Source organism: Phyllobates terribilis, unplaced genomic scaffold (genome assembly GCF_046119375.1).
Source record: "Phyllobates terribilis strain yellow unplaced genomic scaffold, ASM4611937v1 Scaffold_13__5_contigs__length_258822181, whole genome shotgun sequence".
NCBI classification, from domain to species: Eukaryota; Metazoa; Chordata; class Amphibia; order Anura; family Dendrobatidae; genus Phyllobates; species Phyllobates terribilis.
In genome coordinates, this window is record NW_027362773.1 from 118,967,496 (window position 1) to 119,111,674 (window position 144,179).

A 144,179-nucleotide genomic window follows, 5' to 3' on the forward strand; every position below is an offset into this window, starting at 1 on the left:
ACCTCATAGGACATATGATTGCCCGATCGACCTGGTACCTGGCGCCACTCCACCCCATGGGCGTATTTACCCGTTGTCGGTGGCCGAAACACGGGCCATGTCTGAGTACATTGAGGAGAATCTGGCTAAGGGATTCATCCGGAAATCTACCTTCCCGGCTGGAGCCGGATACTTCTTTGTCAAGAAGAAGGATGGCTCGCTACACCCCTGTATTGATTATAGAGGACTCAATCAGATCACAGTAAAAAACAAATATCCCCTACCGCTCATCTCCGAGTTGTTTGATTGTCTTAAGGGCGCCAGGATCTTTTCCAAGCTGAACCTACGTGGAGCGTATAACCTGGTCCGAATCCGTCAAGGAGATGAGTGGAAGACGGCATTCAATACCCGGGTCAGTCACTATGAATACCGTGTGATGCCTTTCGGTCTCTGCAATGCTCCCGCTGTCTTCCAAGAATTGGTCAACGACATCTTCCGTGATCCTCTTTACTCCTGCGTGGTGGTATACCTGGACGATATCTTGGTCTTCTCTCCGGATCTTCCCACACACCGGAGGGATGTTCGTGAGGTCCTGCTTAGACTCAGGCAGAACCACCTCTATGCTAAATACGAGAAGTGCCTCTTTGAGCAGACCTCTCTTCCATTCCTGGGCTACGTTATCTCCCAGACAGGCTTACGAATGGATCCCGAGAAACTCTCTGCTGTCCTTAATTGGCCCCGACCGGAGGGGTTAAAGGCGATTCAGCGGTTCCTGGGCTTCGCCAACTACTATTGTCTCTTCATTCCGCACTTCTCTTCCCGGACTGCTCCCATATCTGCGCTCACCCGTAAAGAAGCAAATCCTAATGTATGGTCGCCCGAAGCTGAGGAGGCCTTCCTCTCCTTAAAGCAAGCCTTCTCCTCTACCCCGGTACTGCATCGTCCGGACTGCAACAAACAATTCTACCTGGAGGTTGATGCTTCCTCCTCCGGAGCCGGAGCGGTGCTCACCCAAAAGTCTTCATCCGGGAGAATGGTAACCTGCGGCTTCTTCTCCAAACTCTTCCCTCATCTGAGCGCAACTAGTACTACTGGAGACCGAGAATTGTTAGCCGTTAAATTGGCGCTGGAGGAGTGGCGCTACCTGCTTGGAGGGGCTCTATACCCGGTGATCATCTATACGGATCACAAAAATCTGGCATATCTCCAAAATGCCCAAAGACTCAATCCGCATCAGGCCCGGTGGTCTTTGTTCTTCGCCCGCTTCGACTTCATCCTACATTTCCGCCCGGTGGACAAGAATGTCAAAGCCGACGCCTTGTCCCGATCCTTCCTGTCCTCCGATCAAGAGGAGGAGCCTATGCACATCATCGACCCATCCAAAGTGATGAATGTGCCCCCCTTGGATCTGACTCGTCTTCCACCCAGTAAAACGTTTGTAGCAGTACCAGATCGTGAGAAGGTTCTTCGCTGGGGTCATTCATCTAAACTAGCCGGCCATGCTGGCCAAAAGAAGCCCTTCCTGCTCATCACCCGGCATTACTGGTGGCCTACCCTGCGCAGGGATGTGGTAGACTTCGTCTCAGCCTGTTCGTCCTGTGCCCACAACAAAGTTCCCAGACATCTACCAGCCGGTCATCTCCTGCCCCTTCCCGTACCTGATGCCCCGTGGCAACACATTGCTATGGACTTTATTACAGATCTCCCTGTCTCTGCCGGTTGTACAGTCATTTGGGTGGTTGCCGACTGCTTCTCTAAAATGGCCCACTTCATCCCTCTGCCTGGTCTCCTGTCTGCATCAGAGCTAGCTAAGGACTTCTTCCTTCACATTTTCCGTCTCCATGGCCTACCCCGCCACATCGTGTCAGATCGAGGGGTTCAGTTCACCTCACGTTTCTGGAGAGCTACGTGTAAGCTGCTGGATGTCACCCTGGATTTCTCCTCCGCCTGCCATCCACAGTCCAATGGTCAAGTGGAGCGGATCAATCAGATCCTTACCAGCTACCTCCGGCACTTTGTTAACGCTCACCATACTGATTGGGTAGATCTCCTGCCATGGGCCGAATTCTCCTACAACAATCATGAGAGTGATTCGTCTTCCAAGTCTCCGTTCTTTATAGTCTATGGTCAACATCCCCGGATTCCGTTTCCCGTCTCCGTTTCTGTGGACACCCCTGCCGCGGAGTCTCTGGTCAGCGAATTTTCCACCATTTGGGAGAATACTAGGTCCGCTCTTCTTCAGTCCTCCGAGTGGATGAAGAGACATGCTGACAAGAGACGTCTGGACCCGCCTCAATTCCGTCCGGGAGACAAGGTTTGGCTCTCTTCCAAACATGTTCGGCTCAAGATACCCTCCTACAAGTTGGGTCCTCAGTTCATCGGTCCATTTGAAGTCCTTAAATCAATCCAGTGGCCTACAAGTTAAAACTCCCGGTCACCTTACGGATTCCCAACTCCTTCCACGTATCTCTCCTCAAACCAGTTGTCTTTAACTCTTTTTCCAATAATCCAGGTTCTTCCCCTGCTCCGGTTTCCGCTGAGGACATTTTTGAGGTAGAGAATATTCTGGCCACCAAAAGGGTAAGAGGAAAAAACTTTTTTCTGGTGGATTGGAAGGGGTTTCGTCCAGAGGAGAGAACTTGGGAACCCAGGGAGAACATCCATGCCCCGCTTCTCCTTGAAAAATTTCTTTCTGGCCTAAAAAAGAGGGGGCGTAAAGGGGGGGGGGTACTGTAGCATCGGCGTCTCTGCCCCCTGCCAGGCAGAGACGCCATCCCTCTCACCTCCCCGCTCCCCGCGCGGCGTCCTCCAGAGCTCCTTTTCCGGCTGCTGCCGGCGCGCGCAGCTTCCCGGGCACTGTGCTTAGGGAGCGCGCGCTCCCCCTCTCTTAAAGGGGCCACGCGCGCCGTCCTAAGGAGTCCCCGGCCAATAGCCGGAGGACCTCCCATATATAAGGCACCTCCTCCAAAATGGAGGTGCCCGAGCAAAGTTGTAGCACAGCATACTTACCTCTGCTTCAGCCCTCAGGTCCAGTTGCTAGCCTGACTACTGTTCCAGTCCGCCAGCCTGACTACTCTCCAGCCCGACAGTCTGCCCTCCGTTCACCCCGCCAGTCTGTCTATGGGCAAGTCCGCCTGCTTACCAGAAATCACCTGCCAGTTACCTGCCTGCTACCTGCCGTGCCTGCTAGCCGGCTCACCTGGAAGCACTTGCCAGTTACCTGCCTGTTACCTGCCTGTTACCTGCTAGCCTACCTGGAGGCTCTGCCGTCACTTGCCGTGACCACCCGTCTGCTAACCTAGAGACTTCAGCCTGCTCTGCCGTCACGTGTCGTGACCACCCGTCTGCTAACCTAGAGACTTCAGCCTGCTCTGCCGTCACGTGCCGTGACCACCCGCCTGTTAACCTAGAGACTTCTGCCTGCTAGGCCGTCACTTGCCGTGACCACCTGATAGCCTACCTGGAGGCTCCTGCTGTCACTTGCCGTGACTACCTATCTGCTAACCTAGAGACTTCTGCCTGCTGGTTGTGTCCATCCGCTATACCGGTCAGTCCCAGTCTGCTGACCCGTGGGAGCCACCTGCTCTCTTACAAGGTCATCCCCAGAGTAGCACCTGGTCCCTCTGCTCGGTCCCTCCCTGGTCACGGAGTCGTTAGCCGCCGTACGACCAGGGTCGGTCTGAGTTGATACTTAGTTACGCCCCTCTGGGTCCCTCATTGAACCGCGGCACAGAGGTTCCACCACCTGGATCCGTAACAGTGGACATCCAGGGCGTACCACCCCCGCACCCCATGGTGGCTGGTGTAAGTGACTACGTCACCCGGGAAGAGGTTCCGGCCAGGGTGTCCCTTCTTCAGCCGCGGCTCCACGTCCCGCCTGCTGACGAAGACGTCGTCCTGATACTGTGGACTCCTTATGAACCCCCACCCCGCCTCATGGTGGAAGCGGACAACTTGCCCTCCCACACGGGGGCTTGGACGGGTCGCCTCCTCCTGTCGGGCCCGGGACTTTGCAGCCTTGACGCGCACCTCGAGGTGCTCCCGGCTGAGTTGGAGAATCTGCTCATGGCACCGCTCGCTCCTCCTCTGCGCTTCAGCCCGGGTCTCCTGGGGGAAGCCAATCAGGTCCCCCCCCTGGTTGTCCCAGGCCCACTCCTCAGCCGCCGGCCAGGTGACTGTCGGTGCGGGTAGCGGTGTCATAAGAGGTTGCTGCGGGTCCTCTGCAAGTGCGGACCAGTCCGGGTTGGGGTCGGTGGATACCCCAGCAGCCTCAGGCGCTTCCGATTCGGGAGTTGGGCGGCAATGCAGGTCTCCGCCTATAGCTGAAGCTTGCAGCTCCGGGGCGATGATCTGCTCCCAGGTGACCGCGCCGGGCAGGAGATATTCGGCCATGAGGTCCAGTACGGGCACGGTAGGCTCAGCAGCCGGGGCAGGGGCAGCATACTCACCCACCTCTGGGCCGCTCGTGACCTCTGTCACCGCTTCTCCCTGAGCTTCAGCTCCTTGGCGGCGGGTCCGGATGCGCAGCAGCATTTCTTCCCGCCACCCAGCAGACGTCGCCTTCTGGGCCTCATCCAGTCTCCGTGCAAGACCCGGGGCTTCCTGGTGGAGAAATGCAATATCTCCCGCTGTAAGTCTGGTGCCGCTTCGCTCCCTGCCGGGGGAAGGACCTGGGCCGGGTTCAGAAGGCTCCGTTTGTTGCACTCCAGCTGCATCCATGTCCGCTCCTGAAGGTCGCCAAACTCCAACTGCAATGGCCGCACCTTGTTGTTTTTCTTTTTCCTCCTCTTTCGGGGCGGCTCCAGGGCGGTATGCTGACAGGCACGCCTTCGTTCAGCCCATCCAGTTTGACGGGCATTACCCCGCAGACAGTCTCTGATGGAAGGGGCGGTCCACACTTTTGGCGCCATGTGGGAGCCTGGCCCACGATAGGAGGTGTTAGAAGACTATCTTTTCAAAGCACTATGACGCCTGTTCTTCCTGGGCGGGAGCCATTTTAAGCCATTTTAAGTGAAAAACGACAGTCCAAGGTGTAAGGCACACAGTACCCGGTAGCAATGGGTAATTCCTTCCTGGGCACGCGATCCTGTCGACTACGCCAAGTTGTGTGACCCAGCGCAGCACGCACGCTGTAAGCCCTACCCTGGGAAGATGGGGCACTCGGAGCGGGGTCCTATGTTGTCGATGGGGGTGCAGCCGTGGCCCGGACCCGCTCCGTGCCCAGGGCCGTCACACTAAAAAAAGGATGGTACGGGCTTATCCGGGTTGAGTGGCTGGTCTCGACTACACCACCTGTGGCACCTGGTGAAGGCCACCAGCGCTGCTGCAGTCCGCTGAGGCATGGTGTTATCGCAGCCATCGTTACTACTCCCCACAGGTGGAGCAGGGCCTCAGGGCAGAGGGCCAGGATGGAGAGGGTTGTAGTGTAGGAGGTCTGGTGCTGCGTAGTGCGGTGTTGTGCAGAATAAAGAGTCCGGAGGCCATAGGGATTAACTTCCAGGGTATTTACTCACGTTGAAGAGTACAGCTGCAATGCTTCTCCTTGCTCCTTGCGGAGTTCTGCGGTCACCAGTAACGAGGGTCCGACAACCTCCGAGTAATACAAGTGTTTAATCAGGACCCCGCACCAGAGTGTTCCTAGACTTCAGACCGGGTCCTTTCCTGTCCGTGTGTGTGTGTAGATAGGCCGGGTCTCCCTCTGAACTTCTCTCAGAAACAGGGTACGGGTGGCAGCTCTGCTCTTTCCGTTACCCGGTGGGATCCTCAGGGCCTACTGGGCTTCTCTGACCAGGACGTAGAGTAGCAAGGTCAGGTGTCGGGGGCCGGTACCCCTCTAGCAGCCGGAATCCCTCTGAATAGATCAGGTTGGCGAGGACAGGTGGCGTATACCGCTCCGTCTGCATCCTCCCTTGGATCCTTTTGCGGTGGAGCTACACTCTTAAGCTCCGGGCCTTCTTGGTCATGGTCCTTGACCGGGTTGAGACATACATTATCTGCATCCTGCCCCTCGACCCAAGGCCAGGGTACGAGGGCTGTGTCTCCATCCACTGCAGGTCCACACAGGATCCACGTTCAGGGTGGGAGATCACAATCAAAAGACAGTCAAAGAACGATGAGCCCAAGATGGCTGTGTATTAAATATGAAATATTAAGTGTCACTAAAATGTGAATCCTCCACCCTCACCCACTAAATGGTTCCCCTATCTCTTGGTTCCCCTCTCTCCCAACTCCAATAAGGGCAGCAGCTGGTGCATAATAGCCCCCTCTGGTGGGAGAAGTGTGGTGTTGGATGTGGAGGTTGGGTCCTGACCATCACACTGTTCTTACCTCAGAGGAGGAACACTACACTCCATTAAAGAAGTGCAGCATCCCTGTGGCGGTCGAACCCTCAGGGGCGCCACAGGTAAGGGTTCCACTGTCTTTATAGAATTTTGGTTAACGGTGAATAGCTTGGCTAGGGTGGCATACCGGGACAAATGGACTTCTTTTTCCCCAATGTTCAGGATGCGGACTGGCACTCTCCCATGGCGGACATCAACCACCCCCCTGGCTGTCAAAATGGTGGGCCTACTGTCAGAGTAGACGGGCTCTACCAGGGCCTGGTAATCTCTACCCCTTAGACCGATGGCTGCCCGGCACCATATCAGCATCTCACTTCTTGGTGGCATGGCAATAGGGAATGGGTCACTCATCCTAACACTGCCAATCTCACCACCAGACAGTTCTACCTGTTGTCTTTTCATCAGGGCTCTGATCTCCCTTTGTAGAACCCGCTGCTGGCTGGAACTGGCGGTCTCCGCAACCTGCTGTAACAAGACAATTATTTCTGCAAGACAATTTTCAATGACATTAGTGCCTAAAGTTATCATGGGATGACTTTCTCGGCGATCAATGTCAACAATTATCAGTCCTTTTGCTGGCAGCTTGACGTTGCCAACCTTTATAGTCACTTCCTTGTACCCAACCTGAGGTACGGGTTGACCGTTGCTAGCATAAATACTCAAATGTTCATCTGGATGGCGGGTAATGTCCGAATCAGTCCAGTACTGTTTGAAAAGAATGTAGGGGATGGTGGTCACCTGGGATCCAGTGTCCAGCAACGCGCTCTTTGGAAAGACGTCCAGCACGACAGGTAGGACTGGTCGTCCTCCCACATATTTGTCTCGCCAGCTTGATGGGCCTGGTGGTCTTACACCTGGGGGCTGGCCCTCTGCCCCAGGTTTTACTCATTTAAATAACAGTACCTTGCATAATGTCCTGGCTGGTTGCAGCGGCGGCAGATGGGTTGTCCGTCCTGGTCGTAGCGGTCGCTGTTACTCCCTCTGGATGGTGGAATCCTCTTCTGTCGGCCCCACGGGACGTTCTCCGGACTGGAAGCCAGCTGGATCTTTCCTTTGGGATGTACCTGCAAGGACTGCACAGTTTTGGTTAGCGCAGCTACACTTTTAGTCAGCTCTTGGACCTCATGTAGCGCCACCTGGTGTTGGTTCTCGTAGCACCCGGATGGCCCTGTCCTTAAATTGAGCAAAGTCCAAGCCAGGGTTTTGCAGAGCCATTATGCGCAGCTGGGTTCGGTGGGCGCTGGACAGTAAACCCTCAATAAATTGCTCAGTTAATAGTCTGTTTTCTTCACGCACACTGTCAGGGTCTACCTGTTTGATGGCCCTCAGCGCCTCCTGCAGGTTTAAAGCATAGTCCAGTACACTGTCCTGTGCTCGTTGTTTGCACCCATAAAACTTCATCTTTATCTCTGCCCCAGTACGGGTGTCAAAAGTGTCCTTTAGGCGGGCCAGTATCTCTTTTACAGTCCCTTTTTCCCTGGCTGACCAGGATTTTACTTCTCGCTGGGATGCACCAATCAACTGGCCTATGAGAATGCTCACTTTCTGCTCCTCGGACAGGGGGTACACTTTAAATAAACTGCTTAGTTTCTCCTTGAAGTCACTCAGGGTGTGCGACTCTCCTGAGTACTGGGGCAACCACGCTGCCCCCGGTATGTAAGGCATGGTGAATGGCATTACTGAGGCAGCGGCCGCGCCGGTGGTTGAAGTTCCCTCCATATCGTGCGTCTCTCCCCCCCCCTAGTGAATCATGGCCTACCTTCCATCTCTTTTCTTCCATAGGCCGCAGTTCCGCAGGTGATGATCTCTGTCGAGGACCTGGCGTCGCACGCGTCTGACGTCAGCGCTCGCTGGGCTCCTTCCAGGACCTGGCGTTGCGTCAGCGCGCGGGGCTTTGGACTTCGCGCGTTTTCAGTGATCACGCCCCTCTTCTTCCCGCGCGGCGACCCGAAAATGGCGGACAATGGCAGGAAAACAGCAGCAATGGCGGGAAAACAGCAGCAATGGCGGGAAATCATCACCACGGTATGTGATACAGTCTGTGAAGGCGCGCAGTACCCGGTGGTAGCGGGCACGTAATCCTGTAGACTATGCCAAAGTTGACACGCCCCCAGGGCCATGGGGTACCCGGAGCCGGGCCTGTAGATGCTGGGGGTTGTAGTCACCGTGGCGGTGACCCGGTCCGTGACCCAGGGCGGTCAAACCAGAGGGGTAGTCTATGTGCACAAATATTAATGTCCGACTATGCCACCTGTGGATTGCGGTTATTGGTAACCGCCGCTGCGGAGCAATCCGCTGAAGCTGGTGGTATGTGCAGCAAGGTGATGTGACTCCCCACAGGAGGAGTGTAGCTTCAGGGCAGCGTGTAAGGATGATGATGGTAGTAGTGCAGGGTATCAGTAATGACGACACAGAGTCTTTGCAGTGCAGTCCCCGGGTCTTTACTGTTGGCAATGGTATAGGCCCCAACGGGAGTACCAGCTAGTGATGAAGGCCTGGTCAGTCTGGGAGCAATCCTAGAGTCCTCCTGGCCAGGTGGAGTGGTAGGCCTTCCGTTCTGCCTGTACTCTTTGGCTACCCCGCTTATAGTCATGTTGCAGCCTACGTCCCTGAGTGTAACGTGCTGTGCTCACCCGTACGGCTGGCGACTCGGGCCCTGTGCATTCCTCGCTCCTCTGTGGCGGTATTGGTCCTTTCATGTGGCTGAGCCTCCGGGCTTCTGATGGGGCCAGGAGACCTGCAATCTCCTGCCTTGCGGTATCTGCTGCTGGGTATACAATCCCCACAGCCTCAGACTCCGGTGTCCGGTCCTCTGTATGCTGTCCAGGACGAGCTATTCCCAGCTCCAGTCCCTGGCTTCTTATTCCTGTGTCCTCAACTCGACTACAAGCCCTGTCTGAACTAACCCCACCTCCAGATCCAGTTATAAAGGGCAGGATCCTCCCCTTTCTGGTCTGGGGCAGGAGGTGTTGCATGTAGTGTGTTTCCTGACCAGGAAACCCCCGTTTTGCTCCCAGACATGGTATTACTACCACTGTGGCAACCAGACCCTCTGGGGTGCCACAAATCCCTCTCCCTTAAGACCGCTTTAATAGCTTTAACCTCGGCCAGGAGCATTAGTGACATCCAGGCCCTGTCTATGGCCTCGCCGTTTACTCAAATTCTGGATGATAGGCAGGATCTGGTCCAAAAATCACTCTCTCTCCCTAAGGTAGCCACTCGTTTCCACAGACTTCAGGAAGTCCTCCTACCCTCCTTTTGTCCACATCCTAGTAACCAGAAAGAGGTGGAGTTACATACGTTAGAAGTGAGGAGATATGTAGTTAGGTACCTTTCAGTTACCAAAAGCTTTAGGAAAGATAACTCATTGTTTATATCCTACCAAGGGGCTAGGAACGGTCTAAGGTCACGAAGTCCACCATGGCTAGATGGAATTTGGAGGCCATTTCTGTATCATATACTGTACATCTAGCGGCGAGAAAGTGCCAGAAGGGCTGAAGGCTCATTCCACCCGGGCTGTGGCGACCTCCTGGGCTGAGAAGACAGGTGTCTCGATAGAAGACATATGTAAGGCTGCTACCTGGTCCTGTCCCTCTACATTCCATAGACACTATAGGTTAGATGTGGGTGTATCGGCAGACCTCACCTTTAGGAGAAGAGTGTTCCAGGCTGTGGTCCTTCAATAGATTACTTCATTTCTGTAATTCTCTCGTGGTGCTGTCATGGTCGACCTAAAAAAATCTTAAATTACATACCGGTAATGGGATTTTTCGGAGACCATGACAGCACCCTTATATTCCCTCCCTTCACATTTGTGGGAGCACTCCCCTTTTATTTATTATAACCTCACACTCAATAGGTGTCGTCTGGTATGGCGATTTTGTGATTGCTTGCTGTGTTTATTAACCTGGCGGTCCTCTCAATGCTCTGTAATCCAAACTGAGGCGGGAGAGAAGTGGCGCCCTTTTAAGCCTGTAGGTTTCCTCTCCTTGGTGTGCGGATCCCCTCTCTCGTGGTGCTGTCATGGTCTCTGAAAAATTCCGATACCGGTAAGTAACTTACGACTATTCATTTGATGGAGCAATCAAAGAGTTGTACCCCAAAATGGTATTAAAAACGGTCTTAGAAAATTGAAACACAAGCCAAACAATTTGTTTGCAAAGTTTAGAATTTTTTAAAAGCAGTAAAATGTTTTTGTTTTCTTCTGCACCATTTCACTTTATTTGGAATTCATTGCCCTTTTTTTTCTATATGTTGCACAGTAAAGTGAATGGTGTCTTTCAAAAATGCTGTAATTTTGTCCCACAAAATACACCTCAACCCTGCTGTATTGAATAGTGCCTGTGTTATTCACTATGTAATATGTTGTTTTTTATTGTATACTAATGTATAGTGACTAGTGATGATCAAGCGTGCTCTATGAACCCATTCAGCGAGCACGCTGTCTAACAGCCGTGACACTTGCAGGCACGGCGACCTTAAAAGAAATGCCGAGCATGCCAAAATACTCGGCGAGCACCCGAGCGTGCTCGCCGAAGGGGTTGATAGAACACGCTCGATCATCACTAATAGTGACCAGATGCCTCTAAGGAATCTTTTTTGTCCTCTGTTTTACTGGTGCTTGAAGTGCAAATTTTTGTAGCTCTAATGATTAAGCAATATGCAACTATGTGAACAGCAATTGCCATTTAACAATTTAAGGTAATCCATCAGATATACCCCTCCCTCCAATTCCCATTCATGACCATGCAGGATTTGGAAAGCTAAATCCATAGACACCTCTATATCTTTTATCTGTTGCTGCATTTCTGAGTGCTCTGGGTGTAACGGAGCACTAACCGAGCCTCAGCCTTCCAAGGTTGCTTCCCTGCCCAGCACCAGCCTCTTTATCTTGATTGATAGCTCACTGTCAGTTTTTTTGGGACGTCAGGCACCAAGCAAGGAAAATCAGTGAGCTAGACACTAGCACTGGGAACTTTCCCTCCGTACACGCAAAACATAAACAAAAAAAAGCAATTTGGTACGTTACTTAATTTATGTAGATTTATAGAATGAAATGTTGGATCTCGTACGAGCTCAATCCTTGTTTTTCACAGAACTCATATCTATTATAGTCTAGGTCTGTTCACATATTTCTGTGGACCGCGTATTTTTCACCGAAACACGTTGACCTGTCAGATTTTGATCCAAATCAAAGTTTAGAACTTTTCGGATGCAAAACAAAGCTGATGAAAATCGGTCATTTTTTTTTTACCTACAAGAGAAATCACTGTGGTCTGAATGAGGCTGCTGTACACATGAAGAGGGTTTACACACCTAAAATACATATATATAACACAGAAACAAGCTACCATTGACAGACTAGTATGGAGGGGGACACTGCCACCACGAGCTAACAGTGTGGATTCTGGTGTCTCGCTCCTTCCCTCAGGGTGTATTCCAAAAGCCTCATCCAATAAGCAAGTTCTGGACAAGCTGCAGGTGGTGAGGGAGCGTGGGATTATGGTGAAGGCCCAGACTGTGTGGCTCCCTACTGCGCATGATGCCACAGAACCCAGAAGGGTGCATGGCTGGATTTCTCCACAAGAGGCCCTCACTACATACAAACGCCTCCACCTTCCACCTCACACCACTAGAGGGAGCCCGTTAGGGATATATAAAGGGAAGGTGGAGCCAGGCAGCTCAGTTAGTCAGAGTCAGAGTGAGTCTTCAGTCAAGTCAGTGCTCAGAGCAGAGCAGGCAAGCTGCTGTGTGAGGCAAGCTAGGCCTCCAGCAGGCCCTGAAGCCTAGAGAGCCTGAGAGAGTGCCGACGCTCAGAGAGCGGTGAAGACGCAGCACATCAGCTGCCTTGTAGTGAGGGTCCTGAGTGTGGCCAACGGTGAGGAGAAAAAAAGAGAGTAAAACCAAGGGGGGGCAGAGAAATGTGGCGCCCCTGCTGAGTATCGGTGCCACAGATCCCAGAGGGGTGCATGGACGGATTCCTCCACAAGAGGCCCTAATAAGCATTCACACACCTCCACCTTCCACCTCAGACCACCAGAGGGAGCCCGTTAGGGATATAGATAGGGAAGGTGGAGCTAGGCAGTCAGTCTGGAGTCTGGGAACAGTCTGAAGAACAGTCACTTCAGGGGACAGAGCCAGTTCCAGCTCCTGCAGTTGCTAGCCTGCAGTGGAGCACAGTCCAGACTCACCAAGCTCAGGTTAGTGAGCCTAAGGTGTGCCGACGCCATAAGAGCGGCGAAGCGCAGTGAGGCCTACTGTCCATGTGAAGCCTAGTCAGGGCCCCGAGCGTGGCTAAAGGCGAGTGGAGAGAGAGTAACATAGGGGGCAGAGGAGCCTTACCAGCTCACCCAAAAACCATATACCGGACACCGGCTCCTCGTCTGCAAGGATTTCCAATATAATTAGAAAAATAGCCCAAGTATTAGAAGTTGAGTGTGGGCAAGGGAACAAAGTCCCCCCCAGCACCCTCAAATACCGACTCAAATGCAACATTTTTTTAACAAGAGAAAAACAGAGTCATCATGGTTTAAAAAGAGACACATATTTTATTGACAATTAATTAAGACAAGTGTTATAATCAAAAAAAGAAAAATTAATAAAGAGCAAGTGAAAAGCAAGGTAGACAATGAAATATCCGAATGAGCCAAAACAGACCTGCCTCAATATTAGATGCTCAAACATAGACACAACTCTATAACTGAAAAAAAGTTTTCCCATCAAAGTAGAAAAACGCTGCACCTAAAATTCTCGACCAGTAGAGTGAAAATTGTATAAATAATAAACCTATAATTTATTTAAATAGAATACAAATTGATGTCGAGATTGATAAACTATTGTTAAGCTAAACACATGGTGGCGCACTCTGTAGTGCACTGCAAAAAGAGAAAAGCAGCAAAGACGAGCTTATCAATTAAAGTGCAGCATGCATATTTATATTGATATAGGGTTAGACAAATAGAAGAGCACCACCACACATTCCCTCCCTTCCCCCCATCTCCTACTCCTACCAAATGAAAGGAGAGGAAAGTGACCTCTTAAACATATTTAAACAGAGTGCCAGAGGAGATATATCACTTAAGATGGACGTGGGGGAGATATTAATCTTACCAGGGGTGGTGGTGGGCGGTCAGTGGGCATTCAGAAAGATCACGTGCGTCCCCGACGCGCGTTTCGCGGCAGCTAAGGCCGCTTTCTCAAGGGGCGGTAACGATAATAGGAAGAAGACACCCTTTTTGAGCCATTGGCGCCGGTCACGTGAGCGCTCACGTGACCGGTCGCACGTGTGATGGGGGCGTGCACTGGTGCCCTAGCGACGTGAAGCTTGCGCATGCGCCCGCCGCGGCCCGCGGCAGACCACGCCCCCAAGCCGTCAAGAAACCACCGCGCATGTGCGGGCACGCCGCTCAAAGGGCGGAGGTGCCCGACCATGCGCGGACGTCATACAGACAGCCGGGGGCGCGCCTAACAGCAGGGAGGCCGGCGCATGCACACCACGCCCCAGGGCAGCAGTACTCGCCTGAAAATTACATATACAAAGAACTGAGAAAGACAGAACAGGAATTAAACAGGGAATTTCATATCATGACACTATATCCATAACAGTTTGTCCATCAGGCCCTTTTCTTTGTCTTTTTCCATCATTCTGTCATCCCATCCCTTATTTCCTATGGAACATCTGCATCACACAGTCATTTTGAATAAATAAAGATTGATCCAATAAGGTGCAAAGAGAGAGGTTATACATTATCTGAAAGAAAGCTGAAAAAATATATACAAATTAAAAGCAAAGAATGAATTAAAAACGAAGACAAAAAACAAAATAACCCCAAGCTAAACATATATATCCCTCGGGCACAGTGAGGGTAACAGGGAGGGGATCATTGTATGAAGTAGGATCAACTATAAATAACTTAATATCATAAAAAGGAGGAGAAAGAAAGGGACTCATTTAGTCCACGGGGCGACAATATCCCAAGTGTCACTATCCACTTAGCTTCAACCTGCGCCAAGACCCTTTTGACATTGCCACCTCGTGCACCCAAATGTATCACGTCTATCCCCCGCACTTTGAAACAGCGAGGGTCACAATTATGGGCAGCCCTAAAGTGCCTGGGAATGCTTTTAAGTTCGTTGACATCAGTCGCTGTCTTGGCCGCACCAATGTCGCGCACATGCTCACGCACACGTATTCTCAGTTCCCTAGATGTAAGTCCAATATAGATTAGAGGGCAATCACACATGGCATAATAGATGACATTGCTAGTGCCACATGAAATATAGTGTCTTATTTTAAAATGTCTGTTGCCATCTGAGGACGTAAACGTGTTGCAGCGCGTGACATTGGTGCAGGCAAGACAACGACCGCAGGGAAAAATTCCAAGGGTCGGTCCACGAGAGCCAAAAGGATTTGGTTGTGTCGGAACATAGTGGCTCGAGACTAGGAAGTCTTTAAGATTTTTGGCCCGTCTCGGGGTCATAAGGGGAAGATCCCCAAGGATTGGTCCCAGGGAGGGGTCGGTTGCCAAGATGTCCCAGTGCTTGGTCATGATCTTCCTCATATTTTCCCACTCGTGGTTGTAATTAGAGATATACCGAATTTTCACTTGTCCGGTCTCCGACCCTTTAATGGCGTTTGAGTATAATAAATTGTTACGTGGGGTCCGCCTGGCCCTATCATATCCATGCTTAATACATCTGTTGCTGTATCCTCGTTGTCTAAATCTGAGCCTCAAGTCCGCGGCCTGACGCTCAAATTTAAAGTCAGAGGAGCAAATCCGCCTCGCCCTCAGGAACTGCCCGACGGGGACGGCCCTTATAGTGGTGGGATGGTGTGCCGTGTCGGCATGTATTAGGGCATTAACTGACGTAGACTTCCTAAAAATGTCGGTCTGGAGGCACCTCCCATCATCAACCTCCAGCTCGACATCCAGGAAGTCAATTTTGTTGGTATGAGACCTGTATGTCAGCTTAATGCCCCATGCATTCTGGTTCAATTGGATCATGAATTCATCAAGCTGTTGCACTGTCCCTCGCCAAAAAAACAAAATATCGTCAATATAGCGGAGCCAGCATAAAATTTGGTCCGTGGCCCCCGCGCCCTCATCGCCAAAAATATGCCTTTCCCATGCCCCTAGGAAAAGGTTAGCGTACGAGGGCGCGCAGGCCGCCCCCATAGCTGTGCCCCGCCTTTGCAGATATACTGCATCTTTAAACAAAAAATAATTATGGGTCAGGACAAATTGCAAGAGCTCGATGATCAACCCACACAAAGGGCCGCCCAGGTCGGACGCCCCGAGGAAAAGGCGGACCGACTCCAGACCAGTGGTATGCTCAATACAGGTGTACAGGCTTTCTACATCTGCTGTAACAAGCAGTACCCCACTATCCAAAAGGACGCCATCGACCCGCGTGAGGACGTCCGCCGTGTCCCTAATATACGAGGGCAAAGTCTCAACAATTGGCTTCAAATAGAAGTCGATAAATCTGCATATGGGTTCACATAGGCCACCCAGACCTGACACGATCGGACGTCCCGGCGGGTCGACGGGGTCCTTATGGATCTTGGGTAAAAGGTAGAAGGTCGGTGTTTTTGGAAATCGGACAATATCCAGCAGAAACAACCGGAACCCCTGGCGAACAACATGTCCCAGGAATACCAAACGTTGACTGTTATACTAGGGTCAGGAGCCACTGAAACCCCAGAAACCAGGGAGTGCGTACTCCAACAGAAGGCCCTACCACAGGATCAGCAGGTGCAAGACAGAAACCAAGTTAGGCCTAGCTCCAGGCAGGTCAGAAACTTATTAAGGAAAGGCAAAGAACAGGAGGCCCCACACCCGCTCACTGGGGAGAGTCCTGAAATGCACCCTTCACCCTAAAGTGCCCTGGTTCGTGCCTGAAACACAACCAGTAAAGGTACTGAAGTGAACCGTTGTGTGTGCCTATCCTTTCCCTGACCCGGCTGGGTCCCCTCTGTCCTGCATCCCTCCATCTACGCTGCCCTGAGTCCCTGCTCCACCTGTGTGGAGCTAAACCAACTAAGCTGACTGAACACCGGCCTCAGAGGACTGCCGTAGCGCTGTTGAACCTCACCAGAATCTACAGGTGGCGTCACGAACATTTTTCCCTATGCCATATAAACTTTCCTCCTTTTTGTTTTTGTCTTTTTACTGACCACCCTGGGTCACGGACTGGGCCAGCCACCGTGATATCCCCCAAAAGCAGCCACAAGGCCCGGCTGCCGAGTGCCCCACGGCCCAGGGGGCGCGTCAGAAGCATAATAGGCTCACCCCGTTATATTTACCGGACACCGGGTCCGCGCCTACAGGAATCCATTATACCCAGTAGGAACAACCGGAATCCCAGGAGAACTACAAGTCCCTGGCAAACCTGAAGCTAGACTCACAGGACCAGGAACCACGAAGGCCCCGACGTCCAAGGAGAGTGGTTACCAACCGGAGGTCCTACTTCAGAGCAACAGGTTAAGTAAAAGCAGGACACATAAGCTAGGCCCAGTTGCAGGCTGGTCAGGAGCATACACAGAGACAGACACAGATCAGGAGGCCTTATACACGCTGGGGAGAAGTCCAAAAGTGCGCCCTTCACCTGGAGTACCCTGGACTGTATCAACAGCTGTACCAGTAAAGGTAACGAAGCAAACTCCCCTGTCTCTGTCCTTTACTCCTGCGGCGCCATCGTTCTCTCCCTGCACCACAATGCCCAGCTCAACCTGCATCGTTCTATACTGCCCTGAGGCCTGCTCCGCCTGTGGGGAGCCGTACCATCCTTAGCTGCCCTGACACCGGCCTCAGAGGACTGTTGCAGCGCTGGTGACCTTCACCAGACACCATAGGTGGCGTCACGAATTCTCAGAATTTTTACTGATAAGTGATACCCCTTTTTGTGCACTGACCGCCCTGGGCCAGCCACCGTGATAAACCCCGGCGATCAGCCACAGGCCCCTGGGGGCGAGTCAACTGCGTCTCCGTTTTACACTTACGAGGGAAAGAAGCATCTCCTGAACCTGATCAACACACCGGTGAGTGCGACGTTTCTTCTTGATTTGTTTCTCTGTGGTCTTGTTGCGGATGTTCAACAGGTCACGGCGGTCGCATGACCTGTCACATGACTAAATGACGTAATGGAAGGTCCTTTCACACCACCTCGAGCCGTACAAGAGACCAGACGCAGTGGAGAAAAGACCAGGGGCCATCAGAAGGTAAGTATAATGTTTTTGTCTCCAATTCCTTCCACGACAGCACACCTGGAGGTAGCCTCCCCATCCTAAATAGGGACAGGAAAACAAGAGGTTAAATAGCCCCTCCCCGCTACAATCCCCAGTGTTTTCCTGTCCCTATGGGATGAAGAGGTTACCTGGGGTGCCTGCGGCCGGCAAGCAGGGCCCTATTAAATTTACCTGCCGGGCTGTAGGGAGCGATCGCCTCTGACCTTCCTTCCTTTGCAGCTCCCGTGTTTCCTTGAGAGCGGGACCCCCCCTACTCGCCTGCGGGTAAAGCCGAATAGGGTTCTGGGGGCTGGGGGCCTCCTGTAGCTCCCCGGCCGGAGTCTCCTCTGTCCTCCATGGCGGCGTGCCGGAAGTCAGGCTTTTGGCCTGCGGGACGTCACTTCTGGTGCGTTCCACCGTGGAACGCATGGGGCCGCTGCGGGAAATTCAAATGGAGAAGCCGCTGTTTGCCCTGAAAATGAGGATCCTTCACCGGATAGGTGAAAATTTGGCGCTGGATCTCGGTCTTGTTAGAACCCTCCCGTTAGTTTTTGCTATCTTGTGTTTTGCGGTCACGTGACCAGCTGCCTATATATTCCAGCTCCGCCCTTCTGGCTTTGCTGGACTTCAGTGTTTTTTGCCAGTCTCTCTAGCCAGGTGCTTCGGTACCTATCTCTGTCTAGCTTGCTTGGTCCTCTGGGACCTCTAGTACATTTTGTCAGTTTGTCTATTTGCTCTGCAACAACTTCTGTTAGGAGGTGTCCCATTTTAGCCCCAGTCCTTAGTTCTTTTAGGGACCCCTACCTTGATCCTATAGATCTCCGTTCAGACTAGCCGAGGACGAAGGAGGGTCTGTTCACAAGGAACAAGCTGCCCGCTACATCGTAGGGATTCAGCTTAGTCTTACTGTAGGGACAGCTTTTCCCATTCTTTGCTTAGTTTATGTTGCAGATCATAACAGTAAGTCCAGCCCAAAAAAAAAAAACTAAAAGGAAAGAAATTCGGGGATCAATATGGTTTCCGTCCAGGAGTTGGCTCAACGCCTGCAGGGATTGTCTCTGGAGGTGGCCGAACTTCAGCAACACGTGAGTAGCTGTCCTGGAGCGCATTTTGTGGAACCGAAGGTAGGACTGCCTGATATTCTTTGTGGTAAACAGCAAGATTTTTTTTCCTTTAAAAATGCTTGTTTGTTATATTTTCGTTTGAGACCAAGGTCCTCTGGGAATGAATCACAGCGCGTTGGCTTTATTATGTCACTTTTGCGCAAAGAACCACAGGGGTGGGCCTTTTCTCTTCAACCTAATGATCCGTGTTTAAGTTCTGTTGAGGAATTTTTTTCTGCTATGGGGCTATTATATGACGATCCTGATCGAATCTCATCTGCTGAATCAGAACTTAGACGTTTGAATCAGGGGTCAGATGATGTTGAAATTTATTGCACACACTTCAGGAGATGGGCTTCAGAAGTTAAGTGGAATGATTCGGCGCTGAAAAGTTTATTTCTTGCTGGTCTGAGTGAAAGGGTTAAGGATCTGCTAATTGCATTCCCTACACCTGAGACTCTGCAAGAAGCTATGCAGTTAGCTGTTCGTGTGGACAGGAGAATAAGGTCCAGGGTCAATGATGTAAAAACTCCTGTAACTTCAGGTCCTAGTTTCCAGAAAATCTGCTCTGACAGCGGAGAACTAATGGAGGTTGGGGCGATGTCACTCCGCTCTCAAGAAAGAGATCGGAGATTCGCCGAAGGTCTGTGTCTTTATTATGGTAAAGCTGATCATTTGATTAAGTATTGTGAGCGTCGTTTAAGTAAAGAAAAAAAAAAGGTCAGTTACGCCCGTACAGCTTGTTTACGCTCTGCAGGAGTGTTCCTTTCTGGGTGTACTACTCTGCAGGGAGATTTGATTGAATTTCAGGTATTTATGGATTGTGGTTCAACACTTAATGTGATTGATAAAGGGTTTTTGGAAAAACTTAAATTGAAATCCAAACCTTTGTCATCTCCTATTTCTATGGTTGCAATTAATAACACTCCTTTGAAATGTATTACTCACAAAACTGCTGCATTTCCTCTCACTATCAATGGTGTTCACCAAGAAATTTTGGATTTGGTTGTTTTGGATAATTTGCCCTCTCCAGTTGTTCTAGGATTGCCTTGGTTAAAACTGCACAATCCTTTGTTGGACTGGTCTACTAATGTGATTAAGTCTTGGAGTCCGAAGTGCTATGATAAATGTTGTAATGGTCGCATTGCGGCTGTGGAAAAAGGGGAATTACCAGTACCTATTCAAGATTTTTGGAGGGTTTTTTCAGAGGAGGAGTTGCAAGTTTTACCTCCTCATAGGGATTATGATTGCGCCATTGAGTTTGTTCCAGGTGCTACTCTTCCCAAAAGTCGCTTGTTTAATCTTACTATCCCTGAAAGAAAGGCCTTGGAGGAGTACATAGAGACTAGCCTGGCTGTTGGTCACATTAGACCTTCTAAGTCGCCTGTGACAATCGGATTCTTCTTTGTTAAAAAAAAGGACGGCGGTTTACGTCCATGTCTGGATTTTCGTGAAATTAATAAGATTACCGTACGCAATTCCTACCCATTGCCGTTGACGTCACTGCTTTCTGGGTCTTCTATCCTTGGATTACGATAAAGGAGAGAATGAGACACAGGACAGGATGTATGTGTCAAACAAGCTCTAACTTTATTACAAAGCATAGGGTTTATATACACCCTGAAGGCAGGAAACGGATTTACCATATATGGTCCGATTATACAATTTAGCACACAAAGACTGGTTTCTGTTCTCGTGATGTCTATGCTTGTGTTGAAACATTTAATCGGACACATTTAATTAGACACATTTAATCAGATACATTCTGATGACTAGCAAGGACACGTTAGTCTCTATTGATACAAGGAAGGAACATTTAGCTGTTGTTTTGACCTAAAGTAACTGTCAGACTTATATAGCATAGATGGGGCCTTTAAACTTAAGGGACCTCATCTTCTGCTATAACATTCCGTCCTTTTGTTCCTTCATTTATTAATCTGAATTTCTATATTTTCTTTTAGTACAATGCTGAATACACATTAGAAAAAACGTAAAAAACAAATAAACCGCAAGACACATTAGCAAAACCAGAAAAATAGCTTGCACTATACCAGCCAACCACCCACCGATACCTTTAAACCAACTAACGGGATTTAGAAAGGAAAAGGTGTTTGCCCACCAGGAATCCTGATTCTTGAGGTTGGCCTCATCATAAAGTCTCCTTAATTTTACCACATCTTCTAACTTATGTTTCAGCGTCTATACACTAGAATTGTCTATATAATGGCAGCATGCGGGCCCTATTATCTGGCACATTCCTCCTTCTGCCGCTGTTAAATAATCTAGTACAAGGATATGTTGGTTCGTGACAATAATCAATTGATTCTGTACTGCAAGAGATCCGTTAACTATTTCTAAAATATCCCAAATCTGGTCATCAAGATAGTCCGTAGCTTCTAATTTATCCCACATTTGTGTCAACATAGGGTATATAAACAATGCACTGAAAAATTTGTTTACCCCTCCCATTTGAACTATATGGGGTCTCCCACTTGGTCTTTCTTTATTGTCTGCTGATCTCTTATGCAGTGTATGTTTTGGGACAGACAAAGGATCTAGCTGGTCTGGAGTAACAATATAAGTTGCGGGTGTCAATCTGGCTAAAGTACAAGTTCCTGTTACTCCTACTGGGAGCCACTTGAAAGCCTTGTCTCCACATACCCAATACATGGATGAGGGGAGATTCCATAATGCTGAATGTTGCAGTATTAAACGGTGAACTAAATCAACAAACTTAGAAACATTTGACATCATACACCACCCAGGCACTTGACCTATAGGGGAACAATAGCCAGCATCAGGATTGCCACACGTAGGTTCACCTTTCTGATAACTTGAGCTTTCGTTACACTGTAGATTGCCAGGTATGTTGGCACAGGTATCATTTGTTCCGTTTTTAAAATAGACATTATTCACCCAATTAGAAGTGTGTAGATATCTTTCCAACAGGGAAGGTTTAAAGGCATCACTGCTTCCTGAAGTGGCATTAAAACTTATTTTTAATCCTTGTTCGGGTATTTTCCCTAGATCAGTAATTTTTGTTTTGTTACGAGGTACCCACTCCCCTCCTTTAAATGCTATATACAACCTGGGAATTATTTGACCCGTCAGGTTCCTTTGCCACCAGTGAAATTTTGTCCACCCTACTATGGGAATCCCAACAGTGGTATTCCACAATCTCTGTGTGGCATTATTGGCCCAAGTATCTGAAAAGTTCACCCAAAAGTTTATCTCTTCCCATGAGACTGGAACAGCGAGAAAGGGTATGCTAGTTGATGTCACAGGGGCATGTGTACATATCCAACAATTAGCAATAGTCTGGTTTTGCTTCTTTAGTCCATCGATTAGAGCAAGATGGTGTTTAATGAATCTATTGTCGCCTCCATCTGTAGTGCCCAACGTAGTCCATGCACCTGTGGTCGCAAGGATGCAGGTAAGTATAAACAATGTCTTCATTCTTTGTCCGCTGGTTCTCCTAGTATCTTTTTGCAATGGGACGCGTGGATCCAGGCCTCTTTTCCCTCTAGCTTAACGGCTGTGCTTGTGGTCAGCAGAACTTGAAAGGGTCCGTCAAACCGTGGATGTAGGCTTTTCCTCACGTGTCTTTTTATAACCACCCAGTCTCCAGGTTGCAGCTTATGGCTGCTGGAGTCTTGATCTGGATCTGGAAGAGAACTGAAGACATTATCATGTATTTGCTTAATCTTTTTGTGTAAAGCCCTCACGTAGGAACTTAGCACATGGTTGTTCACTTCTAATGCTTGCGGATAGAAACACCCTAGGCTGGGTACGTTGCCAAACAATATCTCATATGGAGAGAGTCCAGTCTTTTTATTGGGCGTATATCTTACTGAAAACAGAGCAAGCGGTAAACAATCCGGCCATGGTTTTCCTGTTTCAGCCATGGCTTTCTGAATTTTTAATTTCAATATCCCATTCAGTCTTTCCACTTTACCATTACTTTGCGGGTGATATGGGGTGTGAAATGCTTCTTGAATTCCTAGAGCTGACATGACTTCATTCATTATTTCACCTGTGAAGTGTGTACCTCTGTCACTCTCAATTACCTCTGGTACCCCATACCTGCAGACCACCTCTGCAAGCAGTTTCTTTGCGGTTGCCGCAGCCGTGGCTTTGGTAATCGGGAAAGCCTCTGGCCATCCTGAGAACAAATCAATACAGACCAACACATATTCCCATGATCCTGACTTTGGCAGCTGAATATAATCAATTTGCAGTCTCTGGAATGGATAGAGGGGCCGGGGGGTGTGTTTGGGTGGTGTTTTAACTACTCTACCCTGATTATGTGTAGCACATATCATGCACCCTTTTATTAGTTGTTCAATACAGGTGGAGAATCCTGGTGCCACCCAATGTTTCTGCATCACACTCATCACAGCCATTTTAGATTGGTGTGTTGGTCCATGTAGCATCTGGGTAGCCGCTGGGTACAGTGCCCTTGGAAGGCATCGTCGTGTCCCTTTCCCCCATACCCCATTTGCTTCATTCAGGCATGCACCTTCCTTTAACCACTTATCAACCTCCTCCTTTTGAGCCTGTGCCTGCATTTGGGATAATATGTCCTCCGACACAAAGGGGTTTTTAGGGGCACTTAACTGACGTACTGTTGGCCCTTGTTGCGGCTTACAGGCTGCTGTTTTTGCTGCTGCATCTGCCATCGCGTTTCCTCTACTCACCTGTTCGGTGCGTCTGGTATGTGCTCTTACCTTTATGACAGCTACTTTTTTGGGTAGTTGTAGTGCATCAATTAAGTGCTGGACCGCATCAGCATTCTTTATGGGGTGTCCTGCTGCCGTCAGGAAACCTCTTGACTTCCATATGGGACCAAAATCATGCGCTATACCGAATGCGTACCTAGAATCCGTGTAAATTTTAACAATATTACCTTCTGCTAGTCTACAGGCCTCGGTTAGGGCCCTAAGTTCGGCCTCTTGAGCCGATTGGTGTGGGAGCATTGGTTGTGCCTTGATTACTGCATTGAGGGAGACAACTGCATATCCAGTATGGAAAGTACCCGAATCGTCCTGATGACGGGATCCATCTACAAAAAATTCAAACTCTGCATTTTCTAATTCATGTTCAAATACAGTAGGTAAACCTGCAGTTTCTTGTGCCATCATTTGTACACAGTCATGAGGAACTTCCTCTCTTGGATCTTCCTTAAAAAGCACAGTACCTGACCCCTCCTTTAGATCCGAGAGAGGTAACAAAGTTGCTGGGTTCAAAGTAGTACACCTCTGTAAAGAAACATTGGGAGGCATTAACAGTGCACATTGTAACCTGAGATGACGTGCTGCTGAGAGGTGAGCGGGTTGCACTTGGTTCAATATAGTGTAGACATCATGAGGTGTTAGAACGGTGAGCGGGTGGTCAAGAACAATGTCTGCGGATTTATGGAGCAATAGTCCAACAGCATGCAGAGCACGTACGCAGGATGGTGCACCTCTGGCTACCGCATCTAATCTGCCACTAAAGTAGGCAACAGGTCTCTGATTATCACCGTGTGTTTGAGTTAAAACGCCTGCTGCATCTCCAGCTTGTTCATGAAGGTACAGAGTAAATGGGAGCTCATAATTAGGGGTACCCAAAGCTGGAGCGGCCAAAATACGTTTTTTGAGAGAATAAAAACAGTCTATTGCCTCTGATGTTAGTACAAAAGGTGTTGGGGTAAGACAGTCATAAAGGGGCTGCATCAAAACAGAGACGGCATGAATCCACTGTCTGCAATAGGAAACAAGTCCAAGAAAATTTCTGAGGGCTGCAACATTGTTAGGGACGGTGAATGCCTCTACTGCTTGTTTGCGTGAATTTGTTAAATGACGGGCTCCTGGTGTAATGCAATGTCCCAAAAAGGTGACTGAAGATTTACAAAACTGAAGCTTATCTTTCGATGCCTTGCAGCCAGCGTGATAGAGAAACAACATAAGCGATATGGTTGCACTATGACATTGTTTCCTAGATGGGGCACAAATGAGCAGGTCATCGACATATTGCAAAACAACGATATGTGGTTCAGACCATCCTTCCAGTATTTCCTGCAGACTTGCAGTGTACATGGTGGGGGAGTTCTGGGCACCCTGTGGCAACACTGTCCATGTATATTGACTGCCCTGGAACGTGAAAGCAAACAGGTACTGGCAGTCAGGATGTAATGGTACACTGAAAAATGCATTTGCCAAATCGACCACTGAAAAGCAAAGAGAGTTAGAAGGTATCTGTGACAGAAGAGTATGCGGGTTGGGCACAACTGGTGTTAGAAGTTCTGTGGCTTTGTTAACCAACCGGAGGTCATGGACCATTCTATATGCGGCTGGTTGTCCTGGCACGCTCTTTTTCTTTACTGGGAACAGGGGAGTGTTGCAAGGGGACTGGGTTTTGACTAGGACTCCTCTGTGTAGTAATTTTTGGACTTACTGGGCTATGGCATTCTCCTGAGCCGAGCTAAGGGGATACTGCCTCTGTTGAGGTAAGATTGCTCCTGGTTTTAATTTCACCATTACTGGATGAACTCTTAACCTACCGACATCTGTTTTGTCTGAGGCCCAAAAGTCATGTGGCACAGCATGCTCCAATATCGGGGGAAACTCATTTTTCTCTTCTATTCCTGCAATATCTAGCGACATAATTTTGCAAAGGGTACTTGGTTTTAAACCTGGGGTCATGGTGACAGTGCCATCGGGATGATATTCAATATGTGCTTGTAATTGGGACAACACATCATTTCCCAAAAGATTACATTGGCCTCGGGGCGATACCATGAGCTGGCTATGTACAGTAGCTCCTTGAATTTGCAGGGGAATTCTCTTGGTGACAGGGAGCAGGACAGATGGGGAATTGAAGGGGGTGGCAATGACATGATGTGAAAAATCAGTGTCAGTGTATGGCCAATCACCTTGCGTAATTACTGAATTGTCGGCCCCCGTATCTACTTGGAAATCGATTTCATGTCCTCCTGGTAGGTTCACCTGCACTATACAACTGGGAGTTGGGGGTAAGGAGATGAGGGGGTTCATGTGCAAGCTACCCTTATCCTATGGGGGTGTTGTTTGGTCGGCTGGAGGACCCGTACTCTGAGCATTTGGATACGGGTTGGTCCTACAGACCTTTCTAAAATGTCCTGGCTTTTTACATCCGTAACATAGTCTCTGTCCCCCTCCTGCAATCCGTCCTTTGTCTCTGTTGTTTCTAGGGGTAGTCTCTACTATGTGTACTCTGGTAGCTCTCTTTGCCTGCGCTATGTCATGCTGTGCTCCCTGGGCTATTCTAGCCAAATCCTCTGCTTTCACTGATCTCCAGTCTGGTCTACTTGCTTTTACCTTCGCTGAAATCTCCTTCTTTAGTCCATTCATGAAAGCACTTGCTAATACCCTCTCACTAGTCTTATTTTCGGGAATAAATCCCATTTCTGACCAAGTTCTCCTTAATGCCCAAAAGTAATCTTTGGGGTCTTCTTCCTTACCTTGAAACTGGTCTTCTAGTGTAACCTGCCTCTCTGCCTGTCTGTCTTTACATGCCTTTACCAACGCTGCTGCGAATAGGACTCCGGTTGCTGCATCATTAGATTCTGCATCTACGGGTCCGGTCCTATTGGCATACTGTTTTTTTGTCTCATCTATTAACTTATCATAGCGGGCTTCATCTGCCAATTTTCCCTTAATTACCACTTGTAAATCCAACCTAGTTGCATTGTACGTATCCTGTATGGTTCTTATCATTCTGGCAAAACCCATCAGGGACTGGGACGGATCTGGCAACTGGGAAATCAACGCCAATTGTTCTGAGGGACTCCATGGTCTATACATTAACATTGTACGGGTTTCTTGACCTGGAACAACTGCGTCCCCTACTGCTGCTGCTGCTGCTGCTCCTGGCACAACTACCGTTCTCATTGGGAATAGACTAGCTGGGTGGGGTCTCGGTACTCCACATGCCACACAGATGTCTACTGTCAAGGGGTTCTGCTGTCCACATCTGGGGCAAACCCAGCAATTGGGTTCCTGGGAATTCTGGTACTGGGGTGGGGGTGACGTCGGGGGCAGATAGGGAGAAAAATCTGTCATTCCGGTTTTTGTCAGTCTGTAACATCCGTCTCCTAGTTCTTCAATCTTTCCTTCAAAATGAGCGCATGCATTCATCCATACATCCACTGTTTTCAACAGACCCTTATCTTTCAGCCATCCATGATAGGAGTTAAAGAAGGATTTCCATTTCTCTCCGTTCATCTCTCCATTTTTATTCATTCCCGCCTTACACAATATTTTGGCAATTCCAATCAGTGCCTGTTTCCCTTCTCTGCGTACTACTAAGTTTTTGGCAGTAATGCCTTCTTTGGCATTTTGGTTCCCCATTCTTTCGGTTCTCCTCACTTAGAGTAGACTCCTCACTCACTTAGACAATGGGCCACAAAGGTTTCTGAACCACACCACTACTAGCCTTCCAGGACTTATACGCCAGCCAGAAAAACAGTCCAAAAACACTGATCCCGAGACACACCCACAACACAATCATCAGATCCATACTGTCATTCTTAAGTTTTTCCAAAGGATAGAAGGCAGGACTGACAATTTATCTGAAGGGATTCTACTGGTTCAAAAGGACCTGAGCCAGACGACAATCTGTGAATTACCTGGGAGCCGACCGCTCGGGGGTGAGGGAGTCTCTTCTATGTAGTGATATAATTTAGGTAGAATATAACAGTTATTCTTACCTCAGCGCTGTATATATCACCAACAGAGAGCTTCGCTCGTCCCACGTCTCGGACCGGTCGAGCACCCCTGGGTAGATTAACTCAGGTCCCTGTTCGGGCGCCAGCTGACGTCACTGCTTTCTGGGTCTTCTATCCTTGGATTACGATATTGGAGAGAATGAGACACAGGACAGGATGTATGTGTCAAACAAGCTCTAACTTTATTACAAAGCATAGGGTTTATATACACCCTGAAGGCTGGAAACGGATTTACCATATATGGTCCGATTATACAATTTAGCACACAAAGACTGGTTTCTGTTCTCGTGATGTCTATGCTTGTGTTGAAACATTTAATCGGACACATTTAATTAGACACATTTAATCAGATACATTCTGATGACTAGCAAGGACACGTTAGTCTCTATTGATACAAGGAAGGAACATTTAGCTGTTGTTTTGACCTAAAGTAACTGTCAGACTTATATAGCATAGATGGGGCCTTTAAACTTAAGGGACCTCATCTTCTGCTATAACACCGTTAATTCCTGACTTGTTTAACCAATTAGTGGGGGCCAAGTGGTTCTCAAAAATTGATCTCCGAGGGGCATACAATTTGTTACGTGTGAAGGAGGGTGATGAATGGAAAACTGCTTTTAACACTCCGGTAGGTCATTTTGAGAATCTGGTGATGCCCTTCGGTCTTACCAATGCACCTGCATTTTTTCAGAACCTCATAAATGACAGAGTCCCATTGGCAGAGTTTACGTGAAGTTTTGCAGTTATTGAGTGATAATTCACTCTTTGCTAAGCTGGAGAAATGTGAGTTCGCTGTGCAGAAAATTAGTTTTTTGGGCTACATTGTCTCCAGCGAGGGCTTTGAGATGGACCCTGTGAAGGTTCAGACTATGCAGGAATGGCCTACGCCTATTGGTTTGAAATCTATACAGAGGTTTTGGGGTTTTGCCAATTATTACAGGAAATTCATTAAGAATTTTTCTGTAATTGTTAAACCTCTAACCGATCTCACCAGGAAAAGTGCGAATACGGCCCAGTGGACTACTGAGGCCATTGAAGCGTTTGAGTATCTCAAAGAGAGGTTCAGTTCTGCCCCTATCCTTATACAGCCTGATGAGACCAAACCTTTTTTGGTCGAGGTCGATGCTTCATCGGTGGGGGTCGGAGCACTTTTGTCTCAGGAGAACAAGGATGGAGTACATCCTTGTGCCTTCTTTTCGAAAAAATTTTCGGAAACCGAACTGAATTATGATGTTGGAAATCGGGACAGTTTTGCTATTGGACAGTTTTGATAAATGAAAGCCCAAATATTAGACATTTCCTGCTCATTTACATAATGCGGTTTAAAATTATAATATTTTCTTTTAGCTATATTTTGCTAACTCCTTCTTGACCGGGTAACCTTTTGTTGTCTTTTCCTTCCTCCTTCGAAAACCCATAAAAATGTATTTTTTAATTTGTCTCCCAATGTAGCTGTATGCGGACTTGATTTTTTAGTGGACCGAGCTCTAGTTTTGAACATCATTTATTTTACTATTCAATGTTCTGGAAAATGGGGAAAAAGATTCAAAGTGTGGTAAAATTGTGGAAAAAAAGTGATTCCGCCATTGTTTTTTTTTACTGTGTTCATTGAGTGGTAAAAATGACCTCACAAAATGATTCTCCATGTCATTTACAACTATGATAATGCTGAACATGCATAGGGGTTTATTTCTTTTTACTTTAATGGTGAAAGAAAATTAGGAATTTTATAAAAAATAAATTGGTTTGTGTCCCTATATTCTGAGACATTATATCTTTTGGATATTGGTAGCTGGATGGAGCTGTGTGAGGACTTGATTTGCTTTTTTTTGGCGTGACAAGTTGTAGCTTTTATAGATGCCTTTCTCGGGTAGACAAGACATTGCGATATCTTTTATTGCAATTTATTCGATGTATACTGCGCCCTCACAAAAACACTATTCTGGTGTTTAAATGTTTTTTCTCATTTCAGTTTACTATTTACTATTATTATTATTATTATTAATGGGGAAGTATTTTTTTTACATTTTATTATTTTTTTTACTTTTTTTTGTTACTTCTTTTCTTTAGTCTCCTTTGGTGGCTTGAACCTGCGATTTTCTGATCGCTTCTACTAGATACTGTGATAGAACTGTATATAGCTAAATTAATGTTCTCATATGAAGGCCAGACTGGTCTTAACAGAAAGAGGAAAAGACAGGGGCTTTCTGCAGGCTCAGGTAGTCATTTCCAATAATGTGTTCACTAAGGGGTTCAAATTTTTTATATCATCTCAGCAGATGGAATCGATAAGACGCCCTACGACACAACGGACATACCAGCACAAGGCCTTGATGATGCCAGTTTACAGATTTCTGACCCAAGAGAACTGGTCTACACAGACCAACCTATAGACTTTTCCAATCTCGATTTCTGGAAAGATCTTGAAAAAGGAAACTATGGAAAAGTAAGTGTCAATTTATATTTGTCCGTGTTCCCCAATGTATCCTGCACCAGATACACAGGAGGGATGTACATATTCATTACAGGATGCTCATATGTAATGATAATTGGGATAAACTAGTGAACTACTACACAGTAATAGATGAGAGTTTGGTCTGATCTGTTGTGATTTTTCTCCAGGTCGTCTTGGCATCAGATCCAGTCAGTGAAGGAATGCTGGCCATCAAAATCATGGACAAAAGTTCTTGTGAGGACTTAATCTCTACAGAGCTAGAAGTCCTGAGAATGGCTGCTGGATGCCCCTACCTAATGACTGTGCGGGCGTTTAGGGAAACACCTATGGAGTATGAAATAGCCATGGACTATATGGCCGGAGGAGACCTGTTTGGCCACATGAAAGATTCAATGATATTTAACACAAAGACAATAAGGTAAATGTCTTGTACTGAATGTTAATAATCGGGCACATTGTAGTCCTAGAGCAACGGACAACGACACCAAGAGAAAGTAATGACGTGAAAAGGACACGTGTGTGATCTCCTCATGTTCTCTGTATGATTGTGCATGTAACCACTGATCCATCCTTTCTACTCCACAGACTCTTTGCGGCAGAGATGGTGTGCGGACTCCAGTTCCTGCATGAACGCGGCGTCATACATAGGTAAGCATTTCACCTTCATAAATCTGTCACCTGTGACTTTCTGTTGTCTCCTTACATATCTATTATAGAAAGTTCTTTCTATGAATTGTCCTCACAATCAGTATTTGCTCCTTCTCCCTGCAGTGACCTGAAGCCAGAGAACATCCTCCTCCAAGACACCGGACACATCAAAATCTCAGACTTTGGCGTAGCAGCCACGAATGTGTTTGAGGGTGACATAGTGGAATATACTACTGGCACTAAGGGTTACATAGCGCCCGAGGTAAGGAACATCTCTGTGTGATTGATGCCGATAGTAGGATTGAGGGATAATCTGATCCCAATGTATTCTGCTCATATCTAATCACAGACCGGTCCTCATAGTCTCTGTGTATAAATCCCCTTCCCGGTATATTCAGATTCTCTCCAATCTCATGTTCCCATAGGTAATGGACGGTGAAGGATACAACCATCTGGCAGACTCCTTTTCCTTTGGCGTCATCTTATATATGATGACTGTAGGTGACTGGCCATTCTATACCAGAGGCACAATGGATGAATACCACCAGTCTCTGTATGACGACATCCCTTATTTTCCACCTGGGATCTGCTGTCATACCACTGATATCATAAAATGGGTGAGTAAGATCAGATGGACAATGATAATGGGGGATTACAAGAAGATATAGAATATAAGATGTGGACAGTCCATAGACATTGTGTAATAACATATCAGTAATAATACATAATATAGTGACTAATGTTTTCATTTTCTAGCTTCTCTGCAAAACTCCATCTGCTCGACTTCCCATTACATCGTCCATCAGATCGCATCCATTCTTCTATTCTATAGACTGGAGCGATGTGGAGTCCGGCAGAGCTGACCCACCATTCCCATATTACTATGTAAGTACAACACATACAGACATCCATAGTGTTATCACTACCCAGTAACACACTTACCCACTATACACCTTATCGTTATATCCTCCAGTACACTGTATATACTGTATGTGAGGAGCTGATTCTCAGACGTGTATATTTCTCTTCTTACAGCAGGAGTATTAGGGTGATAAAAATCAGCCCCATTCCAGTAACATCCAGGAATGAAGATTTTAATCGGATGAGACACTTACAATGGACTTTCTTATTTACCGGACTGTGACAAATCCTACCGAGCTTCCACCACATAACATCGAAGTAGATTTGAGCACCAAACATCCAGGGATTTATTCCGATCGCCATATTTGAGGTCAGGAAGGAATTTTTTTCCCTTGATATGAGGATGATCCAACAACGAGTCCTCAGGGTTATTTTTCGCCTTCCTCTGGATCAACATAGCAAGTAATTAAAGGCAGAAATTGAAGGACTTCTTTCAGCCATACTTGCTATGTTACCATCTGGACGACTCATCTACAATGTGGTGGTAAGGAGACGACTACAAGATATGGACATAAAGAAGGAAGCAGCTGCTCCTTCTCCTACCGGATATGGACATACAGAAGGTGGAGGCTGCTCCTTCTCCTACTTGGCCATGTATAGACAGGAGGAAGCAGCTGCTCCTTCTCCTACTTGGCCATGTACAGACAAAGGAAGCGGCTGCTCCTTCTCCTACTTGGCCATGTACAGACAAAGGAAGCGGCTGCTCCTTCTCCTACTTGGCCATGTACAGACAAAGGAAGCGGCTGCTCCTTCTCCTACTTGGTCTTGAACAGAAAGAAGGAAGCGGCTGCTGCTTCATCTACCCGGCCATGGTCAGAAAGAAGGAAGCGGCTGCTCCTTTATCTACCCGGCCATGGTCAGAAAGAAGGAAGCGGCTGCTCCTTCACCTTCCTGACCATGGTCAGACAAAAGGCCATTTGGCTGATCGCGATGCTGTAGGAATCCAGGAAAACACCAGCTACACAGATCACAAGTCAAACATTCCTGCTCTTCTCCTCTCTCATGTGTGATCCAGACCTGGATGCGAAAAACGGCCAAAGTGTAAGCCGAGGCCTGAGGAGCAGAATCATCATCATCTGCTCCTTTCTACAGAAAGTGACCGTATCTACACACTTTCTTTTTTCATATTTGTATGTTATTAACAACTCTCATGCACAAATAAATATATAAAACATCTATGTGGCTTTTGGTTAGATTCTTCTCATATACAGACTTGCTTTTCAGTATTTTTATTAATATCATGATCAGGACCGGGACAAGGTATTTTGGTGCCTTAGGCAGATGAAGCCAATTGTGCCCCCCACCTCCCCAATCAAAGGAAAGGTTCAGAAACTAAGGTAACAGGACCCCTAACAGAGCACCTCCCCCCTCCGATTGGTTAGGTAACAAGCTCTGATGGCCACTTCCACTAAAATTGTTACCTTTTTCACCAAAAATACCAGCAAAAGAGAAAAAATGTGGTGTACTTTAGGCGTCAGATTTAATAGAGAGCGCATTTTCAAAGTTATATATAGAATCAGTCGTTGTTTATGGACCATTTACTCAATATAAGGGATAAATAGCGGTATTCTTCCCTGACATCCTATATGTTAAATGTCAGACGAAGGATAGCGATGGAAACTAATATAGCTGTTAGTATAAAGGGAGCCGTTAGATTTCTATTAAGGTCATGTGACAGATGCTGCTTGAAAAAAAACTGATGGTTGTTCTACTGCTGTATTCCTGTGTGGCGTCATCCTCTAGGAGTTACCGGCAGAGCAGCGAGCTGATTACAGCTCCTCTGCTCTTGTCCTGGCCTGCGCTCACATTGTCTTAAGGACGTGAATATAATTGAGTGCTGGAAGGTAGCGACAGACGGGGGGCAAGCAATGAGCGGTGTTGGTGACTCACTGACACTGCTCACCTTTGTACCTGTGCACCGGCAGTCAGTATGCTGAATGCCTGCGGCAGGAGGAAGGTGTCGGGTGGCCGCAGGCATTCAGCAATATCAGGTTTTGTTTTTTTCTAAATTGCGCCCTCTTCATTTTATAATGGAGTCCGACCCAATACATCACATCCAACCCAACCTTCACCTTTACTACCCCCTTTACTCTCACTTATTTTGCATTTGGGCCAAATTTCATGGCTTTATTTCATCTGCTCCTCCTGCTGCCTGTAGGTTAGCAAAAAAGAGGAAGAATGGAGAATCATAGTACACACATTGTAGCCCATAACCATAGATCTCAATAAGACCGGTATACACAAAATGGTACTATAGTTAATCAAGACTACTAGCAAAGTTGTTTCAACTTTTAATGCACTTTTGGTTAAAAGATTTATATTAAGCAGGTCTGGAAAATAGATCATACCTGACCAGCCGTGTCCAGGATTTCAAAATGGACAAATTCTCCATCTATTGCAGCTGTGTGTCTATAAATCATTTCTGTGAAGAGAGGAAATATTCTTTACATGAGAACAATAAAATCACATCCATTAGCAGGGTTCCCCAACTCCAGTCCTCAAGGCCGACCAACAGGTCATGTTTTCAGGATTTCCTTAGTATTGCACAGGTGATGGAATTATTGCTTGTGCAGGTGATGCAATTATCACCTGTGTAATACTAAGGAAATCCTGAAAACATGACCTGCTGGTGGGCCTTGAGGACTGGAGTTGGGGAACCCTGCATTAAAGTGTCTTCATACTGTATGTATTAGCATAATGGTCTTCAAAATGAACGCTATGGACTAGTCGATTGCAACCTGTCACTCTCAAGTTGCTGCAAAACTACAACAAGCCTGATCCTTTCCTTTTCTATTTCATTTTCTTTTCTTTCCTTTCACCCCTTCCTTCTCTCCACTCCTTTTTTATCCTCTTCAGTCCTTTTCCCTTCCTATACCTTTTACTCTTTTCCTACATTCCCTCTTCCCTACCCAACTTTCCTTGCCTCCATCTTTCCCTCCTTTGTCATCTAGGTTTTGGAGTAAACATGGTATATTGTATTATTGATGTTTTATTTTACTCTACTGTAAATATTTTCAGTTCTTATATTGCATTTCATAATTGCAGATTTTTTGTTGTATTCCCTACCCTTACCTTCCCTTGTTTATGTAAAAATTCCCCTTTTACAAATCATTTAAACAAAAAACTATCAATGCACACCTCATCTATACAAATAAAAATTGCCTGTGTTTAGAACTGCCTCTCTCTATCAGAAAGCACAAAGAAAAGTAGAGAAAACCTGCAGCACTGTGAAGTAGCTGTCACGGGTGTGTCAGATGTGACAGTCGCCCTGCAGTTGCTTGCAGGAGATCTCTTCATTTGGCATTACAGATATCTTCTTAGATGTCTCACTCTAGGACTCAGCTGCTACCTTCCTCTTGCTAAATAACACCCTGGCCTGGGTGTTTAAATACCTTCACTTTGCAATAGGGAGGCGCCGGTGATATTCACATGACCCCTTGTGAAGGCTTGAAGAAAGTGCAGTTTTTACTTTCTCTCTGGTGCTAAGAGGACGTTGTCTTTCCTAGACTGTCCGTGACATTATCACTGACCATGTACATTTAGAGAAAAAAAAGAAAACTGACAATTGGGTTTAATTGTGTGTTTTTTTTTTCGAAAGTGTTTTTTTTTTCCTTTGGTATGGGTTCAATTGCAGAGCTCGCAGAGCGGCTGCTCAGTCTGTCTCTGGAGGTGAATGACCTCCGCTGTGAGGTTCAGCAACAGCATCAGCTGCTACAGGTTGCTAATGTGGGGGTCTCTGCAGGTAGGCCTGTCCAGTCTGAACCCAAGGTTGCCCTCCCAGACAGGTTTTCAGGAGGTGGGGACAAGTTTTTTGTATTCAAGGAGGCCTGCAAACTGTACTTTAAACTTCGTCCTTACTTCTCCGGAAATGAGGATCAACGGGTTGGAATTGTGATCTCTCTACTGCAGGGAGATCCTCAATCGTGGGCGTTTTCTTTACCACAGGATTCGGTTTCCTTCCAGTCTGTAGAGGGGTTTTTCGGGGCTCTGGCCCTCATCTATGATGACCCTGACTGAGTCGCCTTGGCTAAGTCTAGGCTACGTTGCCTTTAGCAGGGGATTCGGTCAGTGGAGATGTATAGTTCTGAGTTCCGTAGATGGGCAACAGATTCTAAATGGAATGACTCAGCCCTTAGAAGTCAATTTTGTGAGGGTGTTACTGAAAGGTTGAAAGATGCCTTGGCAGTATATGAAACTCCTCAATCGTTGGAGGCTGCCATGTCGTTGACCACACGTCTTCATAGATGCCTTCGGAATAGATGGGTGAGACCACCTTCTCTGGGGCCTTCTTGTAGGGGTTATGTACCTCTCCCGGGAGTAGCGGTCTGGCGGTGAACCAATACTGGGGGAGGTGGAGGAACCAATGCAGTTAGGGCGTGCCTTTATGACTCGCCCCCTGGGCCATGGGGTACCCGGCTCCGGGCCGGTAGATGCTGGGGGATGTCACAGTGGCGGTGACCCGGTCTGTGACCCAGGGCGGTCAATAAAAAAAAGGGGTTATTGATAGGGGATTTATAGTGATTGTTTAAAGTTCATGACGCCACCTGTGGTATGCGGCTAAGGGAGCCGCCGCTGCGGAGCAGGTCCTCTGGAGCTGATGTTACTGCAGCAGGGATGGTGTGGCTCTCCACAGGTAGAGCTTAGCTCCAGGGCAGTGTAGATGTTATGGGTTATGCTGGGCGTTATAGTGCAGGGGTTGATGGCGCAGCAGTAATCAGTCCATAACTTAATGGCGGTTTCCTCTTATCTTTACTGGTGGTGATTAGACAAGCCGGGACTAGGGTACTGGCTAGAAGTGGAAGTCCAGGCAGCCTGGAAGCAAGTAAAGAATCCTCCTTGCCAGGTGAAGTTGGAGGTCTTCCCTTTCCACTAAACTCTTTGGCCCTGCTGCTTGTAGCTGTGCGGTGGCCCTCGTCCCTGAGTGCAATTTTTCTGTGCTCACCCGTATGGCAGGCAGCTCGGGCATTGCTGGTGCGTCGCTCCCACGTGGCGGTGCTGTACCCTGCGGTGCTGCTGAGCCTCCGGGCGTCTGATGGGGCCAGGAGACCTGCAGTCTCCTGCCCTCCGGTTTCTACTGCTGGACCTTCGGTGCCCCACAGTCTCGGACTCCCGTGTCCGGTTCTTCTGTGCTGGTCCTTCTGGGGTGATCTGCCGCGCAGCTCCAGTCCCCAGCTTCTCTCTCTTTGACGTCCTGACTTCAACTCCTCACACTACGACTAACTAACCCCAGGTCCCAGTTGCCAAGGGGAGGAACTCCCCTTGCTGGTCTGGAGCCAGGAAAGTGTTGCATGCTTAGTAAAACCTGATTAGGGGACCCCTGCTTGCTTCCAGGCATGGCATCACCTCTTGTGAGGGAGGCAATGCCACTGTGGCAACCGGAACCCTGGGGTGCCACATTTGCATCATACATTTCCCCGGATATTTGCAAGAAAAAAAGCTTATCTTTTTTTGTGGGAAAAAGGGACATTTTATTGGGACCTGTAATTCAATTCCTAAACAAAATGAGACTCGATTAACTCTTGGTAGTCTGGAGTTGTATAATCTAGGGGTGCATTTGTTGCCAACCTGCAGTTCCTGGTTTGTCCTGACAGCAGAGGTAGTGCTAGAGAGCAAAACCGAGAAAATTTCTGTGTTTGCTGACAGTGGAGACGGAGTCAGCGTGGTTGATGCTGAGTTTGCGAAAACTCATGGTCTTGCTTGCTGTACTTTAGCCATAGGCGGATTATAATGAGTGCAATCTGGCCATGGACCCCCCGGAACCCCAGGCCCCGGGTGGTAGCCCAGATTGCCCTCATTATAATCCGCCTATTGCTAAAGTACAGCTAGCAAGACCATGAGTTTTTGCAAACTCAGCATCAACCATGCTGACTCCGGCTCGATTATAACTTATTATAATATGTTTGGCGCCAATGCGGCATACACCGGCAGGCAGAGGTGGAAGGGTTCCCAGACCGCTCCAGCAGCAGCTGCGCAGGGCCGCTGCTTCTTCTTCGGCCGGGCCAGCACTGCACCTTTTAACTTCCCTGCGTGCTGGCCTGGCCACGTCACAGCTAGGAGACATGGCCCTGTGTGTGGCCGTGTCTGCTAGCATGATGTCACGCAGTGTGCGCCCTGCACTGCTGCACCAGTGAAGAGCTGGACAACTGGAGCCGAGCCGGGGGATGCTGAGTGTGTGCGTGAGTGTGTGATTGAGTGAGTGAGTGTGTGTGTGTGTGTGTGTGTGCAGGCAGATATCATTGTGTGATGTCTGTTTATATGTATTTTTTTGTTTCAAATGTGTATATCCGTGTATGTATATGTTTGTGTGTGTGCGTGACTGTGTGCGGCCCGCTGTGTATAGATGGCGCCGTGCGGAACCCCGCTGTGTATAGATGGCGCCATGCGGCCTCCCGCTGTGTATAGATGGATACGTGCGGTCTCCCGCTGTGTATAGATGGCTACGTGCGGCCTCCCGCTGTGTATAGATGGTTACGTGCAGCCTCCCACTGTGTATAGATGGCTACTTGCAGCCTCTTGCTGTGTATAGATGGTGCCGTGCGGCATCCTGCTGTATATAGATGGCTACGTGCGGCCTCCCACTCTGTATAGATGGCTATGTGCGGCCTCCCGCTGTGTATAGATGGCACCGTGCGGCCTACTGCTCTGTATGGATGGCTACGTGCAGCCTCCTGCTGTGTATAGATGGCTACGTGCGGCCTCCCGCTGTGTACAGATGACTACGTGCGGCCTCCCTCTGTGTATAGATGGCACCGTGCGGCCTCCCCTTGTGTATAGATGACTACGTGCGGCCTCCTGCTGTCTATAGGAGGATTGTCGCAGCTCATATTGTGTGTAATGTCTCATACTGTATATAGGGGATGTCAGCATACTTAATTGTGCTCAATATTAAGTCATACAATTAATGTAAAAAAATAAGGGGGGGGGCTCCTTCTAAACTGCCTGGGGCCTTGCTACTTTTAATCTACCCCTGACTTTAGCTAAACCTATTTCCATCTTCGCCATTGACTCGGCGCCACTTGCACAGTAAGCATTTACTCAGATTGTACATAATGTAAAACTAGGATGGTTCATTGTGAAATAATTCCTTGCTATGTCCTGGACAGTCTTCACACCCCAATTGCTTTTGGTCTTCTACGTGGGTAATAGGGAACTTTTGGCGATCAAATTGGCTTTCAAAGAATGGCGACATTGGTTGGAGGGGGCTGTCCATTCTATCACTGTTATTACTGACCATAAGAACCTGTCATATCTCCAATCAGTTAAACATCTCAACCCTAGGCAAGCCAGATGGTCCCTGTTTTTTACTAGGTTCAATTTTGTTGTCACTTTTCGTCCAGGGGTCAAAAATGTCAGGGCTGATGCTTTGTCCCGGAGCTTCCCTGGTGGCGGTGACCATGAGAACCCGGCCCCGATACTACAGAAGGGGGTAGTCATTTCAGCATTATATCCTCAACTGGAGGGTGAGGTGTTGGAGGCTCAGGGGGACTCCCCTGACTCCTGTTCTTCAGGAAGGTAATTTGTACCATCTAATCTGCGTCGTAAAGTAATTAAGGAACATCATAACTCGGTGCTTGCTGGGCATCCAGGTGGCAAGGCAACCACAGACCTCCTCTCTCGTTGTTTTTGGTGACCGGGGTTGCATCGAGATGCGATTGAACACGTATCTGCTTGTAGTATTTGCGTGCATACCCATTCGTCTGGTACTCTTCTTCCGCTACCTATCCCTAGTAGGCTATGGACACATTTGTCCATGGATTTTTTTACTGACCTACCGATTTCGGCAGGCAAAACGGTAGTTTTGGTGGTTGTAGATAGGTTCAGTAAAATGGTTGACTTCGTCGCATTACCTGCACTCCCAAATGCCAAGTCCCTTGCTCAGGTGTTCATAAATGAGATCGTGAAGCTTCACTGGGTTACCTCCGATGTGGTGTCAGATCGGGGGACCCAGTTTGTTTCCAAGTACTGGAAGGCATTCTGTTCTCGACTGGGGGTGCAGCTGTCCTTTTCCTCTGCCTTCCACACTCAGTCGAATGGACAGACTGAGCATGTCAATCAGAATTTGGAGACCTACTTCAGGTGTTTCATCTCCGAAAACCAGGAGGATTCGGCATCCTACTTACCGCTGGAAGAATTTGCCATTAATAATCATCGTCAAGAATCCACTGACAGGTCACCATTCTTTGGTGCATACGGTTACCACCCACAATTTGGTGCCTTTACTAGGGGAGGAGCTTTGAGAGTTCCTGAGGAGGAACGTTTTGCTTTGACGCTCTCCTCGGTGTGGCGGAGGGTCCTGAGTAATTTAAAGATCATGGGAGACAGGTATAAATGTATGGCTGACAGAAAACGCTTTCCAGGTTTGGACCTGAATGTGAATGACTTTGTGTGGTTGTCTACCAGGAATATTAAATTGAAAGTCCCTTCATGGAAGCTGGGACCTAGGTTTATTAGTGCCTATAAAATAACCGCCGTCATTAACGCAGCAGCGTTTCGTCTTGAGCTTCCTCAGGCCCTTAAGGTCCACAATATTTTCCACAGGTCCTTACTCAAGAGATATGTGGAACCTCTTGAGCCCTCACCTCTACCTCCACCCCCAGTAATGGTTGATGGTAATCTACAATTCAGATTTTGTGGATTGTCTTCTCCAACGTCACTCTCTACAATACTTGGTGCGCTGGAAGGGTTATAGTACAGAGGAGAGGATGTGGGTTTCAGCATCAGAGGTGAATGCTCACAAGTTGTTTCGTGCATTTCACACCTCTTATCCTGAGAAACCTGGCCCTGAGTGTCCAGAGGCCACTCATAGAGGAGGGGGTACTGTCAGGGGTGTGTCAGATATGACAGTCACCCTGCAGTTAGTTTCAGGAGATCTCTTCACTTGGCATTACAGACATCTTCTTAGATCTGTCTCACTCTAGGACCCAGCGGCTACCTTCGTCTTGCTAATTAACACCCCGGCCTGGGTGTTTAAATACCTTCACTTTGCAATAGGGAGGCGCCGGTGATATTCACATCACCGCTTGTGAAGGCTTGGAGCAAGTGCAGTTCTTACTTCCTCTCTGGTACTAAGAGGACCTGTGTACCATCTCTCTGAAGTTGACTCAAGCTAAGCTACTTCCCCCTGTCTGTCTCTCCTTCCTGTCTTTAGTTGTCAGTGGAGATCGACTAGTGCTCATCCCCCCTTCCCTATCTAGGGCCAAGCGCTAAGGAAATACAGGGATAGGTTCCTGTGTGGCGATTGGATGAGGAACCAATATAGGGATGGTAGGGATAGACAGGGTGATTGCAGATCAGCCTAGGAGGTCTCCACTTCCCCCTTTCCCTAGTGTTTGGGCTCCCTTCCCTTCATCCCTTTGTGTCGCACTTTGTCTTTCCTACACTGTGCGTGACAGTAGCAGGATGCTATTAGTTTTATAATATAAAAATAGGACTACCCATTCAGGTCTATCTGTGAAGCTGGATATACAGAGGGGCAGAAGGTGATGAAAAAAACACAAAGGTACAAGGAAGAAATTTTATATTGGGCTTGTACTGTATATTTCCAATAGTATTGCAGATACTGTACTATGTAAAAAATATATTGCCCTTGTGGAAATAACTGTTTAACTAACTATATATGAATGTATCTACAGAGCACAGACACATATTGGGGCCCCTCCTGCAAGCTCCATAGTCAGAGGAGGCAAAACCAAACCATCGCAGCAACATCCCATGACACATGCCGTGAGAGTGGACCTCTCAATTTATTTCAGAGTAGCCAACATCCTTAAGGAGAGACTGAGTGTTGTATGTTCACACAGTGTCTGCCTACACAGAAAATAATGACGCTGGCCAATGCTTCTCAGGAGTAGTGTTGAGCCACTCCCGTAGTGTTCGAGTTCGGTTGGTCGAACAGCCGTGTGTTCGCCGAACTGTTCATCGAACACCGTTAAAACCAATGGCAGGCAAACAAAAACACATAGAAACACATAGAAAACACCTTCAAAGGTGTCCAAAACCTGACAAACTGCTCAGAAGACACAACTAACACATGGAAAAGTGACAAGTACATATAGTCATGCGAAAAGAAAAGAGGTGGGGGAGTAAAAGGAGGGGGAGACACAGATATAGGCATGTCATGCCCTTCTAAAACCAAAAAAGTGCGAAGCCGACACGGCCAATCCGTTCCTGCCCGTGCGACCTCCGTGTTGCCGGGTTTGTGCCAGAGCTGCGGTGGACCCTGACGGCCAGCCCCCCTCTCCCAATACTGGTGCCCAATTTAATTTAAATTGTCTCTCTAATTTGAATGAGTACACTTTAAATCCTTTTACAAGGATCTATTGGAGGGCAAGTCTCATGCCAGCAGCCGCGTAATTCCAGCTCCAGTAGCGTCCACTAAAGCTGCTGCAGTTAAAAAGCTTTTATAAGGATCGAGCTTGGTGGTCCACCGCAAGGCGTCCTACCGCCAGTCCCAGCCCCTGTGCCTTGGGGTGCCTCCCCGATGCTCTTCACTGAGTGTCCCGGGGGCCCGAAGCATTTCTTTTGAAAAAATTAAGTGTCCAAACTACAGGTGGTGTAACTTGCTTAACAGCTGGGAAAATCTGCTGACTAACAGACACTGCTACTAGGCACAAAGTATTTCCTGGGCTAGATGCAGTTAAAAATTTGTAATTAGATACTCTCGTTGGATGCTGAGAAAGCATTCCATAGAGTCTCCTGGCACGCCATATAATATTCTCTTAAAAAGCTTGGGGTAGGGGTCTAGGGGACCCTTTTATAGCCAAAATCACGGCCCTGTATCGCAATACGTCACCTAGGCTGAAGATAAATGGAACATTTTCATCACCTTTCATAATCACCAATGGGACAAGGCAGGGATGTCCTCTGTCCCCTCTCTTATACATCCTAGTGATGAAGCACCTGCTCTCATCAATTCGCCATAACCCGAATATTAGGTGGATTGAGGTGGGAGGCACCGAGTACAAGTGCTCTGCATTTGCTGATGATGTCCTAGTATATATCACTCAATCACATATATCCATCCCTGCTGTTATGGCTGAAATAGATCACTTTGTTACATGATCAAATTTTAAAATCAATGCAGTGAAGTCTGAGGCCCTCGATGTCTCCCTCCCCAAATCCATACAGGATTCCATCCAGTCCAACTTTCCCATTGCCTGGCCCTCACAGGGTATCAAATACTTAGGAATTCGCATTCATAGAGACCTCTCCAGTCTATGTTATCTTAATTTTGGGCCCTTTATTGAACAACTCCATACAGACCACGGTTGGCAAGTTAGAACTGTAAGATTCACTACGTGAACCACTGGTGTTTTGTGGAAAAGCACATGTACACTGTGTTCCAAATTATTATGCAAAAAAGTGTTTAGGAGTGATAAGGTAAGAATTTTTTTGTTTGTCAGTTAAACTCATTGATGGTGATGTGTGTCAGGGCTCTTTATATCACTGTAAGCAATTGCAGACACCTGTGCTAATTAGTTTGGCAGGTGTGTCCAATGAAAGGCAAGACTATTTAAGAAGGCTGTCCCACATTATTAAGCAGCCTACATTTTCTGCCAAAATGGGAAAGAAAAAGGATGTGTCGACAGCTGAGAAGCAACAAACTGTGGAGTGTTTAGGTCAAGGCATAACTACAATCAACATTGCCAAGACACTTCATCCTGATCATCGCACAATCAAGAAGTATGTAGCTGATTCACAGTACACACGTGTGCGTGCTGATAAGGGAAAATTAAGGACTCTTTCCTACAGGCAATTACGTCAGGTTAAAAGAATACCGGCAAAAAAGCCTTGTCATAGCAGCAGACAAGTTTTTGAAGCTGCTGGTGCCTCCAAAGTCCCCCGAACAACAAGATGCAGGGTCCTTCAGAGGTTTGCAGCTGTGCATAAGCCATCCTGTCGACCTCCTCTATCCACTGTACACAAGCAGAAACGGCTCCAGTGGGCCAAACAATACATGAAGACTGACTTCAAAACTGTTTTGTTCACCGATGAGTGCCGTGCAACGCTCGATGGTCCAGATGGATGGAGTGGAGGATGGCTGGTTGATGGACACCCCATGCAAACACAGCTACGGCGCCAACAAGGAGGAGGTGGAGTAATGTTTTGGGCTGGAATCATGGGGAGAGAGATTGTCGGCCCCTTTAGGATCCCTGAAGGGGTAAAGATGAACTCCATAATGTATGTGGAGTTTCTCAAATAGCACTTCCTGCCATGGTTCAAGAAGAAGAACTGTGTATTCCGCAGCAAGATCATTTTCATGCATGATAATGCAAAGTCTCATGCTGCATATAACACATCTGCATCTCTGGCTGATATGGGCATAAAAGGGGACAAACTTATGGTGTGACTCCCATGCTCCCCTGACCTCAACCCCATTGAGAACCTCTGGAGCATCATCAAAAGGAGTGTCTATGATGGCGGGAGGCAGTTCACATCTAAAAAACAGCTCTGGGAGGGTATTCTGTCCTCATGCAAAACAATTGAAGCAGAAACCATCCAAAACCTGACAAATTCAATGGACGAGAGTGTTCAGAAGCTCCTTTCGAACAAGGGGTGCTATGTGCAAATGTAACATCACCTAGAATAAAGTTTTGAGTTGAAAACTGTTTGATTTCAGTTTCTAATAACCTGCTAATGCTTATAATTTCAAAAATGACCATTTTTTTGCTCTTTATTAAAATGAAAAGGTTGATCGAAGAGTGTGGGGGATCTAAGAGTGTGGCAACCCAGTAGTCAGGATTATTTTGAATTCTGACAATCTGAGGGTCATGTTGCAGGTAGTGCAGCAAGAAGGTACTCATGTGTCTTGCGCATCTAGGAGCCTCAAAATTATTTTCCGGGCTAGATGCAGCTAAAAATTATTATTAATTTGAAATCTGGTGGAGTTTAGTATAGATGGCCTAATAGAATCAGTACTGCAAACTGCTACAAGGCCCAAATTATTTTCCAGCCAAGATACAGATAAACATGATTAGTAATTTTAAATATGGTGGAGTTTAGTATAGATGGCCTAATAGAATCAGTACTGCACACTGCTACAAGGCCCAAATTATTTTCCAGCCAAGATACAGATAAACATGATTAGTAATTTGAAAGCTTAAAACGGTTGGTGAGGTGATTTTAACAAATCATCAAGCTTTTACTCTCCCCAGGATGACACAGGGGTAGAAAAGTTGTTTCGGATCCATGATTTGTTCATCTTTATGAACGTGAGTCTGTCTACATTATCAGTGGAGAGCCGCGTGCGCTTATCTGTCAGCACACCACCAGCAGCGCTGAACACACGTTCAGACAGAACGCTGGCTGCGGGGCATGACAAGATCTCCAAGGCGTAAGTGGTGAGCTCCGGCCATTTATCCATATTGAAAGCCCAAAAAGAGCAAAGGTCCAGTGACACAGTCATGGCTTCAATGTTTACTTGGAGATACTCCTGTACCATCGTCTCTAGGCGTTGACTATGTGTCAGACTTCTTGTCTCCTGTGGCCTTGCAAAGGATGGGCTAAAAAAGTGAAATGATTCCGCAAAATTGATGTTACCAGCAGATACTGTGTTTCTGTTACGTTTTGAGTGCTGAACACTCGACGGTCCCACGGTTGGCAAGTTGGAACTGTGAGATTCACTACGTGCACCACTAGTGTTTTGTGGAAAAGCACATGTAAGATTCTGCAACAGTCTCTGCTGATACTCCTGCATGCGTGCATCTCTTTCTATGGCAGGAATAATTTCTGCAAATTTACTTTTGTACCGGGGATCTAACAGTGTGGCAACCCAGTAGTCAGGATTATTTCTAATTCTCACAATTCGAGCGTCATGTTGCAGGTAGTGAAGCAAGAAGGCACTCATGTGTCTTGCGCATCCAGGAGCACCAAGTCCCTGTTGTGTTGGTGGTGAGGTAACAATAATGCTTCCTTCCTCTGCCCTCTCCCCCCAACCTCGCACAACAGAAATGTGATCAAGGTCTCCCTCATCTGATGAGTCTTCCATCAGTTCGTCCTCCACTTCTTCCTGGGCTCCTGCACCTTCCTCACTAGTTTGGCTGCTACCATGCGCCCTGGTAAATACATCTCCCCCACCCTCACATGCCTGCCGCCTTGGTGCTGCCGACCGTCTGGACCTTGCAGATGTTAGCCCTTCCGCATACAACTCCTCCTGCTCTACTTCCTCCACCTCCTCTTGTGCCACCACCTGACTCCGAATTCTGTTTAACATGTGCTCCAGCATGTAAATCACTGGAATAGTCATGCTGATAATGGCATCATCAGCACTAAACATCTTTGTCGCCATTTCAAAACTGTGCAGAAGGGTGCATAGGTCCCTGATCTGAGACCACTCTTCCAGCGTGATTTGCCCCACCTCTGGTTCTCGTTGGCCCAGGCTATACGTCAGAACGTATTGCACCAGGGCTTGTCGGTGCTGCCACAGTCGCTGCAACATGTGCATAGTTGAATTCCACCGGGTAGGCACATCGCATTTCAGCCGGTGAAGTGGCAGGCCCAACGACTTTTGTAGAGATGTAAGTCGCTGAGCTGCGGGTTGCGAACGGCGGAAGTGAGCACACAGCGACCGTGTCCTCTGCAGAAGGCCATCTAGTCCGGGATAGTGGGCTAAAAATTGCTGGACAACCAGGTTCAACACGTGAGCCATACAAGGCACGTGTGTGACATTGCCCCGGCGAAGGGCCGCACCCAGGTTTGCAGCATTGTCGCACACGGCCTTCCCTGGTTTCAGGTCCAGTGGAGACAACCATTCATGAAACTGGTTTTCCAGAGCTGACCACAACTCCTCAGCTGTGTGACTCACATTTCCCAGACATTTCAAAGTAAAAACCGCCTGATGACGTTGAGCCCTGCTGCCAGCATAGTAAGGAGGTGTGCAGGATCCCTTCTGCGCAGTTAGAAAGCTTGTGGCATGACCAGACTGGCTTTGGGTGCAGGTGGAGGACCGAGAGGAGGTTGAGGAGGCAGAAGCAGTGGAGGAACTTCGAGATAAAGAGGATTGACGCACAACTCGTGGGGACGGCAAGACTTGGACAGCAGCCCCTTGTCCTGCTGTCACCATAGTTACCCAGTGCCCAGTCAGCGACATGTAACGCCCCTGTCCATGCCTACTCGTCCAAGTGTCTGTGGTGAAATGCACCCTGTCACACACAGAGTTTCTCAAAGAAGCGGTGATGTTATGTGCGACATGCTGGTGGAGCGCAGGCACAACTTTCTTTGAGAAGTAGTGCTGACTGGGCATCTGGTACTGGGGCACTGCGACGGACATAAGGTCTCGAAAATCCTCTCTGTCCACCAGGCGGAAAGGCAGCATTTCTGTAGCCAAGAGCTTGCAGATGGTGAAATTCAACCTCTTAGCTTTCTCATGGCTAGGAGGAAATGGTCTTTTACTGGTCCACATCTGAGGGACCGAGGGCTGGCTGTTGTGCTTAGACGGGGTTGAGAAGGGTGTCCCCGGCAAACTGCCAGTCTGTGAGGAAGATGCAGGCGGACATGTTAGGTTGCCTTGATCCAAAGGTGGTGCTATCGATGTCGGACAGCGCTGAACACCAGCTGGTGTTTCCACCTCCAAAGAAAATGATGACCTGCCAATCACGCTTGCTGTTGCGGGTAAATAGGTGGCAGGTCTGCGTCCCAAAACAGGTGTGACTGCTGTCCCCCCAGTCACAGAGGATGAAGAGGCCGCGGATGCACAAGATGTGGCAGACGGTGGTTGGCCCGGCAAGGCTGCATTGTAGCACAGTGAGCTTCCCACTGCAACTTATGCTTCATATCCATGTGCCGGTTCATGCATGAAGTACTCAAACTATGTATTTTTTGGCCTCTACTTAGCTTTTGCTGACAAATGTTACAGATAACACGAGTTGGGTCATCCTTATCGATCTGAAAAAATGCCCAGGCTATGCAAGGCTTAGCACCCATGCGACCTGAAGAGCCACCACGACTTGTGGTCAGAGGCAGCGTTGTGTTTGAGGATGCAGTTGTTGACGTGCTTCCAGTACTACGTCTCTGTCCAGGAAGGCGCAACCTGACCTCGTCGTCACTAGCATCCTCCTCCACCTCCTCTGCTGACCTCATCGACTGGCTGACTGTGGGTTGACAGTAAGTGGGATCTCCAACCTTGTCATCATCACCCTGTGTGCTATCACACCCATCGTCCTCAGAGCGAACCTCTTCCTGCCCTGACAAAAAACTCAAGTTGTCGCTCCAATCAGGTATTTGAGTCTCATCATCGTCTTCCTCATTGTCTCCACCAACAGGAGTTACAGTTTGGGAACAAGGGTCTACATTATGGTCAGAACCTTCTGCGTCTGGTCCTGGATCCGACTTATAAAGGTTCTGGGCATCAGTGCAGATCATTTCCTCGTCTGGATTCACAGATGCTCTGGAGCCGACCTCTGATTCCCAGGCTATAGTATGAGTAAACAGCTCTGCAGATTCAACCATCTGTTCTAACCCATACTCAGTCGGGCAGCTGGAGACTTGGGAGCTGTGAGGAAGTAAGTGTGATTGGGGTGACACCTCTGAGGACTGGAGTATTTGTGATGTTGAAGTTGAGGTGGAGGAGAGCCCACTTAAAGGAGCACTTGATATCCGTTGAAGCACCTGCTGTTTTTGTGCCTCATCTGGAATTTGTAGCGATTCCCTTCCCAACACGCCTATTCACCTTTCCACCAGCAGCAGGCCTTTTTCCACTCATTTTGGTGGTTAACTAATTGACAACTCTGGAGTTGTTTGCACAAAAAACAATGGATGGGAACCGAGCAGAGCTGAGTGGCCAAACTGTGGTATTAGCCCAAAAGTATTGGCTGGGTTAGATGCAGATAAAAATTATATTGAATTTGCAACCTGGTGGAGGTTAGTATAGATGGACTAATAGAACAAGTCCCACACACTGCTACAAGCCGAAATATTTTTCAGAGCTAGATGCAGAAAAAAATTATATTGAATTTGCAACCTGGTGGTGGTTAGTATAGATGGACTAATAGAACAAGTCCCACACACTGCTACAAGCCGAAATATTTTTTCAGAGCTAGATGCAGGTAAAAATTATATTGAATTTGCAACCTGGTGGAGGTTAGTATAGATGGACTAATAGAACAAGTCCCACACACTGCTACAAGCCGAAATATTTTTTCAGAGCTAGATGCAGATAAAAATTATATTGAATTTGCAACCTGGTGTAGGTTAGTATAGATGGACTAATAGAACAAGTTCCACACACTGCTACAAGCCGAAATATTTTTTTCAGAGCTTGATGCAGAAAAAAATTATATTGAATTTGCAACCTGGTGGAGGTTAGTATAGATGGACTAATAGAACAAGCCCCACACACTGCTACATGCCGAAATATTTTTTCAGAGCTAGATGCAGAAAAAAATTATATTGAATTTGCAACCTGGTGGAGGTTAGTATAGATGGACTAATAGAACAAGTCCCACACACTGCTACAAGCCGAAATATTTTTTCTGAGCTAGATGCAGAAAAAAATTATATTGAATTTGCAACCTGGTGGAGGTTAGTATAGATGGACTAATAGAACAAGTCCCACACACTGCTACAAGCCGAAATATTTTTTCAGAGCTAGATGCAGAAAAAAATTATATTGAATTTGCAACCTGGTGGAGGTTAGTATAGATGGACTAATAGAATGATGCTATGCCCAAAAGGTTTTACTTCACTAGGTGCAGTAAAAAAAATTGTATTCTATACACAGGTGGTGTAGCTTGCAACACAGATAGGCTACTCCACTGACTAACACACACTGCAAGAGGCCAAAAAGGATTTGCTTTGCTAGATTTAGCCAAATGCTGTGAAAAAAACTTGCACAGCACTGGCACAGACCTGCCTGGCAAAAAGTGATAGGAACTGATGTAACCTAGTCCTCAAAAGGACTGCAATTACAATTAGTCTTTACTCCCAACCTATCTATTTAAGAGCACAGACCTGCCTGATAAAAGTGATAGGAACTGATGTAATCTAGCCCTCAAAAGGACTGCAATTACAATTAGTCTTTACTCCCAACCTATCTATTTAAGAGCACAGACCAGCCTGATAAAAGTCGTAGGAAATGATGTAACCTAGTCCTCAAAAGGACTGCAATCACAACTATTCCCTACTCCCAAGCTATCTGTAGATTTGTGCGAAAATTGGCTTGATATTAACAAAGTATAGCGCACACAGCAACAGCGGTGCCGTCTAACACGCAGCTGCAGCAGTGAGAAAATGGTGGCAAAGGGGAAAATGGCTGGGTCTTATAGGGCAAGATCATGTGACATACACAGCCAATGACACATGCCCTTGCTTGTGTGAAAAAAAGCAGTTCGCTCCGTGTGTGCGCTGCTGATAGGCTGACAGATTGCACCTCCCCACTGTAAATGCGGGAAAGAGAAAAAAAAATGGAGATCTTCATTATTTCTGCAGAGATCCATCCCCTGCCCCTCCCCCCGCCCCGCTGAACACTCAAACTGCGTATTAACATTAATTTTCAGCATTACTGAGAAAAACTCCAGTTATGATTTTGGAGCACGAACAGTTATCGAATATAATCTCGAACAGCCGAATTTTTTTCAAATTGTTCGTGTTCGCCAAACGGCTCGAACACCGCCCAAAACAGCTCGAATTTGAGATTGGCGAACAGTTCGAGTCGAACACCGCTCATCTCTACTCAGAAGCAGGACAATTGCGCTGTATATCAAGACCAGAGACATTACGTGCTGCCACGCCCTGAGAGACTGCGACCTGAGGCAAGGTACTCATCTCACCTCATGGTAGATGCAGCTTTTTGCATTGTCACATATAGTTGTTTTGCCAGTGGGGTCCTTCTTCTAATTATACTCATTCTAGTGTATGGGCTTTTTGCCTTTTTAATCACTGGCTGTCTCTTGGTGAGCTTGTGGGGTCAAGGTTCTGAGCAGTGGAGTACATTGACAGCAAAGGGTCCATGTACAGGATATGTGTGGACCCTCTGTAACATACCTGGCGGCATCCTTGCATGGTGGTCCATCTCCCACTGTGCAAGAGGGCGCACTTGATCTCCTGTCCAGAATGTCTCTCTGGCTTCCCTCCATGCTGTCTGTTTGTGTCTGTTTCTGCTGCTTAAGGGCGGCGCCCGATCACTTCCTGCCTTTTGTACCTGCTGTGGGTCACACCCCTTGTGCGTCCTCAGCCTATTGCTGTCTGTCACTTGGTATATAGCTCAGCAGCTCCCTTCTATCCCTGCCTGAGCATAGTGTTTCCTTCAGTGTGTGCTTGCACTCTGAAGGTGCCAGGTCCCGTCTCTTCCCTCCTGCCTTCTAGGGGCCGATTACCTAGACCCGTTCCTGTATCTTGTCTGACCTGTCTGAACTCGCTCCTTGCCTGTTCCTCTTGCCTTCTAGTGGCCGATTTCCTAGACCCGCTCCTGTGTCTGGTCTGTCCTGTCTGAACACGCTCCTTGCCTGTTCGTTCCGCCTTCTAGTGGCCGATTTCCTAGACCCGCTCCTGCGTCTGGTCTGTCCTGTCTGAACACGCTCCTTGCCTGTTCGTTCCGCCTCTCTGGGGGCCGTATTCCCAGACCCGCTCCTGTATCCCTCTGCAGTGTCGGTCTCCTCCGTACACTCAGTTCCAGTCTGAACTCTCTCCTGTCCTTTACCTGTTTTGCCTCTATGTCCGTTCCCTTCCTTTTTCTGCAGAGTCTGAACTCGTACCTAACTCCTGCTTGTTGTCTCTGCAAGTACTGTGTGAGTATCTGGCTCTGTCTTTCCCTTCCTGTCTGTTCCGTGTGAACAGAGCCCTGTCCTCCCTGCTCAGCCTTGTCTGCACTCTAGCTGTGCTTGCCTGTAACCCTCTGCCTGTATTGTTCCTGAGTCCCGGTGTGTACTGGGTCCTATCCCGCCTGTGTTCCTACCTGCTAGTGCCTCCCTGTCTGCACTCTAGCTGTGCTTGCCTTTACCCCCCTGCCTGCATACCTGCCTGCATACCAGTCGTGCCTGCCTATACCCACCAGTCTGTGTGCCAGCCTACCAGCCTGTTCCTGTATTCCCCTGTGTGGGTCAACAGCCGTGTCCGGGGTCTGTCCTGGAGTAGCACCTGGTCCCTCTGCTCGGTTCCTCCTTGGTGCACTGGCGTCGTATGCCGTCGTGCGACCCTGGTCGGATCGGGTGAATACTTAGTCACGCCCCTCCAGGCATTCACTCTCCGGCACGGTCCAGTGGAATCACTACCAATCACACGCACACGCCGCTTAGCCCGGGCGTGTGCATAACAGCATGCTCAGGCCATGGTTCCCGTTGAGCCCCACGGCCTTCGCTCTTTGAGAAGTTTTTCCAGCGAATACATGCATTAAAATAAAATAAATAAATTTTTTTTTCCCCCTTTAGCTGAGTTCCAGGCGAGTTACGCACCCGTCCAGATGGATCTATCAGCCCTCGTTCCTGCGGATCCGCCACGTTACTATGGGGATCCAAGACAGTGTCGTGCATTTGTGGAGCAATGCATGCTACACTTTAAGGCCTACCCTCTCTATTTTCCTTCCGATTGGGCTAAAGTGGCCTTTATGATTGACTACCTAGCGGGTGATGCCTTGAAATGGGTCACCCCCCTATGGGAAGCATGGGATCCTGTCATCCTTGACCTGCAGGCCTTCCTGGTGGCCTTTCGTATGGTCATCGAGGACCCTAACTCTGAAGCCCCTGCTGAAGCTTCACTTCCCAATATCCCGGAGCAGTCCCGACGGGTAATGTGTGTGGGTAGCGCAATAGTCCTCCAGCCCAATGAGACTACTGCCCACCCAGAATCCTCACAGGGTGACTACGCTTTCCGGAATACTTCTCTCAACCTCAAGAGGCAGTCCAGACGTGCTAGACTTAGAGGCAAGCCGTCACGCCAGGGTCTGTCCTCCCTGAGACCTCCTGACCCCAACCTTGAAGTCCCTACTGAAGCTTCATCTCCCTGTATCCCGGAGAAACCCCAATGGGTAATGTGCGTGGGTAGTGCACCAGTTCTCCTGGCCGAAGAGACTTCTGCCCATCCAGACTCCACACAGGAGAACTTCCTGCACCCGGCATCAGATGCTTCTTTCTCTTTAACCGGTGTGCATGTCCAAGGATGCTCCAAAGTGGTAGTTACCTCCGAGTCTCTACACCCCTCCGACCAGGCGGAGGATCCCCTGTTGCCTCCTGAACCCTCCGGGATACCACTCGATGACAAATGGAGAGAGACTTCTCTACACCCGGTACTCAATACTTTGTCCGCTTCGTCCTGTGAGCCTGACAATGGGTACCCCAAAGTGGTAGTTACCTCCGAGTCTCTACACCCCTCCGACCAGGCGGAGGACCTCCAGTTGTCTCCTGAACCCTTCGGGGTGCTACCTGGTAGCGAAAGGACAGAGACTCTCCTATACTCTGTACCTGATACCTCGCTCGCTTCGTCCAGTGAGTCCAACTTAGTATACTCCGAAGCAGAGGTTACTCCTGAGTCTCTACACCCCTCCGACCAGGCGGAGGACCTCCAGTTGTGTTCAGAATCCTTCGGGGTGCCACCTGGTGGTGAATGGACAGAGACTTTCCTATATCCTGGATCTGATACCTCGCTTGCTTCGTCCAGTGAGTCCAACCTAGTGTACTCTGAAGCAGAGGTTACCCGTGAGTCTCTACACCACTCTGACCAGGCGGAGGACCGCCAGCTGTCTCCAGAACCCTTCGGGGTGCCACCTGGTGGTGAATGGACAGAGACTTTCCTATACTCGGTACCCGATACCTCGCCTGCTTCCTCCAGTGAGTCCGACCTAGTGTACTCTGAAGCAGAGGTTACCCGTGAGTCTCTACACCCCTCTGACCAGGCGGAGGTCCGCCAGCTGTCTCCAGAACCCTTCGGGGTGCCACCTGGTGGTGAATGGACAGAGACTTTCCTATACTCGGTACCCGATACCTCGCCTGCTTCCTCCAGTGAGTCCGACCTAGTGTACTCTGAAGCAGTTGTTTTCTCTGAGCCTCTGCACTCTTCTGACCCGGCGGAGGACCTCCAGTTGTTTCCTGAATCCTCCGGGATATCACCAGATAACAAAGAGACAGTGACTTTTCCTCATTATGTACCTGATAACCCGTCTATTTCTTCCTGTGAGCTTGACAAGATGTACCTCGAAGCAGAGATTACCCTTAAGTCTCTGTCCCCCTCCAACCCAGTGAACGACTGGCCCTCGAATTCCCTGCGGAAGATTCTGGCAGGCCTGAAGAAGAGGGGGCGTAAGGGGGGAGGTACTGTAACATACCTGGCGGCGTCCTTGCATGGTGGTCCATCTCCCACTGTGCAAGAGGGCGCACTTGATCTCCTGTCCAGAATGTCTCTCTGGCTTCCCTCCATGCTGTCTGTTTGTGTCTGTTTCTGCTGCTTAAGGGCGGCGCCCGATCACTTCCTGCCTTTTGTACCTGCTATGGGTCACACCCCTTGTGCGTCCTCAGCCTATTGCTGTCTGTCACTTGGTATATAGCTCAGCAGCTCCCTTCTATCCCTGCCTGAGCATAGTGTTTCCTTCAGTGTGTGCTTGCACTCTGAAGGTGCCAGGTCCCGTCTCTTCCCTCCTGCCTTCTAGGGGCCGATTACCTAGACCCGTTCCTGTATCTTGTCTGACCTGTCTGAACTCGCTCCTTGCCTGTTCCTCTTGCCTTCTAGTGGCCGATTTCCTAGACCCGCTCCTGTGTCTGGTCTGTCCTGTCTGAACACGCTCCTTGCCTGTTCGTTCCGCCTTCTAGTGGCCGATTTCCTAGACCCGCTCCTGCGTCTGGTCTGTCCTGTCTGAACACGCTCCTTGCCTGTTCGTTCCGCCTCTCTGGGGGCCGTATTCCCAGACCCGCTCCTGTATCCCTCTGCAGTGTCGGTCTCCTCCGTACACTCAGTTCCAGTCTGAACTCTCTCCTGTCCTTTACCTGTTTTGCCTCTATGTCCGTTCCCTTCCTTTTTCTGCAGAGTCTGAACTCGTACCTAACTCCTGCTTGTTGTCTCTGCAAGTACTGTGTGAGTATCTGGCTCTGTCTTTCCCTTCCTGTCTGTTCCGTGTGAACAGAGCCCTGTCCTCCCTGCTCAGCCTTGTCTGCACTCTAGCTGTGCTTGCCTGTAACCCTCTGCCTGTATTGTTCCTGAGTCCCGGTGTGTACTGGGTCCTATCCCGCCTGTGTTCCTACCTGCTAGTGCCTCCCTGTCTGCACTCTAGCTGTGCTTGCCTTTACCCCCCTGCCTGCATACCTGCCTGCATACCAGTCGTGCCTGCCTATACCCACCAGTCTGTGTGCCAGCCTACCAGCCTGTTCCTGTATTCCCCTGTGTGGGTCAACAGCCGTGTCCGGGGTCTGTCCTGGAGTAGCACCTGGTCCCTCTGCTCGGTTCCTCCTTGGTGCACTGGCGTCGTATGCCGTCGTGCGACCCTGGTCGGATCGGGTGAATACTTAGTCACGCCCCTCCAGGCATTCACTCTCCGGCACGGTCCAGTGGAATCACTACCAATCACACGCACACGCCGCTTAGCCCGGGCGTGTGCATAACACCCTCAATCCATTGTGCCCTGTCTATATACAGTATAGACCAAAAGTTTGGACACACCTTCTCATTTAAAGATTTTTCTGTATTTTCATGACTATGAAAATTGTACATTCACACTGAAGGCATCAAAACTATGAATTAACACACGTGGAATTATATACTTAACAAAAAAGTATGAAACAACTGAAAATATGTCTTATATTCTAGGTTCTTCAAAGTAGCCACCTTTTGCTTGGATGACTGCTTTGCACACTCTTGGCATTCTCTTGATGAGCTTCAAGAGGTAGTCACCGGAAATGGTTTTCACTTCTTAGGTGTGCCCTGTCAGGTTTAATAAGGGGAATTTCTTGCCTTATAAATGGGGTTGGGACCATCAGTTGTGTTGTGCAGAAGTCTGGTGGATACACAGCTGATAGTCCTTCTGAATAGACTGTTAGAATTTATATTATGGCAAGAAAAAAGCAGCTAAGTAAAGAAAAAACAGTGGCCATCATTACTTTAAGAAATGAAGGTCAGTTAGTCCGAAAAATTGGGAAAACTTTGAAAGTGTCCCCAAGTGCAGTTGCAAAAACCATCAAGCGCTACAAAGAAACTGGCTCACATGAGGACCGCCCCAGGAAAGGAAGACCAAGATTCACCTCTGCTTCTGAGGATAAGTTTATCCGAGTCACCAGCCTCAGAAATCGCAGGTGAACAGCAGCTCAGATTAGAGACCAGGTCAATGCCACACAGAGTTCTAGCAGCAGACACATCTCTACAACAACTGTTAAGAGGAGACGTTGTGCAGCAGGCCTTCATGATAAAATAGCTGCTAGGAAACCACTGCTAAGGACAGGCAACAAGCAGAAGAGACTTGTTTGGGCTAAATAACACAAGGAATGGACATTAGACCAGTGGAAATCTGTGCTTGGTCTCATGAGTCCCAATTTGAGATCTTTGGTTCCAACCACCGTGCCTTTGTGCGACGCAGAAAAGGTGAACGGATGGACTCTACATGCCTGGTTCCCACCGTGAAGCATGGAGGAGAAGGTGTGATGGTGTGGGGGTGCTTTGCTGGTGACACTGTTGGGGATTTATTCAAAATTGAAGGCATACTGAACCAGCATGGATACCACAGAATCTTGCAGCGGCATGCTATTCCATCCGGTTTGCGTTTAGTTGGACCATCATTTATTTTTCAACAGGACAGTGATCCCAAACACACCTCCAGGCTGTGTAAGGGCTATTTGACCAAGCAGGAGAGTGATGGGGTGCAACGCCAGATGACCTGGCCTCCACAGTCACCAGACCTGAACCCAATCAAGATGGTTTGGGGTGAGCTGGACCGCAGAGTGAAGGCAAAAGGGCCAACAAGTGCTAAGCATCTCTGGGAACTCCTTCAAGATTGTTGGAAGACCATTTCCGGTGGCTACCTCTTGAAGCTCATGAAGAGAATGGCAAGAGTGTGCAAAGCAGTCATCAAAGCAAAAGGTGGCTACTTTGAAGAACCAAGAATATAAGACATATTTTCAGTTGTTTCACACTTTTTTGTTAAGTATATAATTCCACATGTGTTAATTCATAGTTTTGATGCCTTCAGTGTGAATGTACAATTTTCATAGTCATGAAAATAGAGAAAAATCTTTAAATGAGAAGGTGTGTCCAAACATTTGGTCTGTACTGTACATGCACATTTAAATGCATTTGTAAAATATGCACATGCTAATGACATACACATGCAATTATATAGAAAATTAGAAAATAATTAAAAAACATACATGAAAACTAACATTTTGTAAAGGGCTCTTTTTTGCTAGATGGACACAGCTGTAAGATTTTGCCTGAGGTATCCCTCGGCATATACAATACTTTCCTAAAGTTATAGGCAGGTGTGGAATAAATGCTACAAAGTAAGAATACTTTAAAAAATGCAGGTGTTCGCTTGTTTTAATCAATTTAAAAATTGCAAACTGAATGAACAAAAGGTAAAATAAAATTAAACCAATAATGGGGTAAGCGCTCTTTACTTTCAAAACAAAATTAATTCTTCCAAGGAAAACACTTGTTACTTGCCCGCTGTATTTGAAAGACCTCAGCAGAGAGGCTGTTCCAAACATCTTGGAGAACTAACCACAGATCTCCTGTGGATGTCGCTTGCACAAATCATTCTGCTCTTCATGTAATCCCAGAAAGACTCGATGTTGTGATCGGGGCTCTGTGGGAAAGTATCATCACTTCCAGGACTCCTTGTCCTTCTTTACACTGAAGATAGTTCTTAATGGCATTGGCTGTATGTTTGGGGTCGTTGTCCTGCTGCAGAATAAACTTGGATCCAGATGCCTCATGATGGTTTTGCATGATCAATAAGTTTCTGCCAGCATTTCTCGCATTGAAGACACCATTAATCTTGATCAAATTCCCAATTCCATATGATGAAATGCTGCCCCAAATTTGCAAGGACCCTCCACCGCTCTTCACTATTATCTGCAAACGCTCATTATTGTACCGCTCTCCAGTCTTTAGGCAAACAATCCGTCTTATGTTACAGCCAAATATTTCACATTTTGACTCACCAGTCCAGAGAACATGCTGCCATTTTTCTGCACCCCAGTTCCCATGTTTTCATGCACAGTTAGCCTTGTTTCCGTATCCATGGTATGGTTTTTGGCCACAGTTCTTCCATAAATACCACTTCTGCCCAGACATTTCTGAAAAATAGATGGAGGTAGCGTTTCACTGGTTGCTGCCAGTTTTGATGGCACTGCTGGACATCTTCCGATTTTGAAGGGAACTAAGCAGGATGTGTCTTTCATCTGCTGCATTAAGTTTCTTTGGCCAATCACTGCATTACGGTCATTAACATTGTCCATTTCTGGTGTCCTCAATATTGAGAAATACAGGCAGATACTTATCCATCATGCCAAACCATCACGAAGGTGGCTGACCGTCTCCAAATTTATTTTGCAGCAAGACAATGACCACAAACAATAAAAACTATCTCCAGTGTAAAGATGATCAAGTAGCCCTGGAAGTGATGATATGACCCCACACAGAAGCCTGATCTCAATATCATTGAGTCTGTCTGGGATTACATGAAGACACAGAAGGATTTGCATAAGCCTCCATCTACAGAGGATCTGTGGTTACTTCTCCAAGATGTTTGGAACAATCTCCTTGCAGAGTTCCTTCAAAAACTGTGTGTGAGGGTATCGAGAAGAATTTATATTTTGGTGCTGTTTTGAAAACAAAGGGCGGTCACACTGAATATTGGTTTGATTTAGATTTCTCTTTTGTTCATTCACATTGCATTGTGGTAAAAATAAACTATTAACACTTCTATTTTTGAAAGCATTCTAACTACGCAGCATTTTTCCCCACCAGCCTAAAACGTTTGAATTGTCGGCTGGCGAGGACACAGCACCTGCGCAGCTACGTATGATTATATGTCTAGTTTGTTGCCGGCAGGGGCTGTATCACAAGGGGTAGCAAGTAGTCAATTAGTGGGGTACGATCCGAGGAATGTGGGTGGGCTGAGTGGGGCACAGGTATCTGTGATATTTTACGTACTATGTCACAATTCTTGCTGAGGTTAAACGGTGGGACAGCAGGTGAGATTGGGGTTTTGCCCGTGAGAGCTTGGTTGCCTGGGCAGGCGGCAGCGCAGCGGGCCGGGCCTGAAGCGGTCAGGTCAATAGTTGGTAGCAAGGAGGTGTCCTCCCGTGTTTCGGTATCGGTGCAAACCGAAAAAGAAAAAGGCGATACGGTAAAGCTGGATGACAGGGCAAAGGGTGAAGTGTACGTGTGTTTCGAGGGGCCTTTGGGGGCACATTTTAAAAAAGAGGTAAAGGAAAACATTTGGTGGGATGAGAATGTGGAAATTTTCTCCCTCCTCCCCTTGGAAAAGTTCAATTTAGATAAGGGAAAGAATGATGATAGCAAGAAGGAGGAGGAAGAAAAGCGGAGGTGGCGATTGATTCCCCAGACGTTTGTAAATTGGTTGCAAGCGTTTGCAATATTGGCTAGAGTTATCGGGGAGAAGTTTCTGGAAAATTGCTCCGGTTTATTTTGTTATTTGGATTCTATAGGGGAGGCCCACGGCACATATGGGGGGCAGACATGGTTATGATACGACGAGCAGTTCAGGCAGAGGAAGGCGGTGAGGCCAGAAATTAAGTGGGATCAGACGGACATAGTGTTGTGGCTTAAGGTAATGTCTCCGTCACGGGAGCGGAGGCAGCGGTAGTCAATCGGCTGGACACGGGGGGGGGACGCCCGGGGCGCAGGGTGGAAAAGAAAAATCGGGAACGTGTTGGCAGTTTAATGACGGCCAATGTAAATACGGCAACAGCTGTAAGTTAAAACACATGTGTTTCCATTGTAACGGGCGTTCCCACGGCACCTCTAAAAGTTTCAAGAAAGGAAAAGGGAAGCCTTCAGTGGGTCCCGGTCAAGGGGGAGACTCCCGTGAAACTTCCCGGGATGGCCCCCTTTCTAAGTAGCACGGTCTTTTAGAAGGTTTTAGGATTCCTCCACCAGCACATAGAGTTCCTTTTTCACTTAAGAATTTGAGGTCGGCCCTGTTGCATCCGGACGTGGTTAGTGAAAAGTTGTCTAAAGAGAGGGAGTTGGGTCGTATGGCGGGTCCTTTTCAGCGTTTGCCGGGTGAGGGTGTGATTATTTCTCCTTTAGGAGTTGTGGCAAAAAAGGAACCGAAAAAATTTCATTTCATCCTGCACTTGTCATATCCAAAAGGGATTTCGGTGAATGATGGTATCGATCAGGAACTATGTTCGGTGGAGTATACATCATTTGATGCGGCAGTAAAATGGGTGCGCAGGTACGGGCCTGGGTTGTAGTTGGCAAAGACCGACATTGAGTCGGCGTTCAGATTGCTTCCGGTGCACCTGAATAGCATTCTGTTGTTAGGGTGTTTTTGGTGCGATGAGTACTACCTAGATAGATGTTTGCCCATGGGTTGTGCAATTTCTTGTTTGTTGTTTGAAACTTTTAGCACTTTCTTGGAATGGGCGGTACGGGACGTTGGAGGCGTACAGTCGGTCATTCATTATTTGGATGATTTTTGTTTATAGGTCCTCCGGAATCGTTAGTTTGTGGGAACTTGTTAGCGTCTATGTGTTGGGTAACTGAGCGTTTTGGCGTTCCGCTGGCAGATCAAAAAACAGAAGGGCCTGGTACTGTTTAGAATTTTTTAGGTATTCTGATTGATTCAGAAAAGATGGAATGTCGCTTAAAGCAGGACAAATTGTTCATGCTTAGGCAAGAGGTGGACAGGGTGGGAAGCTTGCGTAAGGTAACATTGAAGGAGTTGCAGTCCCTGTTGGGGAGGTTGAATTTCGCTTGCAGAATTATGCCGATGGGCAGGTTTTTCTGTCGCAGGTTGTCCGGGGCGACTGCAGGTGTGAAGGCACCGCACCATTTCATTCGGTTGAACAGGGACCACAGAGATGACTTGGAAGTGTGGAAATATTTTCTGGAAAATTATAATGGGAGGTCGTTAATTCAGCAGGATTTCGTGAACAGCTTTGACTGCGAAATCTATACGGATGCAGCCGGCGGGGCGGGTTTCGGAGCGTACTGTAAGGGGAAGTGGAGTGTTGGAGAGTGGTCAAAATTGTGGAAACAGTTGGGTTACACAAAAAACTTGGCCTTGTTGGAGTTGTTCCCAATAGTGGTGGTGGTTTCGATTTGGGGGAGATTTTTCTTGAATAGGAGAATACGCTTTCATTGCGACAATATGGCCGTAGTGGTGGTGATTAACAGTTTGTCGGCCTCTTGTCTCCTCCGGTCATTAAGCTGCTCAGAGAACTCGTACTCAGGTGTCTTGAATTGAATGCTTGGATTTCGGCTGTACATGTTCCGGGTGTTCAGAATTCTATAGCGGATGCATTGTCTTGTTTTCAGTGGGACTGTTTCCGGGCACTGGCGCCAGAGGCGCAGGACGTGGGAGACAAATGCCCTTCGCGCTTCTGGCGACTGATTACGGAGGAGCAGGAAGGTTAATTCCGGAATCCATTGCGCATAAAACCTGGTCCGCTTACGAGGCATCATGGCGAGTATGGCAAAGTTGGGTGGCTGAATGGGGGTCAATTGTAAGAGATGAGGACAGAAGTATGGCGGTTTTGTTTTTGATCGGGAAGGTGCTAGAGGTTGGGTGGTCCGGGTCAAGGGTTAGTAAGTTCATGGCAGGGCTGGCGTTCAGTTTTAAATTGCAGGGAGTAGGGGACGCCACAAAATCTTTTTTGGCCAGGCAGGCACTAAAGGGTTTCAGGAGGGGCAGACACATTCCGGACAAACGTAGACCAGTGTCGTTTGCTACGTTAGAGGATTTGGGTGCAGCCTTAAGAAGGATTTGTAGTTCTAGTTTTGAGTTGACATTGTTTAGGTTGGCGTTTTCGTTAGCACTCTTCGGCGCAATGCGACTTGGGGAATGGGTGGCACCAAGTAAAGGCAGGCCGGGGGGACTGCGGGCCGAAGATGTGGGATATTGGGTCGGTGGCATTGATTTTTGGATAAGACACTCTAAGACAGATCAAGGTGGAAAAGGCAGGCATGTGGTGTTGGTAACGGGGCAATGATGTGCCCAAGGAAATGTTTGGAAGACTATTGGCAAGTATGGTCGGATAGAGTTGGTCCACTTCTATGCCATGAGGACAGAATGTTTTTGTCCCGTTTTCAGTTTACTGCTGTACTTTAAAAAGGGACTCACGAATGCCTTCATCTTAATTAAGTTACAGTAAAATGTCAGTCTTCTGGTGTTATCTCCTAAATTTCTTGGACAACTTGCCAAACTAATAACATAAAATTTGTATTTTAGTGTGTTGTGGCAAACATCTATCGACCTGCTGACTATATCCCACTAGTGAAGACATCCGCACGTCTTATTATTCTTGCATACTCAAGAGTTGTGCTCAACATCCATGTAGTAAATCAGAATTCTCCTTCATTGTTTTTATCAATGCAAATGCAAATCATTCCGGAATATAATCCCGAAAAGAATTGAAACTTAAACTTCGACCATTCGCATTTAGAGCAGAATTTGCATAAATTTTGGGAATCTTTTCCATCAATTTGGATACATTTCTTTTTTTGAAAGTCCCAGGAGAAAGGCTTCCTTGTCTAAGTAGTTCATAGTAAAGTGTGTTGAAGACCAGAGCTGTTTCTTCATAACTGTCCCTGGTGGATATTTTATAGCACGGATGCTTCAAGGCCTTAGAGAGTTTTTCCCCATCTTCAGTGGACACCATGCGATCATACTGGAGATCTTTCTTGCTCCCGACAATAACTATGGGGGGTTGCTCTGTTGCTCCTTTCTTATTGGCAGAGTGAATGTGATTAATTAAGAAGCATAATCTCATGACTTCATCAAAGCTGAAGCGATCTGTTATGGAGTACACCACTGCAAAACTATCGCCCCATTTAATTTTCTCTTCAATCTGAAGGGAGTCCTCCTCCTTTAAAAAAAAAAATTGTCATGCATTAAAATAGAGAAAAGATGTAATTTCCTTTATTAAAATAAATATAACAAAAACAATATCAATTTGGTAATATCATTATCATACTGACTCACACAATAAAGTTAAAGGGTCATTCCCGAAAAATCAATTTATTCCTAAATATTAGATAGCAGTTAAATTGCTGATTGCTGGGTAGTCCGACAGCTTGGATTGCCAAAGATCCCAAGATCGTGGCTCTGGAACCCCCATAAAAAGGCACTGCAGTCCCATCCTGAACAAAGCAGAGATGTGTATGTGTTAAATATTAATTATGAATATTCATTTTATTCTTAATTCTGAGTTCTGTACATAAGATTGCATCAGCCATCGTTTCTAGCCATGCGCTATTTGTGTGTGTATTTTTAGTTCACTACCATATGCGGAATGACCGGCCTATAAAAGCCAATGCGAGAGACAGGGGGGTCTCTTGCCATTCCACAGGACACAGGATGAGGGACTGTGTGTAAACCAGCTGCTGATGTAGGCCCCAGGAAACACGTTCTTTACCTGGCACATGGTGTCATCTGGACACACGTGCTAGACACAGACAGACGCAATCTACGGTCCAGAATCCCAGGAAAAGATGAGTGAATCTCAGCTATTAAGCTAATTATGGACAAATGGACAATCACTTTGTAACTAATTATTGTATGCACCTTCTGCAATAATTTTTTTTAATGGACAACCCGAGAATAAATAGATACATTTTTTTACAAGAATATCTTGATATTGATACTTTGAGATGTCCTCGATAGAGAAAAAATACAGAAAGAAGTATTTATTTTACAGTATGTGAGGCCCAGGCCCGGGACAGGTTATCTTGGTGCCTTAAGCAGATGAAGCCAATTGCGTCCCCCCCAAGCAAAGGAATGGGTTAGGAACTATGGTAACAAGACCCCTAGTGCTGCACCTCCCCCCTCTGAGTGGTCAGCTAACAAGCTCTGATGACCATTTCCACTGCAATTGTTATTTTTTTCACCAAACTTACCAGCAAAAGTGAAAAATGATGGTGTACTTTAGGGGAGCGCAATTTCAAAGTTATAGTCATTGTTTGTGTGCACCATTTACACAATACAAGGGACAAATAGCGATATTCATCCCTGATATCCTATATGTTAAATGTCAGACCCAGACTCAGAAAGGCAAGAGGTAATGCCCTAGATGGGTGCCTACCCTGCCTACCACTCGCCCCACCCCTAGGTAAAACCTTTGCTTTACTTCCTGGCATATATCTTTCATGTATAGTGTAGTAGATCACTCACTTGGCTGCACACGAAGATAGACACAGGTAAGCCGTCTCTTGTAGGGGCAGGGATTTGCCTGCTGAGAGTTCAGCAACTCCACATGGTTCAGGAACAGACTCAAGCTCCCTTCTGGAGCTTACTTCTCCAAATATTGAACCCTGAATGCCTCAGCTGGCCGAGTATTTAAACTCCCCCAGACCACACCCTGAGGCGGGCAGATATGGTGAATGGTCTCCCACCCTTCACAATAGCCATTCACAAAAAACACTCCCTTTTACTATATACTTAACCCCTCTCAACAAATAACATGCTAGAGGAAATGTAATGGTTTTAGTTCACTGACGCCAACAGCCTCAGGGAAACATATCTCCCCTCCAGCACTTTACCAGTGACTTTGTCACACTAAGGTGGTTTAGAATTAATTCAGTCTTTCAGAGTTTATATATTGTGATCATGTTCTATGCTTACATTTTGCCACATCTTTCAGCTGTCATGCACCAGCGTCAGAAATGTAATCCAGTAATGGATTTATCTACATTTTTGTCATAATTTACAGTGGCATGTAAAAGTTTGGGCACCCCTGGTCAAAGTTACTGTTATTGTGAACAGTTAAGCAAGGTGAAGATGAAATGATCTCTAAAAAGAGCAAAAGTTAAAGAGGACACATTTCTTTTGTATTTTAGCCCCCCCAAAAATATATTGTAGTGGTTTACATTTTAAAAATTTCAAAAGGAAAATGGGCCGATGCAAAAGTTTTGGCACCATGCATAGTTAGTACCTATTAGAACCCCCTTTTGCAAGTATCACAGCTTGTAAACACTTTTTGTAGCCAGACAAGAGTCCTTCAATTCTTGTTTGAGAGATTTTCATCCATTCTTCCTTGGAAAATTCTTTCAGTTCTGTGAAATTCCTGGGTCATCTTGCATGCGCTGCTATTTTGAGATCTAGCCACAGATTATCCATGATGTTCAGATCAGGGGACTGTGAGGGCCATTGTAAAACATGTGGATTGTGGATTTTGACGTGTGTTTAAGCTCATTATCCATTTGTAGAAGCCATCCTCTTTTACACTTCAGCTTTTTTTACAGTTTGTGCTATGTTTACATCAAGAATTTATTAAAATTTCATTGAATCCATTCTTCCCTCTACACGTGAAATGTTCCCCATGCCATTGTCCGCAACACAACCCCAACGCATGATTTATCCACCCCCATGCTTAACGGTTGGCGAGATGTTCTTTTCCTGAAATTCTGTGCCCTTTTTTCTCCACACATACCTTTGATCATTGTGGCCAGTTCTATTTTAACCTCATCGGTCCACAGGACTTGTTTCCAGAATGCATCAGACTTGTTTAGATGTTCTTTTGCATACTTCTGACGCTCAATTTTATGGTGAGGATGCAGGAGAGGTTTTCTTCTGATGACTCTTCCATGAAGGTCATATTTGTGTAGGTGTCTCTGAACAGTAAAGCAATGTACCACAACTCCAGAGTCTACTAAATTTTTCTGAAGGTCTTTTGCCGTCAGGCGGGCGTTCTGATTTACCTCTCCAGCGATCCTATGAGAAGCTCTGACTGAAATTTTGCTTGGTCTTCCAGACCTTATCTTGACCTCTACTGTTCCTGTTAACGCCATTTCTTAATTACATTTTGAACCAAGGAAAGGGCAACTTGAAAATGCTTTGCTATCATCTTATAGCTTTCTCCTGCTTTGAGGGCCTCCACCATTTTCTTTTTCAAAGTGCTAGGCAGCTGCTTAGAAAAACCCATGGCTGGTGTTTTTTGGTACAAGGTTAGAGGAAGCTGGGTTTTTATAAAGCTGGGAAATTTGCATTACCTGGACTTTCCTAATAATGATCGGAATCAAACCATAACCCTAAACAGGCAACTTAAGGTCTAAAATCTTGGTCAAAGTTATCTGAGCCCACAAATCTCCAAGGGTGCCCAAACATTTGCATCAGCCCATTTTCCTTTTTCTAATTTTTAAAACATAAAAATTGACTATATATATGAATATATACAGTACAGACCAAAAGTTTGGACACACCTTCTCATTTAAAGATTTTTCAGCATTTTCATGACTATGAAAATTGTACATTCACACTGAAGGCATCAAAACTATGAATTAACACATGTGGAATTATATACTTAACAAGAAAGTGTGAAACAACTGAATATATGTCTTATATTCTAGGTTCTTCAAAATAGCCACCTTTTGCTTTGATGACTGCTTTGCACACTCTTGGCATTCTCTTGATGAGCTTCAAGAGGTAGTCACCGGAAATGGTTTTCACTTCACAGGTGTGTCCTGTCAGGTTTAATAAGTGGGATTTCTTGCCTTATAAATGGGGTCGCCCGTTGCACTGAGATGTCAAGTGCTTCACACCCCACGCTCAGGAGACCGGAGCATTGGCTAGAATGAGGAGAGGTGAGTATTATATTTATTTATTTTTTTAAATCAGTGACTGGAGACCATAAAAGAGTATGGGGGTACATTATATTGTATGGAGGACCATGGGGTGTGCATTATATTGTATGGAGGACGATGGGGGGTGCAGTATACTAAATGGAGGATTATGGGGGGCACATTATACTATATGGAAGGCTATGTTGGGCTGTTATAATATTTGGTAGTTCTATGTGGGGGGCCATTAAACTGTATGCAAGCAATTATAGTTTGTGAAGGTTTGTGTGGGGTCCATCATACTGTGTGGGGGTCATTATACTGTTTGGAGGGCTAGTGCGGGCCATTATAGAGTGTGGGGTCATTATACTGTATGTAGGCTCATTATACTGCATGGAGGGATGTGTGGGGGAACATACTGTGTTGGAGTCATCATACTTTGCCTTGAGGTTTGAGGTGGGGTGTAGTAGGGTCATGTCATTATACTGTGCATGTGAAGGCTAATGCAGAGGACATCACCACGGGGGTATCATACTGTGTTTGGGGGGCACTTTTGTTTGCATCATACTTTAAGGGGACAATGAAAGAGGAATCTAGGTCTTCAGCAGGGGGAAAATGACTATGTAAAGGCTGGAAAGTTGTGAGCTATGCTCTTTTGTGACCCCCGACAATTATTTAATTATTTTAGTTATTTTAGTTATTTATATTTTTTTGGGGGGGTGGGGGCAATTAGAACTTATGCTATGGGGCCCCATGATTTCTATGTACGCCCCCGCTACTATGAGCTGGGAATAATAAAGATAAGCTAGTTGGATCTTTTCGGGTGAAAACCAAGGAAACCACGATTTTTAAGCAGGCAATGCTCCATCACATGCATCGAAGTCTCCACTGCTTGTCTGCAGTAAGAGCTTTAAAAATGAAAGAATAAGGACATGACCCCTTCCTCAACGGACCTAAGCCATATTGAGAACTTGTGAGCCCTTCTTAATCAGGAGATTTATGGTGATGAAAAACAGTCAATTTTCTGAACAATGTCACTGATAGACTCCATGTATGGGCGGCTTATGGCTGTTAGTGAACACAAAGGCGGCTATATTGGTCACTGATATATTTTTTTAAATGTATGAAATGTATTTTTGTACATTTTGAGTTGCTTGACTATTATTCTCACTATAGCGAAGGAAAATAAACAACTGAGATGGGGAAATGTACGTTTTTCATTTAGTTGCATAATAATTCTGCACATTAATATTTGCCTGATAATTGTACACACATAGATATTCTCCTAAGGAAGACAAAACCTCACTTTTATTTTCTTAAATATTCATGCTTATTAACTTTTTGGATTAAATGACAGCACTGTAGTTGCTCATTAATAAGATATATTACCAAAAAAAACAAATTGTGCACACAGTGTATATACAGTGGGTACGGAAAGTATTCAGACCCCTTTAAATTTTTCACTCTTTGTTTCATTGCAGCCATTTGGTAAATTCTAAAAAGTTCATTTTTTTCTCATTAAAGTACACGCTGCACCCCATCTTGACTGAGAAAAGACAGAAATGTAGAAATTTTTGCAAATTTATTAAAAAAGAAAAGCTGAAATATCACATGGTCTTAAGTATTCAGACCCTTTGCTTAGACACTCATATTTAATATTTAGTCCAGCTGTGTTTAATTAAACTGATAGGACTTGATTTGGAAAGGCACACACCTGTCTATATAAGACCTCACAGCTCTCAGTGCATGTCAGACCAAATGAGAATCATGAGCTCAAAAGGAACTGACCAAGTTGCTCGGAGACAGAATTGTGGCAAGGCACAGATCTGGCCAAAGTTACAAAATAATTTCTGCATTACTCAAGGTTCCTAAGAGCACAGTGGAGTCCATAATCCTTAAATGGAAGACATTTGAGACCACCAGAAGTCTTCCTAGACCTGGCCGTCCAGCCAAACTGAGCAATCGTGGGAGAAGAGCCTTTGTGAGAGAGGTAAAAAAGAACCCCAAGATCACTGTGGCTGAGCTCCAGAGATGCAGTAGGGAGATGGGAGAAAGTTCTACCAAGTCCACTATCACTGCAGCCCTCCACCAGTCGAGCCTTTATGGCAGAGTGGCCCGACGGAAGCCTCTCCTCAGTGCAAGACATATGAAAGCCTGCATAGAGTTTGCTCAAAACCACATGAAGGACTCCCAGACTATGAGAAATAAGATTCTCTGGTCTGATGAGACGAAGATAGAACTTTTTGGTGATAATTCTAAGCGGTATGTGCGGAGAAAACCAGACACTGCTCATCACCTGCCCAATACAATCTCAACAGTGAAACATGGTGGTGGCAGCATCATGCTATGGGGGTGTTTTTCAGCTGCAGGGACAGAATGACTGGTTGCAATTGAAGGAAACATGAATGCGGCCAAGTACAGAGATATCCTGGATGAAAACCTCTTCCAGAGTGCTCTGGACTTCAGACTTGGCCGAAGGTTCACCTTCAAACAAGACAATGACACTAAGCACACAGCTAAAATTACAAAGGACTGGCTTCAGAACAAATCTGTGACCATTCTTGACTGGCCCAGCCAGAGCCCTGACCTAAACTCAATTGAGCATCTCTGGAAAGACCTGAAAATGGCTGTCCACCAACGTTCACTATCCAACCTGACACAACTGGAGAGGATCTGCAAGGAAGAATGGCAGAGGATCCCCAAATCCAGGTGTGAAAAACTTGTTGCATCATTCCCAAGAAGACTCATGGCTGTACTAGCTCAAAGGGTGCTTCTACTCAATACTAAGCAAAGGGTCTGAATACTTATGATCATGTGATACTTCAGTTTTTCTTTTTTAATAAATTTGCAAAAATTTCTACAGTTCTGTTTTTTTTTTTCAGTCAAGATGGGGTGCAGAGTGTACTTTAATGATAAAACAAAGGAACATTTTAGAATTGACCAAATGGCTGCAATGAAACAAAGAATGAAAAATGTAAAGGGGTCTGAATACTTTCCGTATCCACTGTATATATACAATACAGACCAAAAGTTTGGACACACCTTCTCATTTAAAGATTTTTCTGTATTTTAGTGTGCAAAGCAGTCATCAAAGCAAAAGGTGGCTACTTTGAAGAATCTAGAATATAAGACATATTTTCAGTTGTTTCACACTTTTTTGTTAAGTATATAATTCCACATGTGTTAATTCATAGTTTTGATGCCTTCAGTGCGAATGTACAATTTTCATAGTCATGAAAATACAGAAAAATCTTTAAATGAGAAGGTGTGTCCAAACTTTTGGTCTGTACTGTATGTATACATCTGCAAATATTTGGTTCAGCATCCTCAGAATTTGATATCTATTTATCATTGTGAGATCAGAATAAAATTGATGTCACAAGTGATGTGATGTCATCATTCCATTCTATATCCCAGTGTTCCGTTCTAAGGGAAATCACTGCCTTACAGACTCCCAAGGGTGAGGCAGCCCCGTTTGTTTTTTGTCACGAACGAAGCAAAAATTCATTGCAAAATGGATAATTACAGAAGAGCCCAAAGAGATCGGGTTCTCAGAGAGAAGAGAGGAATAAATGAAGAACAGGTACCATTGTTCGCTTTAGGGCGAAAAGACTCTATACTACCGGACATGGACACTGACGCCTCAGAAATGGCGTCCAAACGACAAAATCTGGAAAAAATAAGAAAGACCAAAAGACATGAGATCCTTACAGAAAAAAGGAAAATGGAGACCCTCATGGAGTCTCACTCTGCAGCCTCCGCTGAGCTTCAGAGGGCCATTCTTATCTCCTTGAAAAAACTCGGAGATCTGGTCCCTGAAATACGGAGGAGGAACAAAGATGTCGTCCTCAATAAGCGGAGAAACATCAGCGCAGAGTTAGAGCTGGAAGAGGTTCTCCAAGAGACACCGAGACAAGTGACATTCTCCAGATCTGAAAGTCTGGAGGCACCGAAACTACAAAGAGCGGCAGCCCAGAAGAGGATCAGGAACAGCAGAGACTGGGTTGTCCAATGTAGAAGACGTCTCATCTACGCTAAACCCATTATAAATGGAAATGGTGCATTACGGAGGTCGAGGTCATCAGCTGAAAACATCTCCATCCCAGAGAACAAACAGCTGAGTGTTTCTCCACCAAACACATCACGGGATACAGATGGACCAGGTAAGATGGAAACTGTTCCATGTAATAAGACTGGGGGTGAGGAGGATTATACTCCTAATATTATGTACCGGCCTCAATTATCAAAAGTGCAGAAAAACTGTCCTTGTTGCCCATAGCAACCAATCACAATGCAGCTGTCATTGTTCCATAGAATGTTAAGAGATGGAATCTATGCTGTGATTCGTTGCTATGGGCAACAGGGACAGTTTTGCTATTGGACAGTTTTGATAAATGAAAGCCCAAATATTAGACATTTCCTGCTCATTTACATAATGCGGTTTAAAATTATAATATTTTCTTTTAGTTATATTTGCTAACTCCTTCTTGACCGGGTAACCTTTTGTTGTTTTTTCCTTCCTCCTTTGAAAACCCATAAAAATGTATTTTTTAATTTGTCTCCCAATGTAGCTGTATGCGGACTTGATTTTTTAGTGGACGAGCTGTAGTTTTGAACATTATTTATTTTACTATTCAATGTTCTGGAAAATGGGGAAAAAGATTCAAAGTGTGGTAAAATTGTGGAAAAAAAGTGATTCCGCCACTGTTTTTTTACTGTGTTCATAGTGGTAAAAATGACCTCACAAAATGATTCTCCATGTCATTTACAACTATGATAATGCTGAACATGCATAGGGGTTTATTTCTTTTTACTTTAATGGTGAAAGAAATTTAGGAATTTTATAAAAAATAAATTGGTTTGTGTCCCTATATTCTGAGACATTATATCTTTTGGATTTTGATAGCTGGATGGAGCTGTGTGAGGACTTGATTTGTTTTTTTTTGGCGTGACAAGTTGTAGCTTTTATAGATAACTTTCTCGGGTAGACAAGACATTGTGATATCTTTTATTGCAATTTATTAGATGTATACTGCGCCCTCACAAAAACACTATTCTGGTGTTTAAATGTTTTTCTCATTTCAGTGTTTACTGTTTGGGTTAATTAATGTTCCAGATGTGGTTATACTAGATATTCAAATTATTACTATTATTATTATTAATGGGGAAGTATTTTTTTCACATTTTATTTTTTATTTTTTTTTTGTTACTTTTTTTCTTTAGTCTCCTTTGGGGACTTGAACCTGCGACTTTCTGATCGCTTCTACTAGATACTGTGATAGAACTGTATATAGCTAAATTAATGTTCTCATATGAAGGCCAGGCTGGTCTTAACAGGAAGAAGAAAAGACAGGGGCTTTCTGCAGGCTCAGGTAGTCATTTCCAATAATGTGTTCACTAAGGGGTTCAAATTTTTTATATCATCTCAGCAGATGGAATTGATGAGACGCCCTACGACACAACAGACATACCGGCACAAGGCCTTGATGATGCCAGTTTACAGATTTCTGACCCAAGAGAACTGGTCCACACAGACCAACCTATAGACTTTTCCAATCTCGATTTCTGGAAAGATCTTGGAAAAGGAAACTATGGAAAAGTAAGTGTCAATTTATATTGTCCGTGTTCCCCAATGTATCCTGCACCAGATACACAGGAGGGATGTACATATTCAGTACAGGATGCTCATATGTAATGATAATTGGGATAAACTAGTGAACTACTACACAGTAATAGATGAGAGTTTGGTCTGATCTGTTGTGATTTTTCTCCAGGTCGTCTTGGCATCAGATCCAGTCAGTGAAGGACTGCTGGCCATCAAAATCATGGACAAAAGTTCTTGTGAGGACTTAATCTCTACAGAGCTAGAAGTCCTGAGAATGGCTGCCGGATGCCCCTACCTAATGACTATGCGGGCGTTTAGGGAAACACCTATGGAGTATGAAATAGCCATGGACTATATGGCCGGAGGAGACCTGTTTGGTCAGATGAAAGATTCAATGATATTTAACACAAAGACAATAAGGTAAATGTCTTGTACTGAATGTTAATAATCCGCTACCGGCAGTCTTAGTCTTAGAGCAATGGACAACGACACCAAGAGAAAGTAATGACGTGAAAAGGACACGTGTGTGATCTCCTCATGTTCTCTGTATGATTGTGTATGTAACCACTGATCCATCCTTTCTACTCCACGGACTCTTTGCGGCAGAGATGGTGTGCGGACTCCAGTTCCTGCATGAACGCGGTGTCGTACATAGGTAATCATTTTACCTTCATAAATCTGTCACCTGTGACTTTCTGTTCTCTCCTTACATATCTATTGTAGAAAGTTCTTTCCATGAATTGTCCTTACAATCAGTATCTGCTCCTTCTCCCTACAGTGACCTGAAGCCAGAGAACATCCTCCTCCAAGACACCGGACACATTAAAATCTCAGACTTTGGTGTAGCAGCCACGAATGTGTTTGAGGGAGACATAGTGGAATATACCACTGGCACTCAAGGTTACATAGCTCCCGAGGTAAGGAACATCTCTGTGTGATTGATGTCGATAGTAGGATTGAGGGATAATCTGATCCCAATGTATTCTGCTCATATCTAATCACAGACCGGTCCTCATAGTGTCTGTGTGTAAATCCCTTTCCCGGTATATTCAGATTCTCTCCAATCTCATGTTCCCATAGGTAATGGACGGTGAAGGATACAACCATCTGGCAGACTCCTTTTCCTTTGGCGTCATCTTATATATGATGACTGTAGGTGACTGGCCATTCTATACCAGAGGCACAATGGACGAATACCACCAGTCTCTGTATGACGACATCCCTTATTTTCCACCTGGGATCTGCTGTCATACCATTGATATCATAAAACAGGTGAGTAAGATCAGATGGACAATGATAATGGGGGATTACAAGAAGATATAGAATATAAGATGTGGACAGTCCATAGACATTGTGTAATAACGTATCAGTAATAATACATAATATAATGACTAATGCTTTGTTTTCATTTTCTAGCTTCTCTGCAAAACTCCATCTGCCCGATCTGCCATTACATCGTCCATCAGATCGCATCCGTTCTTCTATTCTATAGACTGGAGCGATGTGGAGTCCGGCAGAGCTGGCCCACCATTCCCATATTACTATGTAAGTACAACACATACAGACATCCATAGTGTTATCACTACCCAGTAACACACTTACCCACTATACACCATATCGTTATATCCCCCAGTACACTGTATATACTGTATGTGAGGAGCTGATTCTCAGACGTGTATATTTCTCTTCTTCCAGCAGGAGTATTAGGGTGATAAAAATCAGCCCCATTCCAGTAACATCCAGGAATGAAGATTTACATTAATCGGATGAGACAATTACACTGGACTTTCTTATTTACCGGACTGTGACAAACCTACCGAGCTTCCACCACATAACATCCACGTAGATTTGAGCACCAAACATCCAGGGATTTATTCAGATCGCCATATTTGGGGTCAGGAAGGAATTTTTTTCCCTTGATATGAGGATGATCCAACAACGAGTCCTCAGGGTTATTTTTCGCCTTCCTCTGGATCAAAATAGCAAGTAATTAAAGGCTGAAATTGAAGGACTTCTTTCAGCCATACTTGCTATGTTACCATCTGGACGACTCATCTACAATGTGGTGGTTAGGAGACGACTACAAGATATGGACATAAAGAAGGAAGCAGCTGCTCCTTCTCCTACTTGGCCATGTATAGACAGGAGGAAGCGGCGGCTCCTTCTCCTACTTGGCCATGTACAGACAAAGGAAGCGGCTGCTCCTTCTCCTACTTGGCCATGTACAGACAAAGGAAGCGGCTGCTCCTTCTCCTACTTGGCCATGTACAGACAGAAGGAAGCGGCTGCTGCTTCATCTACCAGGTCATGGTCAGAAAGAAGGAAGCGGCTGCTCCTTCATCTACCAGGCCATGGTCAGAAAGAAGGAAGCGGCTGCTCCTTCATATACCAGGCCATGGTCAGACAGAAGGAAGCGGCTGCTCCTTCACCTTCCTGACCATGGTCAGACAAAAGGCCATTTGGCTGATCGCGATGCTGTAGGAATCCAGGAAAACTCCAACTACACAGATCACAAGTCACACATTCCTGCTCTTCTCCTCTCTCATGTGTGATCCAGACCTGGATGCCAAAAACGGCAAAAGTGTAAGCCGAGGCCTGAAGAGCAGAATCATCATCATCTGCTCTTTTCTACAGAAAGTGACCGTATCTACACACTTTCTTTTTTCATATTTGCATGTTATTAACAACTCTCATGCACAAATAAATATATAAAACATCTATATTGCTTTTGGTTAGATTCTTCTCATATACAGACTTGCTTTTCAGTATTTTTATTAATATCATGATCAGGACCGGGACAAGGTATTTTGGTGCCTTAGGCAGATGAAACCAATTGTGCCCCCCACTTCCCCAACCAAAGGAAAGGTTCAGAGACTCTGTAACAGGACCCCTAACAGAGCACCTCCCCCCTCCGATTGGTTAGGTAACAAGCTCTGATGGCCACTTCCACTAAAAATGTTACCTTTTTCACCAAAAATACCAGCAAAAGAGAAAAAATGTGGTGTACTTTAGATGTGAGATTTAATAGAGAGCGCATTTTAAAAATTATATACAGAATCAGTCGTTGTTTATGGACCATTTACTCAATATAAGGGATAAATAGCGGTATTCTTCCCTGACATCCTATATGTTAAATGTCAGACGAAGGATAGCGATGGCAACTAATATAGCTGTTAGTATAATGGGAGCCGTTAGATTTCTATTAAGGTCATGTGACAGATGCTGCTTGAAAAAAACTGATGGTTGTTCTTCTGCCGTATTCCTGTGTGGCGCCATCCTCTACCAGGGTCAGGCTGACCATAGCCTGCGTCTTGTAGGAGTTACCGGCAGAGCAGCGAGCTGATTACAGCTCCTCTGCTCTTGTCCTGGCCTGCGCTCACATTGTCTTAAGGACGTGAATATAATTGAGTGCAGGAAGGAAGCGACGGCCGGGGGGCAAGCATTGAGCGGTGTTGGTGACTCACTGACACTGCTCACCTTTGTACCTGTGCACCGGCAGTCAGTATGGTGAATGCCTGCGGCAGGAGGAAGGTGCTGGGTGGCAACAGACATTCAGAAATATCAGGTTTTGTTTTTTTCTAAATTGGGCCCCCTCATTTTATAATGGAGTCCGACCCAATACATCACATCCAACCCAACCTTCACCTTTACTACCATCTTTACTCTCACTTATTTTGCATTGGGGCCAAATTTCATGGCTTTATTTCATCTGCTCCTCCTGCTGCCTGTAGGTTAGCAAAAAAGAGGAAGAATGGAGAATCATAGTACACACATTGTAGCCCATAACCATAGATCTCAATAAGACCGGTATACACAAAATGGTACTATATTTAATCAAGACTACTAGCAAAGTTGTTTCAACTTTTAATGCACTTTTGGTTAAAAGATTTACAGTGGGTATGGAAAGTATTCAGACCCCTTTAAATTTTTCACTCTTTGTTTCATTGCAGCTATTTGGTAAATTCTAAAAAGTTCATTTTGTTTCTCATTAAAGTACACTCTGCACAACATCTTGACTGAAAAAAAAACAGATGTAGAAATTTTTGCAAATTTATTAAAAAAGAAAAACTGAAATATCACATGGTCATAAGTATTCAGACCCTTTGCTCAGTATTGAGTAGAAGCACCCTTTTGAGCTAGTACAGCCATGAGTCTTTTTGGGAATGATGCAACAAGTTTTTCACACCTGGATTTGGGGATCCTCTGCCATTCTTCCTTGAAGATCCTCTCCAGTTCCATCAGGTTGGATGGTGAAGGTTGGTGGACAGCCATTTTCAGGTCTCTCCAGAGATGCTCAATTGGGTTTAGGTCAGGGCTCTGGCTGGGCCAGTCAAGAATGGTCACAGAGTTGTTCTGAAACCACTCCTTTGTTATTTTAGTTGTGTGCTTAGGATCATTGTCTTGTTGGAAGGTGAACCTTCAGCCAAGTCTGAGGTCCAGAGCACTCTGGAAGAGGTTTTCATCCAGGATATCTCTGTACTTGGCCGCATTCATGTTTTCTTCAATTGCAACCAGTCGTCCTGTCCCTGCAGCTGAAAAACACCCCCATAGCATGATGCTGCCACCACCATGTTTCACTGTTGGGATTGTATTGGGCAGGTGATGAGCAGTGCCTGGTTTTCTCCACACATACCGCTTAGAATTATCACCACAAAAAGTTCTATCTTCGTCTCATCAGACTAGAGAATCTTATTTCTCATAGTCTGGGAGTTCTTCATGTGTTTTTGGGCAAACTCTATGCGGGCTTTCATATGTCTTGCACTGAGGAGAGGCTTCCGTCGGGCCACTCTGCCATAAATGCTCGACTGGTGGAGGGCTGCAGTGATAGTTGACTTTGTGGAACTTTCTCCCTTCTCCCTACTGCATCTCTGGAGCTCAGCCACAGTGATCTTGGGGTTCTTCTTTATCTTTCTCACCAAAGCTCTTCTCCCACGATTGCTCAGTTTGGCTGGACGGCCAGGTCTAGAAAGACTTCTGGTGATCCCAAACTTCTTCCATTTAAGGATTATGAAGGCCACTGTGCTCTTAGGAACCTTAAGTAATGCAAAAATACTTTTGTAACCTTGGCCAGATCTGTGCCTTGCCACAATTCTGTCTCTGAGTTCCTTGGGCAGTTCCTTTTGAGCTCATGATTCTCATTTGGTCTGACATGCACTGTGAGCTGTGAGGTCTTATATAGACAGGTGTGTGCCTTTCCAAATCAAGTCCAATCAGTTTAATTAAACAAAGCTGGACTCCAAAGAAGGAGCACAACCATCTCAAGGAGGATCACAAGGAAATCGACAGCACGTGACTTAAATATGAGTGTCTGAGCAAAGGGTCTGAATACTTATGACCATGTGATATTTCAGTTTTTCTTTTTTAATAAATTTGCAAAAATTTCTACATTTCTGTTTTTTTTTCAGTCAAGATGGGGTGCAGAGTGTACTTTAATGAGAAAAGAAATGAACTTTTTAGAATTTACCAAATAGCTGCAATGAAACAAAGAGTGAAAAAAAGGGGTCTGAATACTTTTCGTACCCACTGTATATTAACCCCTTAATAACATCTGACGTACTAATACGCGTCTGTGCCCTGGGACTTAAGAGCCAGACCCGTATTAGTACGTCATCGCGATCGCGCGCACACACAGGCTGTGCGGGCGCGATCGCCGCCGTGTGTCAGCTGATTGTCACAGCTGACACCCGGTACTATGTGCAGGGAGCGGTCCTGCACCGCTCCCAGCACATTAACCCCTGCGATGCTGCGATCTTGCGGGGGCAAGGGGAGGTGATCGCCGATACTCACCTCCTCTTCCGGCTTCCAGCGCAGTCTGCAAAGGCTTCCCGGGTGTTGCCATGATGACCCGATGTCGTCATGACAACATCCGGGTCACCAGACAGCAGGAAGATTGTTTGGACATGCGCAGTGCATCTCCAAACAATCTTCACACTGTGCACCGCTGACAGCCTGCATGGCATAGGGATGGTGCTCCATTCCTATGCCATGCAGGCGATCAGAGAAAAAAAAGTGAAAGTCCCAGAGTGGGACAAAGTAATAAAGTGTATGAACTGTCTGAAAGTGGAACAAAAAAAAAAAAAAAATTGCAAAAATATAAAAAAAAAATTAAAAAAATAATCCACCAAAAATAAAAATATAATGTACCCATCAATAAATATTATTATAAAAAAAAAAAAAAAAAAACAATAAAAGTACACATATTTGGTATCGCCGCGTCCGGAACAACCTGACCTATAAAACTGTCCCACTAGTTAACCCCTTCAGTGAACACGGTAAAAAAAAAAAAAAAAAAAACGAAGCAAAAAACAATGCTTTATCACCATACCGCCAAACAAAAAGTGGAATAACACGCGATCAAAAAGACGCATATAAATAAAAATGGTACCGCTGAAAACGTCATCTCGTCCCGCAAAAAACAAGCTGCCATACAGCTCCATCAGCCGAAAAATAAAAGTTATAGCTCTCAGAATAAAGCGATGCTAAAAAATATTTTTTTCTATAAAATAGCTTTTATTGTGTATAAGCGCCAAAACATAGAAAAATGATACAAATGTGGTACCACTGTAAACGTACTGACCCGAAGAATAAAGCTACCTCATCAATTTCACCACACGCGGAACAGAATAAAAAAAAAAAAATAAAAAAATTCCTGAATTGTTGGTTTTTGTTTATTCTGCCTCCCAAAAATCGGAATAGAAAGCGATCAAAAAATTTCACGTGCCTGAAAATGGCATCAATAACAACGTCAAGTCATCCCGCAAAAAACGAGCCGTCACATGACTGTCTGCCAAAATCTGGAAAAATTATAGCTCTCAAAATATGGCGATGCAAAAACTAGATTTTACAAAAAATGCGTCTTTTAGTGTGTGACAGCTGTCAGTCATAAAAACCCCATATGATTCTGGCATTGCTGTAATCACACCGACCTGAAGAATAAAGTCGTCTAATCACTTATACCGCACAAGGAATGGCGTCAAAAATAAACTCTTGGGTTAGGATTGGGCTAGGGTTAGGGCTGGGTTTGGGGCTAGGGTTGTGCTGGGGCTAGGGTTGTGCTGGGGCTAGGGTTGTGCTGGGGCTAGGGTTGTGCTGGGGCTAGGGTTGTGCTGGGGCTAGGGTTGTGCTGGGGCTAGGGTTGTGCTAGGGCTAGGGTTGTGCTATGGTTAGGGTTGTGCTAGGGTTAGGGCTGGGGTTGGGATTTTTTTCAAAAGTAAGAAAAAAAGATGACGATATGGCGACTAGTGTTGAGCGCAAGTGCTCGCTACTTGAGTTTGCATCGGGTGCTCTGGTATGCATTGAGTATCGTGGGTATTTGAGTGACATGCTCGAGTCTCTGCCCCATATGCTTCGCGGCCAAAAAAACTTTACGGGGATTGCCTGCCATGCACGAGCGATCCCCGCATGTTTTTTTTTGGGTGTCTAATAACCGTGAAACATGCGGAGCAGGGACTCGAGCATGTCACTCGAGCACACGCTGTACATGGTGCATACCTGAGTACCCGATGCAAACTCAAGTAGCGAGCACTTGCGCTCAAGAATAATGACAACTTATTCAATATGATGACCTAATGTAAACAAATTCTGTGCCGTACCTCTGGGTTTAAAATGTTCACTATACACCTTAATAAAATCCTTGAGGGGTATAGTTTCCAAAATGGGGACACTTGTGGGGGAGCTCCACTGTTTAGGCACATCACGGGCTCTCCAAACGCGACATGGTGTCCGCTAACGAATTGAATGGAAAATCGGCTCAAATTGTTAGCGGACACCATGTTGCGTTTGGAGAGCCCCTGTGTGCCCAAACTTTGGAGCTCCCCCACAAGTGACCCCATTTTGGAAACTAGACCCCCCAAGGCACCTATGTAGATGCATAGTGAGCACTTGGAACCCCCAGGTGCTTCACAAATTGATTCGTAAAAATGAAAAAGTGAAAAAAAAAACACTTTTTCATTTTTATGAATCAATTTGTGAAGCACCTGGGGTTCCAAGTGCTCACTATGCATCTAGAAAGGTGCCTTGGGGGGTCTAGTTTCCAAAATGCAGTCACTTGTGGGGGAGCTCCAAAGTTTGGGCACAGAGGGGCTCTCCAAATGCAACGTGGTGTCCGCTAACAATTTGAGCCGATTTTCCATTCAATTTGTTAGCGGATACCATGTTGCATTTGGAGAGTCCCTGTGTGCCCAAACATTGGAGCTCCCCCACAAGTGACCCCATTTTGGAAACTAGATCCCCCAAGGCACCTATCTAGATGCATAGTGAGCACTTGGAACCCCAGGTGCTTCACAAATTGATTCATAAAAATGAAAAAGTGTTTTTTTTTTCACTTTTTCATTTTTACGAATCAATTTGTGAAGCACCTGGGGGTTCCAAGTGCTCACTATGCATCTAGAAAGGTGCCTTGGGGGGTCTAGTTTCCAAAATGGGGTCACTTGTGGGGGAGCTCCAAAGTTTGGGCACAGAGGGGCTCTCCAAACGCAACGTGGTGTCCGCTAACAATTTGAGCTGATTTTCCATTCAATTTGTTAGCGGATACCATGTTGCATTTGGAGAGTCCCTGTGTGCCCAAACATTGGAGCTCCCCCACAAGTGACCACATTTTGGAAACTAGACCCCCCAAGGCACCTATCTAGATGCATAGTGAGCACTTGGAACCCCCAGGTGCTTCACAAATTGATTCGTAAAAATGAAAAAGTGTTTTTTTTTTCACTTTTTCATTTTTACGAATCAATTTGTGAAGCACCTGGGGGTTCCAAGTGCTCACTATGCATCTAGAAAGGTGCCTTGGGGGGTCTAGTTTCCAAAATGGGGTCACTTGTGGGGGAGCTCCAAAGTTTGGGCACACAGGGGCTCTCCAAACACAACATGGCGTCCGCTAATTATTCAAGCAAATTTTACAATCAAAAAGTCAAATGGCGCTCCTTCCCTTCCGAGCCCTGCCGTGCGCCCAAACAGTGTTTTTTCCCCAAATATTGGGTATCTGCGTGCCCAGGGGAAATTGCACAACAAATTTTGGGGTCCATTTTTTCTTGTTACCCCTGTGAAAATAAAAAAAATTGGGTCTAAAGTAACATTTTTGTGAAAAAAGTTAAATGTTCATTTTTTTCTTCCACATTCAAAAAATTCCTGTGAAGCACCTGAAGGGTTAATAAAGTTCTTGAATGTGGTTTTGAGCACCTTGAGGGGTGCAGTTTTTATAATGGTGTCACTTTTGGGTATTTTCTGTCATAAAGACCTCTCAAAGTGACTTCAAATGTGATGTGGTCCCTAAAAAAATGGTTTTGTAAATTTTGTTGGAAAAATGAGAAATCGCTGGTCAACTTTTAACCCTTATAGCTCCCTAACAAAAAAAAATTTTGGTTCCAAAATTGTGCTGATGTAAAGTAGACATGTGGGAAATGTTATTTATTAACTCTTTTGTGTGACATATCTCTCTGATTTCAGGGCTTAAAAATTCAAATTTTGAAAATTGCAAAATTTTCAAAATTTTTGCCAAATTTCCATTTTTTTCACAAATAAACGCAAGTGATATCGAAGAAATTTTTCCACAATCATGAAGTACAATATGTTACGAAAAAACAATCTCAGAATCAGGGGGATCCGTTGAAGCGTTCCAGAGTAATTACCTCATAAAGTGACAGTGGTCAGAATTGTAAAAATTGGCCTGGTCATTAACGTGCAAACCACCCTTGGGGCTTAAGGGGTTAAGCAGGTCTGGAAAATAGATCATACCTGACCAGCGGTGTCCAGGATTTCAAAATGGACAAATTCTCCATCTATTGCAGCTGTGTGTCTATAAATCATTTCTGTGAAGAAAGGAAATATTCTTTACATGAGAAGAATAAAATCACATCCATTAAAGCAGGGTTCCCCAACTCCAGTCCTCAAGGCCGACCAACAGGTCATGTTTTCAGGATTTCCTTAGTATTGCACAGGTGATGGAATTATTGCCTGTGCAGGTGATGCAATTATCACCTGTGTAATACTAAGGAAATCCTGAAAACATGACATGTTGGTGGGCCTTGAGGACTGGAGTTGGGGAACCCAGCATTAAAATGTCTTCATACTGTATGTATTAGCATAATGGTCTTCAAAATGAACGCTATAGACTAGTCGATTGCAACCTGTCACTCTCAAGTTGCTGCAAAACTACAACTCCCAACAAGCCCTGCAGATATCCACCAATCTCAAGATCTGTTGTGGATGCAGGCAGATGTAACCGTGGGTGTACATGTGTGAGTCCACACAGTCTCTCTGAAGGTCTGTTCTATGTAATGTGATCCCTCAGTGAGAACCTTTGACAATTTTCATGCCTCATAGTTTGCATTGTTTTTCAGTGAGTGCAGAGATTCTGGGAAGGAAGGAAGGAAGGAAGGAAGGAAGGAAGGAAGGAAGGAAGGAAGGAAGGAAGGAAGGAAGGAAGGAAGGAAGGAAGGAAGGAAGGAAGGAAGGAAGGAAGGAAGGAAGGAAGGGAGGAAGGAAGGAAGGAAGGAAGGAAGGAAGGAAGGAAGGAAGGAATTAGGAGCATCTGATATGTGGAAAACCAGGGCAATTCCCTTTAATAAAATATATTATATCTTGTATATACTATTAATTTATGGTAAGTTATCACATTCAGGGCTGCCATCAAATATGATCAAACATGATGCCAGCATTTTACAATCGAGGGAGCCCCACCTCAGTTGTGATCGTCTGTCCCTGTGACATACGGTAATCGTCGAGGCTTAGGTCAACATAGTTTTGAACAAAAGTCCTCAGGGCTGTATCATGTGTTTGCATACTAGGGCATACTGCGAGTATGCCCTAATAGACACCTGTGTATTCCTATATGCTGGCAATGAAGAAAAACACTGTAAAAGAAAAAAATAGACTTCCAGTCCCCCTTTGGGCCAAAAAAGTAATAAATTAACCGAAATAAAAAAAACAGAAAAATGTTAAGATTTTCTTCAAAAGTTATACATAATTCCACATGTAACGTGAAGAAATGCCCACATATTTGTCATCCCCATGCCTGTCATTTTTTACATGTATTTTTTATTTTGCTTGTACTGCATCATTAAATTAATAAAAATGAAATACTGCTCTATGTATACCTCCAAAAATGGTAAAAATAGAAAGTACATGTTCCACAAGTACAAGGTCTCATTCACTCAGGTTGATGCAAAAAATAAAAGGAAAAAATATAAAAAAGTTTTATGATGCTGAACACCAAGATGAAAAAAATAAAAAAAAATGACCTGGTATCGAAATTCAAAAATGTCCAGTCCTTCAGAAGCTAAAGGATTATTTATTCCTACGATTTATTCTACAGATCATTTCATTTCTTTAGGATTCCTTACTGTAAAGCAGGCATGTCCAAAGTCCGGCCCGCGGGCCATTTGCGGCCCGCGGTCCGGACTAATAAGGCCCCCAGGTATCCAGCAGCATGTACCTTGCGGCCGCTGCCGCTCTCGTCGCCACCGCCGCTCTCGTCGCCACCGCCGCTCAGTACTCCGGCGCAGGGAGAAGAGCCGAAATCTCGGACATCGCGAGATTTCGGCTTTCCTTCTCCCTGCGCCGGAGTACTGAGCGGCGGCAACCGGCCAGCCAAGATCTCGCGACGTGCGAGATCTCCAGCCCCCAGGGGTTGTAAGACGTTCAGAGGTCAGATAGGCTGAAGACCTCAGCTTAGTTGTGTAAAATTATATAAATAATATATATATTAAGTTATATATAAGTCCCTGCGCCACCTTACACCTCCAGAAAGGTTAGGCCAGCAGGGCTCTCACACAAGCTTGTGGTAGCAAGCTGTCATACCCTTCATTAACCCCTGACTGCCTGTCACTGTGCTATAATTCCATTATCTGATGTGCGACTGTTGCACAGCTTGCTATTCTCTGCCTGTGTTATAAAGCATATAGCAGTATCTTATTTTTGCTGTTCCACCCTCTGCGCCTTTTAATCTCTCCCCTTCTGGCCAATTTTTATAATGGCAACTACAAATAAGAAACGAAAAGTTGACAGTGAGGGCCGTCGCTTCCAGGACAAGTGGAAAGTAGAATATTTTTTCACTGAAATAAAGAATCACTGTGTTTGTCTGATATGCCAAGAGACCGTTGCTGTTTATAAAGAATTTAATGTCAAGCGACACTATCAGACGAGACATAGCACATACGACAAGCTAACAGGGCACGACCGAAGTGAAAAGTATAAGCAACTTGAAGCTGTTTTATTGTCACAACAGCGATTTTTTACAAGAGCCCGTGAGTCAAATGAAAATGCCACAAAGGCGAGCTATGAGGTGGCAGCGTTAATTGCTAAAAATTGCAAATCTTTTGCAGAGGGTGACTTTATCAAAGAATGTGTTATGAAAATGGTAGAGAATGTCTGTCCCGAGAAGAAGCAAGAGTTTTCCAACATTTGCCTGGCTCGTAACACTGTAGCACGGAGAATTGAAGAAATTTCATCGGATATTAAGAGACAGTTAATGTCAAAAGGAGCTGATTTTGACTTCTTTTCAATAGCCTGTGATGAAAGCACAGACCTATCTGACACGGCTCAGTTGCTGATTTTTTTAAGAGGGGTGGACGATGAAATGAATGTGACTGAAGAGCTACTTGACCTCCAGAGCCTCAAGGATCAAACAAGAGGGAAAGATTTATTTGATTCTGTTAGTTCTGCCATAGATGACATGAAACTGCCTTGGAACAAAGTTACTGGGATTATTACTGATGGGGCACCTGCCATGACTGGTGAACGAAGTGGATTATCAACCCTAATCTGTAACAAGGTGAGCGAAGAAGGAGGCAAAGCTATTAAACTTCATTGCATCATTCATCAACAAGTTCTCTGTGCTAAACATCTCCAATATGATCATGTTATGAAACCGGTACTAAAGACCATTAATTTTATCCGCTCTAAAGCCCTGTGCCACCGCCAGTTTAAACAGTTTCTACTGGATATCCAGGCTGAATATGAAGATGTTTCATATCATAACGATGTAAGATGGCTCAGTCGGGGGTCTGCACTGCAACGTTTCTACTCTCTCAGAAAGGAAATAGGAGAATTCTTGGAAACAAAGGGACAAACGATGCGAGAACTATCTGATCCAATTTGGCTGGCTGATTTGGGGTTTCTAGTCGACCTAACAAAGCATCTGAATGTACTGAACATGAATCTTCAGGGCAAAGATGCAGCGGTGAACCAACTTTATTCACACCTCAAAGCCTTTGGAACAAAGCTGCAACTTTTCCTAAGGCAGTTGTCACAAACACCGCCCAATACCATCCATTTTTCAGCGCTACAGGAAATAATTAACAGTTTTCCACAGGATGATATCCATGCGCAAATAAGCAGGTATGCAGCAGACATCACATCTCTGGCTGGGGAGTTTCAACGGCGCTTTCAAGATTTTGCAGCTATTGAAAAGGAGATCAGCATTTTCTCCTCTCCATTCTCTGTTGACCCCGACAATGCTCCTGATCAGTTGCAGCTCGAGCTCATTGAGCTACATTGTGACAGCGAGTTACGCAGTCGTCATCAACAGCTCTCTCTTGTTAACTTTTACCGCCAACTGGATAAGAGCCGGTTTCAAGAGATTCGAACATTGGCTAAGAAAACCCTGAGCTTGTTTGGCTCAACATATTTGTGTGAGAAGACATTCTCTGTTATGAACTTTAACAAGAACCGCGTGAGGACAAGACTAAGTGACTCTCACCTGCGTGACATTTTGCGCATCAAAACCACGGCCATTGAACCAGACCTAGTCTATGTGCTGCAGTCCAGATCCCAGTTTCACCCTTCACATTAGTGCAGGCTAGTTTCTTTTTTTTAATTGAGATTAATATGTTGTAAAATCTCAATTAATGTCAGTTGGATAGACAGTTATATATTTGAACACATGTATACTTGCTGTTATGTTCCTGTTCACATTTTTTGAACTTATAAGTTGACAGACAACCTTACATTACTTTGTGTAATGTACTTTAAAATGTTCCTGAGATATCTCAGTTTCCTGTTTTTATTATATTAAAGGGGTTGTCCAAGTTCAGAACCCAGACATACCCCCTTTTTCACCCAGGCAGCCCCCCTGCCATGGGCATCAAAGCATCTCATGCTCCGATGTGCTCCCTTGCCCTGTGCTATTTACAATGACACACTGCCGGTAGGAGGCTTCACCGGCTCTAATGTGCAGGCTTTAGCGCTGCTCTAGCTGGTTTACTGGTGATAAAGCCCGCCCATCAGTGCCGGTGACGTCACTGGGCTTTCTGCCAGCCCCGTGGAGAGCCGGGTATGTCACTAGAACTCCAGAAAATGCCTTTCCTCTGCGCAATTTAGTGCAGGGCAAAAGTAGGACATTGGAGCATAAACTGCTTCGATGCTCAAGTCGGGGAGGGGCTTCCTGGGTGAGAATGGGGGTATGTCTGGGTTAACCCCTTTAAGGCAGATTGATTAAACACCTGTTTAGATTTGTCATCCAAGTCACAAAATAAAAAGTATGCCGTTTTCAATAAACTTTGCAAAAAAAGTTTATTTGCATTCATTTTAATGGTCCAAAGAATGTCAAGCAAAATGATCGGCCCTCGCACATGTTCACTTCATCAAATTTGGCACTCTTAGAAAAAAGTTTGGACACCCCTGCTGTAAAGTAATTCATTTGAGGATTGCTCCCACAGACAAACGCTTCATTCAATAAATGGGAGGAGGGGGTTGACTTGAATGTGTCATTGTATCACTCCAAAAACAACAACAACAATAAAACATAAAACATCATTAAGTCAAAGTGTCTATGTAAAAAAAAAATGTATAAAACATTCTGAACATTTGGAAATAAATCAAACAAATCAATGTTTCTTCTCTGGGATATACAGTGACTCACTTCGGAGACTACTCACCATCTGCCTTCACTTGTGGGTGCTGTTAGTTGTACATTATATCTCATATCCTTTGATTGTGCAATAACAAATAGAGAAAGCCAAACATTTTCCACAGCACCCTGTATCTACAATACTTCCCAACAGTTTAAGAGGTTGTACAGGATAAGACATGGCTGCTAACTTCTAGGAACAGTGATATACTGTATACCCATCCACCAGTTGTAGCTGACTTTGCAGCTCAGCTCCATTGTAATGAATTGGGCGAAGCATCAAACTGCGGACAGTTGGGGGCGTCGTTTTGGAAACAACCACATTTTTGGTCTCTCCGCCAGCCTCATCTTTGCAGCAGCATCCTCACTCTGACTTGCATAGTGTTGTGATGAAATGCTCAAATAGTACCACGTCTGTAAGGATGGCACCTGCTGAATTTATACTCAATACAATTATTTGAAATCTGACATTTAGGTTAAATAGTATCCGTCAGCAGGTTTTTGCTATGTAATTGGTCAGCAGATCGATTTAGGGACAGAGACCCTGATTCCAGTGATGTATCACTTAATTGACTGGGTGCAGCAGTTGTGATAGAATCCCTGTGCTATCTGCTGCAGATCTCTGAATGCTGAGCCCTGTATATCCTGCCCACATCACTTACTGGCAGCTTACTGTGTACATTGTATATTGGCAGAAAGCTACTAATCAGTGCTGGGGGAGTGGTTGAACCAGGAGGCATAAGACACCTAGTCCTGTAGTGATAATCTCCTGCTGATAAAACACTGACTGTATTGAAACAGCAAAACACATCCCAGTAAGTGATATACTGGAATCAGGGTCTAAGCCCCTACACATGATGTGGAAAACCCTCAGGTAAAAATATATATGCATTTTTAGTGAGTTTCCAGAGTGGAAATGCACTAAAAACACATGTACTCCGCACATGACAATATCAATAACGTTTAATCAAAACCAAATACCAGGAAATATTAAAAAAAAAAAATCTGATTTATTTAAAACATGACATACCAAAAAGAGACAAACACCGCAGCAGAAAAAATAAGATAAAAAAACATGTTAAAAAACCCACTCAAAAACGAGATGAAAAATCCGAGTAACATAATTTACATAAAGGGGTTTTCCTACGAACAAAGTTAATTTTAATCAACATTTTAATCAATAGATCTTGGCATAATAATCAGTTCCACAATTCCATGTAAATGTTCCTGTGCTGAGATAATCTTATAAATGTGCCCGTACCGTGTAATGACTGTGTCTGATCGTGCAGGAACATGGTCTGCTCATACCACAGCTCCTGGGCTGGGGAGGAAACAAGAGAGTTACAGCGCGGCATCACAGCTGATTCTTTTTGGGAGGTAAAACATTGATTAAAAACAGGCAGGGAAATGTTTTACCTCACAGAAAGAATCAGCTGAGATCCCGTTCTTCATCCCCTGCCCAGGAGCTGTGGTATGATCAGACCATGTTCCTGTATGGTCAGACATTACACAGTACACAGCAGGGCACATTTATAAGATTATCTCAACACAGGAATATTTAATTTAAACACATCCACTTGTGTAAGTTATTATTATTCCAAGATCAATTAATTAAAATGTACTTTGTTCATGGGAAAACCCCTTTAATAGATGCAGAAAAGGTGCCGAAAATCTGCAACATCAAAAACTCTCCAAATACTCATCGTGGGAGCTTAGCCTTACAGAGGTTCTGTTACTAGGTCAAAAGTGGCCAGGTTTTGCTCTTCTTTTATTCTCACTGCTCCCGAGTATTCCATTCTTTGATTTTTGCAAATCTGCCATACGAGTCCAGAGATATGGGCCTTTTTACATAGTGCTAATTTTTCTGGTCTCTACAAAGGGGGCGTGTCTCACCAGATTCCTCAGGGGTGTGGCTTTATGCTGCTTTGCATTATTACCCTGACTAGCCACGCCCTCTTCATAGAGACCAGAAAAAATTGCAATAAATAAAAAGGCCCATATCTCTGGAACCGTATGGCCGATTTACAAAAAAACAAAATATGGATTACTCAGAGGAGCAGGGGGAATAAAATAAGAGCAAAACCTTGCTACTTTTGACCTGGTTACAATTCTTCTTTATTGCGTCTTTTTTCCATGTGTCCACCACATAACCTTGACAGATGTGTATCCACAGAAAGTAAAAAATAAAATCTACCTATTAAACCACAGTAAGCAGAGATCTGAAAAATATTGACACAGAAAACATATTAAGAAACTGTAAAACTTTTCAATATACAAAAAATGTTACTTTTGTAACATTTCGTGCCAAGAATTGATGGACCAGAGTTACTGTTTTAACTTAAATTGCTTGTTTTCTCAGAACTTCTTATGTCCCCAAATAAACAGATTAAGTGGAACTAACTCCCAAAACCGTTTTACCATAAAAGGCTCACACAATGAACGATGGAGTGGATTTTAAGACCAGAAAAAGATAAATGCCCTGGATATATATGAAGACCTAGTTACAAAGGTAATTAAAAGACCAGATCAGATGCAGAACAAAATGTCTTTGTGTAACAGAGAAACATAATGCAAGACTGAATGAAATGTACAATAATTCATAAACAATATATTGGTCATCTCAACTTCTTTTTTTTTATTACAAGATACATGCTAAAGATGTTTTCTAGTTTCAACAAATAGGTATATTTATTTGTATAATACAAAGATTCTATTTTCTGTACATTTTCTCTATCGATTTCTTATGGCTTACAAGATCTCAGCTTGGTGTCAATCAATAAAAACATTTAATAATTACTTGGATAGAAATCTGCCCTGATTGTATGACACATAGGTGATGATTTACTAAGGAGTAGTAATGAGCGAGTATGTTTTGTTAACCCTTTCGCCGAGTATACTCGGTCGAGCACCGAGTATTTACAGCATGCTCGGGCTTTAAGTTTTGATCGCTCCGTGAACATGATTTGTGACTGACAGATTTAATACATGTGAGGAATGCCTGTTTTTCCAGCATTCCTCACATGTATTAAATCTGTCAAACAGTCGCAAATCATGTTCACGGAGCGACGAAAACTTAAAGCCCGAGCATGCTGTAAATACTCGGTGCTCGACCGAGTATACTCGGCGAAAGGGTTAACAAAACATACTCGCTCATTACTACTAGGTAGTGTTGAGCATTCCGATACTGTAATATCGGGTATCGGCCGATATTCGCGGTATCGGAATTCCGATACTTAATTCCGATACTTTTACAATATCGAATACCGGAATCGGAAGTTCCCATAATGCCTGTGACGCGCCCCCTGGGCCTGTGCTGCTTCTGCTGCGCAGGGGGATACCCGGAGCCGGATCTGCTGGGGATAGTAGTCCTCGTGGCGGTGACCCGGTCCGTGCCCAGGGTGTCAAACTAAGCGGCGGAGTTTAGTATAAGATGTTATAGTGTTCGACTACGCCACCCGTTGAATGCGGTTATGAAACCGCCGCTGCAGGGCAGACCACTGAGGCCGGTGGTACGGTTGTGCAGCGTGGATAGTATAACCCCCAACGGGAGGGGTATGGCCTCAGGGCAGCGGACGTGGATGATGGGGATAGTGGAATTGCTCGCAGGCACCAGGAACCACTCAGAGACGGTGCGGTGTAGTTCAGGGTCTTTACTGGTGGCAAAGGTAGACCCTCCCGGGAGTACTGGCTAGCGATCGGGGCCTGGTCAGTCCGTGAGCAGATAGGATCTCCCCTGGCCAGGCGGAGTTGTAGGCCTCCCCACTAATTGTACTCTTCCTGGCTACCTTGCTAGAAGCGGGTAAAAGTAGCCCACGTCCCTGAGTGTACCGTGTGGTGCTCACCCGTATGGCCGGTGACTCGGGGCCTTCTGGTAGCCTCCGCTCCACGACAGCGGTGCTGGTCCCTTGCGTGTGACCGTGCCTTCGGGTTTCTTGGCCAGAGGACCTGAAATCCCCTGCCGGTCGGTTTCTGCTGCTGGGTATGGCTCAGTCCCCACAGCCTCGGACTCTGTGTCCGGTGAGATCTCTTCAGTCAGGACGAGCTCTACAGCTTCCAGTCTCTGACCCCTTTTATCACTGCTCCCACAGAGCTCCTGATCTTGCTCTCCCTGCATCAGCTCCACTCCAGACCAGACTGTGTCTCTGTCTGGGACTCCTCTTCTTCTCCCTAACCCCGCCTCAGCCCCAGTTTATATAGGGGAAGTTCTTCCCCTCCCAGGACTGGGCAGGAGATGTTGCATGCTTAGGATTCCTGACAAGGAGACCTCCCACCTGCTCACAGATGTAATATTGCTATTACTGTGGTAACCAGAACCCTGGGGTGCCACATTCCCCCCTAGTAAAATTTAGTACTCCGGGACTAAACATATTTTTGAAAACATAACAGGGTATAAACAGGAACAATACAATAAGGAAAAACACGTTAGGGTGGTCACGGAGTGTCCGCAACCGGGTGCAATTTTTGAAGCAAAAAGGGTGTCCATTTCACCAAAGAACGGGGAGCCGTAACCAGGTAGGGGTCTGTCCTGCCCCGAGTCTTTAACAGTCTATAGTCCGTTCCTGGGTTACGCTCCAAACATATATACAACAGAGTTCCGGCTAATCCACAAAAGACACCTATAAAATAACTGGAAAAACATAATTATTTACAAGCAACAGTAAACAGGTAAATACCAATAAGACAGTCTGAACACTTTAGATCCTCCAACGTACGGGCAACTGGCCTCTATTGGCCCTAGTAGACCTACGGAGCTTACTGACCGGTCCTGAGCTACAGGGTGTAGGAGCTGTCAAAGGTAAGCTGGGCAGCTGTCTACGGACTCTTTGGCTCACTAGGGGCACGGCAGGCTCACTATAAGCAGAGGGTCGATTCTCCTGGTCTGCTTGTGTGAGGTCTTCTGCCTCCTGGACCGGCTGCTCTTCCAGCTCTACCTGTTTTTCCGTAGGCACTTGGGATGCTGGCTGAAGGAAAAGACCGAGGGAAGTCTCCGAGTACAGTACTGATCATCTCTTCCCTTTCCTCTGCGGGTCGAGGGTTTTCTTGATCTTCTTCAGGGTTTCGTAGCTGCTCGGGACACTTCTTCAGGTGATCTCGGGAGACAATGGCTGTGGTTTCTCCTCCATCCTTACTGATTGTGCAGATTTTTGGGTTTTCATGGCTTGATGGCAGTACGGTGTACGGGTCCTTCTCCCACTGGTCGTCCAACTTGTGGAGCCGTCTTTTCCTCTTCAAGACCTGCTCTCCAGGTACCAGGGGAACAGCGGGAGCACACTGGTTGTAAGTCTTCTCCTGTCTTTCTCTTGCTTGACAGAGACTTCGCTCAACGCTCTCCTGTACTTTCCGGTACTGCTGCTGCCTCTCTGTGTCCCAGTCTGCTTCTGGTGAAGTGTCCTCGGGTGTCAGGACTCCCATATCCAGATCAACAGGCAGCTTACCAGGTCTTGCTCTCATTAGGTAAGCCGGGGTACAGTTGGTAGAACCTACAGGGATGTGGTTGTATAGGTCCACCAGATCAGGCAGTTTCTCAGGCCACAGACTGCGTTCTTCCAGGGGCAATGTTTTCAGAAGGTCTATCACCACCTGGTTCATCTTCTCGCAAAGTTCATTGGTTTGCGGATGATAGGGTGTTGTTCTTATCTTCCGGCAGCCATACAGAGTGCAGAACTCCTGGAAGACTTCCGCTTCAAAGGCAGGTCCTTGGTCCGTCAGCACCTGCTCTGGGTATCTGTGTGGACGACAGAAGTGCTGCTGGAAGGCTCTAGCTGCTGTTTGAGCCGTTAAGTCCTTGACGGGGACTACAACCAAGAACCGGGAGTAGTGATCCACGATGGTTAACGCATAGACGTAGCCACTTCTGCTGGGGGTCAGTTTTACATGGTCCAAGGCTACCAGTTCCAACGGCTGCCTGGTGACGATGGACTGCAGGGGAGTCTTCTGGCTGGCACGGTCCTTCCTTCTTAGGTTGCATGGGCCACAGTCTCTGCACCACCTCTCGATGGTCCCTCTCATGCCTACCCAGTGGAACCGCCCGCGCAGCAGGAACTCCAGCTTCTTCCATCCGAAGTGCCCAGCTCCGTCGTGGTATGCCTCCAGTACCATAGCCGCGTCTCTTCTTGGCACCACTACTTGCCAGATCAGTTCATGCGTCCGGGAGTTAACCATTCTGCGGCACAACTTCCCCTTGTAAAGAAACAATCGACTCTTCTCAGCCCACAGTTGCTTGGTCTCCTCCGGAGCGTCTGGGTCAAGGCGGGCATCTGGCCGAGTCAGCATCTCCTTCACTAGTCGGACGGCGGGGTCACTGTCTTGTGTTTCCGCAAAGTTGTAATGAGGTAAGGGGTTGAACGTAGCGGATTGCTTACCCCTTACACGGTGGGAATACTGGGTAGTCCCATGACGGTGAAACGCGGGGAGTTCAACTTCTTCCAGTTCCTCTGGATCTTCCCCTACGTCCGGTAGGTTTGGCATTCTGGACAAGGCATCCGAGTTGGTATTGGAGCGTCCTGCCCGGTATTTGATCGTGAACTCATAGTTGGACAGGCGGGCCATCCATCTCTGCTCCAGGGCACCGAGTCTTGCAGTGTCCAGGTGTGTCAACGGGTTGTTATCCGTGTACACGGTGAACCGCGAAGAGGCGAGGTAGTGCTTAAAGCGTTCGGTGACTGCCCACACCACTGCCAGGAACTCTAGCTTGAATGAGCTGTAATTCTCAGGGTTTCTTTCGGTGGGTCGCAGTTTTCGGCTGGCGTAAGCAATTACCCGTTCTCTCCCCTGCTGGATCTGGGACAGTACGGCTCCTAGCCCGATGTTACTTGCGTCGGTGTAGAGGATAAAGGGCTGGCTGTAATCAGGGTACGCCAGGATTTCATCCCCCGTGAGGGCCATCTTCAGCTGGCGGAAGGACTCTTCTTCCAGCTTCTCCCATCTGAAGGGCGGCTTCTGGTTCTTGGCCTTCCTGGACTGGCCTATCAGGAGGTCCTGCATAGGAGCTGCCTTTTTGGTGAAACCGGGAATGAATCTTCGATAGTAGCCTACCAACCCGAGGAACTGCCGCACTTCCTTTACGCTGGAGGGTCTTGGCCATTCCTTAATCGCGGTGATCTTATCAGGGTCGGGAGCCACTCCGTCAGCACTCACCACGTGTCCCAGGTACTGCACTTTTGGTTTTAGCAGGTGACACTTCGACGGTTTCACCTTCAGACCGTAGTTTGCCAGGGCTTCGAACACTTCCGCCAGGTGTTTCAGGTGGTCCTCGTAGGTTATGGAATAAACTATAACATCGTCCAGGTACAGCAGGACCGTCTCAAAGTTCCGGTGTCCCAGACAGCATTCCATCAATCGTTGGAAGGTTCCTGGTGCGTTGCAGAGTCCGAACGGCATGCAGGTAAACTCGCTAAGTCCCATCGGGGTAGTGAATGCGGTCTTCTCCCGGTCCGCCTCTGCGACAGGAACCTGCCAGTACCCGCTAGTGAGATCCAAAGTGGAGAAGAAGTTAGCAGATTTTAAAGCAGCCAAAGACTCCTCTATCCTTGGTAAGGGGTACGCATCTTTGTGTGTGATACGGTTGATTTTCCGGTAATCTACACACATTCTCATGGTGTTGTCTTTTTTTTTAACCAAGACTAGTGGTGTTATGTTCTGCTACCAGAGCTAAGGAAAGAGAGGAGATCTGTCCCTACGATAGAACTCAGCTGAATCCCTACGATGTAACAGGGAACCTGATCCTGCGATCAGACCTGCTAAAGTCCTAAGCTAGTCTGTACGAAGACCTATAGATGTGGGGGAGGAATCCCTACAAGTACTAAGGACTGGGAGGAATATGGGACACCTCCTAACAGAAATAGTAGCAGACAGACGAACAAACAAACAAAATATATAGAACATAGAGGTCAGTAAACCAAGCAAACTAACAGAGCAAGACACAGAGCACAGGCTAGCTAGAAAGTAGATATACAATGAAGTCCAGCAAAGCCAGAAGGACGGAGCAGGATTAAATAGGCCAACAAGGTCATGTGACCAGCAAAGGAAAAAAAACCTAACAGCAAGGTTCTAACAGTACCCCCCCTTCTAAGAGGATCCTCCGGATCCCCTAGGACCAGGCTTATCAGGAAATCTCCTGTGAAACGCTCTGATAAGTCTGGACGTGGAAACATCATCTGACCTCACCCAAGAGTTATCCTCGGGTCCGAAACCTTTCCAGGCCACAAGATACTGCAAACTACCTCTATACCGTCTAGAGTCAAGGATGCGAGAAATTTCATATTCCCCGTCCTCCACCACCGGAGGAACAGAGGCAGAGGCGTCACCATCCGACACAACAGCTTTTTTTAACAGAGAGACATGAAAGACCGGATTAATTCTCCAGGAGGTAGGAACCTCCAACCTAACAGCAGATTGGTTGACAACCTGAAGCACCTTAAAGGGCCCTACAAACTTGGGACCCAATTTCTTAGAAGGAATCCTCAACCGCAGATTCCTAGAGGACAACCAAACCATGTCACCAACAGCGAACAAAACCTCCTGTCGTTTCCTATCAAAGTAGTCTTTAGATTTTCTGTTGGCCTCCTGAAGATTACCACGCACATCCGTCCAAACTCTTTCCAAATCACCGGAAAAATTCTCCTCCTCAGGCACGGCAGATCCCAACTTGGAGAACGACCCAAACGACGGATGTCTCCCAGAACAACAAAAAAAAGGCGAACAACCAGCAGAAGAAGATGTATGATTGTTCAGAGCAAATTCGGCAAGTGGCAGAAACTCAGACCACCCCTCTTGATTGTCTGCCACAAAACAACGCAAGAACTGCTCAACATCCTGGTTTTTCCTTTCTGTCTGGCCATTAGATTCAGGATGATATCCGGACGAAAACGACAAATGAATTCCCAACCTGTCAGAAAAGGCACGCCAAAAACGAGCCACGAACTGAGGACCCCTATCAGAAACAATGTCAGTAGGAACGCCATGAAGTCTGACAATTTCCTTGACAAAGGCCTTAGCGAGAGTTTTAGCGCAGGGCAGTTTGATGAAGGGAACCAAGTGACACATCTTGCTAAAACGGTCCACGACCACCCAGATGACAGTAAAACCCTCAGAGGGGGGAAGGTCAGTTATAAAGTCCATAGCCAAATGTGTCCAAGGAGCACTGGGGACCTCCAAAGGACAAAGCAACCCCGCAGCAGGAGTATGTGAGGACTTAGATCTAGCACATACAGTACATTGGCGTACCCACTTAATGACTTCCTTCTGCCATCCAGGCCACCAAAAACTGTGACCCACCAGTCTCTTGGTCTCAGAGATTCCGGGATGACCTGCCAACCGAGATTCGTGACACTCAACAAACAAATCTCTCCTAAAGGTCCCAGGCACAAACAACCTCCCATGAGGAGTGTTAGATGGGGCATTCTCCTGAGCTTTAAGAATCTCATCTTCCAAAACGGAGTCTAAAGCAGCTATCACAACACCTTCTTGTAAAATGGTTTCCTCTTTCTCAGCACCGACTATGGGAGAAAAACTGCGAGACAAGGCATCCGCCTTAACATTCTTAGTACCAGGGATGTAAGTAACGGAGAAATTAAACCGCGAGAAAAACAGTGCCCACCTAGCCTGACGGGCATTCAGGCGCTTGGCAGCGTCAAGATATATCAGATTTTTATGATCCGTAAGAACCTGAACGGGAAATTCCGCACCTTCCAAGAAGTGGCGCCAGTGTTCAAATGCGAGTTTAATAGCCAATAATTCCCGATTACCAATATCGTAATTCAATTCAGTCTCCGAAAATTTTTTTGAAAAAAAGGCACAGGGATGTAATCCATCCCCGTTATCCTGAGACAATACTGCGCCAACCCCCACAGAGGAAGCATCAACCTCAACCAAAAACGGCCTAGTAACATCAGGCTGCATAAGGATGGGAGCAGAGGTGAACCTCTCCTTGAGATACACAAAAGCTTCAATGGCCTCAGAAGACCACTGAACCGCATCAGCACCTTTCCTGGTGAGATCAGTCAGAGGTTTGACAATACTAGAAAAATTTTTTATGAATTTTCTATAGTAATTGGCGAAACCCAAAAACCTCTGTATCGATTTCAAACCAATAGGCCTAGGCCATTCCTGCACAGCCTGAACCTTAACCGGATCCATCTCAAAACCTTTGCTGGAGATAATGTAGCCCAAAAAACTAATTCTCTGTACAGCGAACTCACATTTCTCCAGCTTAGCAAAAAGCGAATTGTCCATTAATAACTGTAATACCTCACGCACGCTCCGCCAATGAGACTCCAGATCTGGCGAATAAATCAAAATGTCATCCAAATACACAACCACATTTTTACCGATCAAAGGTCTAAGGATGTCATTAATCAGATTCTGAAAAAATGCAGGAGCATTAGTAAGACCAAAAGGCATAACCAGATTCTCAAAATGACCCACAGGAGTGTTAAAAGCAGTCTTCCATTCATCACCCTCCTTCATGCGCAACAGATTGTATGCCCCCTTAAGGTCAATTTTAGAGAACCACTTGGCCCCCAATAACTGGTTAAACAGATCAGGAATCAATGGCAGTGGGTAAGGATTGCGTACCGTAATTTTGTTAATCTCACGAAAATCCAGACAAGGACGTAAACCGCCGTCCTTTTTTTTTACAAAAAAAAATCCAACCGCCACAGGAGACTTAGAGGGCCTAATGTGACCGGCGGCCAAACTTGTCTGTATGTATTCCTCCAAAGCCTTCCTCTCAGGAATAGTAAGGTTAAATAAACGACTTTTAGGAAGAGTCGCTCCAGGGACAAATTCAATAGAACAATCATAGTCTCTATGGGGAGGCAAAACCTGCGATTCCTTCTCAGAAAAAACTCTCCAAAAATCCTGAATAGGAACAGGCAATTCTCCCCTATCCAAAGCTGCAATACGCCCGTTACAACACTTGTCATAACATTTATGGCTCCAGGATTTAATTTCACTGGTAGACCAATCCAGTACAGGATTGTGACATTTTAACCAGGGCAATCCCAATATTACTGGAGAAGGCAAGTTATTCAACACTACCAAATCCAATTTCTCATGGTGAACACCATTAATAGTGAGAGGAAATTCACAGACCTTGAGAGTAATATTCTTCAAAGGGGAACCATCCACAGAAACCACAGCAATGGGGGATGATAAAGGTTCAGGTTTTAAATTGAGTTTTTCCACGAATCCCCCATCAATTACATTCAGTGTAGACCCGCAATCAACAAACACCCGAAATTCCATTAATTTTTCCTGAGCAATCGTGGAAGCAGCTAAAAATATACCCTTGGAATTTAAACAGGCAATACGGGCGTGACTGACCATTTTTTTTTCTTTCTTCATACGAAGCTCACAGCCTTTAATCAAATGACCAGATTTTCCGCAATAGAAACACAAGCCTTTCGAAAAACGACGGTCTTTTTCTTGAGAGCGAGGTGCCACCGATCCAATCTCCATCGGTTCACCACTGTTAGTACACACATTATCATAACCAGAAACTGACATAGCAGAGGATTTGCTCTCATTAACCCTAGCACGCAGTCTTCTATCCACCCGTATAGCTAATTGCATAGCCTGTTGCAAATCCTCAGGTGTAGGATAAGCAATTATCAGGTCTTTAACCCTTTCACTGAGCCCAGCAAGAAATAGACTTTTCAGAGCAGAATCGTTCCACCCTGTTTGAGTGGACCAACGACGAAAATGAGTACAATATTTTTCGACATTACCTGATCCTTGTTTTAGACGTCTCAACTCAGTCTCAGCTGATGCGACACGGTCAGGATCATCATATAATAGTCCTAAAGCAGAAAAAAAACTATCCACTGATCTGAAGCATGTATCACTAGGTTGCAAAGAAAAGGCCCACTCCTGAGGCTCTTTGCGCAAAAGTGACATTATGAACCCTACGCGCTGGGATTCATCCCCAGAGGACTTGGGTCTCAAACGAAAATACAATAAGCAAGCATTTTTAAATGAAAAAAATTCTCGATGTTCACCAAAAAATAAATCCGGCAAACATACCTTAGGCTCCAAGAAATGTGCTCCAGAACAGTTACTCACGTGCTGACGGAGCTCGGCCACTTCCAGAGAGAGTCCCTTCAGGTGTTTAGCCAAATCCTGAACCGACACCATGATGGAACAAAAAAAAAAAAATCTTTCCTTAGAGAATTTGCTGGCTGGACTTACTGTTATGTTCTGCTACCAGAGCTAAGGAAAGGGAGGAGATCTGTCCCTACGATAGAACTCAGCTGAATCCCTACGATGTAACAGGGAACCTGATCCTGCGATCAGACCTGCTAAAGTCCTAAGCTAGTCTGTACGAAGACCTATAGATGTGGGGGAGGAATCCCTACAAGTACTAAGGACTGGGAGGAATATGGGACACCTCCTAACAGAAATAGTAGCAGACAGACGAACAAACAAACAAAATATATAGAACATAGAGGTCAGTAAACCAAGCAAACTAACAGAGCAAGACACAGAGCACAGGCTAGCTAGAAAGTAGATATACAATGAAGTCCAGCAAAGCCAGAAGGGCGGAGCAGGATTAAATAGGCCAACAAGGTCATGTGACCAGCAATAGAAAAAACCTAACAGCAAGGTTCTAACAAGTGGAGCTGCCCAGGGGCTACAGCTATCCCTGATTACCCCAGCCTCCTTCATGTCTCTAAGCATCCCCTTGGCGTGTTGGTAGTGTGCAGGGGGTACGGGACGATACCTTTCCTTTATGGGAGGATGATCTCCCGTGGGGATGTGATGTTCCACTCCCTTTACTCGCCCGAAGTCCAGCGGGTGTTTACTGAACACTCTCTCGTATTCCTGGATCACCCGGTAGACTCCCTGCTTTTGGTGAGCAGGTGTGGAGTCAGTACCCAAATGCAGTTGCTGACACCAGTCCTCCATTTGTTGCTTAGAGCCGTTACCTTCCTCTGGATGAGATGGGGGCAAGGGTTCCACGGACTGTACAGAATTTTGGTTGATGGTATACAATTTGGCTAGCGTAGCATACCGGGGCAGGTACACTTCCCTCTTCCCGATATTTATTATGCGAACGGGCACCCTCCCATGGCGTACATCAACCACCCCCCGTGCCGTCAAAATGGTGGGCCTACTATCTGAGTAGACTGGTTCTACCATTGCCTGGTAATCTCTACCTCTCAGACCAATAGCTGCCCGGCACCAAATCATCATTTCACTTTTCGGGGGCATGGCAATAGGGAAAGGGTCACACATTCTCACGCTACCAATCTCACCACCGGAGAGTTCCACTTGTTGCCGTCGCATCAGTGCCCGGATCTCTTTTTGGAGCACTCGCTGCTGACCGGAGCTGGCATTCTTGGCAACCTGCTGTAAAATGAGAATCACCTCTGCAAGACAATTTTCAATCACATTAGTTCCTAGAGTTATCTTTGGGTGACTCTCGCGCTTGTCAATGTCTACAATGATCAGTCCCTGTGCTGCCAGTTCGACTTTACCGATTTTAATGGTCATCTCTTTAAATCCGATCTGTGGCACGGGCTGACCATTGCTGGCGATGATACTCAAGTCGTCGTCTGGGTAGCGGGTTATATCCGAGTCATTCCAGTACTGCTTGAAGAGCACGTACGGGATGGTGGTGACCTGTGACCCGGTGTCAAGTAGGGCACTCATAGGAATGCCATCCAGTACCACAGGCAAGACTGGACGTCCTCCCACGTATTTGTCACGCCAGTTCGATGGGCCTGGTGATCTTATTCCTAGGGGTTGGCCTTCTACCCCAGGTTGTGCCAGTTTAAAGGACAGTACCTTGCCATATGTCCGGGTTGATTGCAGCGGCGGCAGATGAGTTGTCCGTCCTCGTTGTATCGGTCGCTGGGTCTTCCTCTGGCCGGTGGGGTCCTCCTTGGTCGGCGCCACGGGATATCCTCCGGTCCGGATGCCAGCTGGATCTTCCGTGGAGTAGAAACCTGTAAAGACTGCACAGTTCGGGTTAGCGCGGCAACGCTTTTAGTTAGCTCTTGGACCTGATGGTGCAGGTCTGTAGCCGGGTCATTGTTTAAAGCCTGCGCATCAGCTCCCACAGGCCCTGCCGACAAGGGCGCCGTCTCCTGGTGGTAAGTGGTAGCAGGGTGTTTGTGGGTCACAGCGCCACCTGGTGCCGGTTCTCGGAGCACCCGGATGGCTCTGTCCTTGAACTGTGCAAAGTCCAGATGAGGGTCCTGTAAGGCCATGGCCCGCAACTGGGTTCGGTGGGCATTACAATGTAGACCCTCTATAAATTGTTCAGTCAACAACTTGTCTTCGTTTCCCACGCCGTCAGGGTCGGCCTGCTTAATGGCTCTCAGGGCCTCTTGTAGGTTTAGTGCATAGTCCCTTATATTCTCATGTGCTCGCTGCTTGCACCCGTAGAATCTAAGCTTGATCTCGGCTGAGGTACGGGTATCAAAGGTGTCCTTCAGCCGGGCTAGTATCTCTGCGACACTCCTCCTCCTCCCAAGTGGCCAGGACTTTACCTCCCTTTGGGCTGCCCCTGTTAATTGAGCCACCAGGATGCTCACTTTTTGCTCTTCTGTGAGGGGGTACACCTGGAAGAGGCTATCCAGCCTTTCTCTGAAGTCATTTAGGGTATGGGACTCCCCTGACTACTGGGGTAGCCAGGCTGCCCCCGGGATGTAGGGCATGGTGAAAGGCATGACCGCAGCAGCGGTGGTGCTGGCGGTGGCTGTAGCAGTGAAGCTCTCCTCCGTATCCGACATCCTCCTCCCCCCTAGTGGACCGTGGCCTACCTTGCGATGATCCTCTTCCATAGGCCGCGGCTCCGCAGTGGATCGTCAGGGTTGAGGACCTTCCGTCGCGCTCCTGTGACGTCGGCGTCTGCTGGGCTCCTTCCAGGACCTTACGCAACGTCCGGACGTGAGGCGGGGCTTCAGTTCTCGCGCGCTTTCGGAGTCCACGCCCCTCTTCTTCTCGCGCGGCGTCCTCGAAATGGCGTCCAATGGCGGGAAAACTCCACGGATGGCGGGAAGAAGGCAAAAGATGGCGTCGGATGGCGGGAAAACTCCACGGATGGCGGGAAGAAGGCAAAAGATGGCGTCGGATGGCGGGAATCTTCACCACAGGTAAGTTTAACAGTCTTTTTCAGGCACGCAGTACCCGGTGGTTGCGGGCACGAAATCCTGCCGACTACGCCAAAGTTGACGCGCCCCCTGGGCCTGTGCTGCTTCTGCTGCGCAGGGGGATACCCGGAGCCGGATCTGCTGGGGATAGTAGTCCTCGTGGCGGTGACCCGGTCCGTGCCCAGGGTGTCAAACTAAGCGGCGGACTTTAGTATAAGATGTTATAGTGTTCGACTACGCCACCCGTTGAATGCGGTTATGAAACCGCCGCTGTAGGGCAGACCGCTGAGGCCGGTGGTACGGTTGTGCAGCGTGGATAGTATAACCCCCAACGGGAGGGGTATGGCCTCAGGGCAGCGGACGTGGATGATGGGGATAGTGGAATTGGTCGCAGGCACCAGGAACCACTCAGAGACGGTGCGGTGTAGTTCAGGGTCTTTACTGGTGGCAAAGGTAGACCCTCCCGGTAGTACTGGCTAGCAATCGGGGCCTGGTCAGTCCGTGAGCAGATAGGATCTCCCCTGGCCAGGCGGAGTTGTAGGCCTCCCCACTAATTGTACTCTTCCTGGCTACCTTGCTAGAAGCGGGTAAAAGTAGCCCACGTCCCTGAGTGTACCGTGTGGTGCTCACCCGTATGGCCGGTGACTCGGGGCCTTCTGGTAGCCTCCGCTCCACGACAGCGGTGCTGGTCCCTTGCGTGTGACCGTGCCTTCGGGTTTCTTGGCCAGAGGACCTGAAATCCCCTGCCGGTCGGTTTCTGCTGCTGGGTATGGCTCAGTCCCCACAGCCTCGGACTCCGTGTCCGGTGAGATCTCTTCAGTCAGGACGAGCTCTACAGCTTCCAGTCTCTGACCCCTTTTATCACTGCTCCCACAGAGCTCCTGATCTTGCTCTCCCTGCATCAGCTCCACTCCAGACCAGACTGTGTCTCTGTCTGGGACTCCTCTTCTTCTCCCTAACCCCGCCTCAGCCCCAGTTTATATAGGGGAAGTTCTTCCCCTCCCAGGACTGGGCAGGAGATGTTACATGCTTAGGATTCCTGACCAGGAGACCTCCCACCTGCTCACAGACGTAATATTGCTATTACTGTGGTAACCAGAACCCTGGGGTGCCACACCTGCGCTCTGCAGTGTCTGTGAAGGATGACAAGTTGGATGGCAGCGCGATCCAGCCTGTCATCAGAATGCCATCCCAGCGGGGGAGAATTCTCCTGATTGTTTAAAAGCCGGCGCGCGGTAAAAAGCCGCCGGCTTTTAAACAATCACACAGCCCCATACTGCTTCCCCGCAGCCTCCCACCCCGATCCTCCGCTCCCCCCATCCTGATCGTAAGTTAGGACCGGGCGGGGAGCGCAGCACCAAGGAGCGAAGGACCCGGGCGGGGAAGCCGGCAGTGAAAAGACTTCACCGCCAGCTTTCCCGTTCTGTGCTGCGCTTTCCCGCCGGTTATTTCAAATGAACAGCTGAGGTATCAGGTGATGCCGATCAGCTGTTCATTTGAAGTAGCCGCGGTGCCCTCAGAGGGTTCATGTGAGTTCATGCTTCACTGCATGAACTCACATGAACTTTCCCACGGCCGCACAGGTCAGCCTCACCTCCCAGACCATCAGCCCGTCATGATTAGTGTGTGTGCGCGTGTGTGTGTGCGGGGTGTGTGTGCGGGGTGTGTGTGCGGGGTGTCTGTGCGATGTTTGTGCGGTGTCTGCGGGTGTGTGCGTGCGAGTTCATTGGACATGACCTCGGCTCATCTGGATGCCGTCACAGCCAGACACTGAGGAGCGCAAGCATGCCTGCGCTTCTCAGTGTCTGCGGGATGACAGGCTGAATTGCAGCGTTCTGCTGCGGTCCAGCCTGTCATCTCGATGTAGCAGAGCTGAAGCTGTCGTGGGAGCCATCGAAAGGTAAGGATGATGTTACTTTATTATTTTACTTTTATTGCAGGAGATCGTTGGCTTCAGCTGGAATGGGCGTGACTGTAAGTATGGTTTAATTTAGAACAATAAAGAATTGTGTGTTTATTTCAATTAAAGGACTTTTTTCTGGGTGTTTGTGTTTTTTTTAAATACTTTACTAGAAATTCATGGTGGTCATGTCTAATATTGGCGTGACCCCATGAATTTCGGGCTTAGGGCCAGCTGATAATGCCAAGCTGGCCTTAACCCCTTTATTACCCAGTGAGCCACCGCACCAGGGCCCTGGATGAGTTGGGTACAGCGCCAGAAGATGGCGCTTCTATGAACGCGCCATTTTCCGGGGCGGCTGCGGACTGCAATTTGCAGCGGGTGGGGCCCAGAAAGCTTGGGCCTCCCTGCGCTGCAGATTCCAGCCCCCAGCTGCCTAGTTGTACCTGGCTGGACACAAAAATAGGGCGAAGCCCCACGTATTTTTTTTTTAAATTCATGAAATTCATGGAATAATTAAGAAAAAAAGGGCTTCCCTATATTGTTGTGTCCGGCCAGGTACAAATAGGCAGCTGGTGGTTGGGGGCAGCCCGTTCCTGCCTGCTGTACCTGACTGGACACAAATATGGGGCGAAGCCCCACATCAATTTTTTTTAATTATTTCATGAATTTCCTGAAATGATTTAAAAAAAATTGACGTGGGGCTTCGCACTATATTTGTGTCCAGCCAGGTACAGCAGGCAGGAACGGGCTGCCCCCAACCACCAGCTGCCTATTTGTACCTGGTTGGACACAACAATATAGGGAAGCCCTTTTTATCTTAATTATTTCATGAATTTCATGAAATAATTTAAAAAAAAAATACGTGAAGCTTCTCCCTATTTTTGTGTCCAGCCAGGTACAACTAGGCAGCTGGGGGCTGGAATCTGCAGCGCAGGGAGGCCCAAGCTTTCTGCCCCCCCCCCCGCTGAAAATTGCAGTCCGCAGCCGCCCCGGAAAATGGCGCGTTCATAGAAGCTGGATGCTGTACCTGGCTGGCATACAAAAATATGGCGAAGCCCACGTCAAAAGTTTTGGGAAAAATTAATTAAAAAATAAATAATAATTTAGGGACTGCATCTTTATTAACTCCTCAAATGTCATTTAGTGTTAAAATAAAGGATTTATTTAAAAAAAAATTGATGTGGGGCTTCGCCCTATATTTGTGTCCAGCCAGGTACAGCAGGCAGGAATGGGCTGCCCCCAACCACCAGCTGCCTATTTGTACCTGGTTGGACACAACAATATAGGGAAGCCCTTTTTTTCTTAATTATTCCATGAATTTCATGAAATAATTAAAAAAAAAAATGGTTGGGCCTTCGCCCTATTTTTGTGCCCAGCCAGGTACAACTAGGCAGCTGGGGGCTGGAATCCGCAGCGCAGGGAGACCCAAGCTTTCTGGGCCACCCCCGCTGCAAATTGCAGTCCGCAGCCGCCCCAGAAAATGGCGCGTTCATAGAAGCGCCATCTTCTGGCGCTGTACCCAACTCATCCAGGGCCCTGGTGCGGTGGCTCACTGGGTAATAAAGGGGTTAAGGCCAGCTTGGCATTATCAGCTGGCCCTAAGCCCGAAATTCATGGGGTCACGCCAATATTAGACATGACCACCATGAATTTCTAGTAAAGTATTTAAAAAAACACAACACCCAGAATAAAGTCCTTTAATTGAAATAAACACACAATTCTTTATTGTTCTAAATTAAACCATACTTACCGTCACGCCCATTCCAGCTGAAGCCAACGATCTCCTGCAATAAAAGTAAAATAATAAAGCAACCTCATCCTTACCTTTCCATGGTTCCCACGATGGCTCCAGCTCTGCTACATCGAGATGACAGGCTGGACTGCAGCAGAACGCTGCCATCCAGCCTGTCATCCCGCAGACACTGAGAAGCGCAGGCATACTTCCACTCCTCAGTGTCTGGCTGTGACGGCATAAAGATGAGCCGAGGTCATGTCCAATGAACTCAGCTCACCTCATGCACGTCACTGACAGCGTGGGAAAATTCTCCTGCACTCAGCACTTCAGCGTGAGAATTTTCCCACGCTGTCAGTGACGTGCATGAGGTGAGCTGAGTTCATTGGACATGACCTCACCTCATGTATGTCACTGACAGCGTGGGAGAATTCTCATGCTGAAGCGCTGAGTGCAGGAGAATTTTCCCACGCTGTCAGTGACGTGCATGAGGTGAGCTGAGTTCATTGGACATGAACTCGGCTCATCTGGATGACGTCACAGAGAGACACTGAGGAGCGCAAGCATGCCTGCGCTTCTCAGTGTCTGCGGGATGACAGGCTGGATGGCAGCGTTCTGCTGCGGTCCAGCCTGTCATCTCGATGTAGCAGAGCTGAAGCTGTCGTGGGAACCATGGAAAGGTAAGGATGAGGTTGCTTTATTATTTTTCTTTTATTGCAGGAGATCGTTGGCTTCAGCTGGAATGGGCGTGATGGTAAGTATGGTTTAATTTAGAACAATAAAGAATTGTGTGTTTATTTCAATTAAAGGACTTTATTCTGGGTGTTTGTGTTTTTCTTTAACTTTGACTATGGGGTTAGTAATGGGGGTGTCTTATAGACGCCTCTCCATTACTAACCTGGGCTTGATGTCAGCTGGCATTATAAGCTGACATCAACCCCAGCCCTATTACCCCACTGCCACCGCTACAGGGCAGTGGGAAGAGCGAGGCTAAGTGCCAGAATTGGCGCATCCTATGGATGCGCCATTTCTGGGGCGGCTGACGGCTGGTGTTTCTAGCCTGGGAGGGGGCCAATATTCATGGCACCCTTCCTGGGCTATTAAAATCAGCCCCCAGCTGTCTGCCTAGCCTTTGCTAGCTATTAAATTAGGGGGACCCCACGTTATTTTTTTGGGGGGGTTCCCCCATTTTAATAGCTAGTAAAGGCTAGGTATTCAGCTGGGGGCTGATATTAGTTGCCTGGGAAGCTCCGTGGGTATTACCCCCTTCCCAGGCTTCAAACATTTGCCCCAGCTGTCTGCTTAACCTCCGCTAGAGCCTAAAATTAAGGGGAACCCCACGCCAATTTTTTTTTAAATAAATCCTTTATTTTAACACTAAATGACAAGTACAGTAATCAACACTGTCACTGTACTTCATATATATGTGACTGACATGTTTCTATCTATCTAATCTATGTGTGATTCTCTATTCTTTCTATTCTAAATTGTCGGGTACCGCTGCTGAATTGCCGGCCGGCTTTCTTAAAGAGACGGTGCACGAAAACACTAATATTTTTTTAAATAAATCCTTTACACTAAATGACAAGTACAGTAACCAACACTGTCACTGTACTTCATAGATATGTGACTGACATGTTTCTATCTATCTAATCTATGTGTGAAGCTCTATTCTGTCTGTTATAAATTGTCAGGTACCGCTGCTGAATTGCCGGCCGGCTTTTTTAAAGAGACGGTTCACGAAAACACTAATATTTTTTAAAATAAATCCTTTACACTAAATGACAAGTATAGTAATCAACACTGTCACTGTGCTTCATATATATGTGACTGACATGTTTCTATCTATCTAATCTATGTGTGATGCTCTATTCTTTCTGTTGTAAATTGTCGGGTACCGGTGAATGCCGCTGATGAATTGCCGGCTTTTCATGTCATTCTACATTATTCTTAGTTGTTTTACTTCATGTAGAATTAACCTACAAGGAAAGAAAGGGTTTATTTTCATTCCGATATTTGTGTCCCATTGACTTGCATTGGTTTCCGGTATCGGAATCGGCGATATCCGATACTTTTTGGGTATCGGCCCGATCCAATCCGATACGATATTTCCTGATATCGGAAGGTATCGCTCAACACTACTACTAGGGAGTCATTCACACGTCAGTTTTTCACGTACCCATTTTTTTTTCACGGATAGCACTCGTACTTATGACAGTCTATGTGGCTAGTCACATGTCCGTGATTTTTGGCAGACTGAGTGGTCCATGCAAAATAGAAGAGACATGTCTGATACTGATCCGATTGTGGCATCAAAATCAGCAATGTAAGTCTATGAGTCACTCTGATGCCATCCGTGTCCGTTTCTCAAAAAAACTTTATTTTTATTTCTCATTAGTGAAAAAACACTGCTGAAAATCTGATGAAAATCACTGATGAAATTCGGTTCATTTTTCTCTTGTGCCAAAAAATACTGATGTCTCAATGAGGCCTAAGATGGATATACTATATGCCAGTATCAAACAGAAAGTTTCCTGCTTTTTCGGTTGTCTGTGTACCGGAAACAGGCTCGGACTGGCCCACAGGAGAACAGGAGAATCCTCTGGTGGGCCCCTGAGCAGGAGTGGGTCACCACCCACTTATATGAGCAGTACTTGGCACAATACAGGTGAATCACTATGTACAGACAAAGGCAACATCTAATTCATTTAACAATCATCCCAGTTTATTGCTATAGAAATTTGTGAATGAGGCTAAAGTCATATTGGCATGAAGCTAAAAATGGGGTCCTGTAGTTGATGTTACTGGTGGGCCCTTGGCACTCCAGCCCGACACTGACAGCAAATGAAATTGCCAATTTCTGGTGTAAATTATAATTAATCTGTTGGGGCATTGTTGTCGCTGCCACTTGTTATAAACCTTCCCGATTTCAGAAAAGTCAAGAGAGCAATGGAAAATGTAAAAAAGGGTCACAATTTTTTTTTTTGCAGAAAGGTAGCGTTCCTCAAAATTTACAGCATTCTATTGCCAGAAAACTGGTGCAATGGGTCCCTAAGACTTGACAAAATTTGCTAACATTCCACAATGCATGTAAATGAGAGATTATATACTAATCCAAATACTACATGAAAATGTACAGTACATAGCATGTTAAAGGGAACCTGTCATGTCCTGTGTACTATTTAAACTGCCTCCATTGTGTTGTTAGTGATGCAATGTGCAACACTAACACTCTTTTTTCATTAAAATCGGCACTAATAGATGTGCAAAAAACACTTTATATGTTTATATCCTACCTGCTCATTTAGTCATAGGGGTGTGATTCATCGCATTTAGTCAGGGTTGGCGACGTCTACGCCATTTGAATTCTCAGTGCTCCCGGCTTGCGCTGACATCACTATGCCGCGCTTGCGTAGTATGTCATGGCCAGACACACTTGTATCTCTGGGAGCCGTACATGATCTGTGACGCACACAGTGAAGCTGGGACCTACACTCAGCTTCACAGCGCATGCACGGGGAGCCGCTCGTCACAGCGCATGTGTAGCACCCTGAGGATTCGGCTGCTACAGGGGTATTGCACCTCAACCCAGAGGTGTGATATTCCACTCCCGGGTAAGGATGGAGTGTGGAACTGAGCTCAGTTAGCTGCATGCACTACACACATCCCATTTCCGAGGAACAGACCAACGGTACTCCCACTTAGAAATGTGCAGGTACGACAGAGTCTGTTCTTGGCTGGAGTGGGAGGGGGGTGGTACATCCCAGTAGTGTAGGGGCAGATAGGGGGAGCAGCCTGGGTAAAGTTAGGAGCTCATTGGGTGCTGGTCACCTGAGCTCACACATAGAGGGAGTATTTAAGGTGGGCACCATCTTAGATCAGGGTCAGTCTGTGAGAAGTCAGTCAGTAAGTCTTTGCAGAGGAGTGGAAGAGAGCAGAGGAGCAGAGCAGCCCCAGAGCCAAGAGTGAGAGAGGAGTTTGAAAGACCCAGAGGGGGAGAAAGAAGGAACTCCAAGAGCCCAAATTAGACCAGAGGGTGAAGAGTTGGCAACAGGGTACCGGATCCCAAGCTGGCAGAGGCTACAGCACACCTTAGCCAGGAACCGGAGGCCGTGGGCAGAATCTGCCACGGCCACCCACTATATCCACCCGGAAGGCAGACCACGCATAGGGTCAGGGAACCCAGAGACAAGGGTTCGCCAACAAGAGGCCCGAGGGAGCCGGACATAGGTGGATCCCTGGTGGGGAAGGCCAGAGACGAGGACAGGACAGAAAGGGAGCTCAGAACCACGCTCCAGAACTACTTGGGGGTTGGCCGAGTCCAGGACCTGGTGGACGCAGCGCGGCTCGGGTGGTCACTCAAGGCCGGAGTGACCGGTACAAGAACAGCAGTAAGTAAAGAACCCTGAACTGCACAACCCGACTCTGACTCTCATTACCATCTTCCCTGCACTTCCACAACCACCATCCTCTGCACCTGACCCCCTGAGGCTATACCCCTCCCGTTGGGGGTTATACTACCTAAGCTGCACAAACACCATCAGCCTCAGCGGACCCTGCTGCAGCGGCGGCCGTAGTGACCGCAATTCAACGGGTGGCGTAGTCGACATAAAGAACTTTAGTAACATCAGTAAGGACTGCCACACACTGAGCTTGACACCCTGGGCACGGACCGGGTCACAGCCACTCGGAGACTACAACCCCCATCTGATCCGGCTCCGGGTATCCCCAACAGCACTGGCCCAGGGGGCGCGTCACATGCACGGGGAGCCGCTCGTCACAGCACATGCACGGGGAGCCGCTCATCACAGCGCATGCACGGGGAGCTGCTCGTCACAGCGCATGCGTGGCTCCTAGATCAACAAGCGCGGCTGGCCAATATACACTCTGCGCAAGTGCGGCTTTCCAATATACACACTGCGCAAGTGCGGCTGGCCAATACACACACTGAGCAAGTGCGGCAGGCCAATATACACACTGAGCAAGTGAGGCTGGCCAATATACATACTGCGCAAGTGAGGCTTTCCAATACACACACTGAGCAACTGCGGCAGGCCAATATACACACTGCGCAAGTGCGGCTGGCCAATACACACACTGCGCAAGCGCGGCTGGCCAATATACACACTGCGCAAGTGCGGCTGGCCAATATACACACTGCGCAAGTGCGGCTGGCCAATACACACACTGCGCAAGCGCGGCTGGCCAATACACACACTGCGCAAGCGCGGCTGGCCAATATACACACTGCGCAAGTGCGGCTGGCCAATATACACACTGCGCAAGTGCGGCTGGCCAATACACACACTGCGCAAGCGCGGCTGGCCAATATACACACTGCGCAAGTGTGGCTGGCCAATATACACACTGCGCAAGTGCGGCTGGCCAATATACACACTGCACAAGCGCAGCTGGCCAATACACACACTGCACAAGCACGGCTGGCCAATATACACACTGCGCAAGTGCGCCTGGCCAATATACACACTGCACAAGCGCGGCTGGCCAATATACACACTGCACAAGTGCGGCTGGCCAATATACATACTGCGCAAGTGAGGCTGGCCAATATACACACTGCGCAAGTGCGGCTGGCCAATATACACACTGCGCAAGTGCGGCTGGCCAATATACACACTGCGCAAGTGAAGCTGGCCAATATACACACTGCGCAAGTGCGGCTGGCCAATATACACACTGCACAAGCGTAGCTGGCCAATATACACACTGCACAAGCGCAGCTGGCCAATACACACACTGCACAAGCGCGGCTGGCCAATATACACACTGCGCAAGCGCGGCTGGCCAATAAACACACTGCACAAGCGCGGCTGGCCATGACATACTGCACAAGCGCGGCTGGCCAATATACACACTGCACAAGTGCGACTGGCCAATATACACACTGCACAAGTGCGGCTGGCCAATATACACACTGCACAAGCACGGCTGGCCATGACATACTGCACAAGCACGGCTGGCCAATACACAGTGCACAAGCACGGCATAGTGACATCAGCGCAAGCCAGGAAAAGAATGCAAATGCAGAGAGCAGCGCCAACCCTGACTAAATGTGAGGAATCACACCCCTATGACTAAACGAGCAGGTATGATATAAACATATAAAGTGGTTTTTACACATGATATTAGCCCCGATTTTCATGAAAAAAGCGTTAGTGATGCACATTGCATCTCTAACAACACAATGAGGGCAGTTTAGATAATACACAGGTCATGACAGGTTCCCTTTAAATATTACCACGGATTCTGCACTGAAAAGCCAAGGACTATCTGGTACAAAGGAGATAATCAATGTGAAAATCTCCTCATGAATCAGTGTCAGAAAACCAAGTTTCAGCTTCAAATTCCACCCTTGGATTTTCTTTGACAAATCTGAGTTTAAGGCTACGTTCACACAATGAGTATTTTTGATGTTGCAGATTTTCTGCAGCATTTCTGCACCTATTATGTACATTCGATTACTTGTGGGGTTTTTTTCATTGTGATTGGAGTGACAGCGGAGTCTGCCTCGTCACTGCCTATAGTGTCTCTGTCGTTTCCATGGAAATATCACTTGTGCTTATGCATGACCGCTGCTCAATTTATAAAGTGCACTGCAGAGTGCGTTTAGGACTTAGGGCTCATGTTGCCGTCCGTGCAAATCGCTCTGATCTTGGACCACAATGCACAGACTCAGGGCTACCACTAGGAATTTCAGGGGCCCCATACTGGTAAAATTTTGGGGCCTCCTTGAGACTCCGCCCAGGCTCCACCCCCAACTCTGCAGTCAGAAACAGCCCCCTCACAGGGCTAGAAACCCCCCAGCAGCCTCCCCTAGTCCTCATACGTACACTGCCCGCTGCTGCCGCTGTGGCCGCTGTGGCCTCCTGACTTACACACACAGACAGACTTTGACACACACTGACATTGACACTGACACACACTCTGCCTACATCCTCCTACTGCTGCTGCTGCTGAAGTCTGCCTGCCTGTCCCGGGTCCCAATGCAAATGTGACACGGCTGCTGCTCTGCTCCAAAATGAAAATGAACGCACAGCGTGTCACATGGCCAGCGTCAGGAGCATGATGCACTCGGTGGCGGTTTAAAGGTATGGCGCTCATTTCTGGCCGCCGGGTACATTAAGGTCTGAACTGTTGCCCCTGACTCCCTGAGGCCCGGTGAGTAGAGGCAAAGAGAGGAGGGGCCTAGGCTGGCCGGGGGCATGGGGCCCGCGAGCCCAGGCTGGCCGGGCCCCCCCTTTTTGCTTCTGTTCATCGGGCCCCATACAGTAGTAAGGGCAGTAATCTCCTGATGGCGGCCCTGTTGCGGCTCTCACAACTCTAGCCTAATAGTTTCATAGAAAAACATGAAGCTGCCAGGGTCTGGTCAGGAGATCCACTGCCAGTCCGTGTGTTAGCAGTCTGTACTTGGATCAATGCGCACGGACGTCTGAATGAGCCCTTAGACCACGGCCCCACTATCAGTATTCGGTCAGTATTTTTTCTCAGGAGTGGGAGCCAAAACCAGGTGAGGAACAATCAGAGAAAAGGTATAATAGAAACAAGTCACCAATTCTGCATTTATCACCCACTCCAGGTTTTGGCTCCCACTCCTGAGAAACAATACTGACCAAATACTGATAGTGGGGCCAAGGGCTTAGGGTGTAAGAAATTCATTCCCCCTTGAATGATTAAGGGTTCATTCATGATCCAATTTTTACCATAGACATGTCTGTGATTTTTCGCAGATCAATAGGTCCGCAGAAAATCGAGAAGACATCTCCGATTTTGATTTGAGGGTCGGATCAATACCGGCAATGCAAGTCAATGGGTCTGTGAAAAATCAGTCTGATTTTCACTCACTGTCAGAATGTAAACTTTTTTTTCTCAACGTATTTGAAAAATGGACGACACTCAAACCACACTCTAATCGAACTGTGATCAAAGACTGATCAGAATAATTGGTCCATTTTTTCTCATGTGGAAAAATCAAACTTCTGAATGAGCCCTAATTTGCAGTATCCATTAAAAACAGGCAGGGGTGTAAGGATCGTGGACGCAGATGGTCTGACTACGACCGGGCCCGTGCTGGAGGGGGGCAAACAAACACCGGCACCTATTTCAGTTGGATGTTTGTTCGAGGATGCACATTTGGCTGAGATGTATTGAGGCTCAGAGACCTGCCAGTTCCCTACACTATAATACACGCTGCCACCAATCAGAGGCCGGCAGCTGACATCGGCGTGCCTGTCACAGGCGACGCATAGCAGTGACATCATGTGTTGCCATAGCAGGTATGCCAAAGTCAGCTGCCGGCTTCAGAAGAGGATGCCGTGCGTCGTGGGAGCGGAGGAAGGTGAGAAAAATGTTTGGGTATTTTTAATGTATTAGAGATAAGCGGAGCATTATTACAGGATGGGCCCATGATGGAAGACATACAGTATATTACTGGATGGGGAATGGGGACATTGTACCAGGATGGGGAACATTATACCATGAAGGGGACAAGGATTGGTGACATATATTACCGAAAGGGCCAGGATGAGGACATTACACCAGGATGGGGGACATATATTACTGGATGGGGAATGGGGACATTGTACCAGGATGGGGAACATTATACCATGAAGGGGACAAGGATTGGTGACATATATTACCGAAAGGGCCAGGATGAGGACATTACACCAGGATGGGGGACATATATTACTGGATGAGGAATGGGGACATTGTACCAGTATGGGGGACATTATACCATGAAGGGGCCAAGGATTGGTGACATATATTACCGAAAGGGCCAGGATGAGGACATTATGAAATTAAGCATATTAAATAGAAGTAAAAAGTGACTAATATCTAGTAAAGAGAAACAAAATATGTGATCTGTAATAATGTTTGGTCAGTGGAATGTAAATGCTTGACCTTGCAGTCCATTTGGTTACTCCTTAAAAAATATTTCTGCATAGTCAATACTTAGAGGGAAGGTATCATCAGAAAATGACCTATTGTTTAAATTGGGATATCGTGTTAAAGGTTCTTCAATTGCTTTAATTAGACAGCGTGAAAATAAGCAAGTTGACTATTGAAACTCCTGCTCTGTTGCCCCCCCTCTAACACTCTCGCACCCCTCCAATCCATCCTAAACTCTGCTGCAGGACTAATCCACCTGTCCCCCCGCTATTCCCCGGCCTCTCCTCTCTGTCAATCCCTTCACTGGCTCCCCATTGCTCAGAGACTCCAGTTCAAAACCCTAACCATGGCATATAAAGCCATCCACAACCTGTCTCCTCCATACATCTGTGATCTAGCCTCCCGGTACTTACCTGCACGCAGCCTCCGATCCTCACAAGATCTCCTGCTCTACTCCCCTCTTATCTCCTCTTCCCACAATTGCATACAAGATTTCTCCAGTGCATCTCCCCTACTCTGGAATTCTCTACCCCAACATATCAGGCTCTCACCTACCATGAAAACCTTCAAAAGGCACCTGAAGACCTACCTGTTCCGACAAGAGTACAACTTGAAGTAACCCTCGCTCCACCTGTACTGTATCCTCACCCATGACTTGTAGATTGTGAGCCCTCGTGGGCAGGGTCCTCGCTCCTCCTGTACCAGTCGCTGGCTCCTTCTTGTTCAAATTATTGTACCTGTTGTTTCCTATGTATACCCCCTTTTTCACATGTAAAGCGCCATGGAATAAATTACGCTATAATAATAAATATTAATAATAATTGAATTGCTTTTTCTATCTGCTATCATTTTTCTGTAATGAGAGATTTTATCTTCTATGGAGCTGGACCTCTAGTACCTGGCTAAGGATATGTTCATACGTGGCGTGTTTGCAGCTTTCTGCTTCCAAAAAGCAGGTTTTGCTTAGTTTCTGCTGCATTTTTGCTTAGTTTTTGGTGCATTTTTACTGTGATTTTGTCAAGGTACATTTGTCTCTTATGTATACTGATAAAGTTTAGTGCATAAAAAAAAAAAATCTGATTTAGCTTCATCAGGTTTTGGCACCAAAAACGCAGCAAAACCTGATACCTGTGTTTTTCGCAGCGTTTTTGTACTACCCATTGCTTTCAATGGGTGAAAAACTGGTGACATGCTGCATTTTGCAAAAACACAGCTCTTTGACAAAACAATAAAAAAATAAAACAAGCTGTGTGCATGAGATTTCTGAAATCTCATAGACTTTGCTGGTACTGTAAAACGCAGCTGAAAATTTGCATAAAAAAACATTGCAAAAAAACACTGCAAAAACTCCACGAGTGAACATAGTCTACGAGTACACAGTAATTACATTCCAGGAGAGGGATTAACTTTTAACATCCCAGTCACCTCTCTCTAGTCCATGCATTTCTATATAGCAGTTAGCTGCTCCAATTCCTCCCCTTCCTCCCATCTTCTGAAGAGATGCCATTATAAATCACCAGTTCAGGAGCTTTCATAGCAGGTCTCATAATCATGACTCTATTTTCAGTGTCTGGAGCTGTGTACTTGTTCAAATGCCCTGTTATCTCTATATGTAAATAAAGTGAGAGCTGTGTACGTTCCAGAAAAAAACACTGATGGCTGAATGTGTTACAGCAGAACTTGTGCTAGTCTTCATAGTTCTACTAACCCTATGTCATGAGTCCTCCACTCAGTGAGTGACTGTTTTGCAGCCCTATGGAATCTGGGTCAAGCTGAGTTGTCGGTGCTTTGACTGACAGCTCGGCTGTCCAATCTTGTGATGGGCGTGTTGATCTGTCGGTACTTTGATTATCAGCTCGGCCATTCCATCTGTGGTTGGGACGTGCTGCGCTTTCTCCATATGTTCAGGGTTCTGGGGATTGCCCAGCTACGTAACTGAGCTGTCTGTCTCTGATCCCTGGCAGATGTAGTTTTTGTTTCCTGGTTAGTGTTTGCCTTATTCTGTTGTGCTGAGTTCTGATCTTCCTGCCTGACGCTTTGGGCTGTGTTGCGACTATCCCTTCGTTTTGTCCTTTTGCTTTGATCCGCTATCTCCAGGTATTTTGACCCCGGACTGTGACCTGACTTACACCTTTGTCTTTCACCTTGGTTTTCTAGCTGCTCTCTTTGTATCCGACCCAGGAACATCTGACTTTTCTGCCTCACGGTCTGTCCGAGAGTAGTGACTAGCATCACACCCTACAGTTTTATTCACCAGAATTGTCACTCAAGGAGTAGGAGAGCCTGCCCTGCTAGAAACAAGGAAGTATTGAATCTTTAAGGAGATTGCATTGCTCTGAGCTGCTCAAGAGACAATTTGAGAATACCTCTTTAAAAGTATTTTTTCTCCTTTGATCCTGTGTTATCAGTCATTGCAATCCTGTCTCTGATAATATGGTGCTTAATGAAAACTCTCCCTGAAAAGACAGAACATAAGAGTTTAAAAAAGCCCTAGTGGCCAAAGTGAAAATTGCAATATTATAATTTTTTTTAATAAAGATCATGATATGAAAAACAAAGCCACATTTAAAAAAAAATTAAAAAATACATAAAAGGAAACACAAAAAAATTATTCAAACAATAGGTCATTTATAACCGACTGATAATCTTTTAACCAAAGGATGCATGTGCCCAAAATATTCAATATTGTATACTGTATTTTACTAATACTGGGTGAATAAAGAGGGAGAAGATAGATAGATAGATAGATAGATAGATAGATAGATAGATAGATAGATAGATAGATAGATAGATTAGAGACTTACCAAGGGTTGGATCATAATCTCCAATAAATCGTTTAGTGATGAATCTGACAGTAAGTGCTGATAAGAAAAAAAAAGTCTGATTATAAAAGGCGCATTAGTGAAATCAATGATTGCCAATATCAGCTCCATACATAATACACATCATACTTTCATTAGTGCTACAATCTGTGATTACTGCTGGGAAATCAGCATATACGTCCTCCCCCAGTAATGGCAGCAGACATTTGTGATCAGCTTGTCACAGGGAACTGCGATATGAAAGCTGCTCGCTGGAACCCGACCACCCCTCTGACATATGCTCTTTAATTTATACCGGCAGCAGACATATTGGAGCAATCCATAAATATGGAAACATAACACACATGAGCCTTTGGAAGAATCTGCTAAGACTCGCATTTCATTCCTCATTCTCAAACAGAAGCCCCCTGAAACAATGTGGTGGGCCCTGGGCTGTCTTCGAGACGAGATATGGTCCGCTATTTGTCATTAGTCAGTGTGGTCTTCACTGTGAAAAGAACTTCTTACAAAAGCATAAAGAAACAAGACTGGAAAGTGGAGTCGCTGATCCAACCTCTTTATTATGCCGACTGCATTATGCCACGTCTAACCCCAGAGGGTTTGTGCTGTTCGCCAGGTGTGCCCTCACTATGGCTCAATATGATTAAATGCACATGGCAGCTCCCGGTCATGGGTCAAGTCTCTGAAACCAAGTGGTGAAGATCAGAGAATGATGCAGTGTAAGAATGAGCAAGGCAAAGAAAATGTGAATATAGTCAAAATAGGTCAATGCATTTCTAAGCTGTTATTTCTAATTTCAGTTACCTAAATCTGATCAAAAGCTGGAAGAATAAGCCCTGACAAGTAAATCTGAGATGTGGCTCATTAGAAAGAAATCTCTAAAACTGCTAAAAGTACAACTCTGTCTTTTGAGACCAGTAGCTTTGGCAGCAAACTGACCATACCTCCCAAGTCCATGTCTTCAGGAGGGTGGTAAAGGGTATAAGGTATTTGTGGCACCCCAGGGGTCTGGTTTCCACAGTAACAGCAGTGTTATGTCTGAGAGCAGGTGGGAGGTCTCTTGGTCAGGAATCCTATGCATGCCACACCTCCTGCCCAGTCCTGGGAGGGGAAGGACTTCCCCTATATAAACCTGGGGCTGAGGCAGGGTTAGGAAGAAGAGTAGAGAGAAGAAGAGAAGCAGTAATAGGAAAGAAAGATCAGGAGCTCTGTGGGAGTCGTGCTAAGAGGAGATCAGGGCTGGAAACTGTAGAGCTCGCCCTGATTGAAGATTTCTTACCGGACCCGGAGTCCGAGGCTGTGGGGACTAACTCCTACCCAGCAGCAGAAACCGACCGGCAGGGGATTTCAGGTCCTCTGGCCCAGAAACCCGAAGGCTCGGTCACACGTGTGGGACCAGCACCGCCGTCGTGGAGCGGAAGCTACTAGAAGGCCCCGAGTCACCGGCCATACAGGTGAGCACCACACGGTACACTCAGGGACGTGGGCTACCTTTACCCGCCTCTAGCAAGGTAGCCAGAAGAGTACAATTAGTTGGGGAGGCCTACAACTCCGCCTGGCCAAGGGGGATCCCATCTGCTCAAGGACTGACCAGGGCCCGACCGCTAGCCAGTACTCCGAGAGGGTCTATCTTTGTCACCAGTAAAGACCCTGAACTACACCGTATCGTCTCTGAGTGATTCCTGCTACCCCCATCATCCACGTCGGCTGCCCTGAGGCCATACCCCTCCCGTTGGGGGTTATACCATCCACGCTGCACCATCCTCCCACCGGCCTCAGCGGTTTGCCCTGCAGCGGCAGCTCCATAGCTGCATTCAACGGGTGGCGTAGTCGTCCTACATCTACTGCTAATATACCGCCACTTAGTCTGACTCCCTGGGCACGGACCGGGTCACCGCCACGAGACTACTACCCCTATCAGATCCGGCTCCGGGTAGTCCCTGCGTGCGCAACGCTACATCACATAGGCCCAGGGCGCGTCATATTTATATGCAAGTAACTAAAGAAACAACAGGCGTTGTATAATAAAAAAAATCCTATTGTACTACTGTGTCAGCCCAACCCAATTTATTGACTTCTAAACATAGTTTACAATGCATAGTGAATCTCAGATTAAAGGGAATCTGTTAGTAAAATCAACCCTTGCAAGCCGCCTATATGGGCATGTAGGTCATAGGAAGCTGAATAAAACAATACCTTCATATCCGTGATCCGATGACTTATTCCAGAGAAATCCACATTTTTCTTACGTGTAAATGAGCTGTTAAGATCAATGGTCCGGACACAGATCTCTCTGAGACTCCGCCTCCAGAGCCTATTTTAAATGAAAGGGGACATTACCAGTGTGAGACATGTAGATCAGGAGAGCAGACTGTCAGTCATTACATGTCTCACTCTAGTAAAGCCCCTTTCATTTAAAATAAGCTTTGGAGGCAGATTCTCGGGGAGATCTTTGTCCGCTCCGTAGATCTTAACAGCTCATTTACATATTAAGAAAAACATGGATTTCATTGGAATAAGGTATCGGAAAGTAGATATCAAGGTATCATGTTATTCAGCTTCCTGTGACCTACAGTACAGACCAAAAGTTTGGACACACCTCATTTAATGATTATTCTGTATTTTCATGACTGAAAATTGTACATTCACACTGAAGGAATCAAAACTATGAATTAACACATGTGGAATTATATACTTAACAAAAAGTGTGAAACAACTGAAAATATGTCTTATATTCTAGGTTCTTCAAAGTAGCCACCTTTTGCTTTGATGACTGCTTTGCACACTCTTGGCATTCTCTTGATGAGCTTCAAGAGGTAGTCACCGGAAATGGTTTTCACTTCACAGGTGTGCCCTGTCAGGTTTAATAAGTGGGATTTATTGCCTTATAAATGGGGTTGGGACCATGAGTTATGTTGTGCAGAAGTCTGGTGGATACACAGCTGATAGTCCTACTGAACAGACTGTTAGAATTTGTATTATGGCAAGACAAAAGCAGCTAAGTAAAGAAAAACAAGTGGCCATCATTACTTTAAGAAATGAAGGTCAGTCAGTCCGAAAAATTGGGAAAACTTTGAAAGTGTCCCCAAGTGCAGTTGCAAAAACCATCAAGCGCTACAAAGAAACTGGCTCACATGAGGACCGCCCCAGGAAAAGAAGACCAAGAGTCACCTCTGCAACTGAGGATAAGTTTATCCGAGTCACCAGCCTCAGAAATCACAGGTTAACAGCAGCTCAGATTAGAGTCCAGGTCAATGCCACACAGAGTTCTAGCAACAGACACATCTCTACAACTGTTAAGAGGAGACTTTGTGCAGCAGGCCTTCATGATAAAATAGCTGCTAGGAAACCACTGCTAAGGACAGGCAACAAGCAGAAGAGACTTGTTTGGGCTAAAGAACACAAGGAATGGACATTAGACCAGTGGAAATCTGTGCTTTGGTCTGATGAGTCCAAATTTGAGATCTTTGGTTCCAACCACCGTGTCTTTGTGCGACGCAGAAAAGGTGAACAGATGGACTCTACATGCCTGGTTCCCACCGTGAAGCATGGAGGAGGAGGTGTGATTTTGTGGGGGTGCTTTGCTGGTGACACTGTTGGGGATTTATTCAAAATTGAAGGCATACTGAACCAGCATGGCTACCACAGCATCTTGCAGCGGCATGCTATTCCATCCGGTTTGCGTTTAGTTGAACCATTATTTATTTTTCAACAGGACAACGACCCCAAACACACCTCCAGGCTGTGTAAGGGCTATTTGACCAAGAAGGAGAGTGATGGGGTGCTACGCCAGATGACCTGGCCTCCACAGTCACCAGACCTGAACCCAATCGAGATGGTTTGGGGTGAGCTGGACCGCAGAGTGAAGGCAAAAGGGCCAACAAGTGCTAAGCATCTCTGGGAACTCCTTCAAGATTGTTGGAAGACCATTTCTGGTGACTACCTCTTGAAGCTCATCAAGAGAATGCCAAGAGTGTGCAAAGCAATCATCAAAGCAAAAGGTGGCTACTTTGAAGAACCTAGAATATAAGACATATTTTCAATTGTTTCACACTTTTTTGTTAAGTATATAATTCCACATGTGTTAATTCATAGTTTTGATGCATTCAGTGTGAATGTACAATTTTCATAGTCAAGAAAATACAGAAAAATCTTTACATGAGGTGTGTCCAAACTTTTGGTCTGTACTGTACATGCCCAAATAAACGGCCTAGGAGGGTTGATTGTACTGACAGATTCCCTTTAATATAAAAAGACCAAGAAATCCTGTCTACTAGAGAGCTGTAACAAAGGGCTACATCAGCTTTGGAGGACTCCCTACAACCCAGGATTGCACAGTATTTCTATGAGGCTGTCACGCTTGGGTTAGGAGAGCTGCAACCAGTCCGTGCATTGATCTCAGACTGATTTGCACTGACATCTGCATGAGCCATTACACTGCAAAATAGATATTATCTATTCTTTTTAATTTGGAGGTCAATGTAATATAGCACTTACTGATACTGTAGCTTCTTGGGTTAGATGGGATTATCCTGCACAAAGACATTCATTTTTTTAAGGTTTAATACAATGTATATGAAAAACTTTGATTCTAAGTCATAATATCAGGATTAGTGATGAGCGAGCATGCTCATTACTCGAGATTTACGAGCATGCTCAGGTGTTTCCCGAGTATCTTCAGCATGCTCGGGTGTTATGTTTGAGTCGGGCTATGTGCATGATTTGCAACTGTTTGACAGATTTAATACATGTGAGGAATGCTTGTTTCTTAGGCGTTCCTCACATGTATTAAAGCTGTCAGTCACAAATCATGCACACAGCACGACGAAAACATAACACCCGAGCACGCTGAAGATACTCGGCGAGCACCCGAGCATGCTCGCAAAAAGGGTTAACTGAACATACTCACTCATCACTAATCAGGATCTAAAGTTTTTGTTTGTGTTTTTATTTATCCAGGACTGAACCTCTTCTATTCTGTCCGTGATGATTATGATTATTTGTTACCATAATGTATATACAGTACATCCCAGCTCACACATTCTCCATTCCTTGAAATAATCCCTTAAAAGCCATCTGCAGAATTTTGAAGTTTGCTAATACATCCTATTGATCCCAGCATCAAATGTGCAAAGACTGGGAAACAAATGATGCAGAATTACTTTCCTGGATTGAATGTTCCTGCCAATCAGTTAATGCAGCAAATGTTATAGAAAAGTTGACGGCTTGCACATTCCTTCCTGTGGCTGGATGCATGGAGCCTGTACATCTCACAGCGTGCCAGCACAATCTGCTATTTATCAAGCCGGGAATCATCTGCCTTGTAGAGTACTACAAGGTCACTAAACAAAACATTTGTTGCAATGTTTACAATGTTTTTCGGGTCTGGGTCATGTTATTTATCTTACAAATGTGCTCCGCTTTGTCCTACTATTGTCATTTCATCTCAATCAGAACATTTTAGGCTCCGTTCACACCTATGTTATCAATTCTGGAATAAGAGTTAAAAATTGAACGAATGCTGCATCCATAACACGATGGGCACTAGCGGCTGCTGATGCACCCCATTAACTTAATGCACTAACGAATATGACTAATAATTCTTGCCAGAGACAGATTAAAGGGACTGTCAGCACAGAATGACTGTTCAAACCAAGTACAAGCGCTCGGGGCTTCACGGCGATCAATCATTTATATTCACCTTCCCACTGGCTTGTTTTCCCACTATCTCCTCCCTCCTCTTCTTTGATTGACAGCTCTGGCTTCATAGAGCAATAGAAGGGAGGAGATAGATTTAAAAAAAATAGGTGGGAAGGTGTATATAAATGATTGACTCCGCCATGATGCACCGAGCGGTTGGACTTAGTTTGCAGAGTCATTCTGTGTTGACAGTCCCTTTAAGCCAATAATGCAATAATGACCTACGTTTGAGTAGTACTACTGCCGGACAGCTCATGTCAGTGGTGATGGTAGTGATATTGCTGCTTGTGGCTCCCTCATTCTCATTGCCAAATGCCATGGTATTGGTTCTTGTTTTTTTTCATTGACATTGGCATTTTTTCTTTTACTATAGATTTTCACTACACTATAACTAAGTTTTGGCACTGTTTTCAACCACAATTTCCCCCTTTCCAAAAAAGAATTGAAAAAAAAAATTGCTAGGTACACTTCTTAAAAAAAACATCTGCAACAGGCCACTATGTGGAGTGTAATGATGTCAACTTTGACTAATAAAAAAGGTGTGCAAAACAACAGTAGTTTGTGACACGCACACTTTGTGAGGTAAACGGTTACAGTTAAATTTCGGGATATTTTAATTGCAATAGCTATGAGATTTTAAAAATCTCATGCGCACACATTGGGTTTTTTTCCTGACTGAATTGGAAAACTGCTGCCTTTTTGAAAACTGCAGCATGTCACTTCTTTCAACATTTTTTCACCCATAGAAAGCAATGAGTAAGTGCAAAAACGTAGCAAAAACACGGCAAAAAACGCATGTAACAGGTTTTTCCTAGGTTTTTAGTGAAAAAAAACAGATACATCAGTATGTGAAACCCATTTATTTTGTGATTTCCCAAGTTTAAACCATAATGTCTTGGTCTGGTCTCCTCAACTGGGAATGGTGGTTAGGATTAGTACTGTTTTATTAAATTAGTGAACATTGGCTGACCAAGGTCCTGCGTCAAAGTGGTAGTGGCCGCTGCGGTGTACTGCACATCTGCCTCCTATCCGGGCCTATTCGGAGGCAGATGTGCAGTACACTGCAGCGGCCATTACCACTTGACGGCAGAGCCCCGCAGGTGAGCACTTACGACTGGCGGCCGCCGCCAATAACAGCTGATTGGCGGGGGTGCCGCATGCGGGACCCCGGCCGATCATACATTGATCCCCTATCCTACGGATAGGGCATTAATGTAAAAGTAGTGGAAAACCCCTTTAATAAATATATTAAAAAGAAGAGGGCCTAATACTGACCCCTGTGGTACATCACTGTTTTGTGACCCAATCATACTGTGTTCCATTAATACACATTATTTCCTCTCACTGAGCCAGTTGATAGTCTGTTTACATAGATTTTCCCCTAGTCTCTCTCTTTACACAAACCTTAAATGTGACACTGTATCAAATGTATTAATAAACTTTGGAAACACGACATCCACGCCCTTATCCTGGTCAAGTCTGGAACTTACCATAGAAGCGGATCCGATATGTTTGATAGTAGCGGTCACGCATGACCTCATATTGATGTTGGGTCACTTAGGTACTCATAGCGGCCATCCTTTGGCCGACAACTATGGATTGTGTATGATGCCATTATGAGTTTCTACTGTACGGTTCTCTACTTTTTTCCTTCAGATAAAAGACGACTGATTTATTTTTACTCTTCAGCGTATTATTCAAGATCCCGATGAAGCTACAGCAAAATAAATTTGCCAACTTCCAGCAGCCACTCCTGACCTTTAAGGCCCCGTCACACATAACGAGATCGCTAGCGAGATCGCTGATGAGTCATGTTTTGGTGACGCAATAGCGATCTCGCTAGCGATCTCGTTATGTCTGACAGGTAGCAACGATCAGGCCCCTGCTGTGAGATCGCTGATCGTTACAAAGCTTCCTGGACCATTCCTGGGTCGTTGCGCTCCCGCTGGGCAGTGTGCATCGCTGTATTTGACACCTTGTCAACGACCTCGCTAGCGATTCAGAACTGAGACACGTAGAGGTGCATAAATTGGACTTTTCTGCGTTCATCGTCCCCGATTGGTGGTCGCTACTGCGTCCTTGTTTTTTCAGATCCCACCAGCGTTCTCCGGCTGTGACTCCACTTTGAACAAATCAGACATCTTTAGCGAAGTAGGTATTGTTTGGGGTCTCACATGAGTTTCCATTTTTAATTCATTTATAGGACATCTACCAATTATCTGCTATCATTGCTCTTCAGGGAGGGAGGGCTTGGCTTCAATAGCGATCTCGTTATGTGTGACGGGGCACCAGGACCGTTAAAATACTGGCAGCAGTTGTCGCAGCAGGTCTTCGCATCATGGGTGTTTCTGCCATGTCCCACTGGTTGAAGGCCTGCAATTGCAGGATAGTTTGCACGCTATTCACCGAGCTCCACTTCCCCATTGGCTCGGTCCACAGAGTCCACAAAGCCAGGTGGACAGTACGTAATTGCATCACGTCGACGAAGAAAGTTTTGAAGCGTGCAACAGGCCAAAAGAACAGAGTCTATTGATTTAAGCTTCATGTTAATTGGCGTATGAAAAACTCTGAAGCGGTTGGCCACGACAGCGTGTCAGAAAACGTGCTGTGTGGGTGTGTGTGCACGAGACCCCTAAAATATCTGCCCATGCAAAAGCATATATATACAGACAGAAGCCAAGCCCTCCCTCCCTGAAGAGCAATGATAGCAGATAATTGGTAGATGTCCTATAAATGAATCAAAAATGGAAACTCATTTGAGACCCCAAACAATACCTACTTCGCTAAAGATGTCTGATTTGTTCAAAGTGGAGTCACAGCCGGAGAACGCTGGTGGGATCTGAAAAAACAAGGACGCAGTAGCGACCACCAATCGGGGACGATGAACGCAGAAAAGTCCAATTTATGCACCTCTACGTGTCTCAGTTCTGAATCGCTAGCGAGGTCGTTGACAAGGTGTCAAATACAGCGATGCACACTGCCCAGCGGGAGCGCAACGACCCAGGAATGGTCCAGGAAGCTTTGTAACGATCAGCGATCTCACAGCAGGGGCCTGATCGTTGCTACCTGTCAGACATAACGAGATCGCTATTGCGTCACCAAACCGTGACTCATCAGCGATCTCGCTAGCGATCTCGTTATGTGTGACGGGGCCTTAATACGCAAGGTCATTTCTTATCTTTGAGTAGTGGGGTATTTATTCTTTTATCTACATTTTTTTTAATTGACCTTTTGGGACCATCTAAATTACTAAATATATTTGTTAGTCTATGGAAACATTTGCTTCTTCCTCTTTTACATAAATTCCTCATTTACTATTAGAAAGGGAACTGCCTCCGTTCATAGAAACTTCATTACGATTAATTGGAGATTTTCTGAATTTGATGTAATAATGTTATGTTGATGGACAGGTCTCTCATTCTGCGTATAGGTTCAGCCGGAGGAGGAGAAGGCTTCCAGCGGATATTGCTCCTCGAAACCAGCACTTGATTAGATAACACTGGAGCATTTAGATTTTCCCCTCAACAATAATAAAAAAAAAAAAAAATCTGGAAAGTATTGCGGGGGCCCGTAAAATGGCACAATGGCACAGATTCTGTTACATCTCTTATGGTGAGCAGATCCCAGACCAAAGGCAGTAGATGGAACGCAACCTGGACTGAAAACGTTGGGTTGGATTGGAACTTTAGAGGCGGAAATGACGACCACTGGAGAGGTAGAGAACTAGTGACAGGGTAAAGAAGATCATAAGGCTAGATGTAGCAGAGGCAAGGAGATCAGCAAAGTGGAAGAGTTCAGTGATGTAGCAGAGCGGAGTAGGTCAGCTCCCTGTGGAAATGTATTAGAACAGGGTATGTCCGAAAACTCATAAGGATGACGTAGTATAGACGGGTATGACAGGAAGCACCCAGTATCAATGTAAGAGGGTCCAGGGATGTAGCAGATCTAGGTAAGTCAGGTCACCTACTGTGGGGGTAATAAATAATTGAGCAGGTCAGGAGACTCAATGTGGGCTTAGGGCAGAGCTGAGAAGGTCAGGTGGCAAATTGTAGCACTATAGTAAAGCTGAGCAAGTATGCAGGCCTGATGTAGCATTATAGCAGGGCAGAGCTGGGCAGGAGGCACACTGTGGCGGTATAGCAGAGCTGGGCAGGTCAGGAGGCACACTGTGGCGGTATAGCAGAGCTGGGCAGGTCAGGAGGCACACTGTGGCGGTATAGCAGAGCTGGGCAGGTCAGGAGGCACACTGTGGCGGTATAGCAGAGCTGGGCAGGTCAGGAGGCACACTGTGGCGGTATAGCAGAGCTGGGCAGGTCAGGAGGCACACTGTGGCGGTATAGCAGAGCTGGGCCGGTCAGGAGGCACACTGTGGCGGTATAGCAGAGCTGGGCCGGTCAGGAGGCACACTGTGGCGGTATAGCAGAGCTGGGCAGGTCAGGAGGCACACTGTGGCGGTATAGCAGAGCTGGGCAGGTCAGGAGGCACACTGTGGCGGTATAGCAGAGCTGGGCAGGTCAGGAGGCACACTGTGGCGGTATAGCAGAGCTGGGCAGGTCAGGAGGCACACTGTGGCGGTATAGCAGAGCTGGGCCGGTCAGGAGGCACACTGTGGCGGTATAGCAGAGCTGGGCCGGTCAGGAGGCACACTGTGGCGGTATAGCAGAGCTGGGCCGGTCAGGAGGCACACTGTGGCGGTATAGCAGAGCTGGGCCGGTCAGGAGGCACACTGTGGCGGTATAGCAGAGCTGGGCAGGTCAGGAGGCACACTGTGGCGGTATAGCAGAGCTGGGCAGGTCAGGAGGCACACTGTGGCGGTATAGCAGAGCTGGGCAGGTCAGGAGGCACACTGTGGGGGTATAGCAGAGCTGGGCAGGTCAGGAGGCACACTGTGGGGGTATAGCAGAGCTGGGCAGGTCAGGAGGCACACTGTGGGGGTATAGCAGAGCTGGGCAGGTCAGGAGGCACACTGTGGGGGTATAGCAGAGCTGGGCAGGTCAGGAGGCACACTGTGGCGGTATAGCAGAGCTGGGCAGGTCAGGAGGCACACTGTGGCGGTATAGCAGAGCTGGGCAGGTCAGGAGGCACACTGTGGCGGTATAGCAGAGCTAGGCCGGTCAGGAGGCACACTGTGGCGGTATAGCAGAGCTAGGCAGGTCAGGAGGCACACTGTGGCGGTATAGCAGAGCTGGGCAGGTCAGGAGGCACACTGTGGCGGTATAGCAGAGCTGGGCAGGTCAGGAGGCACACTGTGGCGGTATAGCAGAGCTGGGCAGGTCAGGAGGCACACTGTGGCGGTATAGCAGAGCTGGGCAGGTCAGGAGGCACACTGTGGCGGTATAGCAGAGCTGGGCAGGTCAGGAGGCACACTGTGGCGGTATAGCAGAGCTGGGCAGGTCAGGAGGCACACTGTGGCGGTATAGCAGAGCTGGGCAGGTCAGGAGGCACACTGTGGCGGTATAGCAGAGCTGGGCAGGTCAGGAGGCACACTGTGGCGGTATACTAGAGATGGGAACACTGGCAGTATAGCAGAGCTAAGCAGGAAGCACATATTGGCAGTAAAGCAGAGCTGAACAGACCAGGGTGCACATTGTGGCAGTACAGCAGAGCTGAGTAGAGCAGACCAGGAAGCACACTGTGGCCTTATAGCAGAGCCGAGCAGGGCACAAGGCACCAAATGGAGCAGTGATCGGTACCAGCCAATACTGCTTATCTGCCCGAATACTCAAGATGGTGACTTGATACCTGCACTGGGCTAAAATGACCCAGGTAAGAGACGTCATTGGCTGCAGAGGGAGGACAGAGCGCTCGACTGGATCCAAAAGAAATGAGTATCAAATTCATAAAGAGTTTTAAAACAATTGTTTCAGGTTGGAGACAAACGGGAGAAATTTGTTTATTTACGGAAGGAAAATCCTCTTTACTGTAGGGAGCTACCCAAAGCCTACAGGATATAATCAGTAACCAATCAGCTGAGAACATCGGGCCCAATGGTACTGCAGCGCCCTCTAGCAGTAAAGCATGAAATTACAAAACAAAACACAATCAGTATTTGATTCTAGATATTTGCACACGCAGAACATTTACATGAGTGATCAAAATTCATGTCACGTGCTGCTCTTTATTATTATAACAGATCAATAAACTCAACAAGTGGGAGAGATTGACAGGACAACAGCGCAATAGCAGAGTGTCTGGCGCATGGATCTCTCTCCTGGACTTTGCTGAATCAACAGGGATCTCTCCAGCATTTCCTTCAGATCTCGGCTGCTTCCTCACATGTGGAGAGAAATAATAGGAGTAGCAGAAGGGAGGAGAGATACTGACAATGGAGAAAAAGAAGGAGCACGGAATTCATCACCGAATAGCGATCAATCCAATATCCATCAGTTTCTGGATTTTCTGGGCAATGACTGGGTTCTTCAAGTGTCTGCAAAAAAAAAAAAAGAAAAAAGAAGTATTGCTAGAAGATAAGAGGCAGGGCAGGTAGACCAAACAATATATGGTGAACTAACATGCAGCTTCGAGCCCTAGTTCATGACGGGTCCATCTTTAACCCCTTCCCAACCGGGCGATTTTCAGTGTTTTTTTTTTTTTTTGCATGTGATGTACTTGGAAAGAGGGAATTTTTTTTTTTTTTTTTTTTTAATAATTTGTTAAAAATAAAAAAATTACTGTATTTTTTAGCTCTCCCATAAACCTGCAATTGTCCAATTGCTTATGCTATATACACTAATATCGAAGTATTGTTGTATATTGCAAAAATCTGTCTCATATGAACACCAGCTACGGGATGGCATTCATCGGAGTGCCGTCATGACAGGCATGGGGGTCTTTGGCAGACCCCATTATGTCAAACAATCTTGTTGAGGGGGTGACAGAGAACTGCTAGAGTAGCATTCCCCCTGGGATGTGTGCTTTAAATGCCACTGTCAGCGGCATTTAACAGGTTAACAGCTGCATGGGTGAATAACAACAGTCATCAACTGCTGGGAATTATGCGAGCTCGGCTCCTGAGACTGTATCAATGCCAGGGGGTCAAAATTGAACATAAAAATATGTCCAATGTCAATAAGGGGTTATGGAGGTTTACGCAGAATAGAAAATGACCCCCTTCCCCATCCATGGGAGATCTAATGGCTAGCACCCCCAGTGATCCTGAGAACGGGGCTTTGCAGAGTCCTGTACTGTCTTGTGGAATAGTTGGAAAAAGCTCCTTGTCTAGGTTACCGGCCACATCTGCAGTCTATTAGTGGTGGCCGGTTTCCTAGAGAGCTTGTAAGCGCTGCTGAGCATCCGGCCAGCTTCAGTGCCCTGAGCTCCTCCAAAAAGCTGCCCCTGCTTGCAACATTGTAGAGCGCACAGCATAACACAGCGGTGCAACCATGCCGCTGGTCTGAACTGTCAATCAGGAGCACACCGCCCCCAGCTAGTGGTTTGCTCAAGAAAAGAAAGTGAGCAGACAACCCTTTATGATAAGATGCCAACTAGCCCACGAAGAGTGCTGTAGCAACTGCTGAAAGCAGCTGTTCTAATATATATATATATATATATATTTTTTTTTTATCAAAAATTCTGACAGTACTTCAATGTAAAATTAATATTTGAGTAAACCGAGGCCTTCTTTAAGTCAACTGCTATTACTTACTCGCTCAGTGCCTGTGGATCCTTTTGCATCTGCTCTAATATTAGTCTCATTGCTGGATCGCTCATTATTTGCTGCACTTCCGGGTCGGCCATTGCTCTGCGCTTTACATCCTCGGGACTGTCATTTCGGTGGTACTGTGACATCATACACCTTTGATAACCATCAGTCGCTTCCTGCGTGCGTAAATGACCACAATTAACACATTTTATTTACAACTTTTCTGCCTTTGCAATCGTAGGCTTATTATATAATTTCCCAGCATGTATAAAACCTAGAAAGAAGAGGCACAGAGACCCCCACAACTGGACAAGGAGCATACAAGATCCCTCCACAAGTCCTGAGAACCCCCTATTAGAAACCTTGGCAGGCCTTGTACAGTACCTTGCAGGCAGAGTCCAGATCTAGGGCTTTCTGATAGACATCCATGGCCTTGGTGTAATCCTTCATGGCTTCTAATGCAGCAGCTTTGCGAGTATAACCTTTAACTGCGGGTTTTAAAAAAAAAAAAAAAAAATGTATGTATGTGCATATATAACAAACATATTATAAATAATATAATTTTTTTATTTTATTATTAAAAAAAAATTATACTAAAAAGACATTATTAGTTTGGAAATCTGTCTAACAAATAGACCCCAAGAGCAGAAAATACTCAGGGCTGGAGCAGACAAGAATCCTGCAAGAAGTTATTTTTCATGCAGCATTACCATCTTTCCTTGTTTCTTCTGGTTTCACATACACATGGGGACATGTATGGAAACCCATGTACGTTACAAAAGTCACACTTGCATAAAAAGTTGTGAAGGTTTCCCTTTTTGAGAATGCTTCCCTGTGGCAAAAAAAGTCGCGCCAAGCAAAATACTCACTGAATGCAGGTTCTAGTTTTATACATTCTTCACAGTCCTGGAAAAAGAAAAGAAGTAAAACTTAATACAATGAGATCAAAAGATCAGAAGGGATATTAGTATTTAGCCCCTATAATAGCTAAGTAAAGAGGAGACAGTATCTTAGGGATGGCAGAAAAAAAAAAAAAAAAAAAAAAAAAACAACAGACTATAGAGAGGGAGGAAAGTACATGGGGAGAGAAAAAAGTGCAGGATATAAGCTGTGCTGGTATAAGAGCTAAGGAAGACTGCAGCACCTGGAGAACCACAGAGCTCACATCCAGCCTATATTACTGGGAGAGACGCTCCCACAAGAGATGAATCTGAAACTTGAAATCAGGCAGTAAACTGCAATTTTCCCTTTTAGGTGTCCATAGCATTTAAATTTTATATCAATGAAAGTATTTCTAAAACTAGAGGTAGTGTTTTGGGCAATGGATTAATTTACATTTTCAGCTGTATTGCTAATATTCATTACCTTTAGTGCAAGCTGAAACTCCAGCAGTTTTGTGTAGCATGCAGCACGATTGCTGTACAATTTGGCATCTTTTGGATTCCTCTTAATTGCTTCTGAGTAATGTTTCATTGCTATTGGGTAATCCCCTGTGAGACGCAAGAGAAAATCTAGTTGTATTTCGTGTATACAGTATGTGTTCACATGTTTGCATAGAAACAGTTTTTCTAACTTTTTTTGCACCATTTTCACTTGGGCCCTTCCAATCCTAGTGATACTTCAATTATACTGATTTGCATAGATCTACATCACATGGGAAAAAAAAAAAAAGAAACTACCCATGAATTTTATATGAAGAGCTGCAACAATGCAAACCCTTAGCAGCTGATTTTTATTTATTTTGTGCTTCTGTCATCAGGTTTTTTGTCACCTAATCTGAGAGCAGGATAATGTAGGGGCAGAGACCCTGATTCCAGCGATGGGTCACTTACTGGGCTGTGGATGTAGGTTTTCATAAAATCAGTTTTATCAGCAGGAGATTATCACTAGAGGACTAGTAATCCTGCTGCCATGTAGTCCTCCATATCAGCTCAGTATAACCCCACCACCAACACTGACAGCTTTCTGTGCATGCTTTACATATGCGGTGCATCCTGTGCTTTACTCCACATCCCCTGGTCCAGCTCTGAGTCTCCATGGCTGCAGTGATGTCACGTAGGCAGCACTGCAGGCATCTGAGCTCAGCAGCTCTCCTGATGAGTACAGCATGTTCTGCGCAAAGCCATGATGTGATGTCGGCGCTGCAGACAAGAGCAGACACCAGAAGCAGCAATGGAGACTCAGCGTTGGACCAGGGCAATGCAAGTAATGCACTTTTTTTTTTTTTCTACTAATGGAGCCTATAGGATTTTTTTTTATAAAAGGGGTAAAATTGTAAAGTACTTCTAAAAACAAGCAACTCTGCAATTTCCCTTCTGTTAAATAAATGCTCTCAATCCTGGCTCATGGTCCAGATTACCGACCAGTCTCAGTGTGGTCAGTCTCCTGGGCAAAGAGCACTGAAGGAAAAAGATGAGAAACCCTTTAAAAGCAGCTTCCTAGTTACACTTACATACCAAAAGTCACCCTTGACTGTCAGCATTTGACATCCCCCATGCTCAACCTCATCTACAGCAATGCACACTGTAATTATAATATTTCCAAGGAAACTAGGGCAGACCATGGGGTTTGCAAACTAACAGGTTTTACCTTTTTGGAAGGCTTCATTGCCTTTATTCTTCTCCTCTAGAGCTAGCTCAGGATTGATGTACGCTAGTCGTTCCTGGTCCTTTAGTATTTTCTCCGCCTGCAGATAAAACAATTATAAAATTCATATACAAGAAAATTGCCATTTATAACATGCAAAACCTGTTTGGGACATTTCAAAGATCAGGAAATCGCAATGACTTGTCTCGATATTCATCGGGACAGATATATTAAATGTATTTAGAGCAGCTTTCTGGAACAAACACACTGAAAAATATATATGACATATGTATGAAGCTCTTGCACTTTTTTCAACTCGTGTTTAAAAAAAAAAGTTAGTGGGACCACAAAGTGGTGCCAAGCCCAATTCATTTATGAAAGAATTCCAAAAAAATTGGAAAATTGCGCCAGAGGTAAACTTTATTTTTATACTTCAGAAGAGGGGGGTACGTGCACATGATCAGGAAGTTCTGCGGATTTGACGCTGCCAGATGTTACAGCATAGTGGATGGGATTACTAGAAATCCCATGTCCACTATGAGTCTCTGTGCACATGCGGATACTGACATGCGGCGCGACTTTCAGGACCACAGAATGTCAATTTCTCTTGCGGGTCTGCATGTGGACTATCCCCATAGACTTGCATCAATGAGGAAAGTCCGCATGTGGGGGAAAAAAAAAAAATGCGGCCACTCATTTGTATGAGGACGAAGTGGCGCTGCAATTGTGCAGAGTCGGGGCGCGGTGGCTCCTGATCATGGGCACATACCCTAATGGATTTCTTAGCTGTGCAACACCACGACACTGCTCATATGGTATACATAAGCCGCCTTATTTGTACACAATATTTAGGGAGTTCTGTATTGCCTGTAGGCATCACACATTTCTTTCCTTCTATGATAACCGACCTGCTGACATTTCTTGAGGACGTCTGGTGTTCGGTGCTCTGCCAGAGATTTGTTGAAGAACTGAATTGCTTCCTTGTACTTTTCTTCTTTGTAATAGGAGTTTCCAATACGTGCATAAGCTCTGCAGAAAGAAGGAAGGGATAGCTTTTAGCAAGCGTGCATCAGAAAACTGAACCCATTCCAATATAAGAGAAATATTTTTGATAAGGTGTCTTTGGAAGAAAAATAAAAAAAGGATATAATTATCTACATGTTATAAGTAGAGAAAAGCTAATAAAGTCGTAGGACAATGGTCCAGCAGTCAGGTCAGTATTCAACAAGGGACCTCTGCAAAATACCTATCTGTCGACATCTGCAGCTCCTCTATTGATTAGCCGGCCTGGCACAATGTTCAATTTGCATCACGCCGTTGCATCAAACGAAGAGCCACAGATGCCATCAGGTAGGAGGCGGCATCCAGAATACTGACCAGGGTGCTACAAATCCATTTGCCCGTCTCTAGTTACAATATCAAGTTGTGAATCCAGGCAATGATATTTTTTTGTATTACATTTATAACAATGGTGTTAATATTTTAGCTACACAAGTCACAGTTTCATTGATCGGCACACAACAGAATACATAAGGACATATGAGCACACATCGCTCGCTGGAACTCACTTGGCAATCTGTCTGTAGTCTTCGCGATTTTCTCTTCCTACTTCAATGGCGTTTTCGCACAGTTCTCGGCATCGATTGTAATCCGCTTGTTCGAAGTGCACAGCTGAATAACAAATCAGTGGCGATCAGTGACATTTTGGAATACAATTTACATTTCAATTAAAGTGGTTGCCCAGTGCTAAGTTTTGTTTTTTCATTTCTTATTCATGGGTTGTTATAATATAATAAAAAACACTTACCAGACTTTATATAACTTACTAATTTCTGTTCCTATATTACATATCTGGCCTGTTATTTATGATAATCTCTTTAACCCCTTAAGGCCCGAGGGTGGTTTGCACGTTAATGACCAGGCCAATTTTTACAATTCTGACCACTGTCACTTTATGAGGTAATTACTCTGGAACGCTTCAACGGATCCCCCTGATTCTGAGATTGTTTTTTCGTGACATATTGTACTTCATGATTGTGGAAAAATTTCTTCGATATCACTTGCGTTTATTTGTGAAAAAAACGGAAATTTGGCGAAAATTTTGAAAATTTTGCAATTTTCAAAATTTGAATTTTTAAGCCCTGAAATCAGAGCGATATGTCACACAAAAGAGTTAATAAATAACATTTCCCACATGTCTACTTTACATCAGCACAATTTTGGAACCAAAATTTTTTTTTGTTAGGGAGCTATAAGGGTTAAAAGTTGACCAGCGATTTCTCATTTTTCCAACAAAATTTACAAAACCATTTTTTTAGGGACCACATCACATTTGAAGTCACTTTGAGAGGTCTTTATGACAGAAAATACCCAAAAGTGACACCGTTCTAAAAACTGCACCCCTCAAGGTGCTCAAAACCACATTCAAGAACTTTATTAACCATTCAGGTGCTTCACAGGAATTTTTTGAATGTGGAAGAAAAAAATGAACATTTAACTTTTTTCACAAAAATGTTACTTTAGACCCAATTTTTTTTATTTTCACAGGGGTAACAAGAAAAAATGGACCCCAAAATTTGTTGTGCAATTTCCCCTGGGCACGCAGATACCCAATATTTGGGGAAAAAACACTGTTTGGGCGCACGGCAGGGCTCGGAAGGGAAGGAGCGCCATTTGACTTTTTGATTGTAAAATTTGCTTGAATAATTAGCGGACGCCATGTTGTGTTTTGAGAGCCCCTGTGTGCCCAAACTTTGGAGCTCCCCCACAAGTGACCCCATTTTGGAAACTAGACCCCCCAAGGCACCTTTCTAGATGCATAGTGAGCACTTGGAACCCCCAGGTGCTTCACAAATTGATTCGTAAAAATGAAAAAGTGAAAAAAAAACCCACTTTTTCATTTTTATGAATCAATTTGTGAAGCACCTGGGGTTCCAAGTGCTCACTATGCATCTAGATAGGTGCCTTGGGGGGTCTAGTTTCCAAAATGGGGTCACTTGTGGGGGAGCTCCAATGTTTGGACACACAGGGGCTCTCCAAACGCAACATGGCGTCCGCTAACAATTTGAGTCGATTTTCCATTCAATTCGTTAGCGGACACCATGTCGCGTTTGGAGAGCCCGTGATGTGCCTAAACAGTGGAGCTCCCCCACAAGTGTCCCCATTTTGGAAACTATACCCCTCAAGGATTTTATTAAGGTGTATAGTGAACATTTTGAACCCAGAGGTACGGCACAGAATTGGTTTACATTAGGTCATCATATTGAATAAGTTGTCATTATTCTTGAGCGCAAGTGCTCGCTACTTGAGTTTGCATCGGGTACTCAGGTATGCACCATGTACAGCGTGTGCTCGAGTGACATGCTCGAGTCCCTGCTCTGCATGTTTCACGGTTATTAGACACCCAAAAAAAAACATGCGGGGATCGCTCGTGCATGGCAGGCAATCCCCGTAAAGTTTTTTTGGCCGCGAAGCATATGGGGCAGAGACTCGAGCATGTCACTCAAATACCCACGATACTCAATGCATACCAGAGCACCCGATGCAAACTCAAGTAGCGAGCACTTGCGCTCAACACTAGTCGCCATATCGTCATCTTTTTTTCTTACTTTTGAAAAAAATCCCAACCCCAGCCCTAACCATAGCACAACCCTAGCCCCAGCACAACCCTAGCCCCAGCACAACCCTAGCCCCAGCACAACCCTAGCCCTAACCCCAAACCCAGCCCTAACCCCAAACCCAGCCCTAACCCCAAACCCAGCCCTAACCCCAAACCCAGCCCTAACCCAAGAGTTTATTTTTGATGCCGTTCCTTGTGCGGTATAAGTGATTAGACGACTTTATTCTTCAGGTCGGTGTGATTACAGCAATGCCAGAATCATATGGGGTTTTTATGACTGACAGCTGTCACACACTAAAAGAAGCATTTTTTGTAAAATCTAGTTTTTGCATCGCCATATTTTGAGAGCTATAATTTTTCCAGATTTTGGCAGACAGTCATGTGACGGCTTGTTTTTTGCGGGATGACTTGACGTTGTTATTGGTGCCATTTTCAGGCACGTGACATTTTTTGATCGCTTTCTATTCCGATTTTTGGGAGGCAGAATAAACAAAAACCAACAATTCAGGAATTGTTTTTTTTTTTTTTATTATTCTGTTCCGCGTGTGGTAAAATTGATGAGTTAGCTTTATTCTTCGGGTCAGTACGTTTACAGCGGTACCACATTTGTATCATTTTTCTATGTTTTGGCGCTTATACACAATAAAAGCTATTTTATAGAAAAAAATATTTTTTAGCATCGCTTTATTCTGAGAGCTATAACTTTTATTTTTCGGCTGATGGAGCTGTATGGCGGCTTGTTTTTTGCGGGACGAGATGACGTTTTCAGCGGTACCATTTTTATTTATATGCGTCTTTTTGATCGCGTGTTATTCCACTTTTTGTTTGGCGGTATGGTGATAAAGCATTGTTTTTTGCTTCGTTTTTTTTTAACCGTGTTCACTGAAGGGGTTAACTAGTGGGACAGTTTTATAGGTCAGGTTGTTCCGGACGCGGCGATACCAAATATGGGTACTTTTATTGTTTTTGTTTTGTTTTTTTTTATAATAATATTTATTGATGGGTACATTATATTTTTATTTTTGGTGGATTATTTTTTTTATATTTTTGCAATTTTTTTTTTTCCCACTTTCAGACAGTTTATACACTTTATTACTTTGTCCCACTCTGGGACTTTCACTTTTTTTTCTCTGATCGCCTGCATAGCATAGGAATGGAGCACCATCCCTGTGTCATACAGGCTATCAGCGCTGCACAGTGAGAAGATCGTTTGGAGATGCACTGCGCATGTCCAAACAATCTTCCTGCTGTCTGGTGACCCGGATCTTGTCATGACGACATCGGGTCGTCATGGCAACACCCGGGAAGCCTTTGCAGACTGCGCTGGAAGAGGAGGTGAGTATCGGCGATCACCTCCCCTTGCCCCCGCAATGCCGCGATCGACTTCGATCGCAGCATCGCAGGGGTTAATGTGCTGGGAGCGGTGCAGGACCGCTCCATGCACATAGTACCGGGTGTCAGCTGTGACAATCAGCTGACACCCGGCGGTGATCGCGCCCGCACAGCCTGTGTGCGCGCGCGATCGCGATGACGTACTAATACGGGTCTGGCTCTTAAGTCCCAGGGCACAGACGCGTATTAGTACGTCAGATGTTGTTAAGGGGTTAACCCCTTAAGCCCCGGAGCATTTTTCCGCTTTTGCATTTTCGTTTTTGCTCCCCTTGTTCCCAGAGCCATAGCGTTTTTATTTTTTGGTCAATATGGCCATGTGAGGGCTTATTTTTTGCGGGACGAGTTGTACTTTTCAACGCCATTACTAGTTTTACCATATCCTGTACGGGAAAACGGGAAAAAAATTCCAAGTGCGGTAAAATTGCAAAAAAAGTGCAATACCACAGTTGTTTTTTATTTATTTTTTTTTACCACGTTCACTGAATGCTAAAACTGACCTGCCCTTCTTATTCTACAGGTCATTACGAGTTCATAGACACCAAACATGTATAGGTTCTTTTATATTTAAGTGGTGAAAAAAAAAATCCAAAATTTGGTAAAAATAAAAAAATAAAAATAGCGCCATTTTCTAAGACAAGTAGCGTCTCCATTTTTCGTGATCTGGGGCTGGTTGATGGCTTATTTTTTGCGCACCGGGCTGACGTTTTTATTGATAACATTTGGGGTAGATCCGATGTTTTGATCGCCCGTTATTGCATTTTATTGCAATTTTGCAGCGACCAAAAAACGTAATTCTGGCGTTTACAATTTTTTTCTCGTTACGCCGTTTACCGATCGGATTAATTCTTTTTTTATATTGATAGATCGGGCGATTCTGAACACGGCGATACCAAATATGTGTATGTAGGGTTTTTTTTTTTATATTTTATTTTGAATGGGGCGAAAGGGGGGGTGATTTAAACTTTTATTTTTTTTTTATATTTTTAAAAACTTTTTTTTTTTTTTTTTTTTTTTTTACTTTTTGCATGCTTCAATAGTCTCCATAGGAGACTAGAAGCAGCAACTGTCCGATCGCCTCTGCTACATACAGGGGACGAGCAGGTCCCCTGCATGCAGCAGAAATGGTCCTGTGTTATGAGCGCCGACCACTAGGTGGCGCTCATAGCGACAAGATCATGACAACCACAGGCGTCAGCTGCAGGCCCTGGGTTATCATGCCCACCCATCAGTGACCCGCGATCAGGCGACGGGGTCGCCGGTGGGCGGGGCTTATGACGCGCTACCCGGAAGCGCGCATTAAATGCCGCTGTTGGAGATTGACAGCGGCATTCAACATGTTAACAGCCGCGGGTGGATCGCGATTCCACTCGGGGCTGTTGCGGGCACATGTCAGCTGTATAAATCAGCTGACATGTGCTCGGTTCAGTGAGGGCTCAGCGCAGCAGCCCTCACTGAACGGGCAGTACGCAAATATGCGTACTAATACGGCACCGGTAGTTAAAGGGTTAATTATAAAATCAATAAAAAAATTTGTATTGGAAAAAAAAATAAAATAAAAAGACAAAAAAACTCATTCTGTCACCAGTGGTAATCCAGTGCAGGCTGCTCTGGTTGCAAACAATGACTGTGTCTTCTGGATGTCACGGACCACCGAAGCTTGTGCAGTGTTCAGGTGACTGGAGAAGTCGGCTGATTCTCTGATGGAATACTGCTCCAGTCACCTGAATGCTGCTGTTAATCACAGGGTCCGACACTCTGTGGTGACATCAGGACTGCGTAACCATCGCTTCTGGAAGTGGAACGGACCACCATAGCAGCCTGCGCTGAATCCCCAGGAGATGACAGCAGGAGAGTATGCTGCCGTATGTCATTTCAGAAAAACTAGTGATGAACGCAAGTGCTCGTTACTCGAGTTTACCGAGGTGCTCAGGTATGCACTGAGTATCGCAGGTGCTCGAGTGACATGTTAGAGTACCCGCGCCTGCATGTTTCGAGGCAGTTAGACAGCCACAAAACATGCAGGGGTTGCCTGACAAACACTGGTATACCCCATGTTTTGTGACTGTCTAACAGCTATGAAACATGCGGGGACGTGAACATGTCACTCGAGCACCCACGATACTTGTTGCATATCTGAGCACCCTCGGCAAACTCGAGTAACGAGCACTTGCGCTCACCACTAATAAAACCCCATACCTAGAAAGAAAATAATGTTGGGCAATCTCTTTGAAATCTAACATATAAATATTTCCAAAAACGGATCATAATAGGGACTAACCAGCCTGATTTGTTATATAAGTCATGTTAGTTGGATCAAGTTCCCGGGCTTGGGAATAGTGGTGCAGTGCAACTTCAAACTCCTTCTTCTTGTAAGCTTCATTGCCAAGCTCCTTCTCCTTCTGAGCCTGAAGAGGATGAAAAAGTTAAACATTTTGTCAAGCCATTAAAAAGAAAGAAGGAGAAGGAGAAGAAAAAAAATTAAATTGGGTGGCTCACATTGCCTTTATACAGGGGACAAATATCTGATCAGTGTTCCCCAACATGTATGAAAACAAGAGTCCCCAAGTTCCCATGAAGAGGAGGTCAAGCATGCCCACTGCTGTTAATGCATAGTCAAAGGGACTGACAAAGAGTGCAGAATATTGAGCTCTATGTCTATGTGTGTCCCATGGATTGAATAAAGATGTTCAACCTCATCTCTATTCAATTGGGGGAAATCATAACCCTTATTTTTGTGATCGGTAGGAATCTAATTGATGGAATCCTCAACGATCAGACACTTAATCTGCCATCCACATGTGATACTGATACAACTCCTTTAAAAAGAGTCTGTCTCGGTGCATCATGACGTGGACCAACATTTAAGGGCACCTTTCCATCTATCTCTGCCCTTCTCTGACTTTATGAAGCCAGAGCTGTCAATCAAAGAAGAGGGGAAGGTGGAAATAGAGGGAAAACAAGAGGGGAAATTAATAATAAACGGAATTCACGGTTACCTGTTTTTTGTTTTCTGGGAGGTCTTCTTCCATTGGCTCTGGCTTAGTCTCCTTCTTGGGCTGAGGGGGAGGGGGTGCATGAGGTTCCTCTTCGTCATCATCAACACTTCCAAGATCCACTCCGAGTAACACACTTAGTGTAGTCATGACTCGTGGATCTTGCAGCTTTCTGCAGAACAAAAATAAATAAAAAATGTTAATATTATATATTTACCAAGATGTCAGAATGTCCACAACAAAATATTTTTGGAACGACATACTGTCATTTCATCATTGCATACTTTTGTCAGCATTTTGCAATCGGCATCTGTGAGCTAAAACCAAGCAATAAAAGACTCTCCATAAGTGAGTTACTTCGAAGTATATATTCATCATGGACTGCAAACTGACCACTCCGGATTTGCATTAGTGCCGACCACGTCAGTGACAGGAGTACAGCTGACACATAGCCAGGCTCCTGCCACAACTACCATTACCGGAGAACTATGATCTTGGGAGTTGAACTTCCTAAATGATGCGTTTGACTGCTGTGCTATGGTGGTTAGATTAAGGAAAGGGTCTCCCCCTCTGTCAGCCTCATGAGGTCGCCCGATGCGGACTTATCAAATGCTCTTTTTAATATTATGTGGAAATTATACACACAGTCATTCTGACATCATGTAAAGTGGCATATTGCATCAGATATACAAGTTGCAGTATTTTTCAGACAATAGGATGCACCTTACTATGAGACGCACCCTAGGAAATAACAGAACATAGGAAAAACATATTTCCTGCTAGTTTAATCTTCCCTGGTGGTGTAAAGAAGCAGAAGTGTCAAAGTGCTCTAAAGAGGTTAAAGGTGTTCAGATTAGCATTAGTGGTTTTCGGCAGCATTCACATTCTGCACATAACTCTGCAATGCACACAGCTGTGCTGCAACAGACAGTGCACCCACACAGCTGTGCTGCAACAGACAGTGCACCCACACAGCTGTGCTGCAACAGACAGTGCACCCACACAGCTGTGCTGCAACAGACAGTGCACCCACACAGCTGTGCTGCAACAGACAGTGTACCCACACAGCTGTGCTGCAACAGACAGTGTACCCACACAGCTGTGCTGCAACAGACAATGCACCCACACAGCTCTGCTGTACTGGACATGCACAAAACTTAGCTGGTTGCATAAGTAAACACACAGAGCTCGGCTGTATACAACCATATCAATAAACATAACTATAATATACATAGACACACCTCCGCTGTAGGCATTTTACACTGATTGTATTCATGACTAGTTTAATGCCAGGTGTGAAATCTTCTTACTCCCCATACTTTCCAGTTTCCTGAAGGTGTGCAACTGATCACACGACTGATATCCTGGAAGAGTGTTTGCTTTTTCTCTCCTGCCCAGCTCCAATCAGAAAGATCAATGTTGGGAAGGCAGAGAGATCAGTGCACTGTATAGTTCTCTCAGTGACTGCGAAGGAAGCTACAGAAAAACTTGCGTCGGAACTTTAAGTCGCACGCACTTTTTAGCAAGTTTTTTTTCTTGCTAAATAGTGCATCTTGTAGACAGAAAAATATGGTGTAGATTGTTTTCTCAATAAAGTTAGGCAGCGTATTATAAGTGGCAGAAGCACTTAAAAACACAATTTATTTTATTTACAGTTAGACAGCGGTGCCTACGTGGATTAATGCACTAGTGTAAAGAGGACCCACACTGACGTAAAAAAACATACTAGGGCCTTGGGAGCAACAACTTAAAAGGGGTTATGCAGAGTTAGTAAAACATTGCTCCACACCTATCTTCAGGTTATAAGCGGCATTGCAGGTTGGCTAAACTCACTACCAGACACAACCCATAGACATGTGGAGAAATTATTGCCATGAACGATAACCTCTTACGGTCTCCTTATAGAGGAGTTTGTACTCACGTGCCGAGGTCAGATGGTTTGCTTCTTAGTTGATCTATAAGCTCTTTGTAGCTGGGGTCACTAAGGAGGGCTCGTGTACGAGGGTCGGACTCTAATTTCTGGAACAGGTTAGGGGAATTGAAAGGATTCATAAACTTTCTTTCTGCAGAAAAAACGAAAATCTAATTAGTAAATCCGATAAAAAAATAAGATTGGTGGCCTTGTGAAATGAATCCGTACCCGCTAGCCTTGCCTCCATGTTCTGCAGGCCCTCCTTTAGCTGTGCATTTGTAGGCTCATGTCTTAGACCCTCTTCATAGGTTTTCTTGGCTTCTTCAAAGCGATTAAGAAATTCCAAGGCTGCAGCTTTTCGGGAATATCCCTATATAAGAATGGGAACATTAAATTTATGGTTATTCAGCTAGTTCTACGTAGCCAGAAAAGATTATTTTCAATTTTATTACAAGCATAAAATACCATTACAAGACCCAAGTACAGCATGGAAGACACATTTATTGGGGTACGCAGCACCATGTGTATAGACCTTTCTGCAAAGGAGGAAGACCGAGGTAGAAATAATGAGTTCTACAGGATGGAAACTAATGTCCAATAGCCTGGTGTCATCTAAAGGTGTATTCCCATTTTAATAAATGATGGCAAATCGTCAACACCTGTGGGACCCCCGCCGATCCTGAGAACGAAGGGGCACTTACAGCACTGTGTTCTCTTCAGATTTGGACCCATTAACTTGAATAGAGGCGCAGCAAAGAGGGAGGTGGGGAATGTCCCAGATCGGAGGAAAAAACGTGAAGTGGACGCAGTGCTGCAGCCACGTCAATATCAGGTCGGACCCCTAGTGATCAATAAGTGATATGCCATAACTTACCAAGATGAGAAAACCTCTGAGTGTAGATAAAAGGCAGGCAATAGTTTACAGACAGGATGTGTTTCTTGTGGCCAACAAGCCATCGTATTTTTCGGACTATAAGACGCACTTTCACCCCCCCTGCAAATTTGAGAAGAAAATGGGAGTGTGTCTTATAGTCGAATGTAGCCTACCTTGGGGGGGCCGCAGCGGTGAAGAAGGGTCACAGGAGGCAGGGTCTCCGCTGCAGGATGCTGGTGATGGAAGGAGTGGGGCGATGCTTCGGGCCCTGGGCTGGGAGGGGGGGGGGGTGCCCCGATGCTGCGGGCCCTGGGCCTGGAGGAGGGGGTGTCCCGGCACTGAGAAGCTGCGGGCCCTGGGCTTGAAGGAAGGGGTGCTCCGGCGCTGAGAGGCTGAGGGCCCTGGGCTCGGAGGAGAGGGTGTCCTGGCACTAAGAAGCTGCGGGCCCTGGGCTTGAAGGAGGGGGTGCCCCGGCACTG

General features: G+C 46.1%; 2 protein-coding genes across 2 annotated transcripts in view; both read right to left on the reverse strand.

Moving 5' to 3' along the window:
- Positions 1-59,519: 59,519 nt before the first annotated feature.
- Positions 59,520-117,939, reverse strand: LOC141173614 (ras-related and estrogen-regulated growth inhibitor-like). The gene is made up of 4 exons (XM_073657916.1): positions 117,927-117,939; positions 116,965-117,021; positions 81,408-81,481; positions 59,520-62,385 (listed from the first exon to the last, which is right to left on the reverse strand). Exons 1-4 carry the CDS (start codon positions 117,937-117,939, stop codon positions 61,903-61,905), a joined length of 627 nt encoding a protein of 208 aa, XP_073514017.1. The 3' UTR covers positions 59,520-61,902.
- A 10,841-nt stretch (positions 117,940-128,780) lies between these two features.
- The window catches only part of STIP1 (stress induced phosphoprotein 1), a 19,895-nt gene continuing 4,496 nt past the window's right edge, over positions 128,781-144,179 (reverse strand). The window contains exons 3-14 of the mRNA XM_073658531.1: positions 143,055-143,196; positions 142,836-142,977; positions 140,918-141,086; positions 140,200-140,326; positions 134,479-134,581; positions 133,819-133,939; positions 132,914-133,010; positions 131,690-131,814; positions 131,194-131,230; positions 130,709-130,812; positions 130,328-130,500; positions 128,781-129,109 (exon numbers count right to left, since the gene is read on the reverse strand). Coding sequence (XP_073514632.1) covers positions 129,037-129,109; positions 130,328-130,500; positions 130,709-130,812; positions 131,194-131,230; positions 131,690-131,814; positions 132,914-133,010; positions 133,819-133,939; positions 134,479-134,581; positions 140,200-140,326; positions 140,918-141,086; positions 142,836-142,977; positions 143,055-143,196 — 1,413 coding nt within the window. The 3' untranslated portion in view covers positions 128,781-129,036. The remainder of the gene's footprint in view (positions 129,110-130,327; positions 130,501-130,708; positions 130,813-131,193; positions 131,231-131,689; positions 131,815-132,913; positions 133,011-133,818; positions 133,940-134,478; positions 134,582-140,199; positions 140,327-140,917; positions 141,087-142,835; positions 142,978-143,054; positions 143,197-144,179) is intronic.

Bases quoted from the DNA above. Each gene is read 5' to 3' on its own strand.
- LOC141173614 (XM_073657916.1), bottom strand. The intron at 81,482-116,964 runs GTAAGTCTCTAA...CTTTCTTCACAG, and splicing joins AGATTATGATCCAACCCTTG to AAATGATTTATAGACACACA. The intron at 62,386-81,407 runs GTATGATCTATT...TTTTTTTTAAAG, and splicing joins TCCTGGACACCGCTGGTCAG to GAGGAGGACTCCCTTCAGAT.